At 36.9% G+C, this 139,370-nt stretch overlaps 5 protein-coding genes across 6 annotated transcripts; 2 read left to right on the forward strand and 3 right to left on the reverse strand.

Moving 5' to 3' along the window:
• The first annotated feature begins 749 nt into the window (after window positions 1–749).
• On the forward strand, window positions 750–16,306 carry ahr1a (aryl hydrocarbon receptor 1a). The gene is made up of 11 exons (XM_079444654.1): window positions 750–1,266; window positions 2,573–2,760; window positions 6,206–6,294; window positions 6,410–6,499; window positions 7,329–7,452; window positions 8,261–8,391; window positions 9,794–9,996; window positions 10,241–10,350; window positions 10,772–10,913; window positions 11,847–13,161; window positions 14,406–16,306. Exons 1-11 carry the CDS (start codon window positions 1,208–1,210, stop codon window positions 14,424–14,426), a joined length of 2,472 nt encoding a protein of 823 aa, XP_079300780.1. The 5' UTR covers window positions 750–1,207; the 3' UTR covers window positions 14,427–16,306.
• An 11,781-nt stretch (window positions 16,307–28,087) lies between these two features.
• On the forward strand, window positions 28,088–82,964 carry hdac9b (histone deacetylase 9b). Of its 2 annotated transcripts, XM_079445616.1 has the most exons (13): window positions 28,112–28,210; window positions 28,431–28,556; window positions 54,126–54,194; window positions 62,278–62,519; window positions 62,631–62,781; window positions 63,610–63,721; window positions 64,825–64,946; window positions 71,056–71,187; window positions 72,126–72,241; window positions 74,540–74,662; window positions 76,062–76,257; window positions 78,054–78,265; window positions 80,836–82,964. In XM_079445616.1, exons 1-13 carry the CDS (start codon window positions 28,135–28,137, stop codon window positions 81,157–81,159), a joined length of 2,001 nt encoding a protein of 666 aa, XP_079301742.1. In that variant the 5' UTR covers window positions 28,112–28,134; the 3' UTR covers window positions 81,160–82,964. The 2 variants fall into 2 exon arrangements, with proteins under 2 accessions (XP_079301743.1, XP_079301742.1); XM_079445617.1 differs by lacking the exon at window positions 54,126–54,194 and having other exon boundaries at window positions 28,088–28,210.
• A 26,296-nt stretch (window positions 82,965–109,260) lies between these two features.
• On the reverse strand, window positions 109,261–113,017 carry twist1b (twist family bHLH transcription factor 1b). The gene is made up of 2 exons (XM_079444987.1): window positions 112,285–113,017; window positions 109,261–111,768 (listed from the first exon to the last, which is right to left on the reverse strand). Exon 1 carries the CDS (start codon window positions 112,830–112,832, stop codon window positions 112,323–112,325), a length of 510 nt encoding a protein of 169 aa, XP_079301113.1. The 5' UTR covers window positions 112,833–113,017; the 3' UTR covers window positions 109,261–111,768; window positions 112,285–112,322.
• A 12,346-nt stretch (window positions 113,018–125,363) lies between these two features.
• On the reverse strand, window positions 125,364–126,953 carry tmem196b (transmembrane protein 196b; the record flags this gene model as incomplete). The annotated part of the gene is made up of 3 exons (XM_079444569.1): window positions 125,364–125,834; window positions 126,042–126,098; window positions 126,789–126,953. 3 exons carry the CDS (start codon window positions 126,951–126,953, stop codon window positions 125,559–125,561), a joined length of 498 nt encoding a protein of 165 aa, XP_079300695.1. The 3' UTR covers window positions 125,364–125,558.
• Window positions 126,954–134,194: 7,241 nt separating this feature from the next.
• On the reverse strand, window positions 134,195–138,876 carry macc1 (MET transcriptional regulator MACC1). Its single transcript, XM_079444732.1, has 5 exons — window positions 138,779–138,876; window positions 137,943–138,109; window positions 135,712–137,762; window positions 135,440–135,628; window positions 134,195–135,241 (listed from the first exon to the last, which is right to left on the reverse strand). Exons 2-5 carry the CDS (start codon window positions 138,058–138,060, stop codon window positions 135,038–135,040), a joined length of 2,562 nt encoding a protein of 853 aa, XP_079300858.1. The 5' UTR covers window positions 138,061–138,109; window positions 138,779–138,876; the 3' UTR covers window positions 134,195–135,037.
• Between the last annotated feature and the right edge of the window lie 494 nt (window positions 138,877–139,370).

The raw sequence follows: 139,370 nt of genomic DNA on the forward strand, positions 1-139,370 counted from the left end.
ACTGAAGTGCCTTTAACAGAAATGAATAGAGTCAGACTTGCCAAATTGAGATGGATAGATACTTGCAGATATTTTCCTTTAGAAGAGAAGTGGCATAGACTCCTTATGTAATGGAAATTGCAACAGAATTCAGAGTAATTCTGCAGTTTGGGAGATAAAGAGTTTTTCTAAGGGTAGACTAACAAAATAAATGACTTGAAAACTTTAATGCTCAAAGTAATGTACCCCAAATAACATTTCACAAATATGTATAATCAATAGTAGCAGTAAAAAACAATGGCAAAGTTAAAAGCAATAATAACATTTATTATATACATAATATAAGATTTTAAACATTTATTGTTTAAATATGAAATGATACATTATTTTAATAAAAATATATTATTGTTAACACCCATGTAATTATAATTTCTATTATTGTAGTCATTTTTTTAGTAGCTATCCAGAGTTTCAGCTTAATTTTCTTTATCAGAAAAGTGTTTCAAAGTGGTCGAAGAAGTACAATAGACTCATCGTTGCATGTTGTATGCAACTTTGTTTAAAAACATTTAGTTTTTGTTAATAAAACTGATAATTAGTCACTTTTGACACTGTTTAAAGGAGAATCTGAATTATGATTTTAAAGGTTTCATGGTTTTACAGCATTACAGTTTAGTAATATTTGGTGCTTTACAGTGATAAGTTCGCCGCATTCAGGACAGAAAAGGAATTGTAGGTGGTTACCAGGCAGGTGGTTAGTGGGTGAGGGAGGGGCTCTGATTAAAGTCAAACATTGGTTTGTCATTTATTGACTGCACAGAGACTCAGTTGCAGTAACGCTGTCGAACTAAGTTAGCCAGGACTGTTTTAGGATGTTAGTATTAAAAAAAATATTCCGGAGAGCAAAATGTGCGTTTGTTTGAGTGGCAGCTGAGCTTTAGAAAGTCAGACAAAACTTAGCTAGCATTAGTTTGACAGATAGCTTGTCAGTTTAGCTTAGCCATGACAGAGACGTGTTTATACCTCTCTCATGTCAACCACTGGGCTTTAACTGTGGACTAACGCAGGTCAATACTTCAGAGTTAAACAACACTGTCGGGTAATGGTTAGTTTGTAAGCTTGGTTTATTTGAGCAAAAAGCTAACCTCTAACCCAAGGCAGATTAAGGCTAGCCTGCTATCACCGAGTAAAACCACTGACTAACTACGAATCTGTCTCTGTGGGAATTATGAGCACCAGTAATCATATTTATGCAAGTCGCAAACGGAGGAAACCTGTCCAGAAAAGGTAACAAATCATTGTTTTACCAAGGCCGTGCTTAGTTAAACCTATGTAACGTTAACGTTACTTTACAGTACTAAGCCTGTTTAAATAGACCTAACAATATAAGGCAGACAAATAACTCCCATTGTATAGGGAATTTTTATGTATAGTTATCTGAATATTTATTAAATTTGATTGAACTTTATTAGTGGAGTGATGTTCACTTTCTCCGATATAGTCACTTCTGTGGGTAACTTCATTAACTATTAGTTTGTATTTGCATCTGCCCTGTGACAAACTAAACTAAACATTTGAATTTTCCAGAATGTATCTTTGGCTGCAATGTAATGATTTCCTAATTTGGAGAATTAGAATGACTGACTAATAAAATGTTCAAATAAATGCTCAAATAAGCTAGGATTTGTTCATTGTGCTTAAGAACAAGACAGTTCTTCCCATTTTGTGGACGAGTGAAATGACACATTACAGCTTGTATAAAGATATAGGTGTTTAACATTATTTTATATTCATATTTTACGTTTTTTGTTAACCAAAACTTTTTGTGATTTGATTGACTAAAAAAATACCACAATGGGAAACAGGGTTGTGAATTAAGTATTCTTTTCAACAGATGGCCTGCGTCTCAATTTGCATACTATCTATCCTAAATTCTGTGTGATATTAGTCATATACTATTTAGGGCAGATATGGTGGCTAGCATGCACATTAACTTGTTTTCTATTAATTTGTGCAACACTTTTACCAAAATGTGGGCCATAAATACAGTCTCAAGCAGGGTTGGGCAACTCTGGCTCTTGAGATCCACTTTCCTGCAAATTTTAGCTCCACCCTTAATCAAACACACCTGAACAATCCCAAGTGAGGTCCTCAGGATTACTATAAAGTTACAGACAGGTGAATTTGATCAGGACTGGTGCTAAACTCTGCAGAAAAGTGGTTATGTCAAAATAAAAACCTAACCTAGCAGAATAAGTAACAAAGTTCTGAATTAAGCATTTACAAAACTGTCACTCATTAGGGATTTGCTAGCTGACATGATATGGGTCTGAGTTTACAAGCTGTTGCTACACCTCTGGAGGTCAAATTTCCTTCCCAAGACTCAATGCTTACTTTCCTATCAGTTGTAGGTGTCGTTTTTTTTAGGTGATTGTTTGACAGTACTTTATAAGTGAATGATAAAAAATATCGCTTGTTAATGTAAACACACTTCTGGGAAATGGAAACCTTTCTAAAATTTGAAACCGAGAGGGTGACTCTCCTGTCATATTCTGAAAATTACAGTAAATCTGAGTATTTTCTCCTTTTTCAGTGTGCAGCAGTCTCCTCCTGAATGTGTCAAATCAAATCCTTCCAAACGACATCGGGACCGGCTGAATGGAGAGTTGGACAGGTTGGCCGGCCAGCTTCCTTTCACACAGGAGGTTATATCCAAGCTGGACAAGCTCACCATACTGAGGCTAAGTGTGAGCTACCTGCGGGCCAAAAGTCACTTCAGTGGTAATGCATGATAAACAGAAGTTGCAGTTGTTTCTGTGTGGTATTGGTCTCCAATTTCTGACTGTACATAAATTTATGGATGCAATAGTCTCACTTAGTTGAGGCAAATTTAAAAGATCATTGAGTTTTCTACAAAGTTCTGTCATGCTTTAGTAGCTTAGTTTGCTTTAGTAGCAGTCATTTTAATGACAACATCTAAAGATAACACTTTGTCTCCCCTGTGACTGATTAAAATGAATAAATCGCAAATCATTTTAAGTAACCATTTTAACCAGCCCCAAATTCTAACGACCCTCACAATGTTCATGCTTGTTGCCTCATATGAGTGTCTGCCACATCTCGAGTGTTTATGGTATACCCCCCCCCCCCCCCCCCCCCCCCCCCCCCCCCCAGTGGGAAAGAACGGGAGCCTTTTCAAACAACAGGATGCCACTGGGGTGCGTGAGATCCTGCGGAAAGTAAAATATAAATTTGTAATCATATGCATAACTTTTCGGTGGAAGTCTGGTGAGAATTGCAGCAACAGCATTTTCTTTCAAAGAGCAACAAATGCCGTTGTTTTGACAGGTATATTTCACTTAATGATCACCCTGAGGCTGGTTCAGTAATACTGGAATATGTTGTTGAAATCATTATCATAAGCAGGGCAATGCATGCAAGCAGTTCCTCCTTTTGTTTGCGATAGATTGAGTGCTTATCATCGGTTCCTCGGCAATTTTATCTCGGGATGACCCATATTTGGATAACACAAGGAGTATACAAAATAAATTGCTTTGCATTGTTGTAATAGAAAAATGTGGCTGGATGGTTCTTTGTTTTGTTGGGAAGGATATGTTTTGTTTTTTTCTCCTGCAGCTGGCCAAAAGATTTAAAGTGTGTATGAATCACAAAATTCAAGGCACTGTTTGTACTTGAAAAGAGATTATATAGTGCTGTAGAGTTACAGTATATAATGAGCAGATGGCCCTGAGACGACCCTAAACATTGTTAAATTCTGCTGATTTAATCTAGCTATTTAAAACAAATAAGGGCAGTTTTGTTGAAATTACAAGAATGGCTTGTGATAGTTAAGCATCAAACAGATAATTAAAGTTTTGCATAATGTTGTAACATTGTGTATGCATTGTATATTAATTCATAGCTTTTAGTTTTAAAACTAATTTAAAATGAGAAAATAGTTCCAGCTATTATTGCAAACAAAAACCTAGTAGTTGTATTGTATTATTAATACAATTTCATTTTTTATAAGTAAATATGAAATGAATGTACTGTATATTCATTTAAAAGTTAAAACATCTTACTGATCAAATGTTTTTGAAAAGTCCATATGCTCTATGAATTTATTTGATCAAAAATACAATACAGTAATAAGTTAATTAGTTTTTTGTGGAAACATGACTTTTTCAGGACACTTCATGACAGATTTTTCAGAACATTTATTTGAAACAAATGTTTTGTAATGTTAATAAACAGTGTCATATGTACTGTCACTTTTGATCAATTTAATGCACACTTGCTGAATAAAAGTATTAAGTATTTCTTTAAAAAATAAATTAAAACGCTTGTGAAATATGCTTACGACATATTGTAACGTGTAAAAACTGAACTGCTGCCCCTATCAGTCCTTTAAACATATCTTTGAAATGTTAATCATTACCTTGTTTAATAAGAGTCAGAGAATAGACTTTTGTAGAGTTTAATATCACAGTTCATGTACTGCATGCATGTATTTGCACAGTTATGCTCTCAAGGGTGCAGTTGTACATCCTTATTGAGATTTATAAAGGCAACAGTCCAAGTTTTGTTAAGCAAGAAGCTGTCAAGTGAAAAATACTCAGAACCGTTCTCCAGGGAAGTTGCTCAATCATTACTTAGGGAATTGGGCAATATGAAACATATATATCAGGAATAGTGGTTGAATGAATTGAAATTCAAGCCTGATTTTTCCTAGCTCATGTTCTTCCCTCTATCCTGACTAATGCAGAAGTGTGGTGAGGTGGCCAGCATTGAAGAGATTCCATGAGAAACGGCTGATTCTTTCTTGTGTTTTGTGTGTGTAATTACTCCTACTGTCTGGGGCTAGTCCTGGGGAGGGTCTGGGTTTGCGTGAGTAGTTGAAACATACTCATTGATCTCTTGCCTTTGGTAAAAAGTTACGAAACAAAAATATTTGATAGTTACTGACTCCAGCAGCACTTTGACCTGAAGTGCTGTGTGTGTATGTAGCATCAAAGACTCTGCCGAGGTCTGATGTGAACCAGTGTGTGGAGATTTTTAGGACCAGACATTGACAGATGTTGCATGAGAAGACTGCAGGAATTGGACCATTTGAGATATGATCTTAATGTTTTACTGGCACACACTTCCATGTCCAGGAGGTTGTTGACACAATGACTATTAGTCACCTTTTAATCCATTAATGTAATGCGATCTAGTAAGTGCAGGCAGTGGATAGATTCATTATTCTCAATATAAATGAGTTTGCCTGGCAGAATCAGAGTACTTTTGTGTCTTCTTTCCATCGTTAAGAGTTAATGTACTGTTCATGTGCTTGAAGACCACAATTGATATATTTTATCAATTAATTAGTTCACATTTTTTAAATGCGTTTTATTTATTTTAATCTATTCAAAAATATATTTATTTGATTTATACAATACATACAGCTTGAATCCAGCTAATCTTTGATGTCAGGGTGAACTGTCCTGCAATCATAATCAAGAAAAAAACACATTTTAAATGAATAATTAATTTTACCTTAAAATATAGTTGTTTTATTTAATTTTTTTTACAAATACTAATGAAAACGTACACTTGTTTGTATTTCAGTTGTAAAGAAAATATATTACTTTTGTTAACTTGATAGTTAAAGCTTTTCTAGTAAAAAAAAAAAAAAAAAAAGTTTTTCAGAATCATATGAAACCAACATGAATACAAAAAGAATGTTTCTATGTACTTGCCACATGTGCTTAAAACTAGATTTAAAAAAATATTTTCTTTGTTATTATGGACACACTTACTTATTATTGACCCAGTGTCTGAGTTTTTACAGATACTGCCCTCTCATTGCCCTTGCATGTCATAACCACTCCATGAGCAAACATATCATGTGATGTGTGCCAAGCACAAGTGTATTGTTAACCAGTGGGCATTATAATTTGCTTTCAGTTTTTGGTAGTTCAGATGCCAACAGCTCCAGGTTTCAAGTTGCTATTGTTATACATTATTTCAGATTTCCCTCTCACAATCATTATTGATGCAGGAAATTCTTTTTAATACAAAAAGTTTTGCTCTTGTTTGATTATGGCTGATCAAGTACCTCATATGATATTATTACATATTATGAATTGTTATCCATAACTTCCTTATGTCTTTTGATAAAGAATGTGTATTATCTGTTTTAGCTATTGTGCGGAGCCACTTTAATGCTTGTTTGCTGTTGTAGTGACCCTGAACTCAAAGAACTCCAACCAGCTAGCAAATAACACTAAACCACACATTCAGGAGCTGCCAGAGGGAGAATTGTTGCTACAGGTGAGCTCATGTGTCCTGTGAAACCTTAATGTTTGAATCAAACAACATAGAGTCAAAAACAAAACAAAATGTATTTAGAATTCTATTTATTAGCAGTATAACTTCTTTTTTATAGGCTATAAATGGCTTTGTGTTGGTGGTCATCTCCAATGGCACAATTTTCTATGCTTCCTCCACCATTGAGGACTACTTGGGGTTCCATCAGGTTTGTACTGGTTTGCATATATATTGTGCTGGTAAAAGGAACTGCTGCCCAAATGATTTATGCATTTATGAAATGGTCTCATGACACCTTCTATTCGAGAAGGAACAATCCATGTTCTGTTCGGTGCAGTGCACACATTGCTTATCCGTTTAGTGAATCTACTCTCTCAGAAGCATTTAGGGTTCATTACATTAAGCATTATGCACTTGATTTAACACATTTTATTTTGTGATTCGGTTGTTGCTGTGAAAAACCAGTGGAAAGAGATCTTAACCAGTCTTTTAGATTCCTCATTGCAGCTTTAGAATTTATTACGTGTGAAATTCCAGCTTCTTCCCGTAAACATGATTCTAGTGTGAAACATGAGGCAGTTGCAGCGCGTTTCAGAAACCCTTCACCTTCCCCAGCTCCACCTGTATAGATCTGCAAGGGGGGTGATTCATGTATGCTATGGGGGTTATTTCATATGTTATATGTGCAGCAGCAGTATTTCTTACATGCTCACAGCGGCATGTTGTGAATGTATTGGCAGTAGCAAGTATTGGTACTTGCTCTTCCACAGCAGCTTAGCAGATCTATTCCAACAAGACCAAACACATTAACATTGTCATGTACATTACCATGCCAATCCCTCTGAGAGTTGTCATGAAAGAACTTGGATTACAATGTTTGGGTGCCAGACAAAGCAGGCTCTGAGCACATTTAGATAAAAACAGGTCTTTATTTCAGCATTGAGATTCAGATTTCTTAATTCAGTTTGGTAAATTTTCTAACTGTAATGAGCAGCTGTGAATCTACTTAGAGTGAAGCTGATGTGATTGTTTTGCAGTCGGATCTCATCCATCAGAGTGTTTATGAGCTCGTTCACACTGAAGACTGGGCTGAGTTTCAGAGGCAGCTCCACTGGGCGCTCAACCCCAGATGCACCCCAGACACCGGACAGCTAGTGCAAGGTAGAAAATAACTAAACATCTCTCCAGACAGACCATGAGCAGACCTGGGCATTGTGCCTGAAAGATTCTGTCCCCATTCCATCAACACAAAGAGTCAAAGAAGATGGATTGCATGTGTCTGCAAACAAAGTTTGACAAAGTTCTATTGTGAGAGACAAAATGTCCTAGCATACAATTTTTAGGAAATAAAGCCATGCATAACGTGATTTTAAAACAATAAAAATAATAAATTTTTATTTACTTCACAATGGATCTGAAATATTGTCATTGTTCAATTTGATAAGATGCTTGTGTGATTTATTTATTTATTTTCCCATCATGGGCCATGTTTTTAACCAATACCCTCCTAGATTTCAGAACATCTTAATTGTTCACAAGATGGTTTTGAGTTATATGTGCTCCGAGGATTCAGATTCGTATGTGTAACAGCCTCTAATGGCTGGTGTTCAAAGGCTGTGCCAGTTTGCTCTGGTTTCAGTTTGGGCTTTTTATTCTGAATCAAGCTGGATCAGATTTCATTAGAGATCTAACACTTGGCAGTTTGAAAGGCCTGTTATTGTCAGAACTATATACACAGGATAGCTGTTCCTGACAGGGCCCACACTTAACAATAATCCAGCCATCAGCAAGGACACTACCGCTAATGAGTTATATAAATGCTTACACAGCAAGGGTCGAAATTCTGCCACCAATGCAGGGGCATATCTTCCTGTTTTTTTTTTTTTTACTTTATATAATCTTAGACAGTTTTGTATTTAACTATGCTTTTCTCTATATTCAAGTTTTGTTTTGTTTTGTTGTTGTCAAGCTTCTCAGGATGCACAGTTGCCTCCGACATACTACAGTCCAGAGCAGTTGCCACCAGAGAACTCCACCTTTCTGGAGCGAAATTTTGTTTGCAGGTTAAGATGTCTTTTGAACAACTCCTCTGGGTTTCTTGTAAGTTGAAAATGATCATAAATGCATTAAAGTGAATAAATAAATTAAAATATAGACTTTCAATATTCACTCCTGACACTTTGTAAATCTTTTATTGTAAGAGACTTTACTTTGTTGATTTCCTTAAGCAGCAGATGAAGAAGATTGCTTTTTAATTTTACAGAAGGTTTTAAGTAACCATATTTATATAGATTACCTGAATTCATTACCAGTGCTTGCAAGACAGGAAAAAAACATTTTACACAAATCTTTACCTCAAAATTCTAGCTATAATTATTACAGTACCATTATTGCTGGTAGAGTGCTGAATGCTCTGACAATGTGATGGGAGATTTTAAAATGGAAGATCAGATTTAATTGCCTGTAAACAAATTTATAAAGAAAAGGAAAGAATACATAGCACATGCAAGGCTGACATTATTTACAGTACCAACCAAGTCTAGTCAGAGCTCTCCTATGAATAAAGTTTAAGAAGTCAAAATTATATAGCATACTATAACAGACTGAAAGCTGAAACTGTCTACAAACAAGTTTGAATGGAGTCTGTTCATTGAGCTGAATTAATTGCATAAAGTGTGTGAGAAATTATGAATAATGAGGGATTTTAAAACCGTGTGCACCTCGAAAACACTGTAATTAAGTATTTTTGCTGTAAATAACCTTGTATTTCACTTTTTTGAGGAGTACTAATGATATAATGTAATAATAATAATAATCTAGAATGAGAGCTGAAATTACTGAAATTATCTTGTGCTTCTACATGCAAAGTAATTCCACACACAACAAAAGATACTTTTGTTAGCTTTGTTTGAACTAATAGTAGATTCTCTATGACGGTAAGACTATAATGACCCATGTGTTAAGATCATATCAGTTAATTTTTAGATCATGACTTCCACACAGCTTGGAGTTATGATGTTTCTCATTTAACTGCCTCTGCTGGATCATTTCTACATGTAGACTTCCTATCTCAAAAGCTACCTTTATCAGACTTTTCAAACAACACAAAATAAGATACTTCGAAGAATGTTGGTAAGCAAACAGTTGAGGGTAGCCATTGGCTTCCATAGTATTTTTCTTCTATACTATGAATGTTAATGGTTTGGAACAACTTGAGGATGAGTAAATGATGACAATTTTCATTTTTGGGTGAACGATCCCTTTAAGCACCGCTTATCAAATCATGTATCTTATTTATATATTGGGTTCAAAGAGAGGTCACAGCCTTGCTTATCTCATAACGGAAGTGATCCAAAAAAAGCAATGCCTGGTGTGATGTGATATGAGAAGGCCCAGATGGAATCACATTTTCTGTGCTAATTTATGGGTAAAATTAGCTAAATGCTGTGGAATGTATTTACATAGGGTCAATGTGTTAAATATATGGCTTGTATTTTTATAGACCGTGAACTTTCAGGGGCGTTTGAAGTTCCTGTATGGGCAGAATGAGAGGACAGCAGATGGGAAACCCGTCCCTCCTCAGCTGGCTCTGTTTGCCCTGGCCTGCCCTCTGCAGCCGCCTTCCATACTGGAGATCAGCACCAAGAGCTGCTTTTTCAAAACTAAGCATAAGCTGGATTTCACGCCCACCGCGTGTGACGCAAAGTAAGACATATAAGCTCCTATCAATATGTGTGAAGAAAAACTCCTGGTTTGTTCTTTGTTTGTTTCTCACTTTAGTTTCTTTCAGTTGACTTGTAGAGGCAATTTAATCTCTTTTGATTTGTGAAGTGTTAAAGATGAACGATATGTATATATTAAATGATTGGCTTGTGATTTGGTGCAGTATTCCTCTGCATTCTCACCATCAGTATCTCTCACATTCAAAGTGTTTTTTGTTTCTCTACAGAGGGAAGATTGTTCTTGGCTACACGGAGGAAGAGCTGTGTTACCGCGGCTCAGGCTATCAGTTCATCCACGCAGCTGACATGCTCTACTGCGCTGAGAATCACATACGGTGTAAGACTCCCTTAAATTAATGTGGTTAAAGAAAATACACTCACCTCACTCGCTCCCACAGCTGGGTTTCAACATTGCTTGTGTCAGAGAGTAGAGGTCTAACTGTTGTGGAAATAATTTCATTGCTCCTAAAGGGACCATTCACCCAAAATGAAATATCATATATTCACCCTCATGTTGTTCCAAAACTTTTAAGATATTCAAAACACAAATGACCTAAGATTGGATTTGTATTCTCTCAACATATTTATCCATTCATTAAAGTCCACACAACTATAATTTTCACAACTATAATTTTTGATCCACCCACATGCAACTCAAATATGCTTGTTCGAGGCACGAGAACCAGTAATAATACATATACTATGTACATCAATCTGCCTTTTTTTCAAATTAATTTAATAATTTCTCTCCCCTGCAGTGATGAGGACGGGTGAAAGTGGGTTGACTGTGTTCAGACTGTTGACAAAACAGAACCTCTGGGTTTGGGTACAGTCCAACGCCAGACTTGTCTACAAAAATGGGCAACCAGATTGCATCATTGCTTCACAGAGAGTCATCACGTATGCCCTTATTTGTGTCTTTCTTTTATCTTTCATTTAGAATTATTTTTTCTTTATCTTTATAAGACATTATAAGACATTATTCATAGTAAAAATGTAATTACAAGCAATTTTTAAAATAATGTAATAATTAGGGTGTGCTGTATGTAACTTAGTATTAAATTAAAATTCCCCCTATTTATTTGCTAAATGCTTATTATTGATCTTATTGTGAATGATTAATCCACGCATATAATATTTGTAATTTTTAAATTTGCAATGAGACTGAAGTAGTGACAGATCTTTTCTTCTGACATGCATGTGTAGTGGATCATGAAAAAAAAAAAAAAAAAAAGGGCGGGACTTAGTTCTATCCATGGGTTGAAGTTTGAAAAACGGAGACAGAAGAGTTTGAGAATGCAGGGGTGGAGTTTAAGGGAATGATAGAAGTCTGGCATACATTACCAGAGAGAAGTTACATGGTATTTTGTTTAAAAATTGTTTTATTCGATATTCACTTTAGTTAAATTGTCATTACTCAATTTTTCAGTGAAACAACACTTCTCTCTGGTGACTTATGCTAGACTTCTCCAATGATTTAGTCTGCTTAAACACCCCCCACCTTTTTTGACAAACGACTACAAATTCACATTCATATACTTTTCACTCATTACTTCCCTCACTTTGCAATTTTAAAATTAAGGTTCAGCTTTGAAAATCTCCCCTTGACTTACATTTATGGAATGCTCAACATTCCAAATGTAACTGGTGGAGATGAGACCATAATATTTGTATATTAATTGTGACTGGCATGTATACTTGTGTATGTTTGAATTCTGAATTGTGATAGGTCATTTTTTTTGTGTCTTTTCTTATCTATAGTCAGCAAAGGCAAAACATATATATTTTTCTGAGGTGTCTTGCTTTTATAATGAGTCGTTCTGTCTTCTGTAGGAAGGAGGAGGGTGAGGAGAACCTGAGAAAGCGTGCTATGATGCTTCCTTTCAGCTTTACTACAGGAGAAGCTGTTCTCTATGACATGAACCTGCCCAGATCTCAGGGTAACACCATACCTTCTGATACCACTGCTCTGGATGACAGTACCCAAGCCAGAACCACTGGAACCGTAGACCCTGACTCCCTGCTGGGCTCCATGCTGAAGCAGGATGAGTCGATTTATGTGTGTCCTGCATATGAGTGCTCTGTATCAGTACAGGGTTTAGAGAACGAGGATCTTGGTGGGATCTTCTCTAGTAACAGGCAAGAAAGTGCTCTTTCACTGTCTGAAAGCTCTCTTTTCAAACAAGAGCCAGTCGTTAACTCTGGAGGAGACGACAGCTGTGAGATACTGAACTTCATGGGGAGTTTAGGGATCAGACCAGAAGATCTGAAGTTCCTTCAAGATGAACTGATCCTCAGGATTGACCTCGGTGGTCAGAATGATGTGGCAGACCTCACAGATGGCATCTTCTCCTATGTACAACACTCTCTCAGGACGAAGACAGACTGTATAATGTCTGGTGACAGTCTGAAGGAGAAGGATCTTGTCAGGAAGCCTATTCAGGCCTTCACACCTCCACAGCAAGCATCTACATTACTCTTACAGGATTCATGTGATCCTCTCACATTAGTATCTCAGGAACAACAGATGACTTTTACAACAGAACATCCTGAACCAAACACACAACATTTCACACAAATACAAAGTCACAGTGAACTGCAGGCCATACCAGATCTCCAAAACAATCCTCACGGACACCAACACATAATGTCTCAATCATACATCGAGACAGGAATCGCACCATATGAACTTTCACACATAACATCCCAAAAACACCAGGTTGAGACGATGAGCCAACAGCCGCAGTGCTCATACCTTCCACCTCTCCATCTGCTGGAGTGTAAAACACTCAAAAATGCTCAGGTTTGTGGGAACCTCCCTGAAGTTCTGGTCAGCGACACTCAGCAGGTTCCTCCTCTCTTCCAGCCAGAGCTCCAACAGCCTGGATGCTTTTACCTGGAATCGCCCCTTCTGGATCTGAAGCACCATTACAGGAACCATTTGAGCACTGTGTCCTTCAGCTGCTCCCAGCAGCACTCTTCACCTTATATCACTGCAGGTGACACAGGTATGAGTGAGTTCACTGCTCAGGACCTTGAAGTGCTGCTCAGTGGCCTGGATGGTGATGTGGAGAGGAACGGGCACTCAGGACCAAACAGAGGAGTGGGTGTCGAATCAAGTCTGGATCAACAAGATTACATAAGCCAGGTAAGAACCAACCAAATGTGAGGCTCACCTACCTTCACTCTTAAACATAAAGGTTCTTCATGGTCACCTGTGGTTCCATGAAGAACCTTTAACATCAGTGGAAGCTTTCCATTGCTCACAACTTTCTTTATAGTGGAAAAGGTTTGAAAATGTTCTTGAAACAAAGGAAAAATGATTATTTTAAGGGCTGATCACTGAATGAGTCTTTGAGGAACCCAGGATGATTCTTCTATGGCGTCACTGCAGAAATCCTCTTTTGGAAGAGCGTTGTTGTTACTTGGTGGATCTTATGGTACTTTGATGTTTACATATTTTATGTGTGATGAATGTGTGATGAGTATTTGTATTAAAACCTTGTTGTATGGACAGTCATCAAAATGATTAGGGCTGGTTATCGGTACACATTTCCATATTCCAATTCACAAGGTCTTGATCCAGTTCTTATCCATTTGGATAAATTGAAGTTACAGTGAACATTTTGCTTATACGTTTATATTAGTTATACATAACTAATGCGGTTAAATACACAGGAAACTGTCTAACACAGAGGTCTTCAACCCTGTTTCTGGGGACTCACTATCCTGAAGTCTTTAGCTACAACCCTAATCAAACACACCTGAAGCGGCCAATCAAGCTTCTCAAGACTGCTTGAAAATTGCAGGTAGGTGTGCTGAAGCCGGTTGGAAATAAACATTCCAGGAGAGTGGGTCCCCAGGAGCAGGGTTGAAGACCTCTGGAAATCCCAGACGAAAGGCTGGCATTGTGGAACAATCGCGGCGATTTCGGATTTCTGGGACAGCCGAAAATCGTGCAGTGTGTCTCGGGCTTAACATGGGTACATTATGACCAAATCCACTTTAAATGGTAAGGTAGTAAAACCCAAATTATATAATTGCTGCTTATTAAATATAACAGTCAATATATCAGTTTAAAAAAACATTTAAATAGCTTAACTTTTGTAAAAATAACAATTTATATACAAATATAAATGTATGTGTAGATTCATTATAAGGACCAGTTGAAACAAGTAATTTGTTCATTATTTGCACTACACTGGTTGCACTGTACAAATTTGGTTAATCAAAAGAACCAGTTCACCACTGTACAGTATGTTATTGTTTACAGCCCATTCAGTTCAAGTCTTTTGCTGTGAGGCTGTAAAATCAGTGGTGGAAAAATCTTTTTCAGCAACACTAAATCCTTACAAATTGTTCTAATAATACAAAAACCATTTGTCTAATCAGTTTCAGAATGGAACAAATTAGAGAACGCTTCACAAACTATGCAATGGAGAGTAACACGACACATCTGGCACAACATCCCGACCAGCATCAGAACAACAGCAGACCTCATCCAAACCTGTCTTTAGGAGGATATCTGTGACTGATCAGCTGAAAATCATGAAGAAATAGAGCAAAAACACTTGGTGGAACTTCATTCATACAGGCTGGAGTGATCAGTGGCTGTGGTCATACAAACCCATAAGGCCTGGGCTGGAAAAGAGGACCAGCAGAGTACAGGATGAGGAGGAGGAAGCAGAAACTGGGGTGAAGGAAAGGCTGAAAATGGACAAAGTAAGGTGTCTTGTGGCTCATGATGAATGAAGAACCAGCCTGTTTGTATCAGTTAGATATTAGAATCATTCATCAGTGGCTTCTCTCTGATATGAACAGTGTTGTCACAGTACTTTGATAAATGTCTCTTTAAATGTCTCTCATGAGATGTTGCAGATCTATTGGCCTGTCAAAAGCATGTCCCAAAGCAATATATACAGTGTGCTCTAACTGTAAATAGCCTTCAGCAAATGCCAAACAAGCAGTTTTTTTCAAATATGCAGTAACGTTTATAAAGTAGCATAATATATCTGATTTGCTGCTCTTCACATGCTAGCTTGTTTACTCTGTAAAATTAAGTCAAAGGCCAAATATTGTATAGTATATGATTTATTTGGGTGATTTACTCAACGCTGTGACTTTCTGTTAGCAGTATTTTCAGTTGAGCTGAGGATTTTTCAACATTTTTATTCCCTTCAATTTTTGAATAATTGAAATCATCAAGGTTTTTTTCTTAGTATAGCATTTTGTAATGATTAGGAGTACTGATGGGTAATCGGAAAACTGTAGGTCTCCCTAGACTGTATAGATTTGTATAGTAATTTATCATTTTATGATCATTTATTCTTTGAGGGAAGCTATTGAAGACAATCAGACATATGTAGCACTTATGAACAGATGAATTCAGCTGTTTAGCTTCACAGGAGACAGACTTTGACCAAACTGTAAATAAAAAATATTTTGGTTTTCTACAAAAAAAGGCTGTATTCATAAAGCACTATTGTTAAACAAACAGTTGAGAGGTATTTTGATGGATGACCAAACTTGAAAGACCAAGACTTGGAAAATTACTAATGCTTCTGGGAAAAAAGGGGTCAGTAAGATATTTGCGTATTTGTTAAAAAATAGTCAATTTAAAATAAAAATTATTTTTAAAATGTAATTTATTCCTATGATGTCAATGTTGAATTTTCAGTGGTCATTACTCCAGTCTTCAGAGTCACATGATCCTTCAGAAATCATTCTAATATGCTGGTTTGCTGCTCAAAAAACATTTTTTAATTAAATTTTTTATTAATCTTGAAAACAATTATGCTTCTAAATATTTTGTGGAACCCGCAAGGCATTTTTTTCCAGGATTCTTTGAATATATAGTTCAAATAAACTGCATTTTGCTTGAAATAGAAGTCTCTTGCATTACATTGTAAATGTCTTTACTGTCACTTTTGATTAATGCGTCCTTGCTGAATGAAAGCATTAATTTCTTAATATTGGACTGACCCTAAACTTTTGTACAGCAGCGTAAATACCTTCCCTGTATAAAATGAGGGTTTAAATCAGTTTGTTCACTTCGTATCCATCTGTTTGTCTCTGTCTATAATTACTGGCTATTCAATTTTGTCTTGTTTTTCTTGATCACAGCTTGAACTCAGAACTTGTGATTCCACTCATTTAGAGCAACAAGGACAGAAGGCAGAACTGTCCGTTCTGAAAGAACACAAGAGTTCATTGCCCTTTTCTTAGAAAGGCATCCACGTGCCTCGCAAAAATCTTTATATAACGACTATAGTTCAAATAAATCTTTTACAAATCATATGTGGCATATTGGATCACTTCAGCTTTTCTTGCCAACATAAATGAGTAAGAATGTGGCATCCTGGAAAGATTTTGAGATGTATGATTTTTATGATTATTTGGACATTTTTAAGATAATGTAGTTACCAAGACTGTTTGAGACGTTTCCTGTTGTTTTTGTGCTCTCTGATGTTTGAAAAATTTACAACGTTGGTGATTTGGTGGATGATTTGATTAATTTGATGAAAATTTAAATGCAAATGTTTTTATTATATTTTTATATAAAACCAATTGGTATTGTTATCCAAATGTTGTTAGATGGTTAGATTTTAAGATTTGTGGCACTGAAAATTCATGTACGGTAGCCTACTAATAGTGGAATTTTTCTATATTTTGTTTTCAGAATTTTTGTTGTAGGCTTTTTTTAATGTGATATTTACATGTATTAAGTACAATGTTTGTTATGTTACTTGTAGGTTTGGTGTTTCATGAATTGCTTCATTTTTAATAAGTGTTTTACTGTTTAAATTATGCAAAACACCTATATAGATTTAAGGTATGTGCCTCTAGAAACCGACTTGCAACATTTTTCTTTCTACTTGAAAGTAATTTTAAGCCAATGTCTATTCATGAATGACAGGTTAATGGTCTGTCGTAGCATCTGAGACTGCAGCTGACTAATGTGATGGATATTTCGAGATATATATGTAGAGTACAGTGACTGTTAAAATGGATTTTTTTCCCTTGGGTTAGGAGGGGAAATATGTATAAAAGAACGAAAGAAAGTTTGTCAGTCAGGGTTTTGTTTAGTTTTACAGCTAAATGGTGTCATAGCTTTGGGGACCGGCCCATTCAGAGCAGGATAATCCCTATGGATTGGGCTCCATAAACCCCGTAAAACCCCGCTAACACCAGATGGAATTTGCCTTCTGCAGGACTGGAGGTTCCCACAAATTGAATTAGTAGACGGCCAGCTCAGGGAGGCTGGAGGGAAGCCGGAGGACACAGGGCAGGTCCAGCCCACTCTGCCCCTGCACTGCATCTGTATTCACTCCTGTTTGAGACCTGCTGACCTCTGAACTTTATATTTCCTGTCAGGTTTATGCTTCATTGTGGTGATGAACTTGTGTGTGATCACCATCATCAGTGTCTTTCTCTGTGTAAATCAAAAGGGTCTCGCATCGACAATGTACACAACAGGCAGCTTTTTGCATTACTTTTTATATGGCCATGACATTTTAGTTGGCTCATTATAGTTGGAACGACAATTGTGAGCTTTACAATATATTTGTATTTACAACATTTCTACATTATATACACTACCAGTCAAAAATTTGAACACATTAAAATATATTTATGCATACGTTTTTAAATAGTTTTTTATATATATATATATATATATATATATATATATATAGGCAATTTTTTCCTCATGAAGAGTGTTTAATCTAGTCAAAGGGTGGCTACTTATGAAGAAGCAAAAACAAAAATAATAATAAACTACTAAATTCCCATACTTATGTAATTGTTATGCATACATTTGTTATTTTATAGTTTTGAGAACTTTAAACATTGCTTTAAAATGTGGAAAATAGTAAAAAAAATAAAGGCGTGTCCAAACTGCATATTCAATATTTGTGCAATAAAGAAAGCTATGTACATTATTTACGGTGAGCAAATTAATATTGTCTCAGCAGTGCGGTTTAAGACAGATCTGAGAAAGGATGGGGACTCTGGGTCAAGGGCTCAGCTTGGTTTCTGGGAGACTCCCAGGCCGTCAGCATGAGGAATAGCAAACAGCTGGTTAGAGGAGATCACAAACACACACACACACACACACACACACAAAACACTCTCACTGGTCCTCCAGCTGCTGGATGTGGAAGAAAGGAGGAGATGAGAGGAGAAGAGAGGATATAAACACCAAGAAGAGGAGGAGGGAAAGTTAAGGATGAGGAAAGGACACAGGGTTCAAACAACACTTTGACCAGAGGACCACTGGGCTTCCAATTTGCTCCTAACAAGCATTCAGGCAGCATGACGTGAAACGTGACATCTCGCTGGAGAAGCTCAGGAGAAGGGTGACCCTCTTCTGCAGCCGTCAGTAGTTGGACAGAAGCTGTAAAGCAGGCGGAGACAGAGAGGAATGCGTTTGAAGTGACATGTAAAAATGTGAAGCCCCCGACAGCTGTGGATTTATGACGATGACAAATCTGTACATAATCGGTGCTAATCGCATCCCCACCCTCAGGAGGGATGAAAGCTTCCCTGTCCTACTGCATTCCCAACAGACATCAGTGACAGACGGTGAAGGAGTGGGAAAGACCTTGGTGTTATGGGGCATAACTGATCATTCATGTCTTTAAAGTCAAACTGGCTATGGCAAGCCGTTTTGACTTTTATTCATTCTCAGGATATGAATTCTTGATATCAACAATTACATTTTTACTAGTTAAAATGTTAATTCTTGATATCAGCAATTACATTTCCACTAGTAACAATGTTAATTATTGATATCAACAATTAAATTGTTAATATCTGTAATTGTATTTTCACTAGTTAAATGTCACCATAGGCTGCCATTCAAAATCAATTGTTGATATCAAGAATTAATTTCTTACTATTTGAAATCCAATTTCACATATCAGAAATACACTAGTAAAAATGTCTATTCTTGATATCAAGAACTAAATTGTTGATATCAGAAATTACCCTCCCAATTGTTGATATCAGAAATACATTTTCAGATATCAGATATTAACATTGTCACTAGTGACAATTAAATAGTTGATATAAAGAATTCATATAATGTGAAGGAATAAAAGTCAAAACGGCTTGCCATAAACTGGCTGTAGACTCTGAGATAGACCTGAAGTTTTACTGGCGATAGTGTTCAGTTATTGCGAGTTGAACAGTAGGTGTCAGTCTTCCTCTTCCTCAAATTGTAGTGAAAGCCAAAACAGCAGGTGCTTAATATGATTTTCCATAGTTATAATTCAGTGTCAATGAATACAGTTCGTCAATAGCCACCAGTAACTGTTTGGTAACCTACATTCTTCAAAATATCTTCTTTTGTTTTCAACAGAAGAAAGAAACTCAAACAGGTTTGGAACAAGTGGAGGGTGAGTAAATTATGTCAGAATTTTCATTTTGGGCCAACTATCCCTTTAATTGTAAAAAAAAAAAAAAAAAACTTTTCTTATAATTTTAAATAATAATGGGGATTGTAATTCATGCAGAGATAGATAGACACTGTAGATAAATAAAAAAATAAAGTTAAATTAAATTTAAGTTAATTTAATTATTTATTTGAATTGAATTGAACTGAATTGAATTGAATTGAATTTGCCTTCTTCCGAATTGGGGCAGAATATTGTATAATTTAAAAATTATTATTCGTTCGCCACACTGATTCACTAATGAATCAGACTTTTCAATGCTATATATGAGAGAGAACCATTTATTATGAACTGATTTACTTGAATAAATCAGACTTTTGTTGAGCAAATTTATAATAATTCCATGAGTTAGATCTACATTTAAAAAACCTTCAGTAGTCATTATATTCCATTAAAGCAGAATAATATGTGAATGTATTGCTATCAAGATATCACTTCCATTGAGACTGTGTATGTTTCATAGAATTAGACTAATTCACAAGTATCTCTTGGAGTGGGATTTTATTTGAGTGTCATCAGTCAAGTATTGAAATGTATTATTTGTCAACATACATAAATTTACACAGAATTTCATTTAGCATTTTATATAAGTGACACCTTTTATACATAAAATAAACATATCAGATGTATTTTACATATTCTGCAAAAATCAGATGACACTTGGGCTAAGATTCTTGTTTCAGGGGGTCTTCTTACTTCTGTAGTGGGGCAAGATGGCCCTTTTTATACTAAATTAGAAAAGTTTTCAATTAGTTCAATTAACAATACAGTGGATGATGCATCATCATCTTGTACATGCTAAACTAATCTCTAAATATGTTAGTTTATAAGTAAATAATCTAATAAATTCTATCTATCTATCTATCTATCTATCTATCTATCTATCTATCTATCTATCTATCTGCTGCTTTTGACACTCTCAATCATCAGATCCTCTTGTTCACCCTCTCATCACAGGGATACCACTTTGCTGGTTTGAATCCTATCTCACTGGTAGGTCACTGGTAGGGTGGCCTGGGGAGGGGAGGTATCCAAAGCACATGAACTGGTCACTGGTGTTCCTCAGGGATCAGTTCTTGGACCCCTCCTCTTCTCCATATACAATACATCACTGGGTTCCATCATACAGGCACATGACTTCTCCTACCATTGCTATGCTGATGACACACAGCTTTATCTCTCATTTCAACCAGATGATCCAAAAGTAGCTGCACAGATCTCAGGCTGCCTGGCGGAAAGAACATCATCTACAGCTCAACCTGGCAAAGACTGAGCTTGTCTTCCCTGCTACTCCAAATCTACAGCATGATTTCACCATCCAGCTAGGTTCTTCTACAATTACCCCATCAACTTCAGTCAGAAATCTTTGTAATCTTTGATGACCAGCTGACCTTCAAAGATCACATTGCAAAAACTGTTCGATCTTGCAGGTTTGCACTGCAAAACATCAGATAGATCAGGCCCTTTCTAATGCAGCATGCTGCAAAACTTCTTGTCCAGGCCCTTGTCATTTCTAGGCTGGACTACTGCAAAGCTCTTCTGGCTGGATTTCCATCATGCACAATCAAACCTCTACAAATTATTCAGAATGCAGCGGCACGACTGGTCTTCAACAAGCCCAAAAGAGCCCATGTTACACCTCTCTTTATTTCCTTGCACTGGCTTCTAGTTCACCGTTCCTGGCTGGTGGAATGATCTTCCCACCCCTATTCGGAATGCTGGCTTCATCCTAAATAAATATATATATACCTTTGTCTTTCTCTTTATTTATTCCTTCCCTTTCTAGTTTGTACTTAATTGAACAATGCCTGAAACTTGGTATTACAAGCACTTCCTGTGTCTGTTTGCGTCTTTAAGAAGAATCACTTTATGTATTTCCCAATTGTAAGTCGCTTTGGATAAAAGTGTCTGCAAAATGACTAAATGTAAATGTAAATAAACACTGGAGGCGTCCTCCATCTTTATGTAGTAGGCAATAGATGTACAACAAAATCAAATGATACAAGGTAACATTTCACCTTCTTCTTTGGAGAAGAGTCTCATGTCAAAAAGACACACAGTGTCTTTTACCTGAACTCCAATATTAAACCTTTTCAAAAACAGAGTTACTTAAAAAGACCTGCACATACTTTCAAGAAACAATTTAAAAGACGACCAGCTAAGCCTTTCTCTCCTCCTTTGCCTCATGTTCTAGAATGTTTTTGAGGCCGCAGGGGACGGTTAGTCTACATCAGAGCCCCCGTTCCCAGACACAATACAGAGCCAGGATAAACACCACTGTGGCAGCCGTACACCTGCACAAACCGGCTCTCTCCCCCTCATACTGCAGCACAATAAACTACGTCATCCATCAGAGAAACTCCCTACTGCATCTATTCATCCTCAGACAAATGCATGGAGAGAAGATGGTAGGAAAAATGGGTAGCTGGATCCTGGGGGACATAGGATTTTTGTTTATGCGCAAGGCCTGAAAACAAATGTAGCGATGGATTTACAGTGGTAGCGGAGGGAAACTCTCAGCTTGAGAAAACGTAGTGTTGTGTTGACATGCGATTCAACGCAGTGCTCCTGGCTGGTGACCAACGCTTGAGGTTACAGACCAGAATAAATCTAACACAGACATTAAATGGACACCTGTACGAGATACACTAGGCCAGAAATTCAGTGAAGTGAGGCGGTAAGAACGTAAAACATGTTTTGGAAAGAAGAACAGAGAACAGTGCAAATGGAGAAGCGAGCTCTATAATTTGACAAGATGCTCCTGTACGAAAATAACTCAACCATATGCTGTTATTTTGAGGTCATTGCATGCAATAAACTCAGGACACTGTGATGATCTCAGCATGAATCTGTTGTGTATTTAAATACATTAACCTGTTTATCATGAGTGACTAAAAGGGGAGTAATTAAAAATAGCGCCTCTTCTAATTTAATTTTACCGTTAGCTGTTTTCCATTTTCTGTTATAGATATGCATACATAGCAACCACATTAGTCCACTCCAGACACAACATCATGTCCGCCATCTTAGGATGGTTAATGTGTTGTCACTCACAGTAAAAATCAATGATTTTTCCAAGATGCTGCAACATTGTGCATCTTCTGGTTTTAAAATCCCCTGATATTTAAATAAGCGTCACAGGGTAAAATGCGTTGGTTTGTGTTTTTTTTAATATGTATTAACTCAATATTGCAGGTTTTTAAACTTTTTTAAACTTTTAAACTTTTTAATGTCATGTTAGCCAGCATTTTTGTCTTGTATAACTTAAGTTTAGTAAAATCATCTGCTTAAATACTACAGGTACGATGCAGACACACAGTCAACTTGCTTTCAAGTGTTCACAGACCGGCTTTGATCACCCCAATATAGTGGACAGCTTATGAACGAGGCATCTATGTATATATATATATTTTTTTTTTCCAGTAACAAGCTGCTTTTTTCAAACAATTAAGGCCAGTTCACACCAAGAATGATAACTAAAGATAACAATAACGATAACAGGTTACACTTTAGTATAGGGACCAATTCTTACTATTAACTAGTTGTTTGTTAGCATGCCTATTATTAACAAATTGGCTGTTTATTAGTACTTGCTGTATAAAGCATTTATTCTGCCTGACCATATTCTACATCCCTAATCCTAAACTTAACAAACTTAAATACCTAAACTTAACAACTAAGCAGCAAATAAGGAGTTGATTGAGACAAAAGTCGTATTTAATCGTTAGCTTAAAATAAAGTGTGACCTGATAGCTATATTAGCATCCACACCAACCCACAATAGCGTTCTGTTTATTATAAGTGTGTGCTGTAAATTTGTCATCTTCCACTGTAAATGCTCAAGCTCTTTAAAGCAGAATTGATTCTGATTGGTTGCCAAGATTTTTATTGTCTATGTAGCCATGAAGCACTGTTCACACAGAAGTCACTGTCAAACCAAGCAGTTTTCTCAGTGCAGCAAATTCGCGTGACCAACTTAAACATGAGTAAAATCTGCATATGGAACTTTTTTGACCTTGCGGAAAACTCCCAATTGCATAAATTCCTATTGAAATGAATGGATCTTGTCTGCAAGATTTTGCGGAGCAACAGTAAATGTGACCACAAAACAGTAAATTTTATACCAGCAAAAAATGGCTCTGAATAAAATGTAAAATTAACCATTAAATAACTACAATGTATTTAGCTACTTTTTGTTTGCACTCTAAAAAAAATGGTGCTATATAGCACTAAAAGTGGTTCTTTGGCTTGTAATCATAGGGGAACCCCTTTTGGTGCTGAATAGCACCAAATCTTTGTGCTTCAGTGGTTCTTCAGTGGTTCTTCGGCATGACTGAGGGGCTATATAGCACCGCTACCATATACAGAACCTGTTAAGCTCCTGTATGGCTCTTCAGCGGTTCTTCAGTGGCTCTTTGGGGTAATTAAGGTGCTATATAGCACCACTGCCGTACAAAGAACCTGTTAAGCCCCTTTAATGATTCTTTACGAGCCAAAGAACCTCTGTTGGTGCTGTTTAGCACCATTTTTGTTGAAGAAATACAATACAATATGGCACCTCTTATGGTTCTACATAGCACCATTTGACAAATGTGCTGTATAGCATCTTTAAAGATATGGAGCTATACAGCACCAAAAGTAGTTCCCCTATGATTACGAGCCAAGAACTACTTTTAGTGCTATATAGCACCATTTTTAACTTGTCCTGTAATGCTATATTGCACTCTTAAAAATAAAGGTGCTTCACAATGCCATAGAATAACATTTTTGTCTAAATGGTTCCATAAAGAACCTTTCACATCTGAAGAACCTTTCTGTTTCACAAAAGGTTCTTTGTGGTGAAAGAAGGTTCTTCAGATTATAAAAAGGTAAGGAAGAGATGGTTCTTTAAGCAACCTTTGACTGAATGGTTCTTTGTGGAACCAAAAATGGTTCTTCTATGGCATCGCTTGATGAACCTTTTGAAGCACCTTTATTTTTAAGAGTGTATAATGCTTATAATACAGCCACATTTCTGAATAAAGTTTTAGTAAAAGAGAGCTATTTATGTTGGATCTAGGAATATTACATTAAAAACCTTACGTATTTTGACATGAAAAGTATTAGAAGCTAATTAAATTTGTGATGAGATGGGAAAGTAGTAGATTACAAAAAAAAATCTCACACTTTCTGTCCCCAGATCAACATAGTCTCACTTTTTGGATGATGAAGTGGATGATAATTAATCATGGTTCAGCAGTTCTGACAGAATGTGTGATGAATGTCAAGAAATTACTGGTGACTAAAACAAAATCACATGGACAGCTCAGTGGGAATGTTGACTAAATCAGGTGAGACATGGCAAAAAAATTCCCCCGGGTAGAGTATTTTAATTCCGCTAATATATACATAGTCAGAAGGTCTGTGGTTCTGTTGGCTCTCATTAAATGTAACATTTTCTGTACAATATGTAGCGTTCCCGACACAGAGCAGCTTTGAAGCCCAGCAGGTGTATGATTCTCCAGTCAGATGGCTTGAGGGGGCAGTGTCATCGCCATACTGCCAACTAAAGTCCTCGTGAACCCAGGATCATTCTCACCACAGATTTGTGTGAGTTGGAAATGTAAGAACAACATATTCCAGCAAGGCTAGAATTTTCTTTGAATGCATAATGGCAACTCTAATGGCTCTTTCTTAAAATTATGTGTCTGAACTGATAGCGCTAGTGCTATTTATATGAACACAAGTGATTAACGTAGACAGGGAAGTATTGTGGGAGTTATTGTTTTATGTAAAACTGCATGAAGATTCTTTGGAACATATTTTGTGTTCGACAGAAGAAGAAAAAAACATTTGGAAATTGAGGGGGAATAAATGTTGACTGAATTTTCATTCTTGGATATTCCTTACTATGGCTTTAAGTGAGAAGTGAAAGCTTTCAGAGTAGCAATAATGTACTTTTGACACACTGGTTCAAACTGTGCATTACAGATGCAAAAGAAACGAGAAATAATAATGGTTTCTGTGAAGGCACTCTAGCCGTGTTAATATTTAGACCAACAGCATGATCGCGAGTGTGCTGTAGAAGTTAATACTGAATTACTTAAATTTTAGATACAGTATTTTAGATATAAAATTGGCTCCATTGAAATGGGCTACTTTTTTGCTGCAGGTTGTGTTTTCAGTGATCTCCCACACTCCCCTGGAACGTTTTAATGGAGGTGGAACTGGAAGGAGATCCCAGAAAGAAGGCAAAACCATTAAAAAAAAAAACAAGCGATTAGGAATTGGTTTGGTTTTGTTTTGCTGTCCTAGTAACCCTGCCGTCGATGAAAACTGAAAAGCCGAATCATCCATTGCACATCTACAGGCAACAGTGGCATCAGTGTAATATGCAAATCCCTTGACTAAATGATTCATTGACTCTAAAAATTTATCGCCACCTACTGGTTTAATGGTTTAAAGGGGTCATGAACTGCCTTTGTTTTTTATTTTGTACTGTTCTCTGAGGTCCACTTATAATGTTATCAAGATTTTTACATGAAAAACACCATCATTTAGAAGTAATAGGCTATTTTCTGTCCTGCTTTGACCCCCCTCATCAGTACGCTCTGTTTAAATAGGTATGGCAGATTATAGACTCGGAAGTAAACCCCCACGGATATGACTGGCTAACAGTTGTATGTTTGACAGCCTGCATCCTTCACAGATGGACACTGCTGTGTTTTAACCCTTGTGCTACCTTTTGGACATTTTTGTTCTTTTCAGTTTTCTTTTTTTGATAATTTTGTCTGTGTTATTGGCAGCTGCATAAATTTTGGCACCGGTGTGTATTTTTATTAGAATTTTACTACTTCACCCCATATTATAGAGCCATTGGATAAATAATTCAGCTATAATTGTGTAGGTGTGTTGGTATGGATGTCGGAGTGTGGTTTGTATGTGTGTCATAAAAAAATTGTGTGTGTGTTCTTGTATTATTTGAGAGAGAGAAACTCTACTGCAAATCACAAATCCAACCACTGTGTGCACCAGCGAGAGCCAGAGTTTTGCTGGCATCTAATGGGGAAAATTTGGTACTGCGCCCAAACAAAATCTTATTGAAAGCTCATTTTTCGAGATATCAACCTCAAATTTGGAACACAACTTGTTTAGATTTATGGCTTTGATTTTCTAGCAGGTTTAGAGTTCAACATAGAGTTTCATAAAATGTATTATTTATATTAAATATTGTCCATAAATCATTTTCATGAACTTAAAGCTGTATAACTTTTTTTTTGGTTCCACTTTTTTAACATTTTTTACTTTAACAATAATCTGTCATGGATCTTCTTTAAAATGAGACCAAATTTAAGTCTGTGCTCCCAAGCTTCAAATTTTTATAACTGTTTTTTGACGTGGATATTTTTGTCCACTATGGACCTATGTATACATTTTTTTTATCGATACACAAGGGTTAAGTTAAAAATGCATAAACACAGTAAATATCAAACGATCTGTAATAACAGACAAAGTAATAGTGATCACTTAATGAAAACTTGTGTGGTGCAACATCAGACCAATATAGTTGGCACAGCATCGTCTTTTAGCTTCCATCTTTCGGAATGTCGAATTGTGCCTTGTACGTAAACAAATCCATGGTAAAATGAAGTGAACAAAGGACCAAGTTCTTACTGACACGGTTTAGCCACACTATTATGTCATAAATTGGCACATTCCAAAACCTGTCATTTTGGCAGATTGGCTTCAATATAAACAGTTTTTAGACTAACGAGAAATTCTGAAACTTACAGAATGTTTTTATAGCACAATGACCTCTTATATGTCAAAAGATCAATGGAATTTTTTAAATGATGTGATTGACCTTGTTGCTGGTTGGTTTAACGAAGGCTCTTTAACGAAAACTTTTTAAAATCCTTACGTTACAAATCTTAGACGTGGATTGAGTGGAGATATATGTATACCCCTTATTGTATCATTATGTTTTTCTTAATTATGCCATGTGTGTGTACATATAAGTGTATATGCATATGTTTTTTATTTATTTATTTATTTATTTTTTATTTTTTTTTGTTATTGTGTACTAATTGGGGACTGTTTGTTAGGGCTGGGTAAGATTATGTACGGTGGGTGGGGTGATATAAAATGTAAAAATGCAATTTGCAACAATAAAAATTCTATGATCAAAAAAAAAAAAAAAAAAAAAAATCCTTACGGGAAAAATTAGTTGGAAAAATACTTACTAATACTAACCAAAGACTCTGACAAGGCAGGTACTGTTGTACTTCATATTAGCACTCTTGGAAACAGTCAATCAAATTCAAGGCCTGGAACTAACTGTTGTATTATACTTTTTATTACACGGGTGTTTTAGGAGGTGTTACCGAAATATGTTGTTGTAGTGTTGAAGTTTGAGGTTGAAGTTGAGTTTTCTGACAGTAATGTGGGAATGTGAATGTGCTGTAATGTCTGACAGTAACTGAGAGGCATCCAGTGACTCACATCACTGCTGTGTTTCAATCCTTTCAAACCGCTGAGATGGGGAAAGGGGAATTGTAAGAGCGTGGCTTTTTCATATCCTCAGATCATTTTCAGAGACTTTAAAACTTCAGATGAGCCTCAGACACCACTTCCTCTACCGGTCACATTCTGACAGGAATCCTCAGTGTATGAGTGAGTGTGTATGAATGAGGTGTTTGTTCTTGAATGATCTCAGATTCATATTGCAACAGAGAAGGGATTTCATCATGAAGATCAAGAGTGGTAAGTGCACCAGAAACTGTTGATAAATGGGACAAATGGGAGCATTATGAATATATGAAAGTCTTAGCAACTCATAAAATTAAAGATACAAGCAAGATTATGTATCACATGATTATAGTATAGTGTATTACTGTAGGTTTTAAAGTAACACTGAAGCATGAATCACTGTTGTTCCACACAGTAAATATGATTTTCTCCTGAATTGTTACTGTAATAACAGGTTTAGGTGAAGGCTATGAAAACTACATGGTACACAGAACCTTTGGGACATCAGGATGGGGCAGAAGTCGTCACCCCTTTCCCTTTAAGACTCTAACCAGGCCAGGCCGCTCAGTCTGGGGCTACGGTGAGTGGAATCATATTATCTGTCTATCTTTTTGCGTGAGCTATGAAACTTATAAAACATTATGACAGACAAAACACTTACTCAGCAAAACTAGACATTGCATTATCTGTAAAAAATGACCAAGGCTCAGGGGGAAAATAGCAGTGAATGTGACAGAAATCCTTCATTTAAAATCTGCAAAAATGGAAAAACAATTACTGCTGTATCTAATATTTGATAACATTAAGTAACATTTGATATATTTTGAAATGTATAGTGTAAGTATGAGGTTTGTGTTTCAGAGGCACTTCTTTTGCTGCTGTTGCATATGTAGATAATTAACAAAGTATTTATTGTGTTATGACATCTTATGTACAGCTAATTTTAGGCTGTTTATTATTGAGTTGATGTTACAAATAAAACCCTCATAATGACAATTAATGGCAATTACTTAAAATTCTATTTAAATATTTGACATGGATGAGACTCTGTATTTTGCTTAAATTTATTTTAATATTTATTTATTTATTTTTAAAGAATCTTTCCCCACCTCTCACATCCTATCTAAATAAAAAGGTAAAAAATGGCAAAAACAACTCTTTTTAAAAAAGAAAGTGAAACTTTTATTCAGCAAGGATGGATTAAATGTATAGGAAGTGACAGTAAACAAAAGTCCAAATGTTACAAAAAATTTCCATTTTGAATAAGTGCTTTTCTGTTGAACTTTCATTAAATAAAATGGGGGGGGGGGGGGGGGGGGGGGTCACAGTTTGCACAAAAATATTAAGGACTGGAGCAATGGCTGCTGAAATGGAATAAATGAGAGTATATTAAAATAGGATTTGGGTTCATAAAAATAATGTAATAGTAATATTGTATAGTAATATATATATATATATATATAGTATAGTACAGCTCTTTTATGATGCAGTAATTTCACAAAATTAATTTGGAATGCATTTTTGACCAAATAAAATGATCCTTCTTTATGAACTTCTTTATCAAAAAACTTATCAACTCCAGACGTTTGAACTGTAGCATGCATACACAACAAAGCTCTTTTTTCCCTAACTTGTATATCCTCTTGATTCTTCATTTGTGAAGTACTGGAGTGTGGGCAGGGATTTGGTAGCTGTTATTGTGAGAGAGAAACTTGGATGGGGAAGTGTAATGTGTCTGAAAGAGGAAACGCTGAAAGCTTCACACATCCTTGCACAAATACATTCATGAGATGTCCTTTCACGAGCTTCCTGTTTGACTCTAAAAACTGAAAAGCTTCTTTTGTAATTTGTCGGTTTCTCAGAAATGGAAGAAAGACACGTGCAGTAGGCCTGCTCTTACTAAATGGCTGATTAAGCCAGATCGTATGAAAGACGTATTCACCTCATCGACTCTTTATATACTCAAGCGTGTACCTCGAAGTAAATATTTCCTTGTCAAACTGAGTTAGGATATAATGATCCCTGACAATGAGACCAGCATGAGTCGATTTCTCACTTGTGGTCCGGTATGGATCATGAATCGTAGTGCTCCCATAATGATGAGCTTACATATGTACCAGTGATCTAATCTTAGATTGAATCCATTTGGAGATCAATCAATAAGAGTGCAGACAGGGGTGGAGCTGAGCAGAATGAGAGCTATTGTGCTCTATATTGGGAGCCATTTCAGGCTTGACGCAGAACACGGTCTCTAAGCAACAGCATCAGATTTTAAAGTAACAGAGCTGTCTATATTTCCATAGCGGTAGGTAAACAACTTACCTGCATTCACCAGCACACATCCCTGAGTGCACAATACACAGAATAGATTTTCGGAGAGTCTTTTGGCATGGACTCGCTTTGGTCGTATGGTAAAATATGCACTTGGGATTGAATGAAGCCCTTAGAAACTTGTTGATGGTCGGTGCAATCTCAATCTACAGAATTGCCTGTGGAGTGGCTGAATTGGTTAATTAAACTGTGGCCAATGAGTTTTTCCAACTGCTGGTACAAGATTCAAAAGTCTGCAACAATGCTTATAAATGTACTGCATCTTTCGTTTCTATCAAGGCTGCTATTTATAAGGCTCGTTGATGTGAAAAGATGCAAAAAATGGACAGATTTTTGTCTCTGTATGTGTTTGATATAGAAAACGTGTGCAAAAATGTGTGATAATTCTATGCAAATGCATCTGTGGTTTGCTTCATCTCTCAGCAGCAGTGGCCCTTCACACATGTCATGCTCATCTCTCTACAGCTGCTGTGTGCTGGCAGAATGCAGACGAGCCCAAATGACAGTCACACAGCTATTTGTCTGCTTTCTCTAACCTTTATGGATATGTCCTAAACTTATGTCCCAGGAGCTGATTTGCAGATTTAATTATAACTAAATAAATATAATTAAATATCATTTTCTTTTTACTTTTTGATATATGAAGGAAACTTTTTCCTGTGCCTTTTATTCGTTAGTTTATTTATTTATTGCCTTTTATTTTTATTTATAAAATTAACATTAAAATATTAATATGTATGTTATAAAATAATTCTAAAAATACATATAAAATATAAAATTTTTACCTTTATCTCTGTACAATCCATTATAAAAAGATTTATTACATTTTTATTAATCTATACAGTAGAAATTAATATTTCAGTATTTATTGTGTGAAAATTACTTGTGTGCATTTTTACACAAATTACAACTCTACAAGTTGCATTTACATTTAGTTATTTAGCAGATGCTTTTATCCAAAGAGGCTTACAAATGAGGACAATAGAAGCAATCAAAACCAACAAAGAGCAATGATATGTACATGCTGTGACAAATCTCGGTTAGCCTATAACGCAGTACACGTAGCAAGATTTAAAAAAAAAAAGAAAACATAAAAAGAAAATAAGTAGATAGAATAGAAAAAGAATAGAGAATGCTAGTTTTAGAGGGTCATGTTTTATAATGAATAAAAAGAAAACAAGTAGATACAATAGAATTAGAATAGAGAGTGCTAGAGTTAGATGGCCAAATGAAGACAGAAGAGATGTGTTTTAACCATTTCTTGAGTTGCACCATAATTTCCACCACAATACAAAAATTCATTATTTTTATTTTTTTAAACCTATTAGTTAGCACAGAGACAACAGTGTCAGTGAAGTGCATTCTTGATTTGAAATGTGAGATGTATGAATAAATCAAATAAACTGTAATATTTTGATTGTGTCTTTTTCAGCCAAGCTGCAGCTGAAAGAAAAATTGTGAAAATATTATATTATTAATATTATTATATATATATAAAAAAAGAAAGAAAGCTGCAAGCAGCGATGACGGGCCCAAGCCAACAGTGCAACCACCACCCCAGTGGCATCAAGAAAAAGGGGTACAGCATTTACAGTAACCCTCTGGCAGTGTGGTTTTAAGGGATACAGCAATTAAAGGGTTAATCCAAACCATCAATACTGTGAAAGACTGTTACTGTAATAAATCGCCACGGCAACACCGTGCAAGATATCCGAAATCCGTTCGCAATTTAAGTTCCTCAATGTTTTGGCATCATGTAGACAAAATTTAGTGTGCATAGTATAATTGTCATCTGAGGAGTATGCATTAATTCACAGCCTGATTTATCAAAAAAAATCCACATTAAAATCTAAATAGCCGACTTACTGTTGGTCGTAGCTAATGACTGTAAATTAGAAAGTTGTCCGGCTTGATGAGTACAATATATGTACCGAGTTTGGTGACTGTAGGGAAACCCACTAAGGTTTCCTGTTGTGATTCACAGACATGTATAGTAAAAGTGGACAGTTGATAGCTTATTACATTTTAAAACCCTTGGCTTTTTGGGAATATCTCCGTTTACAGTGAGGACTGACACATTGAGTAATAATGAATGTAATTAATTATTACAGGACTGTCTGTTAAGCTGAGGGCAAGAGAAGTCTAAAGGAAAGAGAACTAATTCTTTCACTCTCTGGAGGGTCATAAAATGCCTCTGACATTGAAGGTTGAGTTATTTTAGGGTAGGCCTAATTTACTACGCCTTCTCTCATCTCCAGCTAATAATCTGAACCTCTCTCTAAAAAAAGACTTGATTTATTGGAATTAACTGCAGTATAATTTCACTAAAATAAATACTTTGTAATTTGTGTAATAGGCCTAGCAGGATGGTAACATTGCAAAAACTGCTTAAAAATAACACAGATGGAATGTTAACAGCGTTCAGTAAGACAGGTGCAACCAACTGCATTCCATCTCAGTGTGAGATCTGTGATTCCCATTACCACACATACCTGTTTTGACCCTGATAGTAGTAACAGACATTTCGGGGTGACATTGACCAGGTCCCATCATCCTCGGGGCCCAGGTCACCACGCTCTGCGATTGGACGGCCCTTTGTTCTGGCCTTTCATGTGTAGTGCACCTGCTCTGCCCCTCCCTTGAGCCGTCCTGGTGAGTTATGGGATAGCGGAGGATAGAAAGGCGTGAAATGAGAAATGTGAAGTTGCTTTAGGTTTCCACATGCTTTAGTCACACTAAGTGGTGCCCCTGTTTTGGAGTCTAAAGCAGGACAGTGATGTAGCCCAGATGTGTGTGATTGACAGGAGGCTTCATTGTTGATGCTCAATCTATGATACAATGCAATTTCAGTTACAAGGAATTTGTCCATCCATTCTACAATGTGACACAATCACTGCCAAACAGAACATATTTAAGCAACATGAGAAAGAGTGATATACAGCCAAACCACGGTGACGTTGATATTCAGACAAACAGCATGACTGCAAGTGTGAAATTGCTAAACATGAAATAATATTGAGTAACTTACATTTTGGGCATAACATTGATAGTAAATTTGTCTGTTTTTGCTTCAGCAAAATGAGTCAGCATTTTGTTAAAAATTTTTTTTTAAATGGCAGTTCCACTACAGAATGAATGGTGATTGAAATGTGAAATTTATTTATGTGGAATTTTTAAGGGGAAAAAATTAAAATGACAGAACTGTCCTTGATGCATGTATGCCCACTGTTGGAAATAATTAACAGATACGTTAAATCAACAAATCAATATTAGTTACTTTGTCTATTTTTGCTAAGCCAATGAAAATAGTTCCCAACAAAGTCTTCAGAAATAACCACTCTTTGCATAACACACAGTTGTGAAAATGTAGTGTGTCCGAATTCATAGTATTCATTAAACTGTTTGTAAAAATGTGGTTCTTTACCTACATTCTGTAAAAACTCCAAAAACAAATCTATACATACAAGTCACAGTTACATGCAACATATACATGCCTTTTCCTGCTGAAATAAACATTACAGAAAAACGGCAACATTTAAAAAAAAAACTAAACAAAACTTGTGATTATATGGGAATTAATTTATTCAAATTCACATGGCTCCTTGCACATTAATACATTATGATCTCAAAATGTTTTTACCATAGTGCATGATTTGTAAACTAATACATTTTGATGTTTACATCATACAGCTAAACATCTCCATATGTATAGCTTTTCTGAGGTTGTAAACTTGCTCGGTAGCTCACCTGGTACATACAGCACTGCACTTGCAATGCAGAGCACTTGGGTGCCATGAAACAAAAGTCATGATATAAAAGCTAGAAAAACATAGAAGCAAGCTAAAATGGCATGGCTGCTTCAGCAAATGCGTTTTTAATTTAGGGTATAGGTTTAGTATAGGTGGTATGTTATTTTCAAGCGCAATAGAACCTTTTAGTGCTACTCATCGGATGGAAATGAACTTGCTTTTAGCACTAATCACGGGACATTTCACTTTAAAAGTGTCGCGAAACATGCAACAAGCAACACAATACCATTTTGCAGAAATCACACCACAGGCATATATTTCCAATGAGCCTGGACTGCATAAAACAGCAGGTGAAAAGTATTACTACTAAGTGTGCATCTGATGGACATATTAGTTTCCCATGAAGTAATGGAAGAGGGATTATGAATAGCAGTAAAGTAGCATCTGAAAATGACATAGTGGATGTAGTATGTCTGTAGTATGTCTGTACATCATTTATACGACACACATTCATTGAAAATTATCAAAATAGTGCCGCTGTGTTCGGACGCCGTACAGGCCGCTCTGCTTAGATTTTGCTTTAATTGACTTTTTTACTTACTTTTACTTTCTCTTTTTACACATTTCACGTCGGCACTGATCACCTATAACATAGAAACACTTTTGGACATTGGAAACCGCTACACCAAACTGTTCCAGGACACTTTAGCCACGAATCCAGCGTGGCCTCTTAAGATTCTTCGGAACGCAGAGATAAACAACAACCCCCCGAGGCGAAGGATCAAGAAACACCGCGGGAAACGCGCTGGGATTCGAGATAGACTCAGGAAAAGGGCTCACAGTCCTCCTCTTCCGAGCATTCTGCTCGCAAATGTCCAATCCTTGGAGAATAAGATGGACGATCTTAGAGGCAGGATTAGTTTCCAATGGGACATAAGGGACTGTAACATCCTTTGTTTGTCCGAAACGTGGCTTTCGTCCTCGGTCCCGGACACTGCTGTTATGCCAAGTGATAACTTCTCTGTTTTTCGGACGGACAGAACAGCAGAGGCCGGTAAATCCAGGTGTGGAGGAGTGTGTTTCATGATCAACAAGAAATGGTGTGATCCCAGGAATATCTCCATTCTGTCACGTTCCTGCTTGCCTCATCTGGAACATCTTTCCATTATTTGCCGCCCATTTTATCTGGGAGATTTCATTGATCATTGTTACTGCTGTGTACATTCCACCACAGGCGGACACCGGCTTGGCTTTGTCTAAACTTCACGATGTGCTCAGTGGCTACATTAACAAACATCCTGACGGTGCCTTTATCATCGCGGGAGACTTTAACAAAGCTAACCTCAGGCAGGTCATGCCGAACTTTTATCAACATGGATCCTGTCCAACTAGAGGACCAAACACACTGGATCATTTCTACACTCAGTTCAATAATACCTACAAAGCCCGCTCACTACCGGCTTTTGGACCATGCCGCCATTTTCCTCACACCGGAATATAAACAAAGGCTCGTTCAGGATCCTCCGGTGCAGAGAGTAGTGACGCGCTGGTCCTCCCACTCAGAGGCTATGCTGCAGGCGGCTCTTGATGACGTTGACTGGGACATGTTCGGGACGTTCTTCTGACGTCAGCGAGTTCACAGATGTAGCATTAAGCTTTGTAAACACGCTAACCAAGCAGGCTATAGAAACAATAACTATAAGGACATTCTCCAATCAGAAACCGTGGGTGGACAGAACAATCCGTGCTGCGGTTAACACACGCACTGCCGCTTACAATGAGGCTCTTCTGACCGGGAATATGAGTGAGTACAAAGCATCGTGCTATGCTCTCCGACGCGCAGTAAGAGCCGCTAAACACAGATACAGAGAGAGAATTTAGTCTCATTTCTAGCTCAATGACTCTCGACGGATGTGGCAGGGACTGAGGACCATCTGTGTCTTCGGAAACAAATCCTCCGCAGAGGTGAGAGCAGATCCGTTGCTGGCCGACAAGTTAAACATCTTCTACGGCCGCTTCGATTGCAACGGCGGCGGTGCGACTCTGCCGTCCAGCGCGTCAGGAATCGCCGTGTCGGAGGATGAGGTTCGGAGGGCGCTAAAGAAAGTGAACGTCAGGAAAGCAGCCGGACCTGATGACCGGCCGTGTTCTGAGGAACTGCGCCGATCAGCTCGCTGGTTTGTTCACTTCTATCTTTAATGAATCCCTTACTACCTCCGTGGTTCCCACCTCATTCAAAAAATCCATCATTATCCCTGTGCCAAAGAACAATAAACCCTCTTGCCTGAATTACTATCGCCCAGTTGCCCTCACATCTATAGTCATGATGGTTTTTGAGAGACTTGTAAAGAGCCACATCTGCTCCTCCATCCCTGATACTTTGGACCCACTTCAGTTTGCCTATCGCCCAAATAGATCCACTGACGATGCCATCTCTCACGTCCTCCACTCTTCCCTCACACACTTGGACAGCAACAATGGGAATTATGTAAGGCTGCTATTCATTAACTATAGCTCAGCTTTCAACACTATAGACCCCATCAAGTTGGCTTCTAAACTCACAGACCTCGGCCTAAACTCCTCACTCTGTGACTGGATTCAAGACTTCCTCACCGGCAGACCTCAAGTGGTGAAAGTTGGCCAGTTCACCTCAAACTCCATCACTCTGAACATAGGAGCCCCACAGGGCTGTGTCTTGAGTCCCCTGCTTTACTCTCTCTACACGCATGACTGCGTGTCCTCTCACAGCTCCACATCTATCATCAAATTCGCTGATGATACTGTGGTTCTGGGCCTCATCTCCAACAACGATGAGAACGCATACTTGGATGAGGTAGAGAGACTCACATCATGGTGCCAGGACAACTGTCTCTCTCCGAATGTGAGCAAAACTAAAGAGCTGATCATGGACTTTAGGAAGAGACAGCAGCAGCCCTACACTCCTCTTATGATTAGTGGGACCCCTGTGGAGAGGGTGAGTAGCTTCAAGTACCTCGGTGTAAACATCTCCGAGAACCTGACTTGGACTACACACATCCAAACACAGGTTAAGAAAGCCAGGCAAAGACTGCACCATCTGTGACAGCTGAGGAAATTCAGGGTCTCACCAGCAATCCTGAAAACTTTCTATTCAGGGACCATAGAAAGTGTATTGACTCAGTGCATCTCAGTGTGGTATGGAAACAGCTCCAATCAGGACTGCAAAGCACTACAGAGAGTTGTGCGCTTAGCTGAACGCATCTCAGGGTCTGCTCTCCCCTCTCTGTAGGACATCTGCCTCAAACGCTGCAAAAATAGAGCTGTCAAAATTATCAAGGACTCAAATCACCCTGGTAACCATCTATTCACTTTGCTTCCATCTGGTAAGCGCTTCCGTAGCCTGATGGCAAAAACCGAGAGACTTAGGAGGAGCTTCTTCCCCCAGGCCATCAGGCTCCTAAACTCTAACTCTGTGTCATAACATCACTTGACTCCATGTAAATATCACCATATCAATAAGCTATTCATAATTTTTCTCTACCTCATATTGCTGCTATTTAAATACCCTGTACAACTTTTTTGCACACTTTTTTGCACATTCCTCTTTATTAATATTTAAGTCAACAACATACTGACCTGCACATTTATATTTATATTTTTTATCTTTTATTTTATTTTATTCTTTTATTTGTTTCTACTTTTCTTTTTCTCATATTTGTATTCTATATAATTGCACTGTCCTTGGAGCGGACCTGACCTACATTTCACTGCTGGTTATACTCTATATTATCGTGTATGTGACAAATAAAATCTTGAATCTTGAATCTTGAATCTTGAATCTTCAATGTATACAGAACAGTCATAAAAGTAATTTCTTCAAATGTAGTACTTACTCAGACTCAGTGTGTGATTTCGGGAACAACAGTTTCTCTTTTAGCAAATTGGTCAAGTGAATGATTCAATGAGTCACTTAAAACAGTTACTTGTTTCATCTCTAAATGAAAATTTCTTTGAATTATCTTTTATTTTGCTAATCTTGATGGGAATCTTTTAACTCATGATGTCTACTCTGTATTGTTTTCTTGTAAGTTGCAGTCTACACTGTAATAATTGCAGATACAAATACGCGTGTGTGTGTGCATGTATTTGCTCTTTTATAGTATTTATAGTTAATATAATATCCATTATATAATGTTATGTTCCTCTCTATATGAGCTTGAGGTACTATGCATGTATTTCTAAATATTTTGCAACAGGTAGGCTACAGTCTTTTCATTTTCCTCACTCTTCTGTTTTTCCTTTCTTGTCATCTGCAGCTTGATTACAAGGCTGATAAAGGCAGTGGAGTTTCTCTCTCTGATCGCTGAATGCTATTTTAAGCCTTGCCACAGTCCTGTTGCCTTGGCCAGGGATGCAGCTAGTGGCTCTGATGTCATGTTTACTTGTGCAGCTGTAAATTCTGTTTGTAGTGGAAAGTCAACAAATCTAGTTACCTCAGAGGAGAGACTGTTGCTTTTCTTACCAATACTGTCTAAAAGTGCAAGAGAGAGAGGACAAAGATAGAGAGGTTTACAGCTTGTTAGTGTGGCTGACATTGCAGTGGTTGAGTTGGAAAGGCCAGGACGGAACTAGATCTGGGAAGAAAGGAGCGGTTAGGCTCTCTGAAACCGCTCCTAAACACAGCATGTGGTGAATGCCCATGTGAATGACTTTGTGTCTATACATAAACATTCACTTCCCTTTGTAAATGGTAACTTTAGATGGTAGGAAACTAAAAAGTGAGATTTAATAATTAAAAAAGGAAACTGATATGACTTTTTTTCACACCAGAATTCAATACAATGGCCTCAGAAGCATTTGGACACCTAAGTCACACTTAAATGTATTCATGTCTTATCATTGTATAATAAAATATAAAAAACCAACGATTTTTAGTTCAAAGAAATATAAAGCTTTTAAATGCTATTAAAAAAATCACCTTGATACTAGAAGATTAAAACCATTTTTGAAAGGATGGATTTGAAGGAATAAAATGAAACAATTCTGAAAATGTACTCACCCTCAGGCCATCCAAAATGTAGATGAGTTTGTCTCTTCATGTGAACAGATATGGAGAAATTTGGCATTAGGTCACTTGCTCACCCATGGATCCTCTACAGTGAATGGGTGCAGTCAGAATAAGAGTCCAAACAGCTGATAAAAACATCTCAATAATCCACAAGTAATTCACATGACTCCAGCCCATCAGTTAATGTCTTGTGAAGTAGAAAGCTGTGTGTTTGTAAGAAACAAATCCATTATTACAGTGTTAAGAACTGTAAGCTGTCACTTCTTGCCAAAATACCAGTTCATAATCCTAAATAACACATTTCCTCCAATGGAAAAGTCCAATGTAGTCCTTTCACATCAAAACCCACTGAAATATTTATTCAGAACTGTTTTGGACTGTTCTGTTTTTGGACTTGCTTTTAAACATTATTTGATCTGTGCATATTTCTCGCCTGAATTAGAAAAGATGACTTTTTTACTGAGACAAAGCAATATTGTGGATAGAGAATTTTATGAAGCGATGGTTTGAAGCCAAACAATTGTCTTAATGGTGAATTTGTTAATTACAAACATGCAGATATGGAGTTGTGTGAATTAGCTTACTTGTAGATTATTGTGATGTTTTTATCAGCTGTTTGAACTCACATTCTGACGGCACCCATTCACTACAGAGGATCCACTGGTGAAATGCAAAATTTCTTAAAATCTGTTATGGTGAAGAACTCATCTACATCTCGGATGGCCTGGGGGTGAATACATTTTCAGTAAAAATTAATTTTGGGATGAACTGTTCCTTTAAGAGTTCATAGACCACAATTTCATTATTTTTTACATAATTAGACTATATTTAGCTTATATTACTGACTGAGTGAGAAATCTAATAAGGACTTTTAAGTATATGTATATTTGTCTTATCTAAAGATTGGATTTTATTGTGCTGTGAAATTGTGTGCATCTATATTCTTTATTTGAGTCTTTTGGGAAGGGACAGGAAGGAGGGCTCAAGAAGGATAAATGATGCAAAGGATGGATGGGGTAAAGATGTGCTCTCTTGAAACATTCTGTGGGAGGTTATGGCACTGTGAGCTTCTGGCCAAATGAGTGGGTTGACCTGATGTGCCCTCTGATCTGTATCCCACTCCTCATAACAGGCTTCTGGGAGCTCCTTTGACAATTAATAATGAAGACCCGCTACTCCCACACAACATCACAGGGATAACGAGAAGAGAAACAGAGAGAAGGGCAAAAGAGTTTGAAGATGTTTAGAGAGAGAGAAGGAGAGAAATGCTCCCTGTAGAGTCATTTTAAAAAGTAGTTCATAATGATTATTTTTCAGATACACAGTCAATACACATTCCAAACACTGCATTCAGAACCGCGACAAGATTCACACTGTTCATCAAAACAGTTTTTACCCTTCAGGTCAGAGATCAGTTTTTCAATAATTTTGCCTTATATAACACACCAAACAAACTTTAAAGTGAACTGAATCCCTCTGAAACTGTGATGAAACTAATATTAATTATAATATGAATATGGTTAAAAATAGTATTAATATTGTATAGTAACATTGCACTATTCAGTTCTTCTTCTTCTTCTAAATTGAATAGAATAGTAAAATGTTATTAGACAAAAGTATACTTTAATATTAATAATAAACAATATTCATATTATTTGTATTATTATTATGTTTTATATGTATGTATATTATTATTATTATTAAATAATATTAATGTATTATACAAAATACAAACTAATATTGTAATTGCATTAATGCTATAATTAAAGCAATGAATACAATCTAATTTTGATACATTTGAGGGACCTGGATTTCAAAAATCAGTTTGACAATAATTTTGCCTAATATAAACTGTGAACTATACTATATATCAATTAAACTGATCAAACTAATATTATTATTAAACTAATATTGTTATTATTATTGTAAAATGAGATTTTAGTGTTAAATTATGAATAATGATGATAATAATCATAATAATAAGTACAACGAATATTGTACAATATTATTATACAACAATTATAATAATAATATATTATTATTATTATTATTGTTATTGCTGCTGCTGCTGTTGTTTTAAGGAAATACACTGAATATTAATTAATTAAATACAATAATATTAATACAATAAATTCAAGTGGTCATGAAAATTACAGTGTGCATTAAAAATGATCACTTTATTAGTTGAAGTGGACCAAAATGAGGTTTGAGTGCAATTCTAAGGCCAGTGATGGTAGAACTTGGTTCAGTCTGAATTTGTTCTTTTAAAAAAAGACTGAAAATCTCAGTCTTTCATTCTGAAAAAGCTCCGTTTTCATTATGCTGTCAAGCAAACATGAATCACCGTCCTTTGAGAATGGCATTTATTCTTCTCTGCAAATAATAAAAGGAAAAATTTGTCTTCTGTTTTGTTCATTGTGCTGTGCACTTCTCTCTGGGACATTTTTCTAGGAAACCTGATTCACCCTGGTCATGGAAAGCCACAATGGCGTAGGTGGTAACATCCAGGACAATAGCAGTCAAGGAAATCTGTCTTTTCCTTTGTTGCAATGTATAATTTCCTGTTTTTCCCCAACCTTTTACACACATACACAGAATGAGATGGGATCAGTTTTTATTGATGCTGAAGCTTTCCTGAAAGCTTTTCCCTAAATGCACAGGCAAGATCTGATTTACTGACTCAAATGAAACTAAAGCTATATTATGTGAGATATGGTCTCATATCAGTTACTTTTATTTGACTCTTGCTACTGTATATGGTAAGTTTCTAAACACAGAGTTTAGAAGTGAACTTCTTTTGACGTCTTCATTGTTTACCCTTCTGTCCATTGATTTCATTAAGAAAACTTTGATTAAATATTGTGTTACAAATGGAGACTCAAACCAAGCAAAAGAATGATTATTAACATTTTTCTAGACTGAGCAGTTTGGTTGTGAAGCAGATAATATCCCCAGAATAGTAATTTACCTAAATAGGTAATGGATTAAGCATTACTGGATTGTCAGCGGGAGGGAAAAAAAGGTTGTGTGTGCGTGTGTCTGGCTATATACTATGTATTTGTGATTGTGAGGACATTGGGTGTGTTTCCAGAGAGATAGATTGAGATGTTGAGATTATTGTGAGATAAAACCTCAGATTAACTCAGTGAGGAGCCTCAGCATTTCACTATTGTGTTGTGATCTCTGATCTCTGATCTCTAATCGTGTGGCACCCAGTGCACAGATTTGCTCTTAGCCTATGTATTAAATTACATTACATTACATTATATTATGTATTATCATACAAAACTACCAAATTTTGCTATAAATTTGATCACAACATTACAGTTAATAGTGTCCTCCGTCTGTTTACATGACATTAACTAACTGCTTGATTTTTACTGTTCATTTCTACTATATGGACATCAACTTGAGTCACCACTGATAAGCTATTACTAAATATAATGTAGAAACTTAAATTTTCTGTAACGCTGTAAAAAGTGCTATACAAATAAACTTGAATATTATATTATATTATTAAAATTTTTGGAAAAACATGAGATTATTGTGTTGAATTTATTGACTAGTTTTGAATCTTTTAAAGATTCTATAATTTTTGTTTGTGGCAGATTGTGTCTATAAATATCACACAAAATAAAGTACACAATATAGTCAAAACTCTGCTTGACGAGCAGGATTCTAACATCCTATTATTATTATTATTATTACCAATAATAATAATGATAAATCAAATGCTAGAAAATTATTATACAACATAGAATAGTATATCAGCCCACTTTGAGCCCCATACTGTTAATTAAAATAAACTAATAAATAATAATAAAAAGGTCCTCTCATTTGGAAATTTAAGTGTCAATTATTTCAAATATTTCAATATCTAATATATGCCATTTGTGGCAAGCGATGGTTTATAAGGTTGCCAGTTGTCAGATATTTCCAATGCAAGGGCTAGGGTGGGTTGCTAGGCTGCAGCAGGTTAAAGGTCAGATAGAGGCTGTGCGGTTGTGCTAAACCCTATCTGGCCAGACTGTTATTCTGAGGTAAATCAATACGCTCCAGCAGTCATGGTCTGATTGATCAGGGAGATTTCAGTGAACTGTCCCTTCCCTCCCAGTGACATGCACAGCAACATGTCTATTTATAGAGCTTTATCAATACAGCACTGAAAGGACAGACAGCAAAGCCTCTGCAGAAACAGGCAATGCATGGAGAATACCAATAGAAATATCATCATTGCTGCAAATGCAGCATTCATCTGGGGGAAAAAGAATCTTTAATGGTGATTTGAAAATAATTTACACAGAATATAACTGCTCATAATAAATTATTCAAATAGCAGAAATATTCTTTCACCTGAACACATAAATTGTGCAAACACACAAATGATGCAATGTGTTTTCTCCAAGGAGGTCTGTAATACCTAGAGAACCTGTTAGCATTTCCATTCATCTCAATAGCAGTTGATCAGAATAGTGCAAACAGCCTAGGAAGGCATCCAAAATCTGCCTCCAAAATCTGCCTATTATATGATAAGACTCTTATTTATATGTTGTTTGCCAAAACAAAAAGAAAGAAAAAAAAAGAATAGGCACCAACTTGAATGGCCATTGATGGAGAAACAGCTTTTTTACCTGAATAATAATAAATAACTAGAATGTACATTTCCTGAAGAAAATGTGAGTGGGTGCTTGCAGGGGCAAAACTCGCCACTCAGTTGCTAGGGTGTTTCTTGTCACTATGAATTATATAAACCAACTCCCATGCCTCTGTGAAATTCAGAATGGAAGATATCCCTCTTTGGATTTTGGTTGCTAGGGTACTATATTTGGTTGCTAGGGAGTGGCTTGGCAGCTGCCAATCATGCATCTCCAAAAGCAGCTTGTCAGTATGAATGATATAAACCAACTCCCATGCCTCTGTGACATTCAGAATGGAAGATATCCCTCTTTGGATTTTGGTTGCTAAGGTGCTCAACAATGGTTGCTAGGGAGGGGCTATGAAGTGTTGAGGTGATTCATGATTGGCTGTTTGCTGCCCCGAGTCAAATGAGACCACCCTCGTGTTTCTATGACAATTCAGTCCGGAGATATCCCTTTAATCTCTTTCAATGGAACTTGGTGCTAAGGTGCTCTAAATGGTTGCTAGGGCGTGGCTTGATAGCTTCGCAATGATCCTGAGAGATTGATTGGTCGTCTGAGTAAAATGAGCCCGCCCCCTTGTCTCTATGACACTGTGATCCAGAGCTATGTTCAATACAAAATCCCTATGCAATTTACCATAGTAGGTGAAACGCATTTTGGATTCCTGCATTTTTTTACAAACCAAAACACATTGTTGACAAAGGCCTGAATGTCGTGTCCCTGGGGGCAAGTGGATTTTAAATGCTATTTCTGAAAAACCTATTTATATCTTTGATAATTAAGTTACATGATTATTGTAGGTTAAAAAAAGTGTTGGTCTTAAATGGTGAGGGAGTAACCACCCATTCATGTCTAAATTTGCTTAAACTGAGTCACAACTTCCACAGATAAACTGAAAATTCTGTAAACCTCATGTTGTTCCAACTTATGACTTTGTTTCTAAAACCTGTATCAGTAATTTTTTCCATATAATGAAAGTCAGTGGGGTCCAAAGTTGTTTTGACTTTCATCGAAGGGCTGTCACTAAAGGTTATTTTGGTAATGGAGTAATGGGTTGATTATTCTGACGATTAATCGAGTATCATGTTATTAGCCTATAATTAATTGTATGTAGTAATAAAATAGACCTAAGCAAACAACAGCCTTTAAAATGACTTAAAATACATGAGGCAATAATAACAAAACTGTTAAAAACATAATGTATTATAAACAATAGAGCCGACGTACATTGCGCATTATAACAAATGTCTGCAGAGGGCATCAACGGCCTGGCGATTGTTTTACACTTTACTGCACAATTTAATCCTTCATTATTATGGACTAAACAACATTTAATTCAAATGTTCACTTAAACTTTAATATTTGGCCATTTCTTAACGCCAGATATGTTACAGCCACTGTCATTTCTTCAATATGTGGACATCAAAACGTGTAAACTCCATAGACTGTAGGTAAACTCAGAGCGAGCTTGCGTTTTGAAATCGCGATGAACAGTTACCAAGAAAGATATATATAATCCAATGTTTGTGTGGGTTTACAAAGGATTTACCTTACAAATCTGATTAAATGGCGCACGTTGTGTTGCCAGATGAACGTTATAATAAACCCAAACTCACAACAATATGCAGAGATGAAATTTGAATTCCAACCCGATCTCATGAAAGTGCGTATCAATAGCACGAGTTTATGTTTCGATTTAGGGTACTGTTTATACGCAGAAATTGACTTTGGCGTGCTTATGATACGCAATGGGTATGATTGGGTTGTGGGGTAACTGCATATCATATGCATGCCAACAGATTGCATATTATATGCAAGTGAAAACTGCGTATCATATGCATGCCAAAGTCAATTTTTGCATATCAATACCATGATTTTCTATTTTTATTTGCTGTACTATTTATACGCATTTTCATGAGATTGGGCTCAGCAGTTTGTGTGGAGCAGCATTTACTGTGAACAGAACCACTTGCACACACGTAACCAATGCGCAGGTAAATAATTAAAGTGCATATATTAAACCTGCATCACATATATCTGTTTAATTGAATCATAGAGTTTGTGAATTCACAATAGCATTATGTTTTATAATGATTTATAAATGGGTTTAATCAATGCCGATCCTAGACTTCTGGGGGCCCTATACAAACGGGGTTTGGGATGAAAGTATGGATTTGGAAACGCATTTGTCCGTGTTTCACTCTGTCTCGAATCGTGCTCACGGAAAGCAGAAACGGTATCTCTTCCGTGGCTCTGTAAACTTTCAACTCTTTTTTTTTGTCTCGAGCAAGAGACTGTACGACATTCACGTTACATTATTTGACTGAGTTTTACATAGAGAGGGTGACAGCGCACCGCGCTAAAAGAAATGATCATTCATGTTTTCATAACCGCTGGCCAAACTCAAAAATTAAGCTTTGAGAGCAAGGCGGCCCCCTGGTGTTTCGGGGGCCCTACGCAGCTTGCGTATTTTGCGTACAGAGAGGATTGGCTCTTGGTTTAATACCATGCATCCTTGGAAATCGGTCCAATAAAGTGTTTCATGAATTCTCGTACATGAAATGTGCCACTTCTGGTATTTTGCCGGTTAACTGACAAGGGCAAAATGCAATCAAGGGTTTTTTAAAAATCCAGTACTCAAATTAAATCAGGGAATCGTGACAGCCTTATTTCATTGTATGGAAAACATCCTTCAAAATATCTTGAAACATCCCTTAAATGTCTTCTTGTGCATCTTGCAGAAGAAAGAAAGTCAGGTTTGGAACGACATGACTACAGTTAATTATAACATTTTCATTTTTTGATGAACTATCCCTTTAACAAATAGTTGCATAGGTCGCCTGACAATGCCCTATGTGTGTCAATAGTGTTCTCTTCTTTGTTGTATAATTAGACACTTCCATTGAAATGTATGAAGTAAACAGAAGAAGCACTTTCTGCACATTATCTGATCCAAGCCGCAAAGTGCTCTCACCCTCAATCTAAATGTCCTGCAGGAAATACCAGCGGAGGCTAGACTGAGTAACCTAATAAAGCCACAGCACCTAAATTATCAGACGGAGCGGAAACATGCCCCTAGAATACAGCCAGATGGAGATGCTAATTGGGTTTGGACCTCCAATAAACAGCGCTGATGCCTTTGGGCTTCTACATGGCCGATCAAGTGCTGTATGAGGATGGAGGTAGACTGAGGTGACGAATTTTCACGGAGGGAGATTGAACAGGTTTTTGTGAAGGACAGAAAAGCAGTGAGCAGAGGAGGGAAAACCTCAGAAGAAGGTGGGAGGAGGGAAGGAGATCTGATGCAAGTATGTGAGCGTGAACCTGAAATGTTGCACAGTCTGTCTGTGAGGCATGTTGCCCCAGATGAGCCGGCACCCATGGGAAGACAGAGATTTCTCGTCTGTTTCCAGGTACACCTATACAGCACCGGGCTCCCCTGCCACAGGCAACCTGAAACGAGTACATCCCGCTGTTAATGCCACAAACAATTATGATGAAACTCTGAGGGGAGCAAATACGTATCCATGCATAAACAGCACATATAGGTAAACAAACATATTTCTACATGGAATATATTGCCTGTTCTTTCATAGTGACTTACAATGAGACCCACACATACACAAGCATACACTTTTTTCCAAAAAACAAAAAAAATGTTGTAGTTTGTAAAAAAAAAAAATCCATTGTCAGTGTAGTAATATGCTTTATGAAGAGCTCACATAGACAAAACCAAGCAGCTTTCTATTGGTCAAAGCTGCAAACTTGAATCCTTTGTGAAATCCGTGGGGAAACATTTATGAATCTCCGTGACCAATTAGAATCCATTGCAAAATCTGTGTGGGGAGATATTTTTGAATTCGCTTGTCATGAATCTGTAGCAAATTTGTGTGGATTCCTATCCAATGACTGCATTTTAGCAGCAAAAGTTCACCAAACAACAGGTAATATGACTGAATAACAAACCAAAAAATTACAGTGGATATAACAACAAGTGATGTATATGCTCTGTTTATTATAATCATGCACTGCATTTATCTCTTTTGTTGCTTTCAATGTTTTCATTTTCAAATATTTTCAAGTTTTCATCATTCATCTTTGTAAAAAAACAAATAAATAAATAAATAAACAAAAAGCCTTTTGAAAGTGATTCTAATGACATGGTTTCTCTGTGTTGTTATCATTAAGCTATAGCTGAGAAATATTTTAGTGTGAACTTAGAACTATATTCTAATAAAATGAAAAAAACTTTATAGAAAACGTATTATAAAAAACTATATACTTTAGTCATCATTGGCCGGGCCTTTATTACTTGATGATTTTCAGTTATTTTTTTCTGCATGTTGCATCGTTACGCCAGTAGGTGGCAACAAGCGACTTTTTTTTTGTCATTGAATCATTCACCAAAACGATTCGTTGAAAATACTGATTCACCAGTGTGTTGCGGTGGGGCTTGATCTTGATCTTCGGCTTTGTTGAAAAGTGTTTTAACTGATGGAGTAAAACCTTTTTTTATTGGAATAATAAACAAAGATTACAGTACGTACAAAACAAACCGAAAAGAACAGTATGTACAAAACATACAAAATCTGATGGAGCAAAACTAGACGAAGGAACGGCCAATACTGGGTCTAAAATGTAAGTTATTCATTACTTTACTTACTTACTTACTTTTGTCATTTAGCAGACGCTTTTGTCCAAAGCGACTTACAAATAAGAAAAAGTAACTAAAACTAAAAAGTTACAACTCTATAAATACTATCTACCCACATATTTAAGAAAAGAAAGAAATTAAATAAAATTAACACATGCATATAACAACAACATTTCAATAATAAACATATCAATGAAAAAATTAAATAAAAAGCTACTACTATCCCTTGCCGGTGTCCCTGCCCGGTGGAGTCGCACGGTAGAGTCGATGGTCTTTACACTCTTTGGTCTTCACACTAAGAGGGCTTCACACGACGACTGCCGCGACCGCTGCCGCGGTATAATAACCTTTATTATACCAATCTAACAAATGATCATTTCAATTCAGCTGGACCCACTTTCCTGTTTATCAACTACAAATGGCCAAGCAAGTGCACACACTGACAAGATACACGATACAGTACGAGACCAAACGCGATTTCAGCAACTCTCATCCTAGTAAACAAAATAAGCGTTTCCTAGCAACGGCAAATGCGCTAAACACTGAGACAAGTAAATACACTTACGAGCTGATTTTAAACTTCCGCTGATAGACTGCTTCTCTTAAAGACCACTTCATTACACTGCCTTCTGCTGGCGCTTGAACCCACTTTCCTGTTTATCAACTACAAATGGCCAAGCAAGTGCACACACTGACAAGATACACGATACAGTACGAGACCAAACGCGATTTCCACGTTACCACGTGTTACTTATTAGTTATTCATGTTTGTTGTAAAGTTGTGTAAAACCAGTATAAGTGTGTCTGTGATGGCTTGTGCAGCCTACAAATGAATCACATTGGAAGTTGATTAATGTTCCAAATAATATTTTGAGCGGCACTCATGCTCAGAAGATAGTGCCTGATAGGAAATTAGAATAAAAGTAGTAAAAACAAATTCCACAATAACTACGTATTGTTTTTAAATGAATTATTATTCTTTATAAATATATAATTCATTTAAATATATATTTATATTATTATTAACTATTAATACTACTACTACCATAGCGAGAAGTGAATAGGCTACATTGTTTATTCTCTTCATGAACCATTTTCTCATTTGAAGAGATTCTTAAAAGGAGTTGTTTTTTCAGGTGTAGCTAATTTCTTTAGATATTTTTCAGCAATTTTGTGTCCAAAAGTACAGCTACTCTAGGTAGCTAGACACACACACCCAAGCCATAAATGAAAAAGTATAATTTCTTGGTCAGACAGTGCACCTAATCCATTTATTGGATCTAAGAGTTGCAGAGAGAAAGAAACAGACAGACATGAGAGACAAAAGGAGACTGAGATCTTTAAAGCAAAGAAAAACAAGTGAGCAGACACTCTGGAACTGACACCTCCTCTCCCACACAAAGTGGTCATCATCTAGTATGGAACAAAAACACGCTGCAGTCTGATCTAATTAACTAAAGAGCAATATTTGCTCACCCGGAGGACAGCTAATGCAGCGCTGCCTTTATATGGAACGAGGCGAGAGCAAGGAACCAAAGAAAGAGTGCAGAGCTTTTAGAGTAAACACATTTGGTGCCCTTGAAAAAAACTATTCTATAATGTGCTCGGACGGAAATGTATGGACATAATGCAATTGAGTCTTGGTGTGTATGTGTGTTGCTTCAAGTAGTCAAATGTATTTCTGATGCAAAAGGCTGTAATATATATAAACTCCATCACCTTTTGCCTGTGTAACTGTGTAAATGCAGAGCACGATGTACGCGCCGTCTGTGAAGTGACACAAAGCCCATTGTGGTAACCTTCCCTTTTGATGTGCTCTCTTGTTCTCTTTCTCTCTATTACCCAGTTTTGTTGAGAGCTCTCCATTTAGCTCACATTTAAATTCAGAAAACGCTCAGGAGCTTTTGTCTGATCCAGCTCATGTCATGGAGGTGACAGCGCTGTCTTTGGCCAGACACGTATATGTATGTTTGTTCGCGTGTAACTCCAGCTTACACCTTGTTGCTACACTTAAATACCTTAATAAGACTAGAACAAATAAAGGCCAGTGCTGACGTGGATGAGCTATTATGGGCCCCCTGCCACTTTGCTTTTTTCCGTCCATCCATCAGGGCTACTTGCTCTTTTCGGACATGAAAATACATACCCTGTCTAGCCCTTCAAAAACCAGTATGGGAAGTAACATACAGATATTAGAGTGTAGGTTATTTGTGTTTAAATGACAAAGGGTATTTTTAGATGCAGGGGAGATGGGGTCTTTGAGGTGATCTGGATCTCTTGAGCACTCTGTAATACTATAAGATGCAGACTTAAAGGCATAGTTCACCCAAAATTAAAATTCTCTCATCTTTCACATACTGTAATGTAGTTGCAAACCTGTATGACTTTTTTAAAGATATTCTGAAGAATTTTGACAACTAGATTTAGGTTACTCCATTTCCACCATATAAGAAAAAAATACTTTAACGAATCATAAACATGACATAAATTTTAATTATGATAAAAAACATGCATAAACATAATTTTGACATAAAAAGCTGAAATTAAGTCAACTTTTGTCATAATAATGTCTTCTTATGTCAGAATTTACATTCTCATAATTTTTATATCTTATCTTATCATGACTCAATATGTCATAGTTTAGATTTTTTTATCTCATCATGATTTATTGCGATTTCAAATTTTGTCATAATTATGATGTTTTAAAAATCTCATAATTATGATTTACCAAAGCAAACATTTTTTTTTTACTTTTTAGCTCTAATATTGACTTTGTATCTTATCAAGACAATTTTTTTAATACATTTGTTTTACATAATTATGACTTAGCATGCCATAATTTAAATTTTTTATCTCATAATCATAATTTTATGTCTCCATTTTTACTTTTTATCTCATTTACCAAATTTACCAAAGCATTTTTTTTGATGGACTTTCAAAACATTTATTTCTGTAAGGACAAAAGAAAAACAATCTCAAAATGTTTCACAGAAGAAATAAGGTGAAGAAATAAAATTTTGGAATGAGGGTAATTATTAAATGATGACAACTTTTAAATATCCCTTTAGCACAACTCCGTGTAATCTGATGACTTATACATTATCTCAGCAATCGAAAGCATTGGTTAATTCAGTGGTGCTCTTGGATATTAACCTTATTGGAAATGATTTACTGATTTAATGTGCATGTTTGCAATAAACGGTGCCATTAACTGACCATCTCAGTGAGCTCATATAGACGACAGACTGCTGTACAGTATATATATGCGCTATTAATAGATGCAGGCTTATATTATACTACTATACTAATATTTACTACTATTAGTAACCCTTCACAAGCATGCTTGTTTTAAACTGCCCTTAAACTCATCCTAAAATTCATTAGCCATTATGCTTGAGGTAGTGCAGTCAGTCCCTCTTTTTAAAAGCTCAGTCTTTGTTTCTCAAAAAAGGAAAACATGGATCAGAGTTTAGTGCAGTGTGACAACAGAAGAGACTAAAGTGAGAGTTTTAAATAAAGTTTGACCGTGTCACAGATGGCTCCCCCTGTGTGCTCTGAGCTACTAATTCATCTTAAACACACTTGGCCAGCTGGGAAATCCGTCCTGAAGAGCAACACTGACCTCAATATACAACCTGCCTGGTCTACAAATGACCACACACACACAGACACAAGCTAAACAGGTTCAGCTTGGACTGCGTTAGTGCTTACAAGAATGCATTCTCCTGAGAACTGTACTTGGCAATGCAGTATTTCTATAGAATATATTATCAAATGAAATATGACATGCAGTACACTGTTAAAAATAAAAGTTCTTTGTTGAAGTCAAAAGGTTTCTTCGAAGCCCTGGGGGGACATGGTGATGTAAAATATATGAGATGGGTGGAAAAATTATATTTCAATGCTTTTGAGTTTATTTTGCAAAACTTTCTCATTCTCATTCAAAAGTGTTGCATTCCCCCGAGAAACATTGCGTAGTTGTTTCTCACACCTCATATTATTTCCATCACAAAATGTTGTGAGTGAATGCAAAGTTTATTGGGGGAGCAACAATTTTGCTAGAGAACGCAAAAGCATTAAAATACATTTTTTTTCTTTCAATTTACATGTTTTTTCTCTCACCATGTCCCTTTAGGGGCTTCATAGTGGCAGGAGTGTTCAAAATTTGAAATTTGAGAGAAAGATTGTACAAAATATATTTTTAAAGGCTGTCAAACTTATCATGGTAACAATAAAGAAATTAAAGAAATATATTGAAAATAATATAAAAAAAAAACAACAACAAATTGCTTTGTTTTTTTATATAAAAGCAGTATAAAAGCAGATTATTTAATTTAAAAAATATATATTTTATTTAATATTTTTAAGTATTGTTTAATATTTAATATCAAATATTTAACTTTTTTTATTTTTAACTTTTAAATAAGTTTTCAGATATGTTATGCATGAAAATATATCCTTGTATTTTTATTTTAGGAATAGGGGGCCCTGTAGCCCTGTAAAGGGGTCCAGAACAGGATAACCTATAACTACATGGTATCAAGAAATACAATTTTAATAAAATAAAAAATATATATTTGTTTGTAATTCGAATGCATATTGTGTTTTGTCCATTTTGTAATATTGTGCCTATGCATTGCCTTATCCAGCCTGCATTAAAATTTTAATCAATATAATGCCATTCGTTCAGTTTTAAATGCAAAATATGAATGCAAGATGTTGCATTTTACTCTGCATGCTGAGCACATAAACCCTTCGAGATTGTCAGCGGTGCAGCTCAGAGCAGCAACGTGTCAAGCAAAATGCAGGGAGGTAATATTTATATCTCCAGAAAAACTGGTAGTGTGTCTTTTTATGGAGGCCAGAGGCCTGATAATGGAAGAGAGATGGAGTGAGAAAGAAAATGAAAAAAAAGAGATAAAGATAGACAGCATACTAAACCGAAAGAGCGATAGACACAGAGACATGCCTTCTGGCTGTAGATGAGGGCCACAGCTGTGTTTGGTGTGGTATTTTTAAACGCATCAATGCTGCTCCAATCCCAGCACCGCGCCTGACCTATTTATAGCCTGAGCCGGCCATTGTTCTATTTCTGTCACCTGTGGGCCATGCTCTTGTTGATTCACATGCAAATCAGCCTCCTCCTCTCTGCAGCAAGCAACTTGATAGAAAACCAGAAAGAGAGAGAGACAGAAACAGGAGCTGAATGCAACTCCGAACCACCTTGGAGGACAAAAAAAACTCTTTGAGAGGGAGGGAGGACCGAAAACAGTGAATCTGACACATCGGGGAGAAAATAACAAGCAGTTTTGTCAGGACAAGAGGAAGGCAGAGTGTGAGAGACTCTCCTGCTGATTCTCAGAGCCACTTAGGTGTCGACTGGAGAAGAAGCGAAGAGATGAGCAGAGCAGAGGAGGAGTGAAGCTTTTTAGTGTTAGTGAGGGAGAGCTCTGTCACTCTTCGGGTGTCGCTTAAGAGGAGGAGGAGGAGGAGAAGGAGGAGGAGGCAGGGTGAATGTTCCTGGTCTCTTGAGAGAGAGAGAGAGAGAGAGAGAGAGAGAGAGAGAGAGAGAGAGAGAGACACACACAAACACAGAGAGAGAGACGAGAGAAGAGGAGGGGACAAGCTGACAGCAATACAGGAAGAGCAGGGTTGGCAGACGATGTGCTGCTAACTGAAGTACTAATGCTCCAGACCATTTACGAGGCCGACTCCTGTTTCTCCACAGACGGCATCAGGAAACACCGGCTGCCTCTGACCCCTCACGACGTTGACATGCACAACGTCAACAACTCAGGTGACTCTTTTTGTAAGATCTCTGTCAGTCTTTTGTATTGTGATAAGAAGGGTCTTGAACTTGTGGAGTTTTATCCTGCAGGGCTGCAAGATTTGAAGTACTGTAAGATTGTGTTTGTGTTGTTATTATGCTGTCTTAGGAGAAACTTTTAGGAGAGCATCATTCAGTGGATGACTATTAGTGGGTTTAACCTTACACCACTATATTAACAAAGGGTAGGAAGGTACACGTAATTATCCTATCAGACGTCAGAAAGCGTAGGTTATAATGGGGATAAAAACAGAACACGCACAGGATGTTATGCGACTTTAGCCTTTAATTCAGGAGAGAGGAAACTTCCTGAGAAATACGGCGTCAATATGAAAGGCGCGTTACTTTTCGCGTTCGCCGAAGACAATCAACCCGTTGTATTTTTGACCTGACATTGTTTGCCGAGAGCTTGGGTCTGACATCACTGAGCGAGGATGTGTTAGCATTATTGTCTAAAATTTGAGCGTGACTCATTTTTGCTCTTTGCTGTTATTTCTGACTTTGCTGTTGTTCGCTGCCAGAAAGCTGCTCGCGCAAACTCTGACCGGTTCAAAACGTGTTGTTCTGGGAAATCCATGATATGAAAGTTTGGGTGAATGTGGGGGAAGGAAGTGCATATATAATAAGACAGATTGAGTCATTTCAGTTCCTGAAAGAAGGGTGGAGGACATTGCTTCACGTCTGATTTTTCTCTCTTTGCACTAATCATCGCTGAACCGCAGGATATGGTCTGTCTAGATTTCAGCATCGTTGCAACATAACTGAAAGTACGCTACATTTTTTCGCAAATCAGCGCACGCACTGCCTATAGCAATCCTGTCTTTCTAAATATAGCCCTAATTATTTGCACTAGTATTGTGCACAAAGACAAGAGAAAGACTAAGCTGTCGTCATCAATAAGGCTCAGCAGAGCAACCTGTTAGGGGATTAAGTCCAACCAACCAGGGCAGTAGGGTGGCCCTGTTCCTCGCCCTAAACTCCTCTGCCTGATACCGAACTATTCAATTAATGCTCATCTGTCCAGTGAAAGCCCCGTACAAGCATGCATGGCATTCTAAAGAAGTATGCGGTTAAACAACAGCCACCCGAGCGAGGCAGGCAGGCCTGTTGCTCGCTCTGTGGGTCAGCTATTCTTAGTATGTTATTTTCAGCTTATAGCATTAGAGTGTTAAGATTAGCTGGAGTGGAGCTCTGCTATCATACCATCTCCACAAACTCTTAATATAACCATACAGTGGAACAGTTATTAACAGAGAGTTTGTCAGCATCATGTGATATGCGGTGAGGTTTTACATCTGTTATTGTTGACAAGGGTTATTGTATAGAGTTATTGTTTCTGCTCGATGCAAATAGCACTGCTGCAAAATTCTGAGTGTGGGGTATCTGGAGTAGTTTGACTGTGAGCTTTTCACTGTGTGATCAAAAGACAAACTGTAGTTAATGTGTTGTGGTAACTGAGGCAAATAGGTCAAGTTAAGTGTTCCTTAAGAGTGCCGACTTAAGGATTTAATCAGTAACACTAAACAAGCTCAAGGAATCAGCTCTTTGGTTCAAAGAAAATATGTGATCAGAGTCGAGGCAGAAATCTATGGGAGCGATGCTGCTGTCGGAAGATGTTTATTGTAATGCTAATGTGCACCCGCTGTCAGCATTGAAGCTAGTCTTCATACAAATGTTATAATCTTTCTGACAATCCAGAGTAAAGCAAATGTTAGAAGGCTGAATATTCTGTTGAATGAACAAAATATTTTGAATGAATGGTTGAAAGTCATCTTCTGTTTGACGTGAAATGTCTTGTAGCACTACAATTTGTTCTGGTTTATTTGATATGCCTGCTTCAGCCAAAACACAATACAAAGTGCCTCAAGTGTAAAGAACTCATAAAGAGATCTAGTCTAATACACTTGCAGCAATTTTATGCTCACACAGTCCCTTAATGTAGGTGATTCTTGAAAGAAAAAAAAAGAAAAAAATTTCACTGCTGGTTATACTCTGTATAATTGTGTATGTGACAAATAAAAAACCGTGAATCTTGATAATTAGTGACAATTAATTGATTAGTGCAGTTTTTAATATATTTCTGAATAAAATAAATGACTGTTCATGCATTATCTTGTTGTTTTTATATGTAGCCTTTCACAATGGCTCCAGGCTATTTTATTTTTTAAAAATGAGTTTATGCTAATGACAGTGATGAGCAAATAATGTGATCATGCGGTTTATGGAGAACTATAAAGTAGAAAATTGAACCTTTTGTTGGGCTGATATTACAAATGTATTATTCATTATAACAAGTGGAATGACTCTCTCGCTGGTGTTTAATGTCAGGGCTGTGATTACACTTGTTGTTGGATGGAAAAATTAGTTTTTACACACATTTTCAAGATTTATTTTATTGCAATAAATAACTTAGAGAGAGAGAGAGAGAGATAGATAGATACACACACACACACACACATATACATATGAAAAATGTTGTGTTTATATATTTTTTTAAATCAAATTTTTAAACTATAGGAAGCTATTTTCTATTCTTATTTTTAAAAATATATTTTTAAAATTTATAATTTTATTAAAATTGTATATCAGGAAAATTAAGTCTAATATGTTTGCTTTACATATATTTACTTATAATTTTCAATGCATTTTCCCCCCTGTATTTAATAATGCATCCAAAAATAAACCCGAAAACACATTTTTTTGCTGAAAGGGATGATCTGGATTCCCCCTGTCCTGTTTTTGCTGTGAGGAATATGCTTCTACTTAAAAATACAGCAGCGTTTCCTGTTTTAGACACGCCTGCAGCCCAGAATAACATCAGCCGTAATGAGCACTCAGTCACCGCAGCATATGCAGCCAAAAAAGCATCACTGTTTTTGCTAAGAAACACCGTATCTCCTCCAAATATAAAAAAACTGTTACTGACAACAGAGGTTAAAAAATAGAATTCAATTTAGCTGTGCCGGAGGCTAATTTATAGGGCACCTGATTATTTTGCAGCTTGTTATCTGTACACCGTATATAAACGATGTACCAGCCTCACTGCAGAAAAGGTTAACTTACGCAGCATTTGAAGCATACTAAAACATGAGAATATTTATGCTCTTTTTTTATACATAACATTAAAAAAGTCATGAACTCTATAATTTAATTTAGCTATTCAACATTGCACTGACTCTATCAAGCCTATTTATACTAAAAATAATTTTCATTTTAAATTAAAAGGTATCACATTATTGTGTGAGACATTTCTTCCAATACAGACTGTCATGAATGCATAGACGCTTAATTAAGAGTTTAATTTAGTACCTTTTTCACTTAACAGTGTGTGGGAGGTTTGCTTTTATGGCTGTATGCAGCACTACAAACTCAAGGCTTTGATCATCTCAGTAATCAACAGTAATGAGAAACATCAGTCTATGAGAAATGCATTGCTCAAGGGATTATGGGAAATGTAGTACAGCAGATGAGTCACCATATCCCTGTGGGGAAAGGGAGCCGCTTGGACACGGGGCAGGATGCTTGTCATCCCTTCCTGCTAAAAATAAAACGGGGTGTTTGCGGTCTTCGAACTTGTGTTTACTGATTCAGTGCCACATCTTCACCACCATTCTCATCTCATGTCATGTCATGGGGGGGGGGGGGGGGATAGCAGAGCAATAGCTTACATAAATTTGACAGAGTGCTCTTATTTTTGCCCGAGTTAAAATTACCAGATGCCTCCACATGTTTGACAGTCTTTCACACATTCCCTATATTAAGAGTGTGCTCAGAAAAGCAGTTATATTTAGCCCAGTTACTGCTGTTTGCGATTCTCTTTTCAGCTCAACTGGCATCAACAGCTCTTCTTGGCTTCATTACACATAATGTTCTTGCAAAGGCTCGAGGCCAAAACACGAAGTGTGAGTGTGTTTTGTCTCATAACATTGATTTAGTGCTGATGTCAGGTGATGCAAAAATGGCCCACGTCCCACTGTAGTCTCAACAAGTGCCTTGTTAACATAATTAAGTGGCGGGACTGTCGAAAAACATGAACGTCATTGTGGTTCTATAGCATCCAACCTGTTGTTTCATTTAGTCAACAATGTATTATGAAAGCTAAGTGGACTGAAGCAATATAGTTCTTATCAAATGATGGAATCGGTTGACGTTTGGTGCAGTTAGTGGTTTTCACACATTTTATGTGCTAAATATGAGTACGTGAATACAGTACTAAAACACAGGCAAAGTTTTATGCAGTGCAACACAGTCAGGATGACCAATGCAGTGACTTTCCCGAATGACAGGGTTGCCAGGTTTTCAAAACAAAACCCACCCAATTGCTACTCAAAACTAGCCCAAAACTAGCCCAATCTCGTTTCAAGGGGGGGTTCACCAGTAAAAATCGTGCTCCGGGGAGGGTAAAATACATGTTTTTCACATTCCAGGGGCTAAATTTCACATTATTGGGGGCGCTTCAATCCACGGATATGAAAAACAACCCGCGGGAAAACTGCGGATTTGGCAACATTGAATAGTGAATCAAAAACTTTCAGGGCAACCACTGTAGTCTGATTCACGAACGAACGACTCTTATGAGTAACCAGTGTAGTCTGGTTCAGGGTAACCAGTGTAGTCTGATTCACAAACCAATGACTCTTAAGTAGGTTCTTTGTAGTGAAGCAGAAACTTTCTGGGCAAGCAGTGTGTAGTCTGATTCAGGAATTAATGACTCTTATGAGTTGGTTCTTTTTAGTGAATCAAAACATTCAGAGCAACCAGCGCAGTCTGATTCATGAATGAATGATTCCTACGAGTCAGTTTTTCGTAGTGAATCAAGAACTTTCAGGGCAACCAGTCTAGTCTGCTTCGCAAACAAATGATACTTATTAGTTGATTCTTTGTTGTGGATCAAATACAGACTGTGACTGGTTGTTCATATGACAGTGTGTACTTAAAGATACACATTATGTGTTTTTTTGGTAATATTTAAAAAAAAGAAATACATGAATGAAATACTTGCATTTTTTGTGTGTGTTTAGAATTGTTGTTCAATTAAAGCCAATTATTTGATTGTATTAATGCCGCCTCTAAAAAAAGCAGCATAAAAAGTGTAAAATCACCTTTTGCAGGAACTGATTTAAACTCGTTAATGAAATGATCTCATAATTTTGGAAGTTTCCCCAAATATTTATTCTTAAAAGGTATTAAAAGACTTGTTAATGGAAGTGTTAAGGACCCAGAACTGTGAAAAGGAATCAAAAAAGTAAATCTTTCCAGTTACCATCCTTAAACCCTATAGTTCACATTAGAAGAAGCCTTTTGACCTTTGATGACGTCAACGCTTCTCTTTCCAACAATGTGTCGCAAATGATGTCATGCTGTCTGGAACAAGGTTAAGTTGTGTTATCCAGAGGGCCATTTGGTCTAACCTGGTCATTCTTAATCTTCAAACCGTCTGCTACCAGTTGAGTTGGGAGGTGTGAGTGGGTTGACCTGAGGTTTCTTTGCCGAGAGCTCGGCTGGATGGTCGGATCAAAGTGTATCTTTTTAATGACGGTAGTGGGGAGGGAAAGCAGGGAAACATAAGATAAATGAGATATCATCGTGGCGAGCGCTCGAAGCCAGCAGGTGTTTCTGAGGCTATTTTTAGCTCCATTAGGGCAGCGAGCCCAATGCCTGTGACTCATTGTTGAAGCTCATTGGCTGACTCCATGAGTGCTGTAAGAACACAGGCTGCTCTTTGTAAAGAGCTCTCTCAAGTCAGAATTGATATTCCCCCCATCATTCCAGGAAGCTAAGGGTCATCTGTTTGCCTCACTAGTGAGAGCTGTCCTGTCGCTTCAAAGTCAGCTCTCTTCCGAGAAGTGCCGTCACGTCAACAAACCAAGGTGAATTTTTGCTAAACACCCAGAAGCTGGACCTGGCAGCATAGCCGGCGTGCATCAGTGTCGACAGAAAGAGGGAGAGTTTGTATGTGTGTGTGTATGTTTCTGTCTTATATAAGGGATGATATAATATCCATGGGTGCTCTCGGGGAGGAGACACCACACAGCGCAGTTCAATATCTGCAGGAAGAGGAGTCATTATGATGTCGCCAGCGTTGCCATGGCAGCCAGTTTGGGTGGTGGATTGGGTGTGGGTTTTGTCATAGTCTAAGATTGCACCACTTGCTTTTATGTTGCTATTTATAATCAGCGGTTGCGCATGCAGACATTTTTGATGATGGCGGAGAACATTATGTTCAACCAAACAGGCACACAAATGCTTTACCATTAATGTGTGAATTGCTGTGTGTGTCACAGTAAGTGCCTTGCTATGGCAACTCATTAGGGGAATATTCTAGGCTTAAGAGACACTGGTTCATGGATAGAATTCGTGGTTTAAAGGCTTTGCCTCTGTGTGTGTGTGTGTGTGTGTGTGTGAGAGAGCATGTAACAGGTGGTGGTGCGTTATGCCAATAACAAGATTTTTTAGGATTAAAGTTACATAGCTAATAAATCTAGTCTCTTTAAATCATATCTATCTATCTGTCTGTCTATCTGTCTACAGTATCTATCATCGTTCTGTCTTTCTATCACTCTATCATTGTTGTTCTATCATTTTGTCGTTCTGTTGTTCTATGAATTGTTCAATCTTTCTATTGTTCTGATATTCTATATATCCATCCATCCAGCAAGCCATCATTATGTCTGTCATTTTGTCTGTCGTTCACAATATAAAATATTTTGAAGATTGTTTAAAAAAATTTTTTATCCCCATAATGAAAAATAGTAGGATCCAAACAATAACTTCAGACCCAATAACTTTCAGCTTGGATGAAAAAGAAAATATTCATATTAGTCTTTTCAAAATGTTTTCTTTTATGCTTGGCATCAGAAATAGAGTGATACAGGTTTGGAACAGCAAAAACTTTTAATAGAAATTACATTACTGTACCTGAAAGCATGACCAAATCAATATTCTCAGTTATTGATTCTGTTTATCAGCCATTAAGGCTATGTACTAAAGCGCTCATTAAAAATTAGCCAACTAATCCATCATGCTGACTAAGAGGAAAAACCATTTGACTTAATCATGTTTCCAGACACTTACTTACTCAGTTAACCTTAAAGTTACTTGATTTTTGTTTGGGACTTCCTGTCGTTACATCATCCCCAATTGTGTAACAACCACTGTGTGCTTTCCCTCAATGAGAAATTGACTGGACCATAAGTATATCCTGACCCGCTGTTCTTTAAACTTCTTTGTCTTTCTTCTCCACACCCATAGATCATTCTGTACGTAAGTGCCATGTCTTCGTAATTGGTTTTCGTCATGCAGAAGAGTCACAGTCTCTTATGATGAGCGTCTCCTCTTATCCCCTTTCCGAGGGACTGTCCTCCAGGCTTGCTATTGATTTTCACTGTCTCTCGGATATATATAGTTCTTGGGGCCTTGGGGATGCCCTCTGCTTTTTGTACCCGCTGTATTACTTGTAATGAGGCACAGCTTGAAGACTACAGCAGCAATTGTACATAATGGTGAAGGTGTGATGATGGCTCTAAGGAGGGAGGATGGTGGGGGAATAAGAGGCAGGAACACAAACATCACAACCTTCTGAACAACAAACTGCAGCACTGCAGTCTCTATACTGACCAGAGGTGTCTGTAGAACACACTGGACCAAACCATGGCTAGTAATAACCTTCAGAATTGCACATGGAATGCTGGCTGGGATTCTTATATAGACATTATACTGCAGAGTTGTTTCTACTGTATCTCTGCTGTATCAGAGAAGCTCATATGGGGCCATACTTAGAAACATTTGATGGAGGGAGGAGGGAGGGGCGACATGCATTTTTGACAATGCATGTTGGTTGTACCCTATGACTTTGTTGGTTGCACCACATGACTTTGATTTGATGGACTCAAGTTTTTTCAATATTAACAATTTCAAAACCAAAGATATTCATATACTCAAATATGTATAACTGATCGTTTAAATATCTCTGAATAATTAATAATAATAAACCATCAAAATGTATTAAAGACTTTTGTACTAAATCCTTCTATTCTCCTTCTTTGTTTCTCAGTGGACATTAAGCCAGAGATTCCACTGGCTCTTGATCCGGGCTCCCCACTGGACCTACGTACAGACGTTAGGATGCAGAGCTCTCCTTCAGATCCCACTGTGTGGGAAAGACAACTTCAACAAGAGCTGCTCCTCATTCAGAAACAGCAGCAGATTCAGAAACAGTTACTTATCAGTGAGTTCCAGAAGCAGCACGAGAACCTGGTTCGCCAGCATCAAGCCCAGATACAGGAGCATTTGAAGGTACTAACACAACCCTGTTGACGTACTGAGCTGATACAACACAAAAATCAAGAAGTGCAACCGTACAGTCCAACTAGATGAGTAAAGTTATAATAAACATCTGCCTCTCAGTTGCAGCAGGAGCTACTTTCTATGAAGCAACAACAGGAGCAGCTGGAGAAAGAGAGGAAACTAGAGCTCCAGAGTCAGGAGAGAGAACTGGAGAGACATCGCCGTGAACAACAAGTCCTGGTCCTCCGCAACAGAGAGAAGAGCAGAGAGAGTAAGAGCTCATCATCACGCTCACCCACACAACACTCAAACACTCCACAACCTGTCTGTACCTAATGCCATCAAAATGTCATCAGTCAAATGACACATTTATATGACGTCTGCTTCTTTTCCATGTTCACTTGAGAAGGTGTTGAACAACACAGGATGAAATTTACCAGGTGGTGTAGCCTAGTCAGCTAGATCTGGGCTGGAAAACTGTTTATAATTTCATAATTAAAAAAAACAAAAACTAATGCACCCATTAGAATAGATTTAGTTTTTGATAGCTCCCTTTTCAGTAGGAAGACATAATTCCTTAATTTTGTCTTTTGATTTTTAATAAGAAATATGACATAATATAAACACCCCTGACAGGTTTCATACAAATTACTCATAAATAAATCATGTAGAATGTCAATTTTGCACAAAGTTTTATTTAACAGCCTTCAAGAATGCTTCACTGCTGTTGTCCAGAAGAGGGGGATATTCCTTTTGTTTAAAGGTGCTCAAAAATGTTTCACCGGTGATGTTACAGAGGCATCTGAACTGGAGCTTTTGAGAGGAGCGTGTGGGTGAATGTGTAGGAGAGAGATGCTATTGTTTGAGGCCGATCCTGCTGTGTCTGGGAGTGGCAGTAATACAGTCATTTCTCTGACCTTGAAATGAAGCCAAACTCTGGAAACAAACATTCTTTCTGTTTACAGTGACTGTCTCACGCTAACCACAGAATGTTAGTCGAGCTCTGTTAGGAATGTTTCAGTTTTATTGTATCTAAATATGATTTGAATCAACCCCAAGATGCTCATAATTTCTGTTTGTGCGTCTCCTGGTCTGACAGGTGCAGTGGCCAGCACTGAGGTCAAGCAGAAACTCCAAGAGTTTCTGTTGAGTAAATCCACCAAAGACGGTACAACCAATGGGATCCCCCAGAGCTCCAAACTGTGGTACACGTAAGTAACCTTCACATACCTCAAATACCTTAAAACATTTGCTGTTCTAAAAGAGCTGGATTTTGTTTTCAGACTTTTCATTTTAAATTAATTTAAATTTAAAAACTATTTAAAAACTAGTGCTGTCAAACGATTAATCGCGATTAATCGCATCCAAAATAAAATGCATATATATAAAAAGACACACAAATACAGCATATATTTTCAAAATATTTACATGTATTTGCATGTATATATTTATAATCATATAAATTATATATATATATATATATATATATATATATATATATATATATATATACATGCAAGTGTGTGTATTTATATATACATAATAAATATACACAGTACACACACATATATTATGTAACAAAAACTTTTATTTTGGATGTGATTAATCGCAATTAATCGTTTGACAGCACTATTAAAAACGTAACATCTTAATAGATAAATCAAAATATTATTCACTATGTTTGTAAAGTTTGGGGTCAGTAAAATATGTCAAAAATACAGTAAAAATTTAAAATACCAGTTTTTTATTTGCATATGTTTAAAAATATAATTTATTCATGTTACGGCAAAGCTGAATTTTCAGCATCATTACTTTAGTGTCACATGATTTTTCAGAAATGATTTTTCAGAAATCATACTAATATGCTGATTTGATGCTCAAGAAACATTTCTTATTATCATCATTGTCAAAAACAGTTGTGTTGCTTAATATACATTATTTTCCGGATTATTTAATGAACATTGTGTTTAAAAGAACAGCATTTATTTAACATATCTTTGTAACATAATAAATATGTTTAGTCACTTTTTATGAATATAATGCATCCTTGCTGAATAAAAGTATTAATTTCTTTTCTTTTTTTAAAAATCTTATTTACTCCAATCTTTTGAATGATTGTGTATTTAAATGCTGTAAAATAAAAAACCGGAGGAACATTTGAAACTTTCCAAGGTAATAAAATGTAGGTGATTTGAACTAATAATCAGTAATGTGATACTAAGTTGGATAGTACTAGAGCACAGAAAAGCTGTCAACTGTATTTATGACTGTGAGGTAAGTTCAGGAGTTCAGTTTGCATCTTCTTTCTGTTCAGGGCCTCCCATCACACCTCTCTGGAGCAAAGTTCACCTCCTTTGGGAGGAGCATCCTCCTCCTGCAAGATCTCCCTGCTCTCCCCACAAGACTCCCGGGACGACTTTCCTCTGAGGAAGACAGGTAGGTTTCTAAAAGTCGGCCTCTCAAAACTGTCACAAAAAGACGTTACTCACACCATCGTTAAGCAATATCACTATAATGTGTGTTGCATTCATGAGACATATTACAAATTATATTTAATTCCTGTTTTATTGCTTTATGAAACATGGGAGGTGGGGTTATGACTCAAAAGTCTTTTTCCCAGTATTACATGATCCCTTGAGAGATGACGCATAGGCTCAGATTTGCATTATTTCAGGGATAGTTTAATGAAGAGTGGATTTCCACAGTAGGATTTCTTTTCCTGTGAGAATGCTATAGAACCACAAAGTATATAAGGTATATAATTTTCAGCTATATAAGAGGCTTTAATTATTTCAAAAATTTCACAGAAAACACCACAGGTTTGTTGACTCAGTGCTGGAAGGAGTCTCGTAGGAAGTCAGTATTAATGTGAGTTATGACTCCCACTTGGCTGGCCAGTCATGAGTTCTTGCAAAGGCCGAACTGTTCATAACTGTGCTGTTAAGTCGCGGAAATTACATTACATTCCTTCCCCTTTGTGTCCCTTTGAATTATGACGGTAAACAATTATACCTGCTTAAATTCTTTACCATATGGCTTGGCATGTTGTGTATTTACATAATTTAGGGATCAGGCAAGTGAGGTTTAATCCTAAATTATGCGGACTGTGTCTGCCAAATGTAAACTAATCTAAAGTAATTATCTGGGTTGTTCTGTTCAAATAAGCACTTTATAGACACATGAAAGAGACGGGTTTATTGTCTTAGCTTTTGAACAGTAACCTCCCAGTTTCAGCATCAATTTCTGCTTCGCTCCACTGAAACCAGCCAATATCCTGAGAACTAAAAGAAACGGAAGGTTCTGGAATCCAAACAGCCTGCTGAGAAAGCAATGGCTGTCCCAAGCAAAAAAAAAAGAGAGAGAGAGAGAGGCCTGAGCTGTTGCTCTTAGGAAAACTTATAAATATGAACTGCTTTGGTCCCTATCCCACAGTATTAAGATCAACGATATATGGTGTGACCATAATAAAGAAAACAAAAAATCTTGTTGGAAACATTCATTTCAGATTTTTAGAAATGCGTCATTGTGTTCATGTTGGATTCATACAGTTTTGAAAACTTTTTTAAGAAAAGTTTACATTTAATGACCCTAAAAATGTCATGCGGTGTAACTATCAAATAATAATTTATAGACTAAATTTGATTATATTTGAATACACGTGAGTGTCAAAATTATTTAAAAAATATTTTTAAATATAAAAACGTTTTTTTAAATTAATTCATAGATATAATAATTTTATATGATATTTTACTAACCTTGCCTTGTTAAAAAAGAAACAAATATGTTATATTTTAAGAAACCTTGACACAAAATATCTGATATTTTAAGAGACCTTGACACACGCTGTGATATAGCTTCCTCATTTTTTTCCTCTGTTTCAATTTAGTTGCACCACATGACTTTAGGCGATAATTTTTAGTTGACATTTAAAAAATAATATGCTTTGAACAGCTTTACTCTCTCTAAGAAATAATAATAAAATTATGCCAAAATATCTTAATTTTTTCAATTATAATTTTTTCTTTATTCATCGTTGTAGAACTTATTTAAGCAACAAACTTTTGGAATAAACCATTTAAGTTTATTTAGTTCATCAATATGCACCAGATAACCAAATAAGTGTTGGTTAATAAGTGGAACTACTCATCTTTAAGTGTGTTAATCTTATCCATTGCCTAAAGCTTTTAAAACCTATATCCTTGGATTCCAAACTCTATATGTGGTCAAACCCATGCAAGGTCCCTTCCACCTCTTCCTGTCTGTCTCAATTAGAGTCCCCTCAAAGTAGGCACGCAACAGGAGCCACACAAAGATGCTGGTTGTTCCACGTCTTGGATTTCATCTGAGATGCTTGATGGGCATATGTCAAGAGGTTAGGTTAGCGCTGTGGGGAGAACTAACCAAAACAAGGCAAATTTAGTGAGTGCTACAGGAACTGACACTTTTTTTTAAAGAGCTAAGAGTAGACCTTAGCACTGTATCATCTGCAGAACTCAGTGTGGCTTTGGTTTGATCACACTGTTCTCGACTGAAGTTGTCAAAGACAAACAAGCCATTTATCTCCAAAGCATCACATGTTTGTTTACTCGCCACGTATCTTCTGTATGTCGAGTTCTGGACCAGAAAAGATCCGTGTGGCGGCACGGGACACTGCTGCGGCCAGGAATAGTCCAGCTTATCGAAGAGAAGGAAAAACCTTCTTAGTCTTGACCCACATACCAAACATGTGGAGCAGGTGCAGCTGAGATGAGAGGGATCTGAGTTTTGGGCCCTCAGACCAGGCTTGCTTTATTATGTCACGCCATTTTTCCCCACTGGATATGAAGGGATGGGGGAAGGGAAAAAAAGAAAAATGAACCGAGATGAAGTAATATGGTTTGCAAGGGCAGTATTGTTGCATCACATAGTCCTCGTCTCCTTGGTAAACCGGTGTTTGTATTTTTACTAATGAGAGAAAAAGTAACAGATAGGCGGCAGGCAGGATCAGGTGTGTGCAAATACACATTGCCTTTAGAAAATTTGACTAAGCTATTCTTAAAAAAATTGCTCAAAATTTAAGAAAGCACTGATATTGAAATGTCTGACTGATTAATGGACAATATTGTAAATATAAATTACTTTGTGTGTTTGTGTGTATACAGATGATGATGTCATCTGTAATCTTAAAATAATGAATATAAAATTTAGAATATTTATATATAATAAATAATTTATTTATATTGTATCAGTGTAAATATTTGTCAATATTTATCCTGATAAATAAAACAAATTTGCACATATAATCTCATTAACAATGTATTGCCTATACAGTGGAATTAGTGTGAATTGCTAAAATTTACTAGTCATAGATATTTCTTACCAGTCATGTTTTGCATTATTTTATGTTAAAAATACAGTATATATTTGTCCTTATGTCAGTTGAATTTCCTTGTCTAATTTCACTTTCATTTTTGTTTTTGTAGTAATTTTGTTGTGTTTTTGTTTTTTATTTTATAGTATTTTTATGTCATATGGATTTATTAATTTTATTTATTGCTTTTAGTTTTAGTTTACTACTGTAATTTAATCTAAATGAAAATGATGTTGCTAAAGTTTTTTATATTTTATGTCAAGTAACAATATATATATAAATTTTAATAGATTTAGTTCCATTTAACAATAATAATCCTGTCTCTTACCACTTACATCACTGAACATCTCTGAATATTGAATATTTAATATTTAAGCCATGCATTAAGTTACCATAATTAACAACAAGCAACTGTGTTTTATTTATTTAGCCATTTTTACTTTATTTGCTGAGTGCTAATTATTGACCATGGTTAGCACATCTTAAAGATATGATCTTTTTGGGTCACTTTGCACATACATATACACTCTTCACACTTGTCAGACACATGCTAAGCCACACAACTCTGAAGGGAACTTTGTCTTTGGGTTGAGACAACACAATAAATAGACCTCAGCAGTGTGTGCCCTCCAGCGCTGCTTTCAAATGTAATAATATGATTGATTTATGGACCTGTTAAGTCTTTGCCTCATACATATTCTTGTTTGACTTGGCCTCTGGTTCCAGGCCGTGTGTCAGTGTGAGGACAAATCAAGCAGGTGTCGGGCCTGTTGCTCTGCTGTTTTTGTGGAGTAGAGTGATGTGTTCTCCCATGGCATCACGATCACAGCCTCCTACTAAACCCACCAACAATCGCTCATCCACCTCCACAGCAATAGGGTAGCGTTCCCGTGGTGACAGGCTGTAGCGCTGAATAAAAATAGAAGGCAATCAGGACGGTGTGGGGTGCAAGGCGGATCGGAGAGGGCTCCCTGCAGTTCGCTCTTAGCCCACTCCACTAGCGGGATTTACATCCCATTAGTGCGCTGCTGGATGGGAGCAGACAGTCCTGCCTCTGCTTCTGAAGAGGCCTGAAATAGCAGCCCAGCCTGCGGTCCAGTTCTCTCCCTCTCGTCCTCTCCTCTGAGATTACTGCTTACAGCTGTGTCTTCCCATGACTCCCACTTCTCATACTATAACTCATCCTATATAATCATATCCATTTGGTCAGTTGTCTATCTATCTATCTATCTATCTATCTATCTATCTATCTATCTATCTATCTATCTATCTATCTATCTATCTATCTATCTATCTATCTATCTATCTATCTATCTATCTATCTATCTATCTATCTATCATCTATCTGTTGTTTGTTTGCCAGTGTATGTCCAGTTTAGCTTGTGAAGCAAAACCAGTAGAGAACCACTGATCTAGATTATAACTTGCACACACTAGATGGTAGTGTTACTATTGCACAATGGGGAACTGAGGGGAAAAAAAATCTAACAATGCTCATAATAACGAGACTGATTTTCGGTATTTTTGGCTGCAAGTTGTAATGTGGGTGTTTCCCAAAGGGAGGCACTGGATGCGGGTGGTTGGCTTACTCACTCGCTTCCCATCAGAGAGTTGTTTAGAAACACTTGCCTGTACATTACAGTCATATAAACAGACTCGTCTCCATATTTCAACAAAATTTAAATGATGACAAAATACTCCATAGGATTTATTTGATATAATTATGTAAATGTCTTCTTCACTTCCAGTCTTTGTCTTTTTTTTGCACATTATGCATGAATATGTTTTTGCATAGACAGGGTGTGGCGTGGTGCATTCACTCACCAAAACATCTGTTACCACCAAATTTGTCTGGTAATTTATTTACTACAATACAGAGACTAACTATAAAAACCCCTCTACAGCTAAACACTGCTAAAGTCTTGAGTGCATATAAAATATGTAGTTGACTTCATAAAATATCTGTAGATTGAATTATTTGGAGTTGCTATTATTCTAGTATTAATACATTTATAATTTTAATAATATCATGGAAATTAATGTAATAATTTATTTAGATTATCATGTATCTGTTAAAAAATGAATACAGTAAAAATAGTAGTATTGTGATATACTATTACAGTTTAAATGGTTCTCTATTTTTAATATATTTTAAAATTTTATAATAAAAACATTTTAATAAGTTGACATTATTTAATCAATTTTGTTATTATTATTAATGTTGAAAAGGAATTTGCAGCTTATTATTTTTGTGGAAGATTACTTTTTCAGGTTTCTTTGAGCAAAATAACATTTATTTGAAATCGAAATCTTGTGTAACATTATTAATGTTTACTTTCCTTTTCAGTCAGTTTAATGTGTCTTTGCTGAATAAAAGTAGAATTTCTGTTAATAAAAGATTTTACTGATCCTAAATGTTAATTTCTATTAGTGCTGTCAAACGATTAGTCGCATTCAAAATAAAAGTTTTTGTTTACATAATATATGTGTGTGTACTGTGTATATTTATTATGTATATAAATACACACACAGTATATATTCTGAAAATATTTACATGTTTACATTTATATTCATATAATTTATATTATATATAAATATATTTAATATATGAAAAATATATACATATATTAAATATATTTTTCTGAAATGTATACATGCATGTGTTTGTATTTATATATACATCATAAATATACACAGTACACACACATATTATGTAAAGAAAAACTTATTTTGGATGCGATTAATCGCGATTAATCGTTTGACAGCACTAATTTATATACAAATTATATTTTTTTTAAATATATTTTATATATAATATAATATAGTCTAAAAATGTATTCTTTCTTATTTTTCTGAACATAATTTTTTTCATAGTGTATGGTCAGACTGGCTCTTTTTTTTTTTTTTTCTTACTTAAAGCCTTTGTTGCTCAGGCTAATTTCCTCCAGATGATGAGGAAACTCTGATCTTTTAAAACAACCTGCAAATGCCCACAGATCTAATCATAGTCCTATAACATCACAGTACAGGAATGCTACTGCACAACAATGTGGATTCCTCTCTCCTACTTTCTGACATGCATAGCTACAAATGCATCAAAACATTTCCATAACAACGCTTGGCTAGAAAAGTTTAGACTAAACAGTTGAGATGCTGAATATTTGATTAACATGTGTTATTATGCTTTCTCTCTAGTGTCAGAGCCCAATCTGAAGGTGCGGTCCAGGTTAAAGCAGAAGGTTGCAGAGAGGAGAAGCAGCCCGCTTCTTAGGAGGAAGGAAGGGAGCATCATGACACCCTTCAAAAAGAGAGCCCTGGAGCTTCTGGGTAGGAGTGCCATCCCATAATGCATCTTAAAATTAGACAACACACCTGGGGCATAAACAATAAGACCTCCTACCGGTTGGCTGTTCGCTGGTGGTTTCTCTCCAGTAATCACAGCAGCCGTCCGCTGTCTGTGCAGCTCAGTGTGCTGATGTTGTTATGTAACAGCTGCTCTGGCAGGTGTCATCCAGAGGACCATCTAGTGCGGTTTTGAGCCTTGGACGGTTGAATGATTTTTCCATGGTGTTGCAGTCACTTGTGTTTATTTTTAATGTATCAGTGGCAGCAGTTGGTGGTTGGTTTTGGAAACAAGGAGGCAAGATTGTCATCCATTAAATCCTATGTAAATGTGCCAGATATGACATCATCCTGTTGCTGATTAACTCAAAAAATATGCAGATAGATCAGTCAATGGAATGATGTTCATTTTCTTTTGGTTAGATCTATTGGTTTATTTTAAAAGATATAACAATTGCAATATATATACATAGAATTTTTTAAAATACATTTCTGAATTCAAATTCATTTTGATATTACTAGGAGGGGGGGGGGGGGGGGGGGGGGGGCAAATCAGAAGTAACAGGGTGTACAGAAGCAGCAACTGTCCTGTCATCATAATGAAGAAAAAAACATGACATTTTTGAAGCAAAAGGATTACATTTTAAAAAACATGATTTTATTAATATTGTTTCGTAAAAAAAAAAAAAAAAAGTGAAGCAGGAAGTAACACATGGAATTATTAGCTGAGCTAGTTTTTTTTTCTTTTTGACAAGATAAAGTTAGTTATAATGTTAGGAATTAATACTGCATGATTTATTGTATGCGAGTGTGTGGGTATTAGATATGACAGTATGAAGGATTTATAGATCTATGATTTATATAATATAGTACCAATAATGTCTATTCTTACACTTATGTCTGTTTAATTGAATCTTCCCCAGAATCCACAGCCAGCAGCAGTGCACCAGGATCGGGGCCCAGTTCACCAAACGGGGCCTGCAGTGCCTTGGGGGCTGAAAACGGACCCTCCTCGCTACCAGTCACCACACGTACTGAGGTACTTACATTAAACATGTTTTATTACAGGTACACAGGTCTATTAACAGTTAAGCTTTCTCACAGCAGTTTCATCAAAGCTTTCCTGAAAGATTAAAACCTGTACGACTAAAAGAAAAGTTGATGGCCACCAGGCCGCACCCATAAATTTCCTCGACACAAGCCCAGCCTGTCCTTGTGCAGCTATAAAAACATAAGTCTGTCTCTACAGCCTGTGACCTGCTTGTCCGTCTCAGTCCAATGAAAATGGCTCCCAGCACGGACAATAAAGCGTCAGTTCACTTCCTCCCACAAACTCCTGCTCTGTACCGCTAACCTTTACTGGCATAGCTATGTGGTTTTCTTTGCCTGAAGCTCTCGTAAAGCTCAGGGCAAGAAAGAGTAGATCAGATAAAAAGCTTAAAATAAAGTTACAGACAGGGCTCACCTATGGATATTCTTACTGCCAGCCTTCAGAATAGTGTGCAGGTTCCAGGTTCAGCACATCTTAAGCTCAATCGACTTTATATTATATATAAATCACCACAAAACTCCCCTATTCTTTAGAAAAGTGTTGGTTTACAGTGAGGCATTAAGAATGGAAGTGAAAGTCACCAATTTGTAAATGTTAAAATACGCAATGTTTCACCATTATAGGCACAAGACGTAACAAACAAACAAATAAATAAGAACATTAATTGTATTGTGATGAAAACGCTTACTAACTTTTTCTGTGTAAAGTTATATTCAGTTTTATTTCATTGTCATGACAGCATAAGGACTAAACCCCTAATATGACCATAAAGTTTAAAGATAATAACATTACCTTTCAAATTATACACAGGTTTAACAAAACAACTAACTTCACATTTTTTTATTTTAAATAGTCCAAAAATTGGCCTCAATCAATTCCATTACAACCTTAATTTTTGCTTTTTTCTAAAGAAAACTAAGAACAAGCCAGAAATATATTTGTGGTAATCAACATAACACCACAATACTGACAATTAGAGCTGGAAAATTAATCGAAATTAAACCTAAAGTGATGTTATCAAATTGATAGGCTGCGATTTTAAGTAAAAAAGTATGCACTCCGTGAAGCACTGTGTTCATTTACACGCGAGCAGCTCATGGTGCAGTGTTTCCAGTATCTTATGGTGAAATTTATAATAGTAAGTTTTTTTTCATTTCATTTTTCATTTAATTGTAAAGCCCTACAAACAAGCTTTTTTTTTTAAATATCATATCATCCCAATTAACCATGGGTTTACTACAAATAAAACCAAAAAAAACATGGTTACAGTAGTTCAACTATGTCCATAACCATGGTTCAATTTACTATGTTTATGGTATTTTTAGTAAAATTGTGGTTATACAAATGGTAATCTATACACCTGAGCGTAACTTGTATTAAACGCAAAATATTCCTATAGGAACATGGAGGGGTTTTCCCTTTTGCCGATGTTCATTAGCTCCCTCTGACTCACTTCCTGGTGTCTTCACGGCTTGGTTCCTCCGGGTCCCTGTGGACTTTGCTCACAAAGAGGTGTATTCTGGGCAATTGTGACATGTCTCTGTGAAGCCTCAGCTTAGCAGCTGTGTTATTCTTCAACACCACTGTTTACACTCCCATGGACCTCCAATGCAATAGCCGACAAGGAATGCTTATTGCGCTGCGATCCAGGGTCGAGGTGGTGGGTGGTTGAGCTTAATTGATCCACCAGCCGCTGGTAGCCAAAGACACGTTAACAACACAAACACGCCCGATCGCTATTGTATTGACATAAGCTTGATGTCTCATGGATTGCACCGGTGCTACCCGCAGACACCGCGCCAGTTTCGAAAGCCAGCCGTGTTTGTGATCCCTTACATTGGGTATCTTCTTTCAGAGGGAACTGGTCCCCTGGGTCAAATAAGGCCGGATATCCACATACAGGTCAGTGAATAGGCAGGAGGGATTGGAGGGTAAACAGTACAGCCCCTCTGCCACATGCTGATGGGCCGCACCACTGGGTGGAGGAAGTACAGTCGAAAACTGATCAGCAGTGAGACTGTTTTTACTCTGATACAGTTCAGTTTGAAAAATGATAGCAAATGGGATACGATTCTGCGTTTGTGGACTTCTCCGTGGCCTTGGTTTTACGTCCTCCAGTTGAGCTCATACAGCTCCGCTGTGGCAGGAACAAAACCGTCATTCGTTTTAGTACATTAAAGTTTATTGTTCTGTTGCTGTTGCTCTTTCCAATGGTCCATAGTGGGATTTCAAAATATCTTTCTTTCTCTCTCCCTCCCTCCCTTCCTCCCTCTTTTTCCATCACAGCGGTGGCCGTCACAGCCGAGGTTATTAGGGACTGAAAGCTCAATGTCTATGTTAAATCTCTATACGTCTCCATCGCTGCCCAATATCTCCCTGGGTTTCACGGCTGCCTTTTCTCCCATCAGTGTAAGTCAAATAATAACATGCATCTTTCATAACTTCCTCTTCCTGTTCACACCAAGTCTGGATTTTGGGCATGAACAACATGACACAATGCTTCTCAATGAACTCTGTAACACTCAAACAGACTGCAATGAGTATATATGTATATTCAGGCATTAAGGCTTTTCAAAAGATTGATGACACTTAAGTGCGAAACCACATATATAATATTTTACAATTTTAGTAAAAAAAAAAGAAATATTTAAATAATTTAAATATTTAAATATTTTGCTGATTCTTTTTTATAAAATATAATATATGTCTCTATATCAATATTAAAAACATATTAATATATTTATGCAGTATAGTGTGTATATATATAATATTTTATATTTACATAAGCGTTCACTGTTAATTAATGAATTAATTAATAATATAGTAGTGTTATGTGATATTTCTTCTGCTTGTGTGATATTGTTCATTTACCAGTCAAACATTTGGAATTATGAAGATGTTTTAATGTTTTTGAAAGAAATCTCTTAAACTAAGAGTATAATTTATGAATATATTTCTTATGTACACGTATGTACGTGTGTATATATAAACATTTATATATTATATTAATATATATTCTATATATCATATTTAAACTTACATTTAAATATGATATATAGAATTCCATATTGTATTAAGTGTGAATAGTTTTGGTACAATATATAATGTGAATATTTTATATTCTAATATTATTTAGTTGTCACTCTTGGAGTAAATTGTCACTCGACTATAAGGTATAATCAGGACATTATTATAGAAAAATCACATTTTTAATTTATGTTTCTTTTGTATTCCAATTTAGAGTCACCAAGACTGATTTAATTCTAATGAATTTGATGTGGATGTTTACACTGATAAATGAGGGGAAATGTAGTTTATGGCCTTGGCTCAGCTGCATATTGCTTTGACTGTTGAAAGACTAGCCATCACTGGCTGACTGGATGATATGTGTAGCCTCGGGGGGCTGGCCTTTGACCTTGGGGTATTTTATAGGCCTTAGATAAATATTGTGTTTAAGTGTCTGGTGTAGGTTGCACTCCAACCCTTCCCAGTCACCTCATCCATTACTGTTGTTTAAAGTCCAGCCAAACCAGAATAATCAAGTGTAGCTCCAAATAATATTTAATCTAGAGTTAATTTGCAGTTTAAATAGTTTATTGCTCCCTACCTCGAAGAATAAATAAACAAGAATACATTGGTAAACATATATTTGGCTATAAGAGACTTCTTGATCTGAACAATACAAGACCATTCCACATAGTCCCTTATTTATCAGGGTACATATCGAGGTTTCAATCAGTTAATTCAATACTTTTGCAACTGTACCAATTGAAATGAATAGACAATATCTTCTTCTGTCACCTCTCAGGCTGCTTTAGGACTTCAGGACAAGCATGTTGAGGGTGGTGGTGTATCAGCGGTCATTCAAGGTTTGCCCACCCAACTTCTGGGTCCAGTGCCCCTGTCTGTTCCAATGGAGAGCAAAGTGAGCAGCAGCCACCAAGCTCTCCTCCAGCACCTCCTCCAGAAAGAGCAACTCCGCCACCAAAAGATCCTCTCTACTGGTGAGAACATCAGAGCTTCGATATATCCAAAGTTCTGTCATGAATCTCTAGATGGTACAGTCCCATAGGTATAACTCAATCTGGCATAATGACATCATCACAAGGAGCAGCTGATTGGTTCTTTGGTTGGTTCAGCAGCCAATGAGCTTTCTACTCAATTTTCAAATACACAGCTAGTGTTTGCTCTAGCAGTTGCAGTGCGATTTAGAAACCCTCCACCTTCCCCAGCTCCACTTGTATAGATCTGCTACTGGGTGATTCATGTATGCTATATATGGGGTTTATTCATATATGTTATTTGTATTACTTACATGCTCACAGCAGCATGTTGTGGATATACTGACAGTAGCAAGTCAGTACTTGCTATGCCACAGCAGCAGCTTAGCAGATCTAATCCGCCTAGACCAAACACACAAAAATTGTGATGTACATTACCATGCCAAACCCTCTAAGAGTTGTCATGACAGAAATAAGATTCTTACAGAATACTTAAGATTCAGCAGAATAGAATTTGTTTTCAACTGGATAGACTACATCTTTTTTCACAGCTTTCACTTCGCATTGTTAAGTTACAAGTACATTTCCCCATGGAGTAACATGGGGTTAAGTGCCTTGCTCAACAGTGCAATATTGGTTGCTCAAGATTGTCCCTTGTGGCGTTTGAACATGTAACCTTTCACTGTGTGGCCTTTTTTAGTTTTTAAATGGATAGTTCACCCACAAATTGTGTAATTTGCTCACCCTCATGGTGTCCCAAACCCATATGACTTTTTTCTTTCATTCTTCAATGAAATGAATGGGGACTAGATACTTGAAGCTTCAAAAAGGCAACATAAAGGGATCAAAGTCTTCTGAAGTCATGCGATAGCTTTGTATGACGAACATACTGCTGAAACCTGGGCTGCGTTTCCCAAAAGCATCGTAAGCCTCAGCTCCATTGGTGGCAATAGGTCTACAATGTTTTACGATGTAATAGGCTTACGATGCTTTTGGGAAACAAAGCCTTGGTCATTGAGACTGAAGGCTTGAATACACAAAATGGCTTTTCAAATCTGAACAGATTTAAAACACTGACTTTGTAAATGGTTACAGAGAAAACATAGGCATCATACACTAAACAATCTGATGCTACCAGACTTTCAAATTGTTCTTAACACAACAAACTCAAGCAGAAAATTGCTCCTCGTTGCTATGAGAAATGACAAATGTGAACAATGTGTTCTAAAATCATCTCAAAATATCAAATGTTTGATGTCCTCAGACTGGATAGGTCTGAAGTCTGAAGAAAGTCTATGCCCTTCATACCCTATGCAGTTCTGAGTGAAATCTATCAACTCAAATCTGTAGACTCTGTCTCACTTTTAGCAGCTAGCGTCAGCTTGTCCAGACTGTAAAAAATCTGGGCAAAAGTAATGTGGTGTATTCCAGCCTTGTGATCAAATTATCCAGGGGTGCGTTTCCCAAAAGCATCGTTAGCTAACTATGGTGGTAAGTCCCATTGAACTCTTATTGGTAACGACGTAACTTGCGACCATAGTTGCTTTTCGGAAACGCACCCCAGATTGATTTGTAAACTGAATCAACCAATTCATTGAAAAGATCCAAACTAAAAGAATGATTCATTTACAAATCATGAGCCTCACTTCTTCTCTAGGGTACATGCTGAGGAGATCTAGAGTGAGTAAATAGTGACAAATTTTATTTTTGGGTGCACCATTCCTTTAAATGATATGAGAAAGTGAAAATGTTATTCCATTAGGTTTGTATTTACCAGATCCATACATGTTGTTACATAGGTCAGAGTCCTGTGCATCCTCCCTCTCCACTGACCATGATGGAAAGCTCTCCAAGCAGCACCCGACCCAAACTGCCTCGTCACCGGCCCTTAAACCGAACCCAATCGGCTCCGCTGCCCCAGAGCACACTAGCTCAACTTGTGATTCAGCAGCAACACCAGAACTTCCTGGAGAAGCAGAAACAGTACCAGCAACAGATCCACATCAACAAGGTACAATTTAATCAACCTGTCAGTGCAACAATGACTTTAGTGCTATAATGGGAGGATGAGGATGAAGCTGAATGATTATGTTGTCATCCTAAAGCACATTTTCCTTGAAATACCATTTAGTTCACATGGGAACTAAAGTTGGACAGACCATCTCTATTATGTGAGGGAAAAACCTGTTCTGGGTTCAGAAGTGGCACTTAAATTAGCATAGCTTAAGGCATCAGTTGCATGCTAACACCACAAAATTGCACAGGGACAAGTTCAAATGGGCACCAAAGTGGATAGAAGACATACTTTTGTTCCCCTGTGGAAATATTTGTGTTTCTGTGCACCAGCAGCCGTGACCTGGCCATCCGTTTAAGTGCAATTATTCTGCCGCGCTTGCAAGTTTAGCGACACAGGAGGCTCGCGCTGTGAAAGACTCCATTGTTAGCAGGAGCTTGCAGATTGATCTGCCTTATTATTGCTGAGAGTGGTATGGGAAATTCAAGGTTACAAGTGCAATTTTCAGACATGAATATCAAAAGTGCCCAGAGAGCACTTGTTTTTGGGCTATTTATTGTTATGGCCTCAGTCACCAGGGCCATGTACAAAAAAACAGTCCAGTCTGGATCACGAATGACTAGTTGCAAGACTAGTTTGAAAGTTGCTAACTCATTTGTTTTGCATGTTGTGAAACTGTAGCAAATCATGTTTCAATTAGTGCTGTCAAACGATTACTCGCGATTAATCACATCCAAAATAAAAGTTTTGCTTACATAATATATGTATGCATGCTGGGTATATTTATTATGTATATATAAATACACACACATGCATGTATATATTTTAGAAAAATGTTATGTTTATAAATTAAATATATTTACTTATAAATTAGATGAATATAAATATAGACATGTAAATATTTTCTAAATAAATACTGTATGTGTGTATTTATATATACAGAATGAATATACACAGAACACATACATATATTATGCAAACAAAAACATTTATTTTGGATGCAGTTAATCGCGATTAATCATTTGACAGCACTAGTTTAAATACAGAGTGCATAAAAAAGCACAGGTTCTTGGAAATGTAGTCTTTGTATTCATGTTGGTGTCATATGAATTTGGAAAATATTAAAAGTCTCCATTCACTGACTCTAAAAATGTCATGTGGTTAAACCATCATGTAAAATCTTAAAACATAGTTTCCCTACACCTTGAACACATATGAGTGTACACAAATAATTATTTTCAAAAACCTTTTTCGGTATGTTTTTTGAGGGGGTGTTAAACCACATGACATTTTACAGTTTGAACTAAAAATAGCAAGCTGATATTTCAGGAGGTCTTTACCTTGATACACAGTTATAAGTGAAGATATCATTTCATATTGTATTTTTTTCTGCATGTTTACTGCATATTGGTCGCACCATATGACTCCAATTTGACAAGATGTTTTTTTTATGTTAATAAACAATGAAGCTAAAAAATGTTTTTCCTAATAAATAGTAGTAGATTACTCCAAACTATTAATTTTTAAGAATTTCATTCTTTTAATTAAGCTTTTTTCTTCATTATGATATTAGGACAGTTGCATCACTCTGGCATTTCTAAGTTTATGCCCCCCAAAAATATCAAAATTCATTTTTATTTCAGAAATTCAAACATGCTCATCATATAAGAGATGTATTCTAATTAGTGCTGTCAAATGATTAATCGCGATTAATCACATCCAAAATAAAATGTGTGTGTGTGTACTGTGTATATTTATTATTTATATATAAATATACACACATGAATGTATATATTTAAGAAAAAATGTTATGTTTATATATTAAATATATTTATATATAATAATAAATATATACATGTAAATATGTGTTTGTATTTATATATACATAATAAATATACATAGCACACACATATATTATGTAAACAAAAACTTTTATTTTAAATGCGATTAATCGTTTGACAGCACTAGTTCAAATCTTATTTCTGAATTGCATTTTTATTTATTAAATAAATTAATAGATGCTACTAATGAGCATTATTTAATTGACCCTGCTATTTGTTCCAGAGCTGAATTCAGTTTGTACCATAAAATGATGTGGTCTGACTGGAAGCGACTCCTAATTATTCTTACTAATTATTAACAAGTAAATAATCTCTCTTTGGACGGTCTGTAACCCTAAACTGTTGTAGCTAGGAGTAATAAATGATTTCTGAGAGAAATGAGGTCACGAATACTGTGAAATCAGGGATTAGCTTTCTGGTTTAATAACTGAATATTTTACCTGCGCTAAATAGGGCACCTGTGTAATTTTACATCCGCTTACAGGCTTTAGTGGGAGATATAAAAAGTATTTGACTAATTCCAGGACACAATGACTATATTTACTTGACGTAGGATGTATTTATATGAAGCTCACTGTTTGGCTGTTATTTCATCTTGTGAATGAGTTCCAATTCTGGTAAATGACAGTGTGTGTGTTGCCTGAATTGGCACAGGGACAATAAATCGCTCATTGACTGAAACACTTATGAACATCTAATAACAAATCACGTTTCTCTCTCCCATAGATGCTTTCGAAATCAATTGAGCAGCTTCGTCAGCCAAACGTCCACCTGCAGGAGTCAGAGGAGGAAGAAGGAGAGGATTTTTATGACCAGGCCATGCAGGAGGACAACTCGCCATCTGGTGGCGTTATCAGGAAGCACAGCCCCAACAGCAACACCTCTGCTTCACCCACCGAGCCACGGGACACTCACCGTGGAGTCATCCGGGTGAAAGAGGAGCCCAACGCCAGTGATGATGAGACAATGGCCACTCAGAGCCTGGCCGACAAGCAGAGCTCCTACATTCACCACGTTAAAGGCAGGATGGTGATCCAGGCCATGATATGAAACGACAGTACACCTTCACACTCGAAGGCACAGGCTAACATACACGCGACATGCTTACACGACACAGAGCCATTGCTTTGGGAGCTTCTGAACTGATCTCATTTGTGAACTTGTGAAGTGATCTCTGTATTGTACGTTGTATGTTTTGTATATAATTGAATAAGATGAGAATTTAGCCAACTTGGTCTTTTAAATGCTAAGAAGCAGTTTTTGATTGCTTGTTGAAATAATAATTTAAGAAATCCTTTCTACTTTCTACCCACCCTTTGAGAAACAGCAACTCGAAGCTCTTGTAGAATATTTCTGTGATTTCCCATGGCACTATGGATTTCTTATAGATCTTTCTTTGCTTTTTATGAATGTTATTATAAAGATGTGTTACAGTTTGTATGATGAAAACTTTGTTTGCTGAAAATGAAAATCCACACCACAACAGAATAAAAGGAATATTCTAGGTTTGACAAGTTAAACTCAATTAACAGCACTTGTAGGATATTGTTGATTATTAAAAATTAAAAAACAACAACAAAAACAATGGAAGTTGATTGGGCCCCAATTTTTGATAATAGCCTATAATATAATTTTATACAAAATGTAATACATTTTTCTATTGAAAGTTGTCTGTTGGATAATGTTGATTACCACAAAATTAAAAAAACTAAACAATGGAAGCTGATTGGGCCCCATTTTTGATAATATAATATAATAGAAAATGTAATTCGTTTTGTCTATTATTTGAGCTTTAAAGTTCATTTTTGGGTTTTAGCCATTCTGTTGTCATGGCAGCGAAGTTGTAACACTCATAACTTTACACAGAAAAGATTAGTAAGCAATTTTTCATATTAAAATCATGTTAACATCCATATTATGTACTATTAAAATGGTGAGTATTTTAATGGATTGGCCTCATTCATTTTTTGCATTGCTGTAGTAATCTAAGTGCTGTTGATTGAGCTAAACTTGCATTGAAACCCAGAATATTCCTTTAACAGTTGGAGCAAGATCTAGAAAGCTCTAGAATGACATTCTGTGTTCCCTGTTCTCCTGTGGCCCAAATCGAAGGCTGCCCTGGATCGTGAGCAGCGCTCTGCTCCTTGCTGAATTTTGAGATGGAGAGAGTTGTAGAGGAAATGCCTGGTGGAAGCCAGGAATCAGAATGATTCATGAGCGTAGGAATGCTGGGAGAGGACAACTCCACGCTGAAGTCAGAGGGCCCAGCAGTGAGCTCTGATTTACTGTTGAGGCAAATTACAAAGTGAGTGAGGAGACGGCGGGGGGAGCCCCCTTTTAAAACCAATCATTTCCTCTGTATTCCCATGTGATGTGTTTACCACGACATGCAGGCTTGATGTTACTTCGGTAGAAAAAAAAAGGTAATCGTTCTGTTCTCTCATGAGGCAGTGTTGCCATTCGTTGGGCGTCTTTCTTCATGAAGTGCTCGGATTAACTCGCGTGATCGTTTCAAGAAACGTACTATTGTCATTTTTTGTTAGCGAGCCATCTTTCCTGTATTTTTCTTTTTATTTCAAACATTTGGTGTAAAACTGTTTTTTTGTGTGACTGAGATCCTCTGAAAAACAACAACAACAAAAAACTACTTATAGAGGAAAACATGTTTAATTGATGTGAGCCATCACTCTGTCTACAAAAAGCCTGTGAGTCAACCTGAGCAGGCCTGTTTCGTTCCTGTTGTCTGTTCCACTGTTCTGGATGTTAATAAGAACTGTCCGCTAGCGATAAAATGTCACATTTAGTTTGTAACCGTACGCGTTCCCTTTTTTAAATAAAGTTCTTTTCCATCCTGTACTTCTCTGGACAGACTTTTCACTGGATAGTTTAAGGAGTGAATTGCCTAAATAAACAGCATTGGAGTATAAAATGCTGTTGCTCTCTAACAAATTTTCCCACACTCAACCAAAGTCCGGCTTCTGATTCTGAAGGCGATATGGATGTTTTAGACTCTGACTTCGAAGGCTTTCGGAACGGGGCTTTGAAGTGAACATGAGAGGTTCCTTAAGTCTGCATTAAAGCTGTTAAGATAAAGTGAACTTCAAGACGGTGATATACAACCTGGGTTAAAGCGGCCAGGCCAAGTTTAACCAATTATGCAGGGTAGGCTTAGCCAGAGCTCGGACAATTCCTGGTCTGTACCAGCAATCCAAATACAGCGTGCCACCTGTAGCCTAGTTGAATTTTGTAGTATATTTTAATTTGACCAGCTCATATCGTGTGGGCTGATATTAAATAACACAATAGAGGGCATTTTTTAAAAACTTGTGCTGCACTGACTGCCGATTTTATGTGAGATATTCTAAAAGTTAGAATTTTGGCAGATGTTACAGATCATCAACCAAAAATGTAATAATAGTTTGACTTTTTCTCCGTTACACATAATTATGTGACTTTAGTTCAATTGTCTTTGAATAAAGGGAAAGTTCACCCAACAATGACAATTCTGTCATTAATCATGCCACTCCAAACCCGTAAGACTTTCATTCATCTTCGGAACACAAATTAAGATATTTTTCTGAGAGCTTTCTGACCCTCAGACAGCAATGCAAAGTTCAAGACCGAGAAAGGTAGTAAGAACATCGATAAAATAGTTCATGTGACACCAGTGGTTCAACCTTAATTTTATGAAGCTACGAGAATACTTTTTGTGCACAAAGAAAACAAAAATAACTTTATTCAACGATTTCTTCTCTTCCGTGTCAGAATTCGACATGCATTCACAACAGTACCATGATGTAGCCATGCGTCTGCATTCCTCTTTGCCCACAAAAAAATTCTCGTAGCTTCGAATTTCAAGAAAAATATCTTAATTTGTGTTCTGAAGATGAACAAAGGTCTTTTGGGTTTGGAACGACATGAGGGTAATTAGAGTAATTAATGACAGAATTTTCATTTTTGTGTGAACTATCCTTTTAAGATGGATTAAGTGAAAGTATTTTATCATTTGCTTCAACTCTTTAACATTTTTTTCTGTTTTCAAAATGTTATGTTATATTCAATATTTATATTAATTTATTTAGCTCTCTTGTAAGTGTCAACATAGTTTAGTTTGCAGGTGTGAATGCATCATCTAACCTAATAAATATAGCAATGATTTACAATAATAAGATATGAAATAGCCACTTTTTGGCACATTTTACAGCGTGATGAATAGAAAATGTCAAGTCTAGTATTCCTAGTATCTGACAGTCCACAGTCCAGAAAAGTGTTTTCTCAGTGGACTGGTGTGAATGTACTGATGCCAGTGAGATGGTGAAATTAGATGTGTGTGTGTGTGTATGTGTGTTTTGGTCCTTTTCATTTGCCTTGAAGGTGTGATACAAGACTGCTGAGACTGTTCTGGCAGCCAGTAAAGGAAATAGCAAGAAAGAGTTATAAAACGCCCACCCGGGATCCAAATTTATATCAAATAAAAAAGGAGTGTGAACTGTAAAGGCTCCTCTCTGGTGTGGAATCATTTATTTTGGAGACACATCTATGCCCAGTTCTCCAGGGCCCGGTGTTGGTGTTATTTTTGCAGCCTGTCAAACCAAATGTACATGGTGTGCCGTTCAATTGTTCGGCTTCTTCCAAGTTGGCCGACTGTGATTGACTGGCAATAAACTATGCTTTGCTTAACTGACAGATCATGGGCATTACATCAATGGAGAAATTCTGTCATTGGATTCATCATGAGACATATAATATATCTGCAAAGCAAAATATAAGAGTGGTAACTGCTTGATGGGGACGTTGTGGCTCGTGCTGGGTTATCATTACCCATTATGTAAAGCTATTTGGTGGTTTTGCAACGTTTCACGTTGTATGGTCAAGACCTCATCCAGTAGACGTCAGTGTATTGCAAGCAGCCAGAATGGGAGAGTGAGACACTGGGACAGCCAGCTCTTGTCTCATCTTGCCAGCGTCATCCAACCCGTTATCGTGACTCCAACTGCATTGATCTTCCTAGTCATGTTTAATGAGGTAAGCGAATGGAGAAGGGGACATTCAAAGAGCAGGCGGCGTGCAGGACCTGCTGTATCTCACAGTCAACTGGTCGGGCTGATAGGTGAGGGTGAGGAAGAGCAGTGGCCCGGGATAAGGGCTCCCCTGGGAGGAGCTGACTGCACTCCAATCCATGAGGGCCAAGGAAGGTTTTCAGAAAAACACCAATATCTTAGCTAAGTATTTTGTTTTAGGAACAATTTGTATGAAATGTTATGAAAATATTATTTCTTGTTTATTCAAACATTGCGGGTAATTGCTCACCAATGGATCCTCTGCAGTGAATGGGTGCCATCAGATTGACAGTCCAAACAGCTATCGCAATAATCCACAAGTAATCAACATGACTCCAGTCCATTGATGAAAGTCTTGTGAAGCAAAAAGCTGTTTGTAATAAACAAATCCATCAAGATGTTTTCATTTTAAACCAACGCTTCTGACCAAAATAGGATTCCATAATCCATAATAATGCTTCCTCAATTAAAAGTCTATCTTGCAGCTTTTTGCTTCACCAGATGTTAACTGATGGACTGGAGACATATTGATTGCTTTTGGATTAGTGTGATGCTTTTATAAGCAGTTTTGACTCTCATTCTAGTGGCACCCATTCACTGTAAAGCATCCATTGATTAAGTGATGAAATGCTAAATTTCTCCAAATTTGTTCTGATGAAGCAAAAAACTCATTTACATCTTGAAGGGCCATTGAATGCTGAGTAAATTTTCAGCAAATTTTCATTTTTGGGTGAAGTATTGCTTTAACTCACTGACATTTAAAGAATGTTACATTAACAATGTTTGAATTTAATGATATGGTTTTGAGAAGGCTGTCCTATTAATGTTGCTACAAGAGCATTTTGTGTGTACTTTTAACAGAACCTTTACATTACATTGTGAGGTATGAGGGAGTCTAGAAGAGAAAGAGAAAAAGAAAGGAAAGAATTTTTTTTTTTATGTGCCTGCCTTCCCAGTCCGACTGTGTGTGCTCCAGGGCTCGTAAAGCAGACCTTTGGCTGGGGACCTCTGGATTTAGTTGGGTTGGACATTTTTGTAAGTGTTGCTTGAATGCACCGCCAGGCGGAACAGCACCCAGAGGACTCTTAAGACTGTGATTTTTGCTTGCTGCTGGCGACGTGAATTTTATCCTGCTTCCAGCTCAATCCTATATGTGTCATTCGCAGCCTGTGTGATCATGGAGCAGAGAGGCTGCAGACATCGTGGCCTATTAAAAGTGGAAATTATTCCATTCTGACTTCAGAACTTATCATCATACTTCTTTAATTCTGTTTGAGGGATCCGTCTTGTTGGTGTTTTTGAATGTTTTGTTATAATAGAATATGATGCTCATGCACAAGCCTGTCAGGTGTGCTGTAGTTTCCATAGATGAACAGAGTAACAGCATAGGGCTTCAGACTAAACAGAGATCTAAGGAGTCATCTGCTTCATTTAGCAGTCAAATAACTAAATTATAAAATATAATTGCGTGATAAATATACTGTAGTTTTGAAAAGTACTTAAGTTTATTCAGTGTAACTCCTTTGCCTTTTAACAAGTCATCTGCTACAGTAGGCTATTATGTGCTGTGATTAAGGATTGCTTTAAGGCTCAGTAATGTTTTAAATCTTGTTTTTTTTAAATAATGTATTTCTATCTATGTTGTGAACGTAGCTTTAATTAGCCTACATGTTGTCATTTGAACAAACACTTATGTGTTTAAAAAAGACTAATATGACTCTCACAAACGTTTTCCGGTTCAGGCTAAAGCAAAAAATGACTCGCAATTCACAAGTCAACGATTCGAGATAGCAGCGAGGGAGTCGCTGTCTGAGTGAATCTGATTCAAACACATAACTCACCAGCGTAGTGAATCTTTTTGGACTGATTCATTAAAAAGAACAGATTTATTTGTTCACGATTCGGACACTGAGGCCTTGCCCTGAGTGGTGCAAATATGGCTCGCAATGTAAGTATAATGCTACTTCAGGTGATGATATATGATGAAACTGCATATTTATGCAAATATTCCTAATTTATTTTTAAATTATTGTGACAAATGTGTATATTTTGTTGCATTTTTTTAACAATTAGTCGCAGTCTAAGCCCTGCAGCATTAGTGTGATACCTTATAGAAATGCTAAAGGCTGATTTACTGAAAGACAAACTTATTCATATAAATAATTTCACAGTGCTGCCAGACACACACACACAAACACACGCACGCACGCACGCAGCATAAAAAACAATATTAAAAAAAAACATTTCTGGCCCTAATGTTTTGGAACTGTATTGGTTGGAATATGATGAATGGACTTGTCAGGTTTGGTTGCATTTGCGCAATGATTTGGCAATAGCACAGACCTTTTTGCAGCAATTTTGTACAGCAGGAAGAGAATGACAAGTTCCTATATGACTCCCTTCATCTTCTGCAGAAAGAAAAGTGTTCATTATCCACCATATGTCAGTGACTACTCTCTGAGGAGAGCATTTGGAAGATAAGGCAGATAACTCAGGCATGCAGTGCAGCAACCTTACTCTTTAAACATGAAACACAGGTCCAAAACACTGTTACTGTCACTACTACCGTAATTCTCCCTCGAGGTGTGTAAATAACGTCATCACACAGTTGGTAGGAGTAACCAGTGGGGCCAGTGTTATACGTTTCTCTTGAAGTCACTGCGTGAGTTTTGGGTACCATAAAAGTCACTGTAAAGTTCACATTCGCCTGCCTCGGGCTGAAGCTTGTATTAAATGTAGCAGGTTTGTCACACTCGGTAGGGCAAAGTTGGCAGAGAGAATTTTTTTTAGTGCACTGCTGAAATAGCTGGACATCAAATCAAGGGTGCAATATAAACCTATTAGAGCCAAACTCCACATAAATATTTCCGGTCAAAACTGTTTTTTCTTACACCTATGGTTCAGAAGTTGCTTTTGCGTACAGCCAAGCATATAATGCTTTTTCCGCTGTGGATATGAGCTTATGTTCCTGACCTTAATGTTAATACCAGTTAACCATTTTTCAGTAGAATGTAATTATGAATCATTTAGTTATTTTTTTCTTGCCACTTTATTCTAGAAAAACGTGGTCTGCTTTAAAACAAAGGCGATGTATTTATGTATCTGATTCACAACTCTTGGAGAGATTGTTCATCCATATTTTAACAGGATTTCTATCTTCATGAGCTAATAATGTATGGCATCACAACATTTGTCAAAACATCAGATTGAGGACATCAGTTTATTCCAGAAGTGGAGATTTATAGGACTAATTGACTTGGGCTACTTAACATACTTTTTACTCCAGTAAATATTTCTTAGAGCACTTTTTTTTAAAAGAAAGTTTATATTTATTAGACTTTTCTTAGCAAAATATAAACAGAAAAACAATTCTGAAGGCCAAATGATTCATTAAAAAGCTGAAGTGTAAAGTTGGTTGGGCCAACAAAACTGCAAATTGATTATATAAATGAGGTGTTTGGAACCAACCGACCAGAACCCCTGCTCAAAAAACCTAAAAAACACACAAATTTGTATAATTGGACTTTTGATGTACAATCTTTAATTTACAAAGATATCGCCCTTGAGAGAGAACTTGCTTGTGTGACAACCAACTCCACTCTGTCCTGTATGGTTTTTGACATTTCCTCCAAGTTAATATGATTATATAGCCAACAGAAGAAGATCTTGTGTCACCATGATTTTCTGAGGCTTACCTAGCTAGATTTTGTGACATTAAAATTTGCAGGTCTCCATGATGAGGCCTACAGCAAATTTGTACCAGGTGCCAAAGCTTTTACTTCACAGCACCACTGGTTTCCAGAGATGAATAAGAATTCAAAGACCAAGCATAGAAAATTATAATAAATCCTCTGTTGTGGAAGTGAAAGTCAAGCCCATTTAGAAATAAACAGTGTGAGTAAATAGTGTTCACATCTGTTACATGAATTAACAGAGCTGACTAAGCACCGCTGCCCCCACCATCTGCCCAACACCCTTGGTTAAATGAGCTGAAAACTGTTTTAAAAGGCTGTCTCCTGGTGTTTTCTGCCGCAAACACAAAATACAGCAACGTCACACCAAACAACAGATTAGAAACATTCTGTCAGCTGCCATTCCAGATATGTATTGTTTATAAGTCTGAAAAATGGAGTTAGAAAACATTTGGGGTTGGTAAATTTTTTTTAATTCTTTTGAAAGAAGTCTCTTATGCTCACCAAGGCTATAATACCGCAAATTCGATACTCACCCTCATGTTTTTCCAAACCCTTAAGACCATTTATCTTCGGAACACAAATTAAGATATTTTCGAGGAAATACGAGAGCTCTCTGACCCTGCATAGACAGCAACACAACTGATACATTCAAGGCCCAGAAAGGTAGTAAGGACATCATTAAAATAGTCCATGTGCTGTCAGTGGTTCAACCTTTATTTTATGAAGCTACAAGAATACTTTTCGTGTGCAAAGTAGGGCTGAATGGAGCGGGATTTAATACACAGAGCCGTAGATTGCTGACAAGCTACGCAATATCGTGTTCATAATCGCAGATGAATCGCATTCGATAAACGCGATATTGCATGGCTTGTCAGTGAACTACAGCTCTGTGCATTAAATGCCGCTCCATCTGAAAGCACATGATGGAGATTAACTACTAATCACAGAACCGGCTTTACTGACGAGATGCGCATGATCATCGCATGTGATTTATCGTGCAGCCCTAGTGCAAAGAAAACTATTTTATCGATGTCCTTACTACCTTTCTAGTCCTTGAACGTGGCCGTTGCGTTGCTGTTTATGCAGGGTCATATTCAGATTTCATTTAAAATATCTTAATTTGTGTTCCGAAGATGAACGAAGCTCTTACGGGTTTGGAACACCATGAGGGTTAGTAATTAATGACAGAAATTTCATTTTTGGGTAAACTACTCCTTTAACATATTTTAAAATGTCATTTATTCCTGTGATGGTGAATGTTAATTTTCTGTCTTTTGTGTCTCATAATTCTTCAGAAATCATTCTAATATACTGATTAGGTACCAGTCTTGACACCAGTCTTTTGAACAGTAGTGTATTTTATCGCTATGAATGCTAAGTAGTTCATCAGCTGGGGTGATATGAAGCTAACACAGCCATCCTGACAGGAACACAATCTCTGGTGAGGATGGCGATGGCATGCCAGTCGTAACATGCTGGGAAATCACTCTTTATTAACGGGGATCAACTGATTTGAGTCGTTGGATGCCACAGTTCTCAATGTACTGCAGTTAACACTAGCCCTTATTTACATTTTGAAACTCAGCTGGCACCGCCAACTCATATGGCCTGAGGGTACTCTGCCATGGAAAATTTTACCTAATGCCAAGAACTTTGGGAATTGGTGCTTTCTTCCACAGCTGCCCTCTGCATAATCAGAGCTCTAGTGTGGGTCTCATTCATATGAATGGAGAGACTGACATTCTTCTGATTGGAATTTTGCTTAGGCCTCATAGGCATGCTGACTGAATGCCTGAAATGTTACACATGACACTGCCAACACATGCCTGCGTCGCTGGTTGTGTTCTGGTACTTTGGCAGATGCGGAATGATTTTTTATCCACAGGCCTCCAAATATTCTTTATTTAAATTGTAACATTTATGGAAGTCCACAGCTTTGAAAAAAAAAAAACTGACAGACCCTTGCCAAGAAAAATAAAGGTGTTAAGATTAGTTGAAGTCCATAAGGAGGATTTACTGATTTACTGGGTGGCAGATGTTTTCTCCATTTACTGTTTGCAATCTCTGCAGAAAATGCACAGAAATGGCAGCCTACAAACTAAAAATAGTCTCCCAATTTCCACCTCCACCCACATGCTTAAACTTTCACCTGAGGAAAAAATGAAAGCCTGGAAATCTTGGAAGTTTTTCCATTCGTTTATGTCTGTTGTTCAGAGAATGTTGTCATCGTAACTTCAAAAGACCTCAAGCACGTTTGTTATCGTTTATATCTTGGATGGAATCATGTGCTTTTCCCTAGATACACGGCCTCAAATTGATAACAGATTGCTTGGGATCCTGTTCTGTGTTGAGAGAAGGCACTGTGTTTTCTTTCTTTTTTTAGGGTGGGGGGTGGGTTTGGGGGTTAGTAAATGCTTGAGACACTGTAATTTTTGTTTGAATGAGAAATGAACCATTCAAAAGTCTGATATTAACATGCAATTGTAACTTTGCACCATTTAAATAGTTGGTGCAGCATGATTAAAGGAATAATTTATCCCCAAATTTAATTTCAGTCATCATACTAACCCACATTTCAGACCTATTTGATTTTCTGTCTTCTGTAGATCGCAAAAGGAAATGTTGGGCAGAATGTTCATGCTACTTTTTACCATACAGTGAAAGTGGAGGGTTACCCGGGTACCATCAAAAATTCAAATTTAATTCATTATTCGCAAAGCTGTCCAATTACATTTTGGCAATGTGAATATACGTATATTTAAACTTTAAAGTAGTAACTTACCCAAAAATTTTAATTCTGTCATTAATTACTCACCCTCATGTCGTTCCAAACCCGTAAGACCTTCGTTCATCTTTGGAACAGAAATTAAGATATTTTTGATGAAATCTGAGAGCATTCTGACTTTGCATAGACAGCAATGCAACTACCACAGTCAAGGCCCAGAAAGGTAGTAAAGACATCGTTAAAACAGTTCATGTGAAATCAGTGGTTCAACCATAAATTTACATAGCTATGAGAGTACTTTTTGTGCAAAAAATAAATAAAAATAAAGACTTTATTCAACAGTTTCTTCTCTTCCATATCAGTCTTCGACACGTTCACGAGAGTACCACGACGCATGCATATTGTTGAATAAAGTTATTTTTGTTTTCTTTGCATTGGATTTTAACAGCTCCTGGTTACCATTCACCTTCACTGTATGGAAAAGAGCAGCATGAACATAAACATCTCTGTTAATGTTCCATGGAATAAAGAAATGGATTTTTCCTTTTTGACACTGTTTTTCTGACAATACTTTTTTACTGTCATTATTTTGAGGTATAATGAGTTATTTTCCATACTACATAATGTTCCACGGCTACTAGAGATGAGCTGTTTTGACAGACGGGCTCTGTTCTTCTGAGGTATGGCAAAGTGACAGCCTCTATAGCAGGAATCGGCAAAAGATGAAAAAAGGATCAAGAGAAAGACAACGTACTGGTTTTAATAAAATGCTGGTATCCGCCAAGAAAGACTGACAGCGCAATCATATATCGCTTGTTTGATAGCTGTCAGCAAAAGACTTTTTATAGCCCCTCTGCAAAGGTCTTAAGTAAAACGCCTTGAAGAGGCATATCTAACATCAACAACACTGGCTTGTAAGGAATTTGGTGATATATCAGTGGAAGATTTCATGTTGCATGAAGAGAACCTCGTTTGAAGACATTCACACATTTATACTTCTCCTTTGTATATATTTATTGTATAAAAGATGAAAGTTTGAACATGGTGTTTAGGAATTACTAACTAAAAGTTGAAGTGCTGCTATGTAGTTTCATTGTGCCAGTAGCCTAGTTATGCAGTTTTTGTAATAATGTAATCTTTCCTGCTAACAAGCTAATTTCCCCAACAGTTTATGTGATAATCACAATCAATTTTAAGTTTCACACTAATAAATACAACTTCTTTCGTAATTACATACATTTCTGACTTCATTTGAAGGCCACTTTATTCTGCCCTCCTTGCATATCTGTTAGTGTATTTTCCATGTTCTTCATCAGTTGTTTTTTCCGTTGTTTTCATCTATGTAGATCTTGAAAGCAGCTCAACTTTGAGTGTTGCCACCTAGTGGATCCACCAAATGGTTTGGTCAGTTCTTGTTCACATCTACTTTATAGACAGCACGTTCAGTTAGCTACTTTTTAGTTAACAGCTACTTTAAATCACAAGCAGTTTGCACCTCAGGAAGCTATAGTTTCAAGTAGCCTTCCAACATTGCTCTTAAGTGCAAGACATTTTATGCCAAGTCTTTTATCTTTCCCTTCAGCACTAACCGGGATTTTTGGGATCAACTGAATGTACCATTGGGCCTGACAATCTGACTGGTGTGTGTTGGCCAGCCTTGAGCCCTGCAAACGTAATGCTGTTTGTAATGGGAAATACAAACAAGGGACAGCAGTGAGGCATGACAAGTATGTGTTTCTGTTGGAGGGAGCCCCTCACAAAAAAATACAAAGGAAAAAAAAAAAATAGAAGTCTAGGCAGAACCATGTCCAGAAGGAGATCTCAGCTGGGCCCGGCACAAGACTAATGTTTTGATATATAGGCTGCACCAATGCCAGGCCTCCACCGATAGTCCCCTGACAGATCACTCTCTCGCTTTCATTCCTCTTGCTCTCTCCCTTGTAATGCCAGAAGGTGTTTGCTCAGGTGGATGGTGACACAGTTAGAAGTGAAGCATGCTCCACCATCTCCCCGTGTGCAGCCAAAAGTTGTGTCACACAGGGAAGGTAAGCTCCCGGCCCCTTCACACAGTGGGTGGGAGAGAAGCAGGAAGCTGCAACACAAATACAGGCCAGATAGATGATGAAAGATGAGGGAGAGACAAGGTGCGAAGGGAGAAAGAGAGTGAGGAAAGAGGAGGAAATATGCAAAGGAGGTGAAAAGATGGAGAGTATGTATGCACGCTAAAAAGTCGAAAATGAGGGGCACAAAAAGCGAGAGGTGGACGACCACCCGTTTAGATAATGAGCGCGGGGGCCGGGTTATGGATTTTAAAGTTTATGGTCTGTGGAACTCGCCTTGAAACGGCACAGTTCTCCGTTTATTTTATCATGCCATGCCGTCTCAGAACCTCTGTCAGGAATTCTCATTTCGTGAAGACTAATCACAGTCTAAACACGACATCTGAGTCAATAGGCAACCCCACTGTATTGTTTACTTTTGCTTCCAAACAATCCCGACATCAGTCTGAGATGGAATTTTGCCCCTGGGCTGTTTATTTTTTGAGAATAAAAATTGGCAAAAAAAAAAAAAAAAACGGGAAATCAGATGCCATTGATACTTTTGAAAATGAGTTTGGTGTAAAGTTAGTTTTGGGTTTGAGTTTTATTAAAGGATGTTATATAATGTTATATTTCCTTCCTACATGCGATTCGAAACCTGTATTTTGTCCTGTGAAACACGAATAAAGAATCATTATACAGCTCTTGCCAAACAATATGTGATGTGCCATAATCCAAAAAGCATCATTTTGGACCAAATCTTCTCCATAGAGCAATAACTTTGTGTGAAGAACAGGCCAATATACAGCATTTATGGTATACATGTTCAGATAAACTCAAAACATATTCATGCAGCTCTGATGCCATTATTTCAAGACAAAAACTATGCTAAAAAACAGTATAATAATTCAAAACACTTTAACAGCATGACACAATAAATGTAAAATGATTGTGATTGGTGTTAAAGCATTCAGAAATGACTATTATTGAACTGTCTGATCAGCATGACCAGATGTGTTGGGTCAGGACTACCGGTCTATATATATACAGTTTTCAAAAAAGGTTCTTTATTGGCATCTATAGTTCCATGAAGAACCTTTAACATTCATGGAAAATTTTAATTGCTCAAAAGGTTCTTTCGAAAATGGTTCTTCACACGAAGAAAAAAAAAGTTTTTTGAACAACTGTTCACTGAAAAGGTTCCCTTTAAATGGTTCTTTTTTGGCATCACAGCGCAAACCCCTTTTTGGAACCTTTATTGTTAAGAGTATATACAGAAGAAGCTTTAATTTGTTATTAACAAAATCCTAATGCACTCCCTTTATTAGTAAAACCATGAACAGAAGATTTATCTCTTAAAAAATGGATGGCAAATCAAAATATGCAACAACAAGCTCAAAAAAGGGAGAGTTTAATGATTGCTTTAATTAGTTTAATTTTAGAAACAAACTCAGCATGTATTTGTTTTGCATTCATATGCATATTTACAAATGTCCAAGACCAAAGAACTATATAAAACATCCAAAAGTTGATGCAAAGGAAAAATACATCCTTATTTAATCAGCTGTTAATGATGGCAATGGGGCATGATGAGCTTCCAGATCTTTGTTCAGCAAACCCAACTAATTACTCAACTATAATTAATGAGCTCTGATTAGCACATCCTGATGACTGATCGATAACACACATGACTGATAGTAAACAGCACACTCAAACTCTCACAAAACTCGCTGTGAAACATAACAGACCTGGAGATGTGTTTAGATGTTCCTAAATGACACTTGCCCAAAGTTAGTGTTGATTTACAAGATGACGGTATATTTTAACAGCAGTTCCCTCTGAGGTGTAATAGGTTGTCTGAGAAAGCAGAGGCAGGAAATGAAGGCTGCTATCAATGAGAACGCCTCACATCTGGATGCAATTATTTGCCCTCGTTCTTTTTGGCAAGTGATAAAAGATTTAGCCATGCAGCTCTGACACAATTTTTTCAAGACAAAAACAATGCTCAGAAAAACTGTACAGTAATTCAAAATACTGTGGCAGCATGACAAAATAAAAGTAAAATGATTGTGATATATTTTAATGTTGGGCGCTTTCAGAGGGGGTCTATTATTGAAATCTTTGATTGGTATGACCATGGGTGTTGGGTGAAGGTTATACGTTTGAATATACATAATATTAGTGATTTTACTGCAATATATGATTCTGAATATCAAACATTGTTACACCTTAAAACCCATTTTGAATCTAAATCTAGATCTATAATTAAGTGAAGGAAATAAGTTTAGAATAGCAAAGTATGAGAATGTTTTCACTGGAACAATGGATGGTATATTTTAGACATTGGGTTTCAAACACCATTGTACCCCATTGGTTGTTTTTTTAATGCAATGTGTTGTTCATTGCACAAACATTTTTCTAAATGTTTAGTTTGTGTTCCAAAGAATAAACAAAGTCACAAGGGTGAGTTATGATGATTATACAATTTTAAATTTAAAAAAACTTTACAGAATTCTTGAAAACTTTCCAGGATTTATTTTATTTTATTTTATTTAAAACTTTTGGAAAATTTGGAAATTATAGACGACTTTTTAATGTAAATGTGTCTTAAAACTGCATGTTAGGTCTTAAATATAGACTGAAACGTTTTTGAGTGCAGTTTACATGCCTTTGAGTTGAGGTTTGCAGACTTTGCTTGCTTGCTATAAATTGCAAAATTATGCAACAAAGAGGTATTAATATAAAAGTTAGGGCAGGGATCTTGGAGTATGAACTCATACTGAATCTGTGAGCAACAGAAAACTCCTCCAAATTTCTTGCGACATGCTGGAAATATGGCAATATTAGATGGGTTTGTTCAGACCGGAGGGTGAGGTGGACTGGAGTGAAGGCGACTGACCTTGGTGATTACACCTCATATTATTGTTCCTGTTATCTGTTTTCATTGGCCCCAGGGATGGTAGCCATGGCGACGGCACATAGCAGGCCAATCGGCGGTGACCCCGCCGTCCTCTGCATTTCCTGGTGTGCCCGTGATGAAGGGAGGCTCTTCCAGGGGCAAAGATCTCCGTGATGAGGCCGGGTCTCTATTTCGGCTCCAGGTCCCAAACCCCTTTCATTCTCCCCCTTCCCCCAGCACTGTTCAATCACAACTGAGCTCCTGCCTGATTAGACTTACATTGTCTAAGTTCTGTGACCGAGCTGCTTAATTGTATGATTACCTAAATTGGCCTAAGGGACCCCACCACACCCGGGTGTCACTCAGAGCTGGAGAAGGGTCCTGTCAGGGCCCATGACTTGGGCCTCTGCTTGATGTGCTGTTTGATGATGCTGGCCAGTGAGCATGACCAGTTTGTGTTATTTCTGGGATGATGTTTCTCTAAGCCATCATGTGGGAGCAGGAATCCAGATATGAATATTTCAAATTTTGCTTGGGCAGGTGATCTGTTGCTACCTTAAGGTAAATATCTTGGCACAGCTTAGGCACTTGCCGTATTTGTATCCAGTACTTACTGCATTGCTAGATAAATAAGTGTATCTATGACAATGAAAAAGAAAAATCTAGTTTTAAACTCTAGCCAAAAAGGTCACCATACTTGGCTGTATTTCACTTCACTCACATTATTAAGGAATATATATATATATTTTTTTTTGATTGCTTCGATTGTCATCATTTGAAAGTCGTTTTGGATAAACGTGTCTGCAAAATGACTAAATGTAAATGTAATAGGCAGCTTTATTTATTTATTTATTTTTTATAAGAAGAAATAATAAAGTATTCTACCGGAATGGGTTATGTGTTTTTCCCCAGATATTGCCGTTCTTTTAATGAGGCCCCCCCCCCCCCCCCCCCCCCCCATTATGATACCAAAACAGTTGACCTTGTGGTTCGAAATAACATTAAAATCCATTTAAATTCAGAAATTCATAATAAAATGCAATGTATTGAGGCCATTATATGTATAAACTGCATCTTTAATGTTGCTGTTGTTGTTTTTAATAAATTAACAAATAAATGACCAAATGTTCCTTTGAAGAAAACTTCAGTTTCACTTTTCTTTTTTTTTTTCATGCAAGGGACCATAATGGCATTTTTGCAACAATAAATCATATCGTCTATGGTTTACTCATGCAAATAAAATTCATACTTACTGAGACACATGTTTAAGAACAAAGCAGTGAGAATAGCATGGGTGGAAAATCACACTGTAAGTCATATGGGTGTTATGTAACTACTGGGTGGAAACTTTTAACTGTCAGCTAGTATACTATTGGACTGATCGATTTGTGTAGGGACTGCATTCCTTACACTGATACAGTTGATGCATGGACTGGGAGGCATTACGGTGACTCTGGGAATGAATCCAAGAGAGTCTGCAAATTTTCACCTTATTGGAAGAAAAAGGGTTGAATTGTGAAACAACAGGGGAAAGATAAGCAGTAAACGTTTGTTTGTGTATGAAACATATACAGAATATAATGTATTGAAATAAATGTATGTGCACTATTATCAGTACCAGATGTCAAAAGTTAAAAAGATAAACTGTATACTTCGCCGAGCGAAATAAATTGCACGAAAAACGAACCTTTGTTTCCTGTCGGGGGGGCAAAAAAGAGTAAGCATTATTTACAAAAGTGCACAAATATTTGATCACCCCAGGCAGGGGGTCTGAGTGTTGTAATGACCCAGTCGGCAGGCTGCAGTCTGTTTATGAACACAGTATTGAAATGCCATTGAGCCCCTTGGGTCAGCCTTTGAAATGAAACAGATAAGATAATTGGCCCTAATAGAATCCAGAAAGCTGGTGCAGCAAGGCTTTCCCCAGGACCTTTCTCACTTTTTTGGTTTTCCTTTTATTATTTTTTCTGTCCCTCTTGAGTTTGCGTTTGTGAGGCGTGTGGAAGTCGCTTCTTAATTTAAACCAGGCCCGGTTCTGCCAGACCCTGGAGTCTGCAGCTTGCAGACCTTTTGAAGTCGCGAAAGTGTTCGGAGCACAGTTGGCCTTCAAATTTGGTTGCCGTGGTTACTCTAATTTGCACACTTTAATGCTGACTTTATTATGAAGGAAAGCAGCCATTATATGCGCCTTGGGCATTTGCGTGGTTTTAGGCCCAGTGTCAAAGGTCACCCCAGTTTAATCTGAGATTTTGAAAGCTGCCATCGCCAAATTGCATCCGTCACAGAAGCAAAAGTAACTGTACTAGTCCAAAACGCTTGATTGTGATCAGGCAACTACTTTTAAAAGATGCAAAGGTTCATGGGAATGAAGTGGAAAGAGTCCAAGGGCTTTTTTCTTTCCTCAGGTGGAAGTTTTAGCATGCAAGTGTGAGTGGAGGAAGAAACAGCGGAACAAAGAGTGCAGCAAAACAGTCACTAAACACAACTACTTTGTGTTTATCAGTCAAGGATGTGGCGCTCATTATTTTGTCATATCTGTTTAATAATTAAAAAATTAATTTTGTTAATTTTCGAGGGAATAAAGTGAAAATATCAGGGTATACTGTTCTGATATATTATGAATATGTAATATAAATATATTATATAATAAAATATATTTTATTTTATTTTGATATTTTAATTTAATGTAATTATAGTAATTATTAAATGTTATTTATATATTATTATTAATAAAAAATGTATATATTAATTTATATGTAAAAATTTTAGAGGATTTCAAGACGTTTTGACTTTTAGAAGTCTTTATATCGGAATAAAAAAATAAATTCTTAAAAATGCAAGTAGTTTGGCTTCATCTTTTATTTTTATTTTTTAGAGCAAAATTAACAAAACTGAGTCACTGCTTATTAATATTTGGAAAATTTTAGTTTGTAAAACCAAATTGCTCAATCGACATGCAGAAATATGGAAAAGAAAACAGGAAATCACATCATAAAGAGAACAGCTGCAGATCCTTAAGTCTGTCGACATCAATTCTCTTTCATTCATTCAATTCATCAATTCGTAATAAGATAATTTGATCTTTTCTTGACAAGGCAAGCTTAGTTCAGGTATTAATGTCATGTGGGTCGACTCCCCCAAAACTATTTGAATAAATAGTTCATGATTTGTAATACAAAAGCTTTAAAACACACACACACACACACATATATATATATATATATATATATATATATACACACACAACACGAATTCCAGAAATGTTGGGACGTTTTTTAAATTTGAATAAAATGAGAACTAAAAGAATTTCAAATCACATGAGCCAATATTTTATTAACAATAGAACATAGATGACAACAAATGTTTAAACTGAGAAATTTCATCATTCATAGTGCCCTCCAAAACATGCAAGGTGCCCATACCGTATGCACTTATGCACCTCCATACCATCAGAGATGCAGGCTTTAGAACTGAACGCTGATAAGACGTTGGAAGGTCTCCCTCCTCTTTAGCCCGGAGGACACGGTGTCTGTGATTTCCAACAAGAATGTCATATTTGTACTCGTCTGACCATAGAACACTTTTCTACTTCGAAACAGTCCATTTTAAATTAGCCTTGGCCCACAGGACGCGACGGCGCTTCTGGACCATGTTCACATGTGGCTTTCTTTTTGCATGATAGAGCTTTAATTGGCATCTGCAGATGGCACGACGGATTGTGTTTACCGACACTGGTTTCTGGAAGTATTCCTGGGCCCATTTAGTAATGTCAATGACAGAGTCATGCCGATGAGTGATGCAGTGTCGTTTGAGGGTCCAAAGACCATGGGCATCCAACAAAGGTCTGTGACGACGGCTGTGTCCAAATTCAGGGTCTGCATCCTCCTTAGGATCCTTCCTACCCGGTTGAAGGAGGAGGGATCCTCCGACGTCCGCAAAACCCGGAAGTCGGTGTTTGTGAATTTGGACAGCCTACCCTTCTTTCAGTTCCCTCCCTTACCCGTTGCTCATATCCTGTCGCCTAGCAACCGTGACAGCGCCAAGCAAGAAGCGGGAAAATGGACAAACAAAGAGTTATTCTCCTCATTTTAATTCTTTTGGAAGAAATAAAGCAATTAAATAAATTAAATACTTTCTTTGCTCGTTGTCGGAGAGTTTTTTATATCAGACTACAAGACAGTCACATCCAGGTAAGCCATTATAGCCTATTTTTATTTGTTTTTAAGTATTCTACTAATTTCTCCTACAAATTCATTGAGCCGAAGCATAAACTTTAGCTTGTTTTGTCAGAGAAACTCCTCTCCCACTCCGCTACCGCTCGCTTCGTCCGCCATTACGCTCTGCCGAAAAGAATTATGGGATAGGTAGGACGGGAAAGGATCCACCACACCCATCCTTCCAATTCGGGGAAAAGGAGGAAGTATTTGTGGGCCGCATTTGAAGGATCCTACGAATTTGGACAGCCTTCGTCGCGGCGCTGTGACGTAACATCCTTCAAATGAGTACTCCGAAGGATGCAGACCCTGAATTTGGACACAGCCCTTGTCTCTTACGCGCAGAGGTTTCTCCGGTTTCTCTGAATCTTTTGATGATGTTATGCACTGTCAATGATGAGATTTGCAAAGCCTTTGCAATTTGACGTTGAGGAACGTTATTTTTAAAGTATTCCACAATCTTTTTTACACACTCTTTCACAGATTGGAGAGCCTCTGCCCATCTTTACTTCTGAGAGACCTCTCTAAGACATCCCTTTTATGTTACAGACCTGAATAATTCCTGTCAATTAACTTAATTAGTTGCTTGATGTTCTCCCAGCTGAATCTTTTCAAAATGTATTGCTTTTTCAGCCCTTTGTTGCCCTCGTGCCAACTTTTTTGAGACCTATAGCAGGCACCAAGTTTGAAATGAGCTCATTTAGTGGATAAAAGTGTAAAATTTCTCTGTTTAAACATTTGTTATGTTCTCTATGTTCTATTGTGAATAAAATATTGACTCATGTGATTTGCAAGTCTTTTAGTTGTCATTTTATTCAAATTTAAAAAAATCCCAACATTTCCGGAATTCGGGTTGTGTGTGTGTGTTTGTGTGTGTGTGTATATATAAAAACATTTTTTTAAATAACAATTTCTTGAAAAGATTACTTGAAAATGTTGTAGAATCTTACCCAATAACTGCCTGATTGGCATGATTGTTTTGGCTTAGCGCTTAAGTACGTATTTATCTTAAAATCGTAACTACAAAATAATTGCATATGAAGGCAACTGCAGCTTCATTGTGCAATATATGTATTATTCTCTGAAATCAATGCTTTCTTTATATATCTTTCCAATCTAAGCTCATTATTTAAATATAACTCTTCAATCAATCCTTGTACACATCATGCAGCTTTACAAAGTTAGTGAAATGGTGAGGAAGGAGGATGGCGTATTGGAATGGAGTTTTCCTTCAAGGCTGGTAGTTTGCACTCATCCACAGCCCATGAAGAGTTAATGTGGTGTGTCGCAGGGAAAAGGCAGTAATTACTGTCCCATGCCACTGCGCAGTTCAGATAGCTCCACACTGGGGTGCAGACCACACTTTACGTGAATGTCCACATTCTTGGGTAGGCTAATCAACATGACCAATGGTGCCAGACAGTTGAACTTTAAAACAGCGTTACGTTCTGCCATGCCTCTTCTACCCAGTTTCCCCACAGCATAGTTTCATCTTATCGGACATGTGGTATGTGCAGTCGAAAAATAGTCAGGCTTTCAGGCAGATTTAACATGTTGATTTCAGGTACAAAGTCGTAACGAGCTGCTGTTGACTTAATGGATCTGCTTTGTTCTCAGTGAGTTATGCAATTCTCACAATTTTCGAGGATTTTTCATGCATTAACAACACTGTGATCAACAAGCTTTCATCATTTTTAAAAATATTGGATCCAAAAAGGGGGTTTTCACAGTGATTCCATAGAAGAAAAATTTTGGGTTCCCAAAACCTTTTAGTGAAAAGTTCTTAAAAGAACCATTTTTTTCTTACTGTGAAGAATATCTATAGAACCTTTTTCCAATATAAAGAACCTCTAGTGGTTCCATGGATGTTAAGGGTTCTTCATGGAACCACTGATGCTAATAAATGACTTTTATTTTTAAGAGTGTACATTCACAGACTGTGGTTTTAATGTGTATGCATTTAAATGTTCAGGATGATTAATTCTGGAATAGTTTATGGAATATTACAGGTTCAATGCAACTTAAGCACAAGCCTTTGTGGCATAATATTGATTACCATCAAAAATAAATTGGTCTTTTCTTTTGTTTTCTGTAATATAGGCAAAAATCAAGCACTTGCATTAATTTATTGTTAAAACTTGTTTATTATTTGAGCTGTAAAATTGTTCTAATTTTAATGGTTGTTTTAACCAGCACAGCTGTTTCCAGTATTGATAATCATAGGAAATGTAGACTTTGAAGGATCATGTGACACTGAAGACTGGAGTAATGGCTGCTGAAAATTCAATTTTGCCATCACAGGAGGAAATTACATTTTAAAATATATAAAAATACAAAACAGTTATTTTACATTTTAAAAATATTTCACCATTTTACTGCTTTTATTTTTTTAACAAATTAAATCAGCCTTGGTGAGTATTTGAGACTTTTCAAAAACTACACAGAAAAGGGTAGTATTTTTCCCCTCACTAAAGTCATGGTATTACAATATTATAATATTGTTTCCATCTTGTGTCAACACTATTAAAACACTATTAAAACGTTTACAGATTGGCCCATTGACTTTTAATTGTGAGATTCGTTTTTTTTTTTAAGAAAACGAGGGACAAGTCAAATTTAATTTTTGTGGTAATCAACATTGTCTCAAAAGCTATCCATTGAGCTTAACTTGCATTAAATCCTAAATATTCCTTAACGTTCTAAAAGAGTATTTCCTGCCTGTAGAAATGTCACTCCACCAGGCTTCAAGCTGTGAGAAAGAGTCAAAGGGGCAACCCCGGGGTTGACCAAACATAAGGCAGGCTGACCAGATCCCAACAGCGAATGCGTAACACAATACCTGCGAGCATGCCGTGGGATGCTTTGAACTTGATTTAGTACCCGGGTCACAAGCGTCTTGGTTTGCCTCGCTGCAGGTTGGAGCCAGAACCCTGGGGACACCAGTCCCTTAAGTAAGTAAGTGCTTGATGTCATCCTCCATGTTACGACAAAGACACGTGAGATTAACTAACAAGGTGTCCTATAGAGAACACTCAGACCTTAGATATAGCACTTACAAATATTATTAGTCCCATTTAGGCTGGTTTATATGTAATAAAAATCAGACTTTCAGCATTACCAAACTGCAGTCAAAATTCCGATGTCATTGCAGGATTTTTGAGAAACTACATCAAAGGTCTGTTGAGAATAAGAAACAGAACCACCTTGTGCGCTGATCACATCAAAACACCCTGTTCTATTCGATTCGTCACCTTTTTCCTCTGAACTGATTAATGTAAAACATTTTCTGTTCTTAGAACTTCCTACTCTTGCATGCGCTGGTTTGGAGAGATTTCATCTAATCGATCTCATGCCCAATAGTTTTTTGCACATTCACAGAGATTCAAACCTGTACACAGAATTTTTGTTCAAAATAACAAATGTCTTTATTCTCTGGACAACAGAATTTCATAAATTCCAGGACAAGGTGCCATTTTTATTTGTGAACTTGTCACAGGTGTATTATATGTTTTGTAATATTTGACAGTTGATTAATGCAAATTTTGTTGGCCATAAGAGTTTGATATGTTAGTTTTTATATGTGACCATGGACCACAAAACCAGTCATAAGTGTTGAAATTGATTGATTGAAATTGATTGTTGAAGTTAATAAATAAGCTTTCCATTGATGTATGGTTTATTAGGATAGGACAATATTTGGCTGAGATACAACTATTTGAAAATCTGGAATCTGAGGGTGCAAAAAATCTAAATACTGAGAAAATCACCTTTAAAGTTGTCCAAATGAAGTTCTTAGCAATGCATATTACTAATCCAAAAAAATTGATAATTTTGACCCATAAAATGTATTTTTGGCTATTGCTAAAAATATGCCCCAGGTACTTAAGACTGGTTTTGTGGTCCAGGATCACATATACAAACATGTAAAATATTTACAATTGTTTTGTGTTTCTGTTTAAATTTAGCTAAAAATTTAATTGGGCTGTTTAATGGCAGTTAGTCACAACTTTGTAAAAATTAGTAAAAATATGGCTAGCTATTGTGCCTTTTTTTGTAGCCAACATATGCGTATATAAAACATTACTTCCAAATATAAACTTATCCTTAAAAATATTTAATAGAATAAAAGTGTTGCAACAGGCTCCAATCTTATGTTTAAACTTCATTTTCGTTATTTTGTCTTCTGCAATCAATATTTTGAATGTGCTCCTGTTATGATTAAATCAGATGGACTGAAACATGACACCTTTGAATCATATATGAATTATAATAACAGTCATCCTGCTGGGAAATGAACTGAAAGTTGAGTCAGATTGAGTCATGTTCATCGGACGGTCTGATTCTCTCTGTACAACCACAGCATCAGGAAAAAACTAGTCACTAAAAACTTTTAAATATAAAATTGAGTTTTATATATCTAAATGCTAAAACATCCAACAACATTAGTTTTTTTTTTTAAGTATGTTGTTACCCATAACATGCTGCAGCTTCTAATGCTCAATTAGATATGACACATTTACTTCACACATTTATGCAAACAACCTATAGAGAAAAAGATTTTATGCTGTTTAAAATTTTTAGCCGCAACTATTACAAATTATGCAAAGTAAAAAAAATGCAGCCTATAAAATCACCATTATATGATTTTTATTAAGTTAAGACTTACCTAAAGCAATATCAGATATCATATTTGTATCATATCAACCACAAAACTGACATGAAGGCATGTTAATAAGGCAAGACTGACATGCTCTTAAAAATCCAGCCATCACTTTTTGATGTAATATTTCATTTTTATTAGCGTCTTTTAGATTTGATGATAGTTTCCTGTTGTGTGAGCTGTAGATACAAATACAAATCTCTAGCTACCTAATTTTAAAATAAAACCATGAAATGTGAAACGATTAGCATTTTTGGCCAAAACATGATTAGGATGTAGAGGTTAAATGATAATGACCCTCCTGTTTTAACCTCAAGGCTGTTGTTAGCCCCAGTTACGCTTCCTGACATGCAGAGGAAGGAGAAGGGGAATCATTGTAATGGCCAAGAAACAACACATCGCTTTTCTTCCTCATATAGTGGTGAAAATAGGCCTGTGTTTGAGAGCTCCGGTGGGCTCCAGGTTAATGACTCTGTGGAGCTTAGTAGCTGTTCAGGAGCCGACCCCATAGGAGGGCGAGTGGGGGGGTGTCATTAGAGTGATCGCCCCTGGGCCGGAGAAAGTGGCGTAGGCCGCTTGACTGCTAAGAGCATCAGTCACACATTGCCAAATTCTCAGTGTATGAAAGATTCCTTAGTACTGAACATTTGAAGTGGTCTTTAATGACGAGCCAGTCATAACATACCCAAGGGTTCACTTTTTGCTCTACTAAATGATTCTGGAAAAGTACATTAATTTGACATCTATGGATATTAACAAAGTGCTCTGTGGAAGCTTTAAGATGTCTGAAAGTACTTTGTGTTTATTTAACGGGGTAGTCAGAAAATTGGCTATTGTAATGAGTCAGTCTCGTTCATGAAAGCTGACGTTCAGTTCTCTTTTCGTTTGCCTGACAATGGCTTTCTTTCGTGCCAGAGCCGCAAGTTGTAATATGCATTTAGCAGTATGTTATATAGTCACTAGATATTCTCCTTCATAACAGGTTGGATCCAGATGGGGGATTTTACTGCCAAACAGAAGAACAAAAGATTTTCCCGGAGCAATATGGTGTTAAGTGATACAACATGAGCTGCGTATTACATTTTAAGAATCTTTGTCTTGGGGACACATTTTCTTTATCATGAACAAAAGGTATAGGTAAAAGGTATATGGAATAACAGAACTTGAGTAAATCAATAATACATTGATGTCATTAAAGGAATAATTCTGTCACAATGGAACACAAGTGGAGATCAGACAAATGTTAAATTTTAAAGTTTTCTTCATATAATGAAAATTAATTGCGTCCAAAGGTTGTCTAATTACTAGTTAAGTCTAATAATTTGATTTTATTGGTTTGATGTTACTGATATTTAAATATGTCACCAAAATGGTGCAGAAATAATTTTCATGAATTTTAAAATGATTCAAAAATACACTGCAAGTAACACACTGGATTAAAGATGATATTTTAAGTACAAAGACTGAAATAATATTTTCTTGTAAAACATGCTCATTAATCTACAGTGTACGAGTTGATCAATGTTTTTATCAAACTTTTGGACCCCATTGACCTACACTGTATGAACAAAAACCACCGAGACATTCTTCAAACCTCTTGTGTGTGTGTGTGTGTGTGTGTGTGTGTGAGTGTGGCAGAAGAAAAATGTTATACATATGTATATAATTTGAAAAGGCATGGGATTAAGAAAATTTTAATTTTTGAGAAAACTTTTCCTTAAATCATTGAAGCAAATGCACTAGGTAAATATATAATTATAGGATTATTTAAATGATTGTAGTTTAAAATCATATTTTAGGTTCAGTCATACTAGATGTCTTCCATCCTTCCAGGATGTATTTCCTAAGCCCATTTACGAATCAAATTTTTCTTATTCTTTTTCAGCTGAGCATTCAGTAAACATCACTAAACATTAACAGGAAAGTTTGAAAAGGACAAAAACTGCTTTGACTTCCACGCTCTGTTTATCCGTCCTGCAAAAGACAAGTCTATTTATGGACAAGCAGATTGCACAAATAAACACTACTCTAGATGTGAAAACTCTGCCTTTATTATCCATGAAACACCACAATGGATTTGTGTACTTCTCGTGCAGCGTTTTGATTGCCTGTTTATTTTCGCAGCGGCCCTCCTGAGCCAGTGGATGCTGGGCCAACCACCGTGAGGTGCCAAGTCTCTCTAGCCATTTCCTGTGTGTGACATCATTGTGTATCCCCTAGCGGCCGCCTGATGCGTGTCTTGTCTGCTCCCTGGGTGGCGTGTGCTAAGTATTCCGTAAACATGGGGGTTCAGCATTCTCTTTGTTGAATGAGTTTGAAAGGGGACTTTTGATGCTCTGTCACTCTTAATGCAACACTTGCACCACTAAGCCTAATGCAACCAAACTGTAATTTAACTACCATCAGGCTGCAACAGTTGATCTTTGTTCATTTCAAAAAGCTAAAAGATGACAGCTTTCACTGTGATACTGATAGTATTCTCCCCAAAAAAGGACAATTTTTCATTCTGAATTTCAGACTATTTAAAGACAACGCAATAATGTGCCTTTAAATGAAGATACATCAAATAAAACAACATCAAACTACTAATTTAACATTTGCAAACAGAAATAGGCTACAGCAGTTCTAACAAACCATGAGGTATGCTTTTAGATATCATATATTTAGGCATTACATATTTTCACTTCTCTTACAGCAGGTATGTGAAGTTCTTAACGTTCACGTTTTTTTAAACTTTAACTAAATTGACAACCAACATACAGTTTGATTGCTTTTATGACTCATTATCATATTTTTGGCTCTTGCCATATTGAAATTGAATTGTGTCATCAATATCATAACTCACATTGTTCAGATATAGGAAATTGCATGTTAAGGGGGTTTAAGGTGTAGGCCTATGCTACAGTATCTGTTTTATATAACCTTAGCTCTACCCAGGAACAAGGCTTGACCTTAGCGTAACTGTAACCCTGCACCATCTCCAGATTATAACCTCTAAATGTTACCCTCTACAATAATGTCCCTGCGTGTCTAAAGAGCTCGAGCTTTTCATGTAGAAAGCATGTAAGATGGCAGATGGGTTTTCAAAAGCACTTTTATTTCTTTACAAATACAAGCATATAATATTGACAAATGTTTGATCTTAAAACAAAAATTTGAAAAAGATGAAAGATTCATGACTGTGACAATCATGCTGGCTAACAAGTGTTGCAACATGTTAACACTCTTAACATAAAATGTTAAAATCATAGAAACATAAAATGGATTGAAATACCGAAAATCGAGGGAAGAAACTATTACATCTGGGAATAATTGTTTTTAAAAATTCCACCTGGGAAAAAAAAAAATGTATTAACAAAAACAAAATATGTTTCTGGCCACTTCCGCTAATTCACAGCCCACGCATGCACACAGTTTTTATTTTTACCCTATGAAGATGAAGTAGGCCTGTAATCGGCGCATCCAGCAAACAATCATTCGTGGCATCCGTTTTCGATGGCTTTCCCGTGTGATTTTAAAACGGTTGCAGCTAGCCTACTTCTGCAAGTTGCACCTGTTTCCAGGAGCAGAAGATCTGCTTGCCGTTTTAGTGGAAAATAATTTTCCTTCATAAAGTGAATTGCCAGCAGTTGTTGTATGAGCTGTATAGCCTAAGCCAGCCAGCTGTATAAATGAACAAGTGCTCGCTTTGACTTCCTTCTTCACGTTCGTTTCACTTTTTATGTGTTTCAGACAAATCATTAGTAGCCTATATTTTAAAAATGATTTTGATCATTAGCGACAAAGAAACACATTTCATAGATTTGTAAGAACTCTGGCAACCCACGAAAATATTTGTAGAAGTTTTTTTTTTTTTTTTAATTAATAGCCGAAATGCCACATTAGTAAATGACCTACGGGACCTGAAAGGATAATAAATAATATGTATATAGTATTAAAAATACCAGTAAAAGTAATTCTGCACAATAGGCTACTGGTTTAGGGAAGCTGATCAAACGGAGTTAACACTGACATCAGAGCAGCTTTACGAATCAAAAATCAGGTCAAAATAAAAAAAAGTAAGCTGTGACTAAATGCGACATTATCAGAATTATCTGAACCGTTAAATGTCAAAATATTACCGTTTACAACTATAGCCTTTTTTTCTGACCTAGACTACAAGTAGGCCACATACTCATTCCAGTTTCCACAGAACATAAAAACAAGCAAACAAACGTTAAACATATACACAGTGATGTCGGAAAAGCAGCACCATCATGTACAGTACCTGTTAGAACAGCAATTCTACACGAATTCTTTATTTGGGAAACTCCCACGCGCGTTCTTCTCGACACTGGATCCCACGGGCCGTGATTTAGAGCAAAAAGCTTAAATTCACCGTACCTCGAGTCTCCGAGGACAACCAGCGTCACTCCACGGGCTCTATCCCTTCAAGAAAAGCCAACGCTTTGTTTCTAAGTTTTTCAGTATAGACTATTTCAAGGCGGACCTCAACATCTGAACATCTGTTCAATTCACGTGACTCTAAAATGCTAACATCTGTTCAAAATAAGTTTCATTCGTGTGCCTCTAACATCCATCTGCCAAATGCCTTACAAGTGGAAATGAACTCAAACTATGTTCCAGTTTTCTCCTGAAGTTCATAGGGCTCTTTATGACGTTTATGTAAAAAATTAAGTGTTTACTATTATTTAAACCAACATTAGAGCGATTAGAAAAGTGGTGCACAATAAATTATTCGTTAAAAACTTTTTATTTAGGTTAACATTACATTAACTCAGCATACAGGCCAGCTTCATCCACCCCACCTTCCCATGTCCTGCTGAAGGCAGATTAAATTTCATAGACATCTGGGAATTCCGCACATGCCTCAAAACCCAATTACACACCTTCAAACGTGCACGTGCTTTTATTTGAAATATTCCATGATACCAAAATACTTTCCCAGACTTCATATAAAACCAAACGCAATTGGCAGTATACTACGTGAACTGGATGTAGGCTACTTACATTGCAAGGCACTTATTTTTCTAAAATGAATGAAACTGGACAATAGCAAAACAAACAGACAAAACTAATGAATAGCACTGTCTTTTTCCCCTGCACACAGTATTTTTGGAGCAGCCTCTGGATATACATCCATTACAATCCCATAGGGATTTGAGCCTGTGACGCACGTGTGCATTTGGGAAGCTTTAGCTGGATGAAAACGATAATATTTAGTGCAACTGTTAAAAAAAAAAGACTTTAAAAATGTTAGGGGTACATGCCATGAATGCAAACCTATTTTCTTTTGCGCTTCCCTTTTTTTTCTATCAGATGAACATATTGCTGAACCTTTAACGTCCATATCTCCGGCTTAGATTGTCAGCCAACTAAATCAGAAGTCAGAATTAGCCAGACCTATCGAAAGAAAACTTGATATTTCATCACAATCTTATGCAATCGTTAAAGACTATTTTAAATGATGCTGTTTCATCTATAATGCCTTCTAATTTGATGAAAATGCACCATTTTCTCTTATACTCTCCATTTTTTCATACTGTGTTGTATGAATTACAGGTACACTTTTTTTATTTTTTTACTAAAAGTAATAAAACAATGGCTTATTGTTTAGATCAAAATGTAAGCTATATTTTTATTTTTCAACTGCCTATTTTCATTTTTATATTGCCAATTTTCCTGCCCATATCAACCAACTCGTGTAATTATTTTTAGATGTAACTATTAAAATCATTCTTCATAATAAGACTAAACGAGTGGTAATAACATATATTTACTGTTTTTCGTTCTATTTTTTTAATCGTTTTTCCAAAATCGTAGGCTATACACAAATGAAGTAAATACATTTTGATACTAACGTGAAATATTTCTTAAAAGTTCTTCATTTTTATTACAGAAATACACATTTATTTACAAAAGTAGCAAAAAAAATAAGAATGCATTTCGACACAGGATACATTTGACTTCACTTCAAAATGTGTCATCAATAAATAAATAGAATTGTACTACAACTTTGTATTTTGCACAGGATTCGAACTAGAGGTTTCATTCCCCATCTTCTCATCGACAGTCCTTGTGATGCAATTTCACTTTCTCCAAGAAAGCTATGCACAACTGAGTCTTCAAAAAACAAAACTAAAAAAAGCATGCATATGCACACACATTTCCAACATTCGTCGTCATTAATAACACTTGCGAGGAAGTCCATATGCAGCGCACGCGCAGCAATCCGCTGTCCGTGGCCTTCTCTCGATAATAGCCATGACCTCTGTTGGAACATTTGCAGTTTCCCCCAAGATTATGAAGGAATCTGGCATTGTGTCGGCGCATTGGTCGTCGAGTTTTCCCAGCTCTTGGCTTTCACCTGCGAATAATAGCATGATTTAGGCGGGACAGTGTTTGCTGTAGGCACAACATTATTTACAGTAAGCTATTTGTTTTGAGGGGGGTTTAAAATCATTGTAATCGACTGTGGAAAATTGTGCTACAATAGGCCGTACTGGTAAACAATTCAGTTGCATTGCATGCAATAGCTGTTTAACAGATTCTCAACTTTTTATAGACTTCAGCTACATTTTGACCAAACTTAATTATTTATTTAAACGGTATTGCTTTTAACAGATTCTCAACTTTTTATAGACTTCAGCTACATTTTGACCAAACTTATTTATTTAACGGTATTGCTATATCTAAAGGAAGAGGCAGTGTGTAAAAATAAAGCCATGCTGATAGTAAACAAATCCAGACGATCTGAAATATATGCAACCGTTGTTGGCTTTCCAATTTGTGACTAAGCGTGTGAAATTAAGTAAATGTTTTGAGAGATCTTACTCAGTTGTTTACAATATCGTTAAAGACGAGGGATATTGTGAAAGCGTACCATTTGAAAACAAAACAAAAAAAAAGTTTCCCTGCACACTAGTGAGATGCAGACATGGACCATGCGCCCTCCATCCTCCAAACCGAGAACGCGTAGCTCAAACGCTCGTGAGCAACATAACTACAACTTGCCATCTTGGAGTCCAGCTCGTCACTCTGTAGAACCTGACAGAGAAAATCGATGTATCTGGCGGCGAGTTTTAGCGTCTGTATTTTACTCAGTTTGTCGGAGGGTAAAGTGGGGATGATTTTGCGCAAAGCCGCAAACGCATCGTTGAGCGACTGTGTCCTCTGTCTCTCGCGCACGTTCGCCATCACGCGCTGCGTCTGCAGCTCCTCAAAAGACTGAGGGCTGTTGCTGCTGTTGCTAGACTTTTTTCCCCTTTTCCCAAGGGTCGAGCTGTCGGAATCCTCCCCGTTTTTCCTGCTCGACCGTCTTTTCCTTCCGCACCTCTTCGGTGGCCTGTCGGGCTCTGCGTCGCTGTTGCTGAGGCTGTCCGCGTGAGACACAGGGGAGCTGGAGGAGTCTCGCGCGGGCTCTTCGGGCATCTCGTTCAAGTCTGCTGAAAGCGCGTGCGAAGCAAGACGTTATTCCCTCATGAGGGTGAAATACAATTCCAAGCGCGCGTTGCTTATTCTCTGGTAAATAACTAGGTATCCGGGATTCCGAGCAACTTTGAGTTAAGTTGAAAGGGAAAAGTTGGGGAGCTCTTATAGTCTGCTAAAGTGTTTGTGAGAAGAGAGACGATTGGCCAAGAAGTCTTAAGACGCGAGAAGGAGGGTGGGGGAAACTTTTCTTTTAAACTCGAGATATTTTCCTTGACAAGTCTGACAGTTCTTTGGTGAGCAGAAAAAATAGCGATTGCATGCTCAACTAACTGAAAGGATTCGCTGTGCTTTGATTAGATTTCAAAACATTGTCAGTGCATTTTAGAATCAAAATATAACCTACTTAATTCGGTTATTCGTTATCACACGAACATATTCTTTTAGAACTGCACAAAGCATTAAGTCTCTGAAACGAAAAAAAAAAAAAGCCTATGAGAAATGTCAAAAAATTCTAATAACACATGCCTGATCTAGTCTAACAGGTTAAGCTTGATTTGTGTTTAGAAATCAATTAGGAATTATAAATGTAGAAGTATGTCTGAAAATATCAGATCTAATTCGAAATAATATTTTAGGATTCAAATAAGTGGTTTTCAGACTCAGTAATTTACATGAATTATATATTACATAATTTATCTTGATTGTGACAGCCCTTCACTTGCAAGAACCATTCGAAACCCAAACCAAGACATACAACCTAAACATGTCAAGCGTAAATAATCAGAATCTATGTGCTTTTAACACATCGATAAAATAATGTCCACTGTAACACTGCACAGATTTGTAATTTTATAGTTTTGTTTATATAAATTCAACTGATAAATGTTCTCCACCAGGGGTCGTGATATTCTGGTTGTTCATTCCAAATTCGTAACGCTAGTTACAAGTGCTTGAATTTAACTGGCAATGAAATAAATCAGATAATAACACAAATGATCTTGAAATCCATCAGAGGGATCTGGAAGACTGGCAGGTATCCAATATAACTTTTAACTTTTCCATTTCACCTGAGAATAATTTCAATTCATCACATTTTAAAGGCAGAACTATCTCAAGAAAGAAGAAACAAAAGCAGAAACAAAGAAGAAACAAAATCTCCCATTTCCACCCTATGATGCTTCATGTTTTTATCCAGGGACAACACAGAGTACAGCATACTATATCTGAAGGTCTTTGAGCAACCAGATAACCCTATAACACTTGGGTTTGCAGCCCTACCAAGGGGACATGAATTACCTTGGTAATGTCCAATATTCACCTCTTGCATAATTTAAAGTTGTTGCACAATTTGTGCAGCTAGGGCGGGGGACTGATAAACATGTTAGGGGATTTTGGTTCGGCTCGGTCCAATGTTTGTGCAGTCCTGTTTCAGCTCCTTGGGTCTCTTAAAAGAGAAATCCTGGATTCACATTATACATCTAACACCACACACGTGGCATATAATCGAATTCCCTGTGCAGGACTGCTGAGTGAGTGAGGATTTTGACTCGCACTAAGTATGTGATGATGATTCACGCTCCGACTCAAATATCGAGAAGTCCAAGAATCTGATATCTTACAGCTCCTCCCGCTGCACAGAGTGCAAGGACAGATCCAGCACTGCTCTAAAGCCAGAGCACATCATGAGGGCTCCAATAACTGCATTATCATGTATTAATGGCACTGTGAAAGGAACAGTCTTGTTTCTTTGGGCCTTCACTCCTGTCAAGTGGTGAAACAAACCGGCAATGTTGTACTGTATGCCTACATGTATTACTAGATTGACTATTCTCATATTCACTACTACCTCATTAGCAACTGTTCTTGAAGGGGAGGCAAAATGTTGAAGGCTCATTAGCAAGTTTCATCTAGGGACTTCCTTGCAAGTTATTCTTTCATCTTACACTGTATGCTTGGATGGACAAATAAATTATTTCAGAAAATGGTAGATAGATGAACAAACAAACAGAGAAGATAGACAGAGAGACGGATGGATGGATGAACAGACAGACAAGACAGACGGACAGACAGATAGATAAATAAATAGATGGATAGATGGATGATGAATGGACAGACAGACAGACAGACAGACAGACAGACAGATAGATAGATAGATAGATAGATAGATAGATAGATAGATAGATAGATAGATAGATAGATAGATAGATAGACAGACAGACAGACAGACAGACAGACAGACAGACAGACAGACAGACAGACAGACAGACAGATAGATAGATAGATAGATAGATAGATAGATAGATAGATAGATAGATAGATAGATAGATGTTCCCCTAGCTGATTTTTACCACATTTCTGAGGATAATAAGGTTTAAGAAATGAAAATAAAGTTAGTGGGGAAAAATAAAAATTTAATTTTTTATATTTTTTTCAGGTACTGGAGAGCTGTTTGCTGGAGGGGGTTAGCAGTTTATTACATTCAGGCCCTCAAATGAACTAACTTCATGATGAGAGGCAGACTCCAGACATCATATCGGCTCCTGATAGGACCTGTCTGGCCCACAAAAGAGAAAGGATATGGGTGAAGATTAGAGAGGTGAGGATGAATATAGGCAGATCTAGCCTGTCTGGATCTGAGGACTGGACTATGAATGAATGCTTTCAGTGAGGACAGCTGTGCTGGTCTGGATGTGGCTGGATGAGCAACAGAGAAGTGGCAGATGGAGGTTTTGAGTTTGTATTCTTCTTGGTGGACTAATGAGACATGAGCCAACCAAGCAAACATCACTTATTGAGAGAGCTTTTTAAAATATGATGTATAACATTAAATGTTCACAATTTCAGGATGAAAAAGAGGGCAAAAGTTAAAAGAAACCAAGTGTTTTAGTGTGATGCATATAGGCTGTTTCCTGCATAACTTTGGAATCATCAGCACCACAACAAAAACATAATTTTAAAATAGATGTACTGCAAAATTTGCACTGTACTGAACAATTGCCTCAGATTTTGGGTTAAAGTTTGGTCTCCAGAAATCTGTGGGTTAGTAAAATTCGTGCCTAAAATCACATAGCGCAAACCCATCATTACTGATACAAATTAGTCACTTATGTTTGCTTATGCTAACAGCAATCAAATAGCTTTCATATATAATTGTTTCTAAAATGTATATAGTGTGTGGCATTAATTGTTTTATTAATTTCATGTTTTATATATACTTGATTTTCCAACTTATTACTCATTGATACTGACGGGTTGTTCATAAACGTGTTCATTATCAACTTGTAGTTGATGATAGGCTGCACAAAAACACAGTAGAGGTTTTTTTTGTAATAAATGATATCTTCATACAGTAAAAACATTATTTAGCATGACATGTATTGCATACATTGTAGACATTGTATATACCATATACACATAAAGTATACACTGTTTACATAGTCAAGTCATTTAAAGTTATTTCCCTTTTTATCAGGGCTAAAGTTTAATATTTATTTAATGAAATTTCAGTAAAACTGATGAATTTATAAAATAAATCTGTTAGAGGCCCATGATCTACTTTGCTTTTAGATTAGACACTGTTCCATTGTTTTAATGTTCTTGGGGCCACTGAGTGGCTCCATACCAGTCCAAATCATTACTTAGTATGTCATGCCAGACCGCCTACACACACACACACAAACTGTGGTGTTTTAGTTTTAAAAGCGACACTTTTTTTTTACTAATGTAAATAGCACAGTATCTGTGGCATATCGACAACAATTGCAGATGCCAGTTATGTTGCCCAGTTCACTATATAATTCAGATAGTATATCCAGGTTAATGCATTTACTTACATAGTTCAATGATTCTGTGTTTCCTAATAGCATAGTTCCAAAAAACATTTGCAAACAGCATCTTGACCTGTGATTAGAAGTATAGTTTCTTTTTAGTATAAGCAAGCTAACATACAGTACATTCTATATCTTTTTAAGGTTTAAATTGATATATTTTAGTGTGTTAATAATCAGCGTAATTGTGGACGAGTGCGCATGTACATAAATACATAAGGAAAACATGGAGAATGATGTAAGCGGGATCAATAATAGAGAAGTACCCAGCTAACAATTATATGTTCCCAAAATGTTCTTATTTGGTTCCCAAAAAATAACCAAACGGAAACATCAGGTGAACGTTCTGTGTTTGCTGGGTAGTTCTCAGAGGCCATGTTTCATATTTCAAAGAATAAACCAAATATACTGTATAGTCTTTAGGAGTATGCCTGTTACATACTGCATGTAAATGTTATTTAAAAAGTCAATGGCTTTTTGTTGTCTCCTGTAAATTAACTACAATCCTTTCACATTAATTGTGATCTTGAATCAAATAATTAGATTAAGTTATGCATTAACGATAGTCCTATATTGTTGATGGCGGTTGTGACCATGCTACTACAGTCTCGGTCTAGTTAATTTCTCCAACAGTGCATCGTACCATGGTAGTTAAGCTGCCTTGGGCTGTACCTATGAATCTTAGTTATCAGCATTCTTAACTATCTGTTTGAGCTTGAGTTATATTACTGCATGCATGTTTGTTGGTGTGTGTGCGATGATAGTCGGGGTCACTAAGAGTGCTACAGCTGTGTGTGGGGATGAATATGGGGCGTTGGGGTAACAGGCAGAGGTTGGGGGTTGTAGGCTGAGGGAGCGCGAGCAGGGGAGGGGATGAGTGTCCCGTGCCAAAAACAACAGAGGAAGGGGACGGATGCTCCCGCTGGCTCTGCAGCCTGCACTCGAGGGAAGCTCAGCCGCAATGTCCTCCCACCAACGCTCCTCAACTCTGCAGCTGGGGGAAGAGAGGGAGCGATATAGAAAGAGAGATTGTGTTAGTGGGGTCAAGCACTGGTTGTCTGAGGTATTAAAATTTGTGTGACCCTTTCGTTTCAAGTGGGGTACTTAGAGCCACAGACGTCTGAATATTTTTCGTTTTGTCAGCTTTAAGGCCTCGCGTTACACCGACGATAAATCCTTCGGAGGTTTTTATAAGCAGTAGATCTCCAAAAATGTGTGGGAGCAACAACAATATCTCTCCTCTGGTCTGCACCATCACAATTTTTCCATCACACCAACTGTTCAATGCACCTACAGACGTAGTTTTCCCAGGAAACTACTCCTGCCTGTCAGTACACAATCACTGGCCTGTTTTTCTTGGAACGATCCGCAGACAGCCACAGTTTCTTTATTATGCACTGGCAGAAATGTGTGGTGAAAACTCACTTTAGCCCAAAGAATAATCTGAGTTCATGATATCGGGCTGAATATCGTGTTACCTCTCGGAGCTTCTGGCGGCTTGTTTGTTTAACTTTAATGAAGTGACTTAACAGCACGACTATGAAGTTCTCATCTCAGCCAGTTTGAGTTGCTCAGGGGAGACAGACAGACGGACAGAGCGATGAAGACAGACAGCGTGAGTGGGAGAAAAGCAAAGAGTTTGTGAGACAGGCAAACAGAGTCAAACAGATCATGGAAGGCAGAGCGTGAGAGTGAGACGAACAGCTTGAGAGATACAGACGGTGAGCGAGAGGAACAGGCAGCGTGAGAGAGAAAGTCCACGAGGAAAGAGGTGCAAAGTGAGCAGTGAGAACTCCGCCACCCTTCAGCCCTTCCCTGCAGGACACTGAAAGCTACACCCCTCCTGAGTGATCTCCAGGCCACGGTTCCTGGAAACGCCACTTTGAACTTATAGACGCTTTCTCCTGAGATATGTAGGGTTCCGCTGAGATGGGGCTTAATAAAAAGGGAAAGAATTTACATGCTACTACAGCCACTGTAGAAGAGCTTTGCTACATGTATATTTTAAACAAGGGAAGGAGAATCATCAAGCGCAAGTCTATGGATTTGTCACAGTTACTTAATTTGGCCCTATAAGCAAATTTACAAAAATTGCATCTTCTCTTTTGATCGATTGATTGATTAATACATTTATTTATTTTACTAATTAAAAAGTAAGTGGCATGTATGTATGTATTCTGTGTGTTTGTTTTGTTTTGTTTTTTTCAAAGGTGACATTATGTCACTAGGCCAAGACAAGGAACTGGGACTTGTGAGGACGGAAACTATAATTGTTAGTATTGAAGTTGTGGTTGTGTTTAGTGTGCATATGCTGTTTTGGGTTTATGTGAAATTGCCATCATATATTGAACTAGATATTTTAGTTTTGCAAGTATTTCAGAAAATAAAGTAGAAAAAAAGATCAATCTTGCAGCAACTAATGTTGCATCCCGTAGCATTGAAGATTTTAAAAAAACTTACCTTTAAAAAACCTTTACATTTCTTGTTTGTTTTTTCTCCATAAAACCTTATTTTGCCATTAACAAGCAATTAATTACCTCAATAAACTCCTAATTTGCTGCTTATTAATAGTAAGTTGTTAACTTTAGGTAATGGGTAGGATTAGGGACGTAGAATATGGTCTTGCAGAATATGTGGTTTATAAGCACTATTAAACAGCCAATATGTTAATAATGGGCATGCTAATAAACAACTAATAGTGAGAATTGTTACCATCCTTTTCAGTTGCCACTGGGTTTGGTGATGCCTTTGCCAGAAAAAATAAACAAGAAAAAAATGTGTCACTTGGAGAAACTACAAGTTGTAAATATTTTCATTCTTTGATAACTGTATATGTATGATCCAGGCTAGTTTATTGTTGTCTAAGTGAGTCATTCAGCCTCTCCCTAGTTCACCATTAAACACAAGCCCCTGGTGTACTGTGCTGAGAGTCAGTTGTATCCTGAACAGACAAACAGTGACCCGCCGTCACCTCTCTAATGTCCAGCAGATGGCTGTTATAGGCGTGAGCTGCAGGTGCACATACAAATACCTGCTTTAACACACACACACACACACACACATATAGACAGACACAAGCCCACATTTTTTTTACTTAAAGGAATAGTTCAAAAAATGTATCAGAGCTAGATAGATTACTTACAAATTGTAATCCGTTACTGATTCCAAATTACATGACAAAAATTGTAGTTAGTAACATAATCCATTACATTACACATTTTAGGTAATCAGACTACTTTTTAATTACTTTTAGATTACTTTTGACCAAACTTGATTATCAAATTGATTTAAGTAGGACAGCCATATTTACTAATATGTACCATACTGTATTGATATAAAAATACAAAGAGTAAAAAAATATATTACATTTGTTATAATTAACAACATGAACTGCAAAAACTGTTTTTTAAAAAAAAAGAACCACAGGGGATACGTGAGTTTAATGAAAAGCTAATAATTAATTAAATAACAAATAAATTAAATCAACATGAACATGCAACATGTAATTAATAAAAAAGTAACTGTAGTCTGATTACAAAATGTAAAAAATAATAAAACATTTTGGTACTTAATTTTTGGTATTTTTGGTAACTTAAATTATTTTAAAGACATATTTATTTGAACATATGTCTTAATATCTTATATAATTTTTCATCTTGTTTTAAGCATGCATAAATAATTTATACTGTAAAACAAGATAAAAAATTGCCTTGCCTAAATAATACACTAAGGATGGTGTTTATCAATGGTGATGTAGGTAACCTTATTGCAAGGTTTCCCAGAATTTCCAAAATTTCCCGAACACACGCTTAATCAGTAAAAATAAATAACCCTCCATCAAATTCAGATGGAGTGTACCAAAGGGTGTACTATGGGAATTCACCTCTAACATTTACAGACAATTAATGAGTCATTAACAAATTTGGTTAGCCTCGTCTCCATCTGACCACATCCTTCATTGCACTTCTCCATGTCTGTGTTCTCCATTATAGGCGGGGTTGGCAGACCTCAGCTGCTACAGCATCAACGTGACCCATCACAAGAGAATTCCCTTCATCACTCACCACACATGCCGGTACCTGGTAGAGCCCTCTATTTTGAGTGGTCAAAAGCTGCACTATGCATTACAAATACAGTAATGTATCAGTTTAGCTCCTCAGAGTGTGATAGCCAAGGGCAACAGTTATTTTTGAACCTCTGTCAGTAGAACTTTCTGCACTCAAAATCAACTCAGCGGCACCTCTGAAATTAACCACACAACGACATTTAAATTTCCAAGCATCCTCTGCCAGAGTGATGAGCCAGCAAACGATGCAGAGGACTACTTCCTGTCTCCACTAGCTTCCTCCAAATACTCACTCATATTGTGATTGCTGTGTGGTTTAATGCACAAAGAGGCAGTTATGGAGAGAACATCCCACTGGTGCAGGTTACCCCGAGTTCTCAGTGGCTCTGGGAGGGGAGAGGAGCAGAGATGATTTACACAGCTCATCCCTCAGACACCGCCAACAGTGAGTCACAAAATCTTTGCTCGTATGAGTCAGTGGAACAAGGTCGCCGCTCATCCAGACGAGCGAATGTGGAAAGCGACCAGCAAGAGAAACAAACTGACTGATTTAAAGAAACACTGTTCCAGCTGATTGAGCAAGTTGTCCTCCGATAATTATCCAGAAAACATTTTCCATCTGAACAGGGCGTGTTTATGTTTTTCTAAGATAAAATGGGAGAAGTTTTAGAAGGCTAGTGAGATGCAGGCAATGGAGTGCAATAGTCGGAAAAATCCCATTCGTTTTTTCTATAGAGAAATTGCTTTTTAATGATAATGTGCAAACCTTTCAAGAAAGTCATACCATGAAAGATGGCATGAAAGTGAAGATATATCCTATTCTAGAAGCCAGGAGTCAGTGTGATTGCTTTATATAACATCAAGCAATATAATGTATGTCTAATATAATATGTAATATAAAAATAATAAACTTTTGTATATATATATATATATATATATATATATATGCATCAATCAAAGGTTTCATCTTTTAAACCTTTTTTTTTTAAAATGCATAGGAAGAGGAGCAATGGAAGAAATACTTCCAAGGACCAAGGCCACTAAAAATATGGGTTATCACTGTTGTGCTCTGTATTTTGCCTCGTTTTGATTTTTTTAAAAATTAAACCCTTTATGTGTAAAAGAGCATTAAAAATAAAAGCTTCAATATGTCTACATTATATGCTTATGCCTGATCAAAGTGTCCAAGAAAAAGTAAGCCTTGCATTTGTTTTATTATGTGTAATTATTGTACTTTCTTCTTTATTCACATAATTAGTCAAACAATTATTAAAGGGTATTCGGAGAGTAAAGGGGGAGGTGGCCAGGGACCACATTTCTTTTACATGGGTTATAAATCAGGAAACTAATAAATTGTGTGTTAAACGACTTCTTGCCCTCAGCATATATCATGGGAATGAACCAAGTGAAGCCCTATATACCCAGAGGACAAAGGAATGCTTCTGTTCATGACCATGATTTGTGAATGGTTCATGGCCTGTCAGCTTCAGAGACACGAAGTAGAAGAAGGGAGTAAGGGGGCAGCAGGGCTTGAGTTATAGTAGCTGGGAACAGCGCCCTCTAGGATCCTCACAGAGACAGCAGATATTTCACCTGTCATATGAGGCTCGTTTTTTAAAAAGGAGGGATTTATGGATTGATAAGTCCAGAAGTGTATCGCTTCTTATGCCTTAAATTAATGAATGATGTGCTTCTTCTCATAAAATAGCATATCAGTAAGTTTGCCACTGAGAAACCTTCTCTTCTAGTATTAAAATGCAGGTCTTATGTGCAGGAAATAAAAAAAAAAAAACTAAAAATAAAAAGTTTATTTCTATGTATTTATGTTTAATGCTTATCTGTACGAGTCTATCATATAAAACTGAAGCAGAAACATTATTAAAAGTCCATTTCTTGAAGGTAAAGAGGTCAAACCAAAAGGTAAAACTACACATGTGACCCTGGACCATGCACGGGTAGTAGGCTATTTGTAGTAGGGGAAGTCGTGGCCTAATGGTTAGAGAGTCGGACTCGTAATCTAAAGGTTGTGGGTTCGAGTCTCGGGCCGGCAGGGATTGTAGGTGGGGGGAGTGAATGTCCAGCGCTCTCTCCACCCTCAAGACCACGACTGAGGTGCCCTTGAGCAAGGCACCGAACCCCCAACTGCTCCCCGGGCGCTGCAGCATAAATGGCTGCCCACTGCTCCGGGTGTGTGTTCACGGTGTGTGTGTGTTCACTGCTGTGTGTGTGCACGTTTGGATGGGTTAAATGCAGAGCACGAATTCCGAGTATGGGTCACTATACTTGGCAGTATGTCACTTCACTTCACTTGTAGCAATTGCCAAAAATATATTGTATGGGTCAAAATTATTGATTTTTCTTTTATGCCAAAAATCATTAGGATATTAAATAGGCCTAAAGATCATGTTCCATGAAGATATTTTGTAAATTTACTTTGACTTTTAAAGGCGATTTTCTCAATTTATTATTATTATTATTTTATTTTATTTTTTATTTTTTTTGCACTCTCAGATTCCAGATTTTCAAATAGTTGTATCTCAGCCAAATATTGTCTTATCCTAACAAACCATAATTGAAAGCTTATTTATTCAGCTTTCAGATGACGTATGGATTTCAATTTTGTTTTTTTAAATTGACCCTTATGACTGGTTTTGTGGTCCATGGTCACTTATTCCTTTGTATTTTATTAACTGGTTTCAACAGCTGTGAACCGGTTCTAAAACGTGTCAATAGACCTGATTAATCAAAGTTATATAAATCGCGTTCGCCAGATCATTGCAATTAGTTTAGGGTGGTATCGATAACGTTAAAGCACCACAAGTACTGTAATTATCTATCATTTTATTGCAGATCACATAGGACATACATATACATAACGGAACCTTTAGTTTTGTTTTAACATCTGTTAGATAGTCCTACTCTAAGGGCTTCTGGCGCAAATTTGAGTTGCGCGACAGACGCAAGAATTTTTTTTTTTTACTTTTAAATAACAATTCAGCAGACATTTTAAAAGTTCTTTAAAATAACTTAAAAAATATTTAAAAACTGCCAGTAAATACCTGTATATTCACATCGCAGGTAATCCCTGATTGCTTCCTGCTGCTTCACTCAGCTGCTGAGACGTTTCACCAGCAGGTGGCGCTGTTGTATTGTAAATTCCGAACAGCAGCCAGGACATTCACCGGAATGTTTGTCTTTGGTTATTAAGTAACAGCTTGGGGTTTTCCTTCTGTGACTGCAGTAATTTTGCTTTTTGGCATTCAGTAGTCGATACTTGATTAGTGATTTTGTAAGGTGCTTTGATTTGAACACAGCCTGGTTATTAGAACATGGTATAAAGTAAGTCTTTCTGAGGAGACTTGGATGCAGATCCGAGGGTTTATGGCAGCTTTATGGAAGTGAGGTGCTCCTGCTGTGCGTGGCATGCTTCACTGGAACTTCCTGACAGGCCAGAGAAAACAGTTAGTGTAATCATTTCCCCTCTCTCTCTCTCTCTCTCTCTCTCACTCACTCACTCACTCACTCACTCACACACACACACACACACACACACACACACACACACACACAAACTCACAAACTCAGACAGTTACACATACACTGTAAAAAAACAAAGTTGTTTCAACTTAAAATAATTTACCCCGCTGCCTTAACATTTTTAGTTTAGGCAACTAAAATATTCCAGTTGTCCCTTAAATTAACACTGAATAACTTAAAATTTAAAATTAACTAAACTAAAAATTTTAAGTCAGCGGGGGTAACAAATTATTTTAAGTTGAAACAACTTTTTGATTTTTTTTTTTTTACAGTGTGTAGATAAAAAGTAGGCCTTTGCTGTTCCTCTCTATAAAGCCTACTGTATCATGTTTTATACACACATTTCTAAGGCCTCTAAATTATCAACTAAATTTCTCAACTTTTTGTTGTATAAAGTTAAAACAAGAAGTTGAGAAAACTCGAAAATCTACTGAAATTTTTAAGTTTGCCCAACTTTTTTTTTTTTTTTTTACAGTGTACACATCTTTCTGCTGTGAAATCTTTTCAGATTTTTATAAAGTATGTAAAAATAACTTTTATACTGTTAGTAATATTTCAACTGGACTAACTTGGTTTGCCTTTTTTCATGTTAAAATGTATGAAATCAAATATACACAAGGCTATTAATGAATGTTTATCATCATTAATCATCACCCCCACCCCAAAATAAAAACGACAGAGCTTTAATAATAAAACTAAGCATTTAATTATCATCTTAATAAGACATATTGAGAAATAATTTGATCTTATATTTTGGGCATATGAATAAAACGAAGATGTCTTTCCTCCATTTATTTATTTTTTGATTTTGTGAAAAACATTTATTCTAAATAATGAATAAAATGTACCATTAAAAAAAGAAAAAGATTTTTCTGACTATTACTTTGTATGTTAGGACCTACAGGGTGAACACTAAGTCATACTGACCTTCTAACCTTTTGAAGGTTTAACATATGTTGCATTCTTCATATTGCAAACTGACACCATCACACCTGACTCTTCATTCACTGACAGTTAAAACTGTCTGAAATGTTGTAATTGATCAGCAAACCAGGAATAAAGTAGACTAAACACAGATATATATTATGGCACAAAACATATCCTTTAGAACGATCATATTCCAGGATTTATTTTTATAGAACTTTAACATGAATAACTTTGACATGAAACAGAATACTTGCTATCTCACAAGAGACAAATAATCATGACTTAACTCAAACGAAGCAATTCTACAAACCAAATATAAAATATACATTTTTAATAAAAGTCAAATAGCTCTCACAGTCCCTAGATAGTTCATCCACACACCGCCTTCACCTTCTCGCCCATCTCCACAGAATGATGCAGCGACAGATCCCTTTCCAGAAACAGTCTTTTCTGTTCACAGCTGGCGAGTCTGCAGGTGAGCCAGGTGGAGAGGGTGCAGCCCAAGATGCCCAGGCTGGCCAGGCAGAGGAAGGCCAGGTGCAGATAGTACAGGCTGTTCGCCCGTTTCACCATCGCACGCACAAACTGGACGTTGAGAATTCCCCCAATAAGTCCACAAATGCAACAAGCTGAAAACAGGATCATCTGTGATGAGAGGCAGGACAAAATGGGTATGAGAGAACAGTAATTATGCAGCATTAACAACTATATAAAACAGGTTCTTATTGGATGTTAGTATCACAAGAATGATAAAGCAGGGATTACAGACAATGTTTGTCAGTGGTTTACAATGGCTGTTATCTCTGTGAATGTGTGTATAGATTAGATTAGAAGTATTTACTACACTCTTACAGTCATTCCAGTTCTTTTCTTCGCACACAGTATCCCACACAGTCCACAGACAAGAAACTGAAAAACAGAGATGTGTTACTAAATCTAAATCAAATTCTAATTTCAAATGACACATTCTGGATATCATATTTTAGACAAAAATCACCCTCATTAACCCTTGCTTAATGAGAATAATTACTGTCAAATGTATTTTAAGTTAAACCATATTTAAACTGTTATTTAAAAAAAAAATGCAATTTCATATTGCACATTCTGGATATCATATTTTAGTTTTTACACTGGATATTGTGATGTTAGAAATCACAACGATTAAGCTTAAAAATAAGAATAATTACTGTATTTACACTATCAGTTTAAACTGAAAAGTGTTTAAATATAGTACTTTAAAATCATAATATAATATAATAAAATATAATACGATAATACCTTGAATAACTAATTAACAATTGAACAAATAAATTCAATGAAATATTTGACATAAAAATATAATATAATATAAAAGGTGGCATGCACCTTTTATATTACAAATCTTGCATTTTATAAATCATACTTAAATCTTGTCAGGTTTAAGAGAAAAAGTGGTAAAATTTACTTTAATTGATAATCAGAGTAAAAATCAGCATAAGGTAAGAATTCACCATTTTATCTGCATTTTATATAAGATTATTTTATTAGATTTTTTTGCTGCTAAACATATTAATATAGTATATAAGTCTCATGCAGAAGATATTAAGATCTCTTACTTACACACACACCACTCCATATTGGTGTGGAGAAGGAGGTTTGGCTTTTCTGTAGTCTGCGGGGTTGTGTGATCCCCAGCACACCCAGAGAGATGCAGGACACCCCGAGTCCCATATGAAGGACAGAGACGACCAGCAAACTCCAAACAAGCGCTCGCTTGGTGCACATGCTCCTCCAGGCATCATTCTTCGCACTGTGAGAAAGAGTCAAAGGGAGAAAATCTCTCTCGCCTCGCTAGCCAGCTATTACAGATCTTCTGGTACACATTCCAGCTTTAAGAAACAATGAAGTGTTTCGTTTAAAGTTTAAACTCGGATTTCAGTTTTGCAAGTATTTTAACACTACCTAAAATAAGCAGTCAAAATTCAATCTCTGTGCAGCTCTTGTCCTTTGTTGCCTATAAATGCATATTTCTGAGCATGTTTATAAGCAGTTGGACAGTTTGTGATATGGTCATACAGGTCACATGACTATTTCACTTTTAACACACAAACCATAAACATATGCAGCCATCTAAGGGTCTACTTCCCTGAATGAGGGATAGTTCAGTCAAAAATGAAAATTCTGTTATCATTTATGCAGCTTCGTGTCATTTCAAACCTGAATGCCTTTCTTTCTTCTTTGGAACACAAAAGAAGATATTTTGAAGAATGTTTCAACTGTTTTTGCCCATGCAATGCAAGTCAATGGGGTCCGAATAATAGGTGTTTTTTGGGTGTGAATTGTCCTTTTAAAAAGATATTCCACCCAAAAATAAAAATAATTTCCTCATCCTCATGTCACTTCCGTCACATTATGGTTCCAAAGAGGATGAAGGTAGACTAGGAAGGTTAAAAGTAACGGCTTGGTTTATAAAACAAAGTAAACACAGGTAAACCGCAAAAGAGTATTAATGAAATAGTGTGCACTTAAACACCAGACGTAGAATGAAGGAACTGAAGAGCTTATACAGTATACACAAGATAATAAACAGAATACAAACAAGTTTGATACAGTTAATGAATAACCATGGTAACAAACTAGTGGCAGGAAAACGAGAACAAAGAAAAACTAACCAAATAACAGGCAGGTAAAACAGGAACTGAACCAATTTCAAACCTGTCTGCATTTCTTCCGTGAAACACAATAGAAGATATTTTGAAGAATGTTGGTAACCAATCAATTTTGGGTCTCATTGATGCCCAAGTCAATGGGACCTGAAGTTACTCACATTCTTCAGAATATCTTCTTTTGTTCCACAGAAAAAAGTAAGTAATGCAGGTTTGGAACAACATGAGTGTTAACAATGAGAGTAAATGATGACAGAATTTTCATTTTTGGGTGGACTATCCCTTTAAGTCTAAATATTTAAACATTAATGGGAGCATATCCAATGGAGGTGATACCCTCACTGTTTCTATCTGACAAATTTAATATAAATGTAGTTTAACAAATGCATTATGATGGTCATGACTCTGAAATAGCTCAGTGGGGGGAAAGGGATCTATTTTTATCTTTCATCATTACATAAACTCCAGATACATGGCCTACTATCCACACTGATGTGCTCAGATCCCCCTCAGTGAGTGTGACACTGCTCGGCTACCCTCTGCATGTGATCCGGTGAAAGGGTCCTCTGACAAAGGCAGTCACATATCATTAATCTCAGTTTGATGAGCCTCAGTGCTTGTGAAAACAGGGGCTGTGATACTGCCGAGTATGAGCGCTCTATGCTGATTTACCTCCAGGCACTTCTCACACATTCTCTGAGATATACAGCACAGGATGAGATCTCTCCGCCTGAAACCATCATTAAATAGTGTTAAATTGTCCCACTGTATTTTTAAGACCGAACAAGCAAACTAAAAAGGTTAGCTGGTTAATTTCTACACTGTGAAACATGGTAATCTACATATGCTGATTTAACCCATCATAATTTGGTTTGTTTGTATAAATTAATGCATTGAGGTTGATTCAGTAATGAAAAACAAATTGACCAGAATAAAATCAGTTCATGTTATAATTTTTGTGTAATAGAAAACAAATGCTGTGCATACACTCTTATTCAGTTTTTTTAAATACTGATTATCTCTCTTTTAATTTTCTTTGATTATCTTCTCTTTCTGATATTTTAAAGAATGCTGGTAATCAAAAAGTTGATGTCCCCATTGACTTCCATAGTATTGCTTTCCCCTCAATGGAAGTCAATGGAGACCAACAAAATTCGGTTTGGTTTTTCAAAATTCTTCAAAAGATCTTCTTTTGTGTTTAATATAAGAAAGAAACTTATACAGGTTTGGAACGACATGAGGGTGACTAAACGACAACAAAATTTTCATTTTTAGGTGAACTATTCCTTTAAATGACTCCTTGGGCTGCATTCTAAGCCTTGGTTTTTAAGTAACCACATTTTAAAAGGTTTTGATTTTACCTGCTAGCAGAATTTAGAAAAGAAACAGCACTACGCAGGAGGTCACTGTGTTGAAGCAGTGCGATGTGAAGCCTGCTGTTTTCCCTGTTTGTGCCTCTGAAGTGTGAAGCCAGTATGTTTTCCGGTCATTACCCTTGTTTTTCTCATTAACGTGGTGGTGTCACAGGCTCTGTGGTGCCCTGCAGGTTCTGAACTGAATGGACACGCAGCACATCTTGCCCACACAGCACTCAGCATGGAGAGTAAACTCTCATTTCAGTCTAATTTTAACCCTTTGTTTCACTGTTATATTACACTGCCGTAACTTTTGGAGTTTTTGTGATCTACTGGATGAAGATTGAGGATAGGGATTTATAAAAAATACTTTGTACTCATAATTTGCACCCCATGAAATATTTTAGAGCTTGGCATAAATAGAAAACTGTAACTTCATTATGAAAATGCTCATGGAGTTTTATGACTGTAATCATTTACATTAATTTCCAGGATACACTTTCAAAATTAGGCTTCTTCATTCATCAAGTTTTTTCATGAAACTTGTTGTTGAAGGAGTGAATTAAAATAAAATCTACAATAAAAACGTAATTTTATTGAAAATGTGTGCCTATATTGTGATACTTACCTAGTTGTACACATGCTGCATGCACAATAAAGAGCTGCTCCATTGTTCACATGAGTGAACTGTCTGTCTGAATTAATCAAACTGAATCATGTGTTTGCTAGTAACTGTGCAATTCTAAACAGCTGAGAGAAAACATTGCTGAAATAGTATCAGAAAAAAAATATTTTCAGGTCAGTGTACTAGAATCTCCATTGACATATGATTTATCAATAATATTTCACTGGGGCTCATGTACTGTACCAGTAAAAAAAAAAAAAAGGTAGTGAAGTGACATACTGAAGTAAAGTGAAGGTCTAGAGAAACTCCTGGTTTTGGCTTATTTTAATAGTTGTTTTGTCTTGTTTTAAATAATTTTAAGTCATCTTGAGGCCCCCTTGAGAACCACTGGTTTATTGTGATCAAAGTTCATTTCTGATCAAAACCATCTACAGAGTGATACAAATAAATATGTGATCTCAGAGTATCACTGTGACTCAGAACATTAACAATTAGCCTCACTACAAAAACTTGTTGTGAGTAATGTACATTGCGTAATAGGGTTGTTTTTGGGTGGCAAGTATAATAGAAAGTTTTTAGTCATAATGTAATAGTATTTTTATTCTCAGGGAGAGCTGTAAACTCTCAATAGAGCTTACTGAACTAAACCCATATTCACAAAGACCTAATCTTAAGGCATTCACACACTGATCTCATCTGTGCTTACAAACTCATATGCATCCTAGCAATTCATCTAAATAACAAACAGCTAAAACTCCATAAAAGGCTTTTATTCCACCCCATTTAATTGTAGGTAATGACCTTAATTCTGAAAGCTGAATTGGCTTTGCTCTATTGCTCAATGGATGCTAAAGGTGAGCTGCTTGCAGAATGGCACAAACCAGTCCTTGAGAATTTCTCAGCTTCTTTGTGAGGTAAAACGTACCATTTAGTCACATAACCAGACGCAATGATGCAACACCATACAGTGTAAAAAACAACCGCTTAGGCTTCTCACCAAAAACCCAAAGAGCAGTTAATGATGTTTGTAAAGGAACAGAAACTTTCTAGTAAGTTATTGGCTGTTTTCCATTTCTTTCACTCTGAAAAGCCCTCTTATTATCCCCAGCTTTATCAAGCCTAAACCGGGCCTCCTGCTTTTTTAGTAGATCTGCTGAAGTTAATATGTGTACAACCAAACCTTAAAGGAAATAAAGGTAAATTCAGAACGTCACCGAGGTTTTTGGCACAATGTTGGAGTACCTAATGTAGTATATTATTATCAGTCATTTACAAGTAGGCGCAGCAGATGAGAAAAATCAACAGCCATTGATTGTTTCTCCTGGAATGCTTTCAGATTTAAACAAGTAGTGCCCAGGCAAGCTTCTTTATCCATTAAGATTTTAAAAACTTTTCTAAACTTAAAAACTGGCATGACAGCAAATCTATAAGTTCAAGTTTATTTGTATAGCGCTTTTTATGATACAAATCGTTGCAAAGCAGCTCTACAGGAAATTAAGTTTCCACAATATATTTATATATTGCAGAACCTTAATATACTTAACTTATATGTTAACTTAACTGATCATGGACTTTAGGAAGAGACAGCAGCAGCCCTACTCTCCTCTCAGGATCAGTGGGACCCCTGTGGAGAGGGTGAGTAGCTTCAAGTACCTCGGCGTAAACATCTCCGAGAACCTGACTTGGACTACACACATCCAATCACAGGTTAAGAAAGCCAGGCAAAGACTGTACCATCTGCGACAGCTGAGGAAATTCAGGGTCTCACCAGCAATCCTGAAAACTTTCTATTCAGGGACCATAGAAAGTGTATAGACTGAGTGCATCTCAGTGTGGTATGGAAACAGCTCCAATCAGGACTGCAAAGCACTACAGAGAGTTGTGCGCTTAGCTGAGCGCATCTCAGGGTCTGCTCTCCCCTCTCTGCAGGACATCTACCTCAAACGCTGCAAAAGTAGAGCTGTTAAAATCTTCAAGGACTCTAATCACCCTGGTAACTGTCTATTCACTTTGCTTCCATCTGGTAAGAGCTTCCGTAGCCTGATGGCAAAAACTGAGATACTTAGGAGGAGCTTCTTCCCCCAGGCCATCAGGCTCCTAAACTCTAACTCTGTGTCATAATATCACTTGACTCCATGTAATATCACCATATCAACAAGTTATTCATTCATAATTTTTTCTCCATGTAAATATCATATATCAATAAGCTATTCATAATTTTTCTCTACCTCATATTGCTGCTATTCAAATACCCTGTACAACTTTTTGCACATTATTTTTTGCACATTCCTCTCATTACTATTTGTCAACAACATACTGACCTGCACATTTATATTTATATTTTTTATCCTATTTTTTTATATATATATATATATATTTTTTTTTATCCTATCTTATCTTATTTTATCTTATCTTTTATTTTATGTTTGTACTTCTTCTTAATATTTGTATACTTTATAATTGCACTGTCCTTGGAGCGGACCTGACCTACATTTCACTGCTGGTTATACTCTGTATAATTGTGTATGTGACAAATAAAACTCTTGAATTGATTGAATTGAATTATGGCAAAATTTGGTAATTCTGTATGTTGTCTGAACTTTGGCATCCTCTGAGGTCCTCTGAGGGGTTGGCATTATCTGGATTATTTCCCCCCATTCTGTCTCTCATAGTTGAAGTGTACCTATGATGAAAATTACAGGCCTCTCTCATCTTTTTAAGAGGGAGAACTTGCACAACTGGTGGCTGACTAAATACTTTTTTGCCCAACTGTATATCCACTCTCGTGTTACAATAATACACTCTTTACTTGACAGCTGTTATTAAAATAACGCGATAGAAGCTGCCTCAAACTCAGAACTATAAAGAAATGAAGAATGTTGTGTCTGAAAGCCCGACAGTAATGGTACTGTCCAACCACGAGCGCAAAACACAAAAATAAAGAATAATGAGTCATTTTTATGTTTGTTCAAAAATCATATTCGGACGCAACATTCATCTAGTTCAATATATAGTTCATCTATAGCAAATTGAACAAAGCACTGCAAAGCCTTACATGGAGAGTGGTTTGCTATGGTGCGAAAAAGTCAGAGTTGTGAGATATAAAAAAAGTCAGAATTCTGAGAAAAAAAGTCCGAATTGCGAGAAAAAAAGTCTGAATTGTGAGATAAAAAGTCGAAATTACCTTGTTTTATTTTTTATTCATTGGCGGAAACGGGCTTCCATACCGTTGAGTGTAGTGAGGAGTGTGAGGATTTATACATAGGAGAAACAAAACAACCACTTTATCGACACACGGCTCAGCATAGACATGCAAATTCTTCTGGGCAGGATTCGGCAGTCTTCTTCCATTTACAACAAAAGAAACACCATTTTCACGACCATGAGGTGAGAATTCCGGATAGAGAAGAGAGGTGCTTTGAAAGAGGCGTAAAGGAAGCGATTCATGTAAAGGTGGAGCGTCCATCTTTGAATAGGGGAGGGGGTTTGAGACACCATCTGTCCCACGCATATGATGCTGCAAGGAGAGATTGGAGTGCTCCGTTCGGAAAGTAGGAGGGGCACCATCGTGAGCTGCAACACCATCTACTCTGGCATGTGTTACACATTTAATCTAGTAGTCATATGACCTCTATAGGTCTGTTGATATGTGACTTTTGTGTATATATTTGCCAGAGTTACTTCCTGTTTTTACAACTGATGAAGGTGTTTGGATAGACAACGAAATATCTTGTTAAGCTTTTTATAGTCCAGTGATTTTAAAAAGTAAATTTTTTGGAAAGTTAACCTTTTCCTGGGCTTTTATACTTACTAGTACTACACAGTCATGACTTGGTAAAAGGCCAAATACAGCTTAACTAAACCTTTAGAGGGTGACACTGAACAATGAAATGCTTAGCAGGATAAAGCCTAGGTAAACATGTAAGTTAAATAAACAACAGATACCTCAGCAAAGGGTGAAGGACATTTTGATGTGCTAGCATGTTTAGGGAAGGTTGAGAATTTGAAGAGACTATGCTTTTGTGTGACTGAGAGCACTTGAGATCTCCAAGCAACGAACTGTACTTCAGATAGTCTAGCATGGCTGAAGGCTAATGAGCGTTATGAATATCCTGTATTGTAAATAAGGCTGTGACATTGAGGTCACTGGAGAATCCACTGGTGTCCAGATAATGGCATCATTTTTAAATCATCGAAAGGAAGTGACAGATTTGAGGCTGAGTTGCACTGCACTACTCAGAATGCAATGCAGATATAGTGCCATGCGTGGTTATGATGCTGCATGTTATGCGTTTCCCATTAAATCAAATGATAAGATATGTTAAACATCGTTTACTGAAGTAATTTGAAGATTAGGAGACATTAAAACATTTGTATTATTAATGTCTTTGCCCTTTATTTGAGCTCCTTCATGACAAAAGGTTAAAGTTTAATTATAATAAATCTCAAAATGTATTAGCATTAAATAACACAGCAATACAAAATAGATTTTAAAGACTCTAACACAGGAAAGGTTTGCAATTATACAAGGACCCTCACTCTTAAACACTGTAGTTAGCACATTTAAAATGACAACTAGAAATACAAAATATAAAAATAGATCAATACATTTTCCCAGTATCATACAAAGATATGACGTTAGATGTTAAACCTAGTATAACGGTACATCCATGGATAGTGAAATCATCAGTATACACTGGCACGGACGAATAATGATTCACAGTCCAAGAGGGCCTAAATGCATGTAACACTTATACCAGATAGTCCACGTACAGCTTCAAATATTAAAACGTACTGATACAGACACTTACAGTTCAAGCAAAATTGCTCAAAGAAAGGCGGTAACCTTGAGGCAGTTCATCTAGAATGAAAACGTTTCAGATTCCATCTCTATCAAAATTAATGAACAAATCTTCTATTTCTCTTTCCACCAACAACCCTTAAAAGCCTCGACATTGCATAAGGGACTTAGTAACAACTCAAGAGTCTTTTAAGAACCAGACAACAGTTGTCAAAATTTCATTGTCACAGTGAATTCCACATGAATACAACATATAAAATATAGAGACAGGTGCACAGTAACAAATATTCAGTACTTTTCAGATAACAGGGTAGATGCCACCTTAAGTCGATATTTATCATGTCAAAAATATGGCACAGCTATTAGTATGAACTCAGCAGGATCACCCCAATAAGTCGTGCAGGTGCTCCAGAAGTCGTCTCCTAATCTCTGAGGAAGGCGGATACCCTTAGGACCTCCATGCAGTTGACAGTAATGAGAGCTCCAGTAATCGGTCTCCACTGCTTGGTCACTGGGCTCTTCATTTTATCCAGGGCCAGATGAAGGTCCTGAATCATATCCCTGTAGCCGTCCCCATACCGCTTACTCCAGGAATACAGGAAGTCATATGCAGGCTTCCACATTGACTATTGAATGAAGTAAAAAAATAAATCAAATCTAAAAAAAAATTGTTTAGATGTAGACATGTCAAATGGCATGACTAGGATTGGGTTAGACCTTATTTTATCGATCATGTCAATGATAAGCGAGTAATATGGTAATAAATTGAACAGGGTATTTAATGATTGACTTTACTTGTACGTTTTTTTTTTATTTTAGCTCACCTGGGCACCAACTTCTCCATTTTTCCCTTTGTGTGGTGCCTCATAAGAAGCAATCTGGGCATTGGATAGTTTCCCCAGTCTCTCGGCAAGTTCCCGCCATCGCGCTCCCAGCTCGACTGCTGTGGATAGAATCACTATATCCTGGATTAGATGGGCTACTACACCTTGAACATCCATCTTTAACAGCCCCTGTGGGGAATACAAATCATTAATAAAACTTGTTTCCCTCAGATTTCTGTTCTACGCATAACATCAGAATAAAAGATACATACTATGATAAGCTCATGCTGGAACTTTTTCTTGATCTTCTCTGCATGACAGTCTTCCTTGAGCTTTTCTAGAACACAAGCCACCTTCTCTGCCTCCGTGTCAGCGTGTCTCCTGGAGATAGCGTCAATTGAGACCTCTGAGTAACCGAGAGCCTCAGCGAAGTTTCTCCAGCATTTGACATGCTCTGTGACCAGGGTCTGAATAGCAGAGTACATGTAGGTGAGTTTTTTAAAAGGAATTGTCATATTGTCCAGGAGGACTGGTGTGGTGAGATTAATTCCAGTGAAGTCAATGACTTGACCCTTGGTTATGACCTTCAAGTTCTTGCAGTGCACCAAGCCAACTCTTCCTCGAAGAAAGCCAATGTACCATTCCTTAACCTTCATCTGACCTACAGATCTAACAGTTTCTTTAGAAAGCAAAGCAATTGTATCACCTTTGAAGTATTCCAGAAGATATTCCACTCTCGGTTGTCTGAGAATCGATTTCATTGCTACCCCATACCAATGCAAATCCACAGGTCTGTCCTGAAACTTCTGGGTAAGGACTTCTGGGATCGATTCCTCGGGAATTGGTGTGGAACGAGTAACTTCCCTCTGTCGATCTGCTCGCCTGTGGTTGTGTTTTTCTGACCTCAGAGGGGCAGCTTCAGGGGAGGTGATGTAGAAATCGCCCAAAGTGAGACTCTTTGGATCCTTCACCTCAATGTTGAGTTGGAAGGGGCATATTTCATCTCCACTCACCTTGACCAGATCTAGCGGTAGATGGAGCACTTTTCCTGCTTTAAGCTGCTCCTGCGTGACCTCTTTATTCAGATCCACTGGTTTCACTTCAAAGTTTGAATCCAACACTCTAGAAGCAATCTGAAGATCTTTAAGACCATGTGGGTTGAACTGATGCTTTCCCCAAAGCTCCAAGACAACAGGAGGCAGGTTCCTATCACCCCTCTGGATATCAGAGAAAGGGAGCCTGGGTGGAATATTATCATGGGTCGATATGACCAGCACCACTTTGAGCGATGGGTGTATATGCTTGGGACCGTAGACGGCCACCGTGATATGGCGATCCAAGTAATCCCATACTGACACAGCAGGTTGCTCCAAAACAGTGGCCTCGGCAGCAGTTATGACATACATGCGCGGTTTTAAATCAAAGAGCTTCATTTGTAACATGTCGTTGTATATGTAACAGTCTTTTATCTTCTGATAAGGTCCTTCTTTCCTTTGAGAGGCTAGACCCATGAATGAGGTCAGGACGTGGCTTGTGGGGTCACTTTTTACTTTGGCAGCCATTCTCATCTCCAGTGAAATGCCCCCCGAAACATTATGGTTACTGAGGCTGACCTCTAAAAGAGGACTCAGAGTTGTGGTGTAGTTGTTGTTTATTCCAGCGGGAGGATCGAGGAGTACTTTGAGGGCGATTTCTTGGATCTCACCTGCGGGGACGTGTCCCTGAGGAATATGGGCAGTGATATTGGAGTCTGGCAACTGCACAGAGCCACCGTTGTGGTCGATCTTGCAGAAGATTTGAACGTCTGTGGCCTGAGTCTGAGCCCATCCAGGACTTTGTTTTATTAGGCTCAGGTCCAAACAGGACCTGGCTAGCTGCCTATGACTCAACCAAGCCATTTTGTAAGCTTTTCTGTCATTCTTCAACCACTCAAAATCAGGATTCAGGTAGGGTTCTTGAGAGTTAAGTCTCTTCATCCTCTCATCTTCCTTCTTCTCAAGGCTGTCAAGTATATCCGAGGCACTTCTCCACCTCCCAGATCGGTTTAAATTGTTTTGTCTGGGTGCTAAAAGATGGGCAAAGTTTGTTTCATCTGAGGATGTGCTGAGTGAGTCCTCATTAATACTGTCAAACAGAGATAAGGGATCCTCTTTCAGCATGGACACTCCAGAGTCGTAATTACTGGCATGGACGATTTCATTTAAGAATGGATTTGACCTGCCCATCTGATTCCAGAAGGGGTTGGTAGAATGTTTTGGATTTTCAATTTCGTTCGGTAGGACAGGCCACTCTGAGTTTTTTCCAATCTCATAACCATAGCCCCCTAAGAGAAGAGAAGATATAAAATGTCAGGACAATCAAGAAATTAAATCCTAATACATGTATTTGTTAGGACAATTAGACCAGTTTGAAAAGTATGTTTGTGGAGCAAATATAACATTCTGAAAAATGTCTTCACATTATTAACAAATGAACAGAGAGGGGCTCATTTTAGCATACTTACCATGAAGGTTGTTGTTGTTGATGGTAACATTCTCATCCATATCTATCAGTGTTCCCTCCGATCTACTCCGAAGCAGATTTCCTGCACAACTGTTTGACTTTACTTTCGCGGCTGCCATTTTAAATATCCAAGATGAAACGACAACAGTCTTGTCTCTAATGTCAAAGCTAATAAGAAAAAAGGTGAACAAATTAACATAAAAAAAAATCTCATTTAACATTCTTAAAAATAAAAGTTTTTAACTGCAGCAGCTTAAGTTCAGTAAGGAACCCTTTTATCAAGATCATTTCTTGAGTTGCCTATATAGTTATTGGAGATTAGTTTATTGATGTTTCATAATAATAATAATATTATTTTTATATATATTATAATTTCATAATGTCTCCGGTGACTCATTAAACACGTATTATGCCGTGGCAACGCATGAAAACAGGTCTGTCTTGTCTGAATATCAGTGTCTCTTTGACAAACTTTTGAAGGGCTGAGTGCTCTTTTCAAATCAGCACGCGCTAATACGCCCTGCATCAGCCACGTCACAATACACCTGTTTGTTTTGAAAGGCAGGCAAACGTCATCCCATATTAAAAAAATATAAACGTTCTATATTACTGCGAGTTTCTATAATAAATAAATGCATGTAATAATTTAAGGATTGGCCTGTTAAAACGCCATAAGGACACACATTCCACACTGTATTCAAACATACACACGCAATCTATTTAAATCAAAACACGTGAAAAACTTCATCTAGTCAAATACGCCTTTTTATATTCATGCTTAGTTTGGACAAATAGCCTATATAATCTACATAAAATATTTAAACTTAAGACACGTACCTGGAACATGGTAGTTTCCCCACTCAGTTCTTATGCGAACTTTTCAATCGTCGGGGAGTGTCACTCCAACTGTACACCTTACACTTCTATGCGCCTCTGTCTACTTGAATAGTGGAGAAGTGCACACTGGGATATGTAGTACCAAACAGTCAACAGTTGTATTGAACGTCATTCCCAGGTTCTCAGTTAGACTCCACCATCCACAAGCCTCCTCTGTATGTTGCAACACCTGAAACTCCAAGGAAAAAGTGGTTTCGGTATGCAAATTCATGAGAGGAAAAATTATTCTATGTTTCAAAATAAAAATTGAATAAACTACAGCATATATATATATATATATATATATATATATATATATATATATATATATATATAATTTTCTAAAATGATCCAATATAAAATTAAAATTGATGAAACGATCATATGTTTTCAGATGTTGTTCATAAAGATTTATTTGTTTGTAGCCCTTCTTTATGATGTCAATGAACTGAGAGGCAGTTTTTTTGGTTGGGAAAATGTTTGCATTAATTTTCACTTATTTATTATATTGTTTACATTATGCATTTTAAATGTCATTGAAAGTGCATTTCAT

The sequence above is a fragment of the Barbus barbus genome (genome assembly GCF_936440315.1).
Source record: "Barbus barbus genome assembly, chromosome: 21".
Taxonomy (NCBI): domain Eukaryota; kingdom Metazoa; phylum Chordata; class Actinopteri; order Cypriniformes; family Cyprinidae; genus Barbus; species Barbus barbus.

What these genes read in the sequence shown, in the direction of transcription:
- ahr1a (XM_079444654.1), top strand. Translation starts at nt 1,208, where the DNA reads ATGAGCACCAGTAATCATATTTATGCAAGTCGCAAACGGAGGAAACCT. An exon ending in AGGAAACCTGTCCAGAAAAG is followed by an intron (nt 1,267 to 2,572) that starts GTAACAAATCAT and finishes CTCCTTTTTCAG; the next exon opens with TGTGCAGCAGTCTCCTCCTG. An exon ending in ACTACTTGGGGTTCCATCAG is followed by an intron (nt 6,500 to 7,328) that starts GTTTGTACTGGT and finishes ATTGTTTTGCAG; the next exon opens with TCGGATCTCATCCATCAGAG.
- hdac9b (XM_079445616.1), top strand. Translation starts at nt 28,135, where the DNA reads ATGAGGTGTTTGTTCTTGAATGATCTCAGATTCATATTGCAACAGAGA. An exon ending in CCGCTCAGTCTGGGGCTACG is followed by an intron (nt 28,557 to 54,125) that starts GTGAGTGGAATC and finishes GTTTCTCCACAG; the next exon opens with ACGGCATCAGGAAACACCGG. An exon ending in GAGAGCCCTGGAGCTTCTGG is followed by an intron (nt 71,188 to 72,125) that starts GTAGGAGTGCCA and finishes AATCTTCCCCAG; the next exon opens with AATCCACAGCCAGCAGCAGT.
- twist1b (XM_079444987.1), bottom strand. Translation starts at nt 112,832, where the DNA reads ATGCCCGAAGAGCCCGCGCGAGACTCCTCCAGCTCCCCTGTGTCTCAC.
- macc1 (XM_079444732.1), bottom strand. Translation starts at nt 138,060, where the DNA reads ATGGCAGCCGCGAAAGTAAAGTCAAACAGTTGTGCAGGAAATCTGCTT. An exon ending in TCCAGCATGAGCTTATCATA is followed by an intron (nt 135,629 to 135,711) that starts GTATGTATCTTT and finishes TATTCCCCACAG; the next exon opens with GGGCTGTTAAAGATGGATGT. An exon ending in ATGGAGAAGTTGGTGCCCAG is followed by an intron (nt 135,242 to 135,439) that starts GTGAGCTAAAAT and finishes TTCATTCAATAG; the next exon opens with TCAATGTGGAAGCCTGCATA.